This window comes from Phodopus roborovskii, unplaced genomic scaffold (genome assembly GCF_943737965.1).
Source record: "Phodopus roborovskii unplaced genomic scaffold, PHOROB, whole genome shotgun sequence".
Classification (NCBI taxonomy): Eukaryota; Metazoa; Chordata; class Mammalia; order Rodentia; family Cricetidae; genus Phodopus; species Phodopus roborovskii.
Window position 1 is genome coordinate 11,200,934 of NW_026126549.1, and position 144,179 is coordinate 11,345,112.

General features: G+C 39.5%; 1 protein-coding gene across 1 annotated transcript; it reads left to right on the forward strand.

The window, feature by feature from the left end:
• The first annotated feature begins 7,773 nt into the window (after positions 1 to 7,773).
• Hsd17b4 (hydroxysteroid 17-beta dehydrogenase 4) lies at positions 7,774 to 82,553 on the forward strand. Its single transcript, XM_051200734.1, has 24 exons — positions 7,774 to 7,877; positions 9,561 to 9,614; positions 22,107 to 22,214; positions 24,665 to 24,724; positions 27,131 to 27,152; positions 27,251 to 27,297; positions 29,359 to 29,443; positions 31,070 to 31,257; positions 39,060 to 39,151; positions 42,517 to 42,541; positions 44,527 to 44,655; positions 45,949 to 46,049; positions 48,086 to 48,322; positions 50,966 to 51,017; positions 55,127 to 55,198; positions 56,785 to 56,888; positions 58,674 to 58,739; positions 61,965 to 62,034; positions 62,703 to 62,809; positions 63,874 to 63,960; positions 66,915 to 67,001; positions 68,218 to 68,356; positions 77,455 to 77,582; positions 82,252 to 82,553. Exons 1-24 carry the CDS (start codon positions 7,820 to 7,822, stop codon positions 82,339 to 82,341), a joined length of 2,208 nt encoding a protein of 735 aa, XP_051056691.1. The 5' UTR covers positions 7,774 to 7,819; the 3' UTR covers positions 82,342 to 82,553.
• The last annotated feature ends 61,626 nt before the right edge of the window (positions 82,554 to 144,179 follow it).

Sequence of the window (144,179 nt, forward strand, 5' to 3'; positions counted from 1 at the left end):
CAGATTAGTTATGCTTCTGTGTGTGCCGTCTGATGTCCTGCATGAACCCAAGGCTTTCTTCCAGCTGTGTTGCGCTACTGTTTTCACTGGGACTCGGCTACAAAGCCCAGTAAGGACATAGGACATAAACTTTGCTACTCCAAAGGATGTGTAAGTTTCTTTCATACAACTTCCTTTCTCCTCCTGCTCCTTCTTCTCTTCTACAGGATGTTATTGTGTACCTCAAATGCTCTTAAAATCCCTATGTAGTCCAAACTTATGATCCTCTTGCCCTAGCATCTTCATTATTGGGGTAATGGGGCTTGTGCGACCATATATGACTTCCTATAAAAATTTTGTTTCTGTAGCAGAATCTGTGTACATTATCTATTTATGGATAAGAAATAAGATAAAGGAAGACACTTAATTTCAGCATTTGGGAGGCAGACATAGGAGTTCAAAGTCATCCTCAGCTACATAGCAAATTTGAAGCCAGCCTGGGCTACAAGAGGCCCTATCTGAAAAAAGTAAACAAAGAGAAGACAAACTAATTTTTTTTTAAAGCAAAACAAACCCCACAATATGTGGCAGGGTGTAGGGATTCATGCCTTTAATCCCAACATTCAAGAAGCAGAGGCAAGGGGATCTTAAGAGTTGGAAGTCTACATAGCTTATTCTAACCCAGCAAGGACTACATATTGAGACTAACAAAACAAAACAAAACAAAACAAAGAATCCAACAAAAACATCACCATTACAGAAAACAAACCTAAACAAACAACGTGCTATGTTTATAGTTGAGAAGAAACCAGACCTAAACTTTGGCACAGTGCATCTCTCTGTTGGTTACTGTGTCCCCTAGAGAATTTCTTATGACCTTCTAAGGAAAGATATTTCCATCCATGACTTGACGCTGAATTACACAGTGTAATTCTTGAACAACTTGTATTATCTCCAAATGGATCAATTTTCTTATTTATCTCTGCTACTGAGGTCTAAGTGTGAACCCAGCCAGTAAAAATTGCAACCAAAATCTGGCTGCTTACTCAATTGATTAGCTGCAGTACTTCATATTTTGTTTCTAGGAATGTAGTTCTCATGTGTTACCACATTTGACAACAATATATTTAAAGGTTCAGGGTGTCTATTTCACACACCTAGCTCTTCATCTGAACATGGGAAAGTGTAGACCACAGAAAATAAGTCATATAGTCAGAAAAAAACATTACTCTCACTCCACTGCCCTCTGGAGAGATGCAGGCAGAACAGTGTATACATAATAAATAAAATCTTTAAAAAATGGCTTAAAGGTCAGAAAAATTCTTTACTCCAACTAATGATTGACTGTAGATATGCTTCTGAAAACAGTCTCTGTGGCACCTGATGCTGCCCTCACCATTGTCTACACATCCTTGCCCAGATGTTCTGCATTTCATGATCACTCACACATTTCCTTAGGGATGCCCCTTTTCTAGCCAGATTGTAAATTTCGGGATTCCTTGCTCTCTCTTGCATTCATCTCTCCACTCTCCCCTTCTAGGCCCTTCCTCCCTCTCCATAGTAAATAATTTTGGTTCATTTACTTCCACCATATCAAGTTTTTTATTTTTTGCTTATTATTAGTGTTTTCTACTTTTAAAATCCCCACCCCTCTTCCTGGTTTCCAGCCTTAATTTTCAAAATCCTTTATATTTTGCCCACAAAAATGTATTGTTTGTATCACCCCAAATTTATTAACTCTAACCCTGTTGCTCCTGTCTTTCTACCCATTGGCCTTGGCAAAACCTTTTCTACTCTAGGGATCTCTGTCCCTCTTCGGGGCATTTCCACCTAAGTCCCTTCAGCCCAGACCAATGCCTTTCCTTCACGATGTCTTCCATGACATTGTGCCTGGAATTATATGCTCTTTTCTTTGTGTAATATGCTACTTACCTATGCTTTTCCCCCTCTGGACTTGGTAAATGTTATTTTGTTGTTGTTGTTTTATTTTCAAGACAATGTTTCTCTGTGTAACTCTGGCTGTCCTAGAACTCACCCTATAGACTAGATTGGCCTTGAACTCACAGATATCTGCCTGCCTCTGTCTCCCAAGTGCCACTGGTTGGCATGGAATTGGTAAGGATTTTTGAAGAGGCTGAGATTTACTTAGTTTAAAAAGTTACTAATTGAGCTAGCAGAGTTCAAAGGATGGTGGTGTTATACCATCCTTTAATCTGAGCACTTGGAAGGCAGAGGTGGCAGGTCTCTGAGTTCAAGACCAGCCTGGGTTATAGAGTGAGTACCAGGGCTATACACTGTCTTGAAAAAGCAAGAGCAAAAGCAAACAATCAAACAAAGACTACAGGGTCAAGCTAGAGTGATGGTTCAGCTATTAAGAGCATCTGCTGCTTTTCCAGAGGAACTCAATGTTTGGTGGCTCACATGTCTTATAACTCTAGTTCCAGGGAATCCAATGTCTCTGGCTATCAAGAGCACCTGAACACATGTGCACATATCCACATAGCTGACATAAAAATACATCTTTAAGAAAAATGACTGGAACTTTTGGAGGATGGAGAGATGTCTCCGAGAGATGGCTCAGCGGTTAAGGGTCGTGCTGCTCTTCCAGAGGGCAGGGTATTGATATCTAGCACCCATATCAGGTGGCTTACAGCCTCCTATAACCCTGGCTACAGGGCAACTGTCTTAGTTAACTGAGTTTCTATTGCTGTGAAAAGACACCATGACTACAGCAACTCTTATAAAGGAAAAAAAAAAATTCCTTATAAAGGAAAATGGCTTCCATTTCAGAGGTTTAGTCCATTATCATGGTAGGACATGGTGGTATGCACGCAGACAAGGTGCTGGAGAAGTAGCCAGAGTGTTCTACATCTTGACTTGCAGGCAACAGGAAGTGGTCTGTCTCATATGAGCCTCAAAGTCCACCTCCACACTGACACACTTCCTCCAACAAGACTGAACCTACTCTAATAAGGCCACACCTTCTAATAGTGCCACTCCCTTTGGGGGCCATTTTCTTTGAAATCACGGCAGCATCCAACACCTTCTTCTAGATTCCATAGGTACCCACATTCGCATGCATATACCACTCCTACACTTACACATATAATTTAAAAATAATAAAAATAAACTTTAGAGAGATTTCAGGGTCAGATAAAATAGTTTATAGTTCATAACAGAGCATGCCCAACAAACATCATGTTGCCATTGGTTCTCATCTCCACTTTATCCCGTGACTGAGAGGCAGAAGGGCCTGTATCTATCTATACCTGTCCTTTCTGGGATGAAGTGATTTTGTGTCATACCTGATGAAGTCCTTTATAATGGCTAAAAGGAACTCACCTGTCCCTTGCTCTGAAGGGGATATTTATTTTCCTGGACAGTCAATGAATGCTAACTTTGCTTCATAGGAATGTTACATCTATTTTCCAATTGATTAGGTCCTCACTCGGACTGTGAACACTCGATTTTATGGATAATTCTCGAATAGAAATTATGTTTTAAGGGTCTGGGTGTTTAGCTTAGTGGTAAAACACATCTAGCTTTTGCAAGACCCTGGGTTTAATCCTTAGAACTTTAAAAATAATTTTTATTGTAATAATTTGACTCATATATAAGTTGCTAAATTACTGGAAAGAGTAGATCAATTATAGGTCTGAAGAATACATAAGTTCACATGCCGATGTAAGATGAGCCAAGTGCAGGTGGATTGAGAACCACTGAGGGAATGAACTAGACTAGAATTTTTCTTCTTCTTTTGGCCATGGCCTGTATTGTGCTGATCATAAGGAACATCTCTATCCTATTAAACTTTTCCTTTATGCTACATTTAGTATAGAAGTACATTTAGTATAGAAGACAGAAGATGGAAAATCCCAAAGATCATTTATTTACCTTAAAAACACCAAGTTTTTTTTTCTTACAGATTCTGATTATTCAGTTCAGTCTGGCCTGACACTCTAGACACTCTATGTAAACCTGTCAGTGGCCAAGTCAGAGAGAGGAGCAGCAGGTGGCAATTGACTTCAGGATATTTGCCCCCAGCATTCAAGGCACTTATGGGTGAAGCTTGAATAGGAAAGGCTGAGAGAGCCTTGGCCCCCAAATGTCTCTTGCTACTGCTATGTCTTTATATGTTTGCTGCTGCCATTTTTCTCTGGTATCTGGCATGATGTGAATGGGCATGGGGAGATCCCCACTGCCTTTAATGTGGTATGATTATCTCATGGAAATATCCTGTTCTACTGGGCATTTCAACCTGTGGATTATTATGAAGATGGTTTCCTCCTAAGCTGTACTGTTTAACTAAAGCAATGATTTTATATAATAACAGTGTTAGTTAAATAGGATTTTGTTGATTGAGGGTCTTCAATAAATAGAGTGAGGACTTGTGATAGAGGTTAGCTTAGTTGGAAAACTAATATAGGTAAAAGCAAGATAATGGTATAGCCCCTCCCCCCATAGAGCAGGGGCTGCAGATGATAGAAAAATAGGAACAAAAAAGTGTCACACAGCTAGTTACTCTCAAGGAGCCATATAGACAGTGGCTTAGGTTAATGATTAAGAAAAACAAGTGAGTTCCAGAAGGTAAGTTAGCTCAAGTTCTTTTCATCTTAATGTTGAGAGGTGTGCTTGTAGATGTCTGTGTGCATCATAGATGAAGCAAAGCTTTATTTTTAACTTGAGATTGGGTTAAAATGTTTTTGTTAATGGCTTTGAGATAGAAAATCTTGTAAAACAATTTAAAATTTAGAAAGGCATCATTTTAATAGCTGAGCGAGGGGTTCATTGAGGTCAGGGAGCAGGAACAATGGCAGCCTGTCTATTGCTGGGCTGACATAATTTTCTTGCTAGATTGGGTAAGACTAATTTCTTGTACCCATTTCCTCCTCAGCTTCCTGATATTAAAAACCAAAAAACAAAAAACAAAAACTGTTGATGAGTGGGTATGTACCCTGAGGATTTAAAATAGAGCTGACTAACTTTTTTTCATATACAAAAGTTTAGATTTGTGATTCCTTTGAGATTTTTTTTTATAAGATTACCATGAGATAAATAGCAAAGTGATTGGTCCTTTGTTTGTAATCACAAAATACAGCCTGCCAGTAAAAGAAGTGGCTGAGAAAAATACTTTGTTTGCTTACACCCTGTTAATCTATAACAAGTTGCTTGGGTATGAATGTATGTGGGTTCTTGGGACAGCTTGGTTTTATCTGTAACATGCAAAATGTTTAATATTGTATGGGATATTGAACACATGTTGTTTTTTACTTGTATCTATTGTAATCATTCACTTAAAATAGATTGCAACCACATTGTAATTTTTATATTGCTTAAATATTTCACTGGGGCACATATAGCTATAAGGAAAAAAAATAAAGACATCAAGAAAGACAGAAGAGAGCCATCAATGTAGAAAAACAGAACAGAAAAGAATAGAATAGAACAAACAACAGAATAATACAATAAAGAACTTTATTTGGCCCTTAGAAAGTCCGTGTGTCTCTCCAGTAGTTCTAATGCTCTGCATCTCCTCTTCAGATAAGTTTTATTTGCAAAGATAATGAGGTTCTCTCCAGTTTAAATAAAATAAAGTGACACGATGCTAATTAACCCCATATTTGTCTATTACCATGATTCCTATACTTTCTTTAAAGGAAAATAATTTTGAAATTTGAAATTACCAATCTTTTTTTCTGTTCTGCTTTTTTTTTTTTTTTTTTTTTTTGCAAGCCCTTCTTCATTTGAAAAACTTGCCTGTTTGGAAAATTTGGCCGTTAGCTGGCTAATTTTTCAAGGGCTGGCATCTTAAAAATTTTTTTGTTGAACTCAGAATCGCATTAATGCCAGGCAAGCCTTCCACCACTGAGATGCACTCCGTACCCACCTTTTATCTTGAATCCTTGCTCTCTGAGCTGGTGTGCTTGGGTTTCAGTGAACATGAGAATTCAAGGGTCAAAGATAAGCAGATTTGGACAGATTGCTTTGCGAACAAAGTTCTGGCTGAGCTTTGAGCTGTCAGTGACAGATCGTGAACTTCGGAGTTGAAGGAATGGTTTGGGCAGCTACTCCTCTTGCTCTGCTGGAGCAGTGAAGCCACATTTCCAGATCTCAGAACTAAAGGTGGTAGCTACGCTCGTACCCCAGAATCTTCGCTCCCTTTCCCCAAATACAGCTGCCTAAGGCTGAGGCCATGCTCTGCTCGCTCAGGAGTGGCTCTTCCCACTATTGGCTTTGATGAATGGCCTGCCATAACAGCTGGTCAAGGCATAGTATGTCTTCCATTTGCTTTTCCCTCACATCCAGCGACCCACAAAGATCTATTTGCTCTGTTCGACACATCTGAAAATTTCCTTTTCTGTCCTCTTTTTATCTCTTCCCAGATCTTGTATATGTTCTTGTCTACCTCTCTGAAACCCTCCTTAAAATGGGACAATGCATAGTCAATGTATTTTAAGCACCCTCTGCAGTAGTTATCCTGCTCAGAACATTTTCATCATGAAGCACCTACACTGAAATTTGATCTAACTAGCTCTGTTTAATTTTTTGTGGCTTCATTCTCTTCCTGCCCCAACCTTGCCAGTGTCCCCTTCCTGGCAATGCCCCTTCCCATCCCAGTTTAAGCAGTTCTCCCTCACTTCCTTGAAAAGGTGTTTCTTTTTATCTTTTCCTCTGCAAGGGTGCACAGTGTTCCTGTATTTTGCCACCATCTGTCATTACACATACACACTTTTTTCTCAAGTCCGGTCAGGCTGCAGTGCTGGTGAAAGTTAAGCAGTGCACTGTCGATAGTTTCAATAGCCTTTTTGTTTAGCTGGGGTTGTTTCTAAGAACTAGCTGCTCCATATTTGTTGAATAAATGACTGACACTGTATGGCTGTTCCAAACATGTAAAATCTAAGCTCATTTGGCAGCACTGCATGTATGTATGTATGTATGTATGTATGTATGTATGTATGTATCTACTATTTATTTATCATCTATTTTTGGTTCACTGTGTCTGGGAAGGGAGTAGTGGGGGGTTCAGGATTCTTCATTTTGACAGTTTTAGAATGATTTCCATATAAGAGATCCAGGGGATAGATACATTGAGAACTCTTGATTACTGTGAAGGATAACTTCCTTTTTTTTTTTAGAAGCTATTTCAAAAAGCCTCTCCAGAATGGAAGCCAAGTACTATTTATCTAGGTCTATGTCAGAGGCTGAACTCAGAGCACGTTATTGAGTGGATGATGAAGCTATAGGGAGATCGATGCAAGGAGAATGTGGAATCAGCCATCTTGACATAGATCTTGGCTGTACTCTCTTCCAAAAGAATCTTTCTTAATTGACCATTTTAAATAAAACAATTTTTTATTTTAAGTAACTGCAGTTCATTAATTTACTAGGTTTAGTTTTGAAGTTTTTGGGCCGTGGTGGTGTTTGGTTTTAAGTTCACAGTTTTGTTAAAACAAAAGGAACTAAAATGTTTCGATGGCCTTGTTTTAATGTTATGTTTGAACAGTCTAAGTCCCTTAAATATAGGTTCCTTGTTAAGATACATGCCCTGTGTTGTTAAAGACCAACAAACAAAAACAAAACGACGACGACGACAAAAACAACAAAAGAATTTCCAAGCCAATTCTCGGACAAATTTTCTAAGTGGAATCGTATTGGACTACATTTCCCATGATGCCAAGCCAGACCCACGCAGGCGCACTTGGAAACAGAGCCAGTTTCCGGAAATCGCTCAGGTCACTTGCTGGTGTCCCGCCCCTTCTCTCTCCGCCCGATTTCTAGGTCTGGCAGAGAGAGCATACCCAGGGACACTGCCAGTGCGTGCGTGGTGCAGGCTAGACTCATGGCTTCGCCGCTGAGGTTCGACGGGCGTGTAGTCCTAGTCACGGGCGCCGGGGGAGGTGAGCCTCGCGCCGGGTCCACTGTCCCGATGGCAGAGCTGCAGCGTGCAGCTGCGGGGTGCCGAGCTGGTGCTGGCACGGGAGGGACCGGTGTGGGCCGGGCACGCAGGGTCACTGGTCACACTGGAATACTGGCCCTGTAGGTAGGTGCTCCGGAGTTCCCAGCCAGGAAGGAGCTTCCAAGATAAACGGTTTTCCAGGGTAGATGCAAGCATTGTTGTCCTGTACGCACCTGGGTAAAAAGTTCGTACTCTGTTTTGAGTGGGCATGGACTGTGAGTTTTGCTGCCTTTGGGCGCTTAGGCCTCTGTCAAGTCACACAGCGGCTTGAAAAAGACCTCTTGGGCCTGGCATTTCACCCAAGGGGTTGAGGTGACTTTGACTTTGACTTTGAATGGTAAGTTGTTTAGTGTTTGTTTTCCTCTGTTTCATGATTCATGTTGTTGAGAGGGCCACGTACCAAAGTTCACCAGAATTATGGCAAAGGTCGCAAACTCAAATGTGTGAAAGGGTGAGAGATGATACACGGATAAGGGGAGGCAAGAGGAGATCTTGAGAGCAAAGGCGTTTGTGTAGTGAGCCAGCCAGTGAAGAACCTGCCAGTCTTTTATTTCAAAGTAAAAGAATTGTAACTGAAGCAATGCTAATTTTAGAGGGCAGGGAATTAAGCAATTCACACGTGGGTAGATGTTTTGCAGTGAAATTGCGCCATTAGTTTCACACCTGTTAGTGGCCTCTAACTTCCATGTGTAGAACATTGACTTAATTGATCTCATCTGGCCCAAGCTGGCTTTACACTTCTGATCTTCCTCCATCATTACCTACGTCTGCCACCTATAGTGGGAACAGTCTGATTAATTTATCCATTTTGGTTTATTTGTATACATATATATCAGTTCACCCAAAACATACACTTCCTGTTAAGCTTCTCCACTTAGCAATGAAACTTATTAACTAAAATTGAAAAAAAAAATAAAGTTAAAGAACTTAAAGCCAGAAGAAAATCTTCCATCCCTGGTTACTAGCCTCACTGGTCAGCTCCCCAAAGCTTATCTCTACTTGTTGGTTTCATATATTCAGAGTTAAAATGATTTTCAGTTGACAGTTGTATATTCAAAATTCTGCACTGATTATAGAAATCACTAGATATTTTGGAAAAGAATTCAGCAGAAGCTTTGGGTTTGAGAGGTGGGGTTTCAATCTGTTCATTGCTGTCATAGGCTAAATAGCCTAGGATAGCAGGGATCTGAAGTATGGAAGCTGCCATTCAGGGATTAGGAGGCCAGGTCAAGAAGTTACCTCTTCAGGCATGATTTTTATATACAAGAACCTTTCTAGAGAAGTAGCTTATTAAGCAGCAAGTGTCAGAGCCTTGGTAACGTGGTATTTGTGTCACTTCTAACTTTTAAAATTTCACAAAAATGCACCTAGTGGTGGATACAGTTCACATCTGGCATCTAGCAGCCAAGAAGGATGCCTGGCAGTGGTTGGGGAAGTAGATGGGAAAATATGGTTCTAACTTTTACAGTCAGAAAGAGAGTCAAGAGGATATTCAGAGTACCAACGGAGCTGCAATCTGCTGTTGTAACTAATTGTTGACTTGTTATTTTGGGATGGAGATCAAGTTTCATGGACCAAAGTAATTGTTCTAATATTTTTCAATTTTCTGTTTGTTTCTGATTAGGACTGGGCAGAGCTTATGCCCTGGCTTTTGCAGAAAGAGGAGCGTTAGTTGTTGGTAAGTTGTTGTGTTTTTCTTTTAAACTAGTAGCTGTCAGCAAAAAACACAATTTTCTCAAGTGCCTTTTGTTCTCTTATTGCATAATTAATTAAGATTTAATTTCATGGTTTTTACTGCTATCAGAGAATGTTTTAGTTTAAGGCCTTTCCTTTTAATTTAGGGATATTTGTTTGTTTATTGTTATTTGTCTGTGCACCATGTGTGTGCAGTGTCTGTTGGGGGCAGAAGAAGGCATCAGACTGGAGTTACAGACCATTGTGAGCTGCTATGTGGATGCTGAGAATTGAACTTGAATCCTCTGGAAGAGCAGCAGTCAGTGCTAATCTTTTGACAGGAGATTAAAGGAGAAGCCCTTGGTAAATACCTTGGTAAAAGTAAGACATATTTAAAGTTGGAAGTTTGGAACCAAGAGGCCATAACGTATGAGTTATCTAGTTCTTTAAACAAATATCAATGGAAAGCTGCTTAAAACTTAAAACATGGAATCTTAGTGTCAGCTATATGACTTAGTGTCAGCTCAATGACTTTGGGTGGAGACTGGTCAAAAGGTGGGCTATCATAGAATCCTGAAGGATTTAGTATCTGGAATAGTTAAGATTGGCATCATGTGTTTGTCCACAGTTGGGACTGAATGAGTGCTAGAGCAGGGATATATGCAGGGCAGATGTTCCAGCAGGATAATATTTTGTAGCATATTTCCTAGGCTAAAACTGTTGGCTGGCAGTGGCCTCCTAAAGTTTGGATACTGTTAATATTCAGCAGTACTGTGTATTTCAGTCTCTCTTTGTCGGGTCTTTTTGCAGATGTTTCATGGGCCTGAAAACATACCCTGTTGCTTTTTCTTTCATGTGCTATGAAGTTCTTAGTATTTCTACCCTAACCTGTTTATTTATTTATAATGGAACTTCTTCTCACTTTTCAAATTTTCACAGATCTTGTCCAATCTTTCCTATCTCCTAAAGGACCCTAGAATACTTCCTTTTGCAAAGAGGGCATTTTGGTCATTGGTACTTTTATTGGTGACATCTTTTATGAAGAAGGAGCTGTATGAGGTTTCCCCCCCCTTTTGTTTGAAATATATTTATATTTATATTTATATTTATATTTGTTTCAAGCCAGGGGTCCTGGGGATCCTTGTAATCCTAGTACTTAGTAGGTAGAGACATGAGGATCAGAAGTTCAAAGCCAGCCTTGGCTACATAGTGAGTTCAAGGCCAACCTAAGCTACGTGAGAACCTCTCTCAAAAACAAAAACAAACCAAAACAAACAAGAAAACAGTCTGCCCAAAACCAAACTCCAAGCCCCAGGACAACAAACCAAACACACAAGATTGCATGGACACCTCTCACCCTCTCATCACAAATCTTATTTCACAGACAATTTCACTGGTCTCTACAGTCAAGGCTCTTTCTCAGCATATTAAAAGAAAAGAAAACAAAAAAACTACAGGGATGTAAGAGCTTACATAAGTTCTTGTTTTCCTGTAAGCCTTGAATACATCAAATTCAGACAATGAGTGTTTGAGTTCAAAGGAGAGATCAAATATACAAGGACAACATGTCTATTCTCTCATTGCCTTGGGATAGGTATTGCGATAAGTCCTAACTGAAAGATCAAGGAGGCAGAATTAAAATATTTGCTAAAGGTGGCAGAAAGATAGTTTTAATTAGGTATTAGAGGGCAGGATTCAGTCTTTGTGAGGTTATAGACAGACAGACAGACAGACAGACACACGCTCTCGTGCTAAATGCTGGGGTTACAGGTGTGCACCACCACACCAGGCTTGATACAACAGACCTTTTTGGTGCTGCTTACCCTTTTTTCATCTGTGACTTTCCTTGGAGCACTGTAGGCCACCAAGGCATTTTGTTCCTCCAAATCAGCCCTGTGCTCTTCATTGGAATTAAAAAAAAAAAAAAAACAAAAAAGAAAACAAAAAATTCACAGACACCTTGCTTCAAGGCCTCAAGACTGCAATATATAGTGCTAAACTTTTTGTTAATTTTTGTGTTCACTGTGATGATTCATAGATCATATAATTGGTTCAGAATATAGTAAGAAGTGTAAGATCTTAAGAAATAAAGTAACTTATGCTAGACTATAGGTTTTACATGTAATGGCTTGTTGGGATAGACAGATACTCCTTCCTTATATGACCATTCAGCTATTCCTGTACTGTAGTCCCAGATGACAGGTCAGCTCTTAACTGGAGCATTGTGATGCATCAGAGGAGATATAATGCTATGTGCCAGATAGTTTTATGTCATCCTGACACAAATTTAAGTCATCTGAGAGGAGGGAATGTCAATTAAGAAAATACCTCCATAAGACCCAGTTGTGGGCAAGCCTGTAAGGCATTTTCTTTATCAGGGATTAATTCAGAGGGGCTCAGCCCATTGTGAGTGGTAATACTTTGCCTTTAGAGCGTGAAGGTAAGATAGAGGTCTTGTAGTAGGAACTTCAGTAGAAAAGTTAAAAAGTTTTGTCCTCTTGAAGTGAGGAAGTAGCATCTTGGATAAGTTAAGCTACACTCTTATGAACTATGAACATGACTTCTTTTCTTTGTGGAATTTACACAATAACTATGAACATGACTTCTTTTCTTTGTGGAATTTGCACAATAATGGGTAAGCCAAATCTTCAATTCCTGTGGGCTACATTCACAGTGTTTCCACCCTTGTGTGACCCTGACAGCTGGAAGGTAAGTCACGGAGGACAATCCATTGGTTGACCTTGAAACCAGGTGATAGTTTGAGTCTTGCTGTTCTATTGCCTAAGTTGCTACATCATCTCCTGGTAGCTACTTTCCCTAATTTGTAGGATTAAATTGAGATTAGAGAGAAGATAAAGGAACCAGCAGTACACACCAGTATCAAATACACATTGTGTGCCAAGACCTGGACTGAATTCATAAGTCAACATGAAATGTGAAATAATTTTTAAAAGTTTTTTTTTTTAATTTGTGTGTGTATATTAAGATGGTGAAGTTTAGTTTGATAATGGTGTTTTGAGGTGGGACCTTTGGAGATTAGGTTTCGGTGGACCTTCTGTGCACTGCCCCCCATGAAATCTGGTAGCTTTATGAGGAGAGAGAAGAACCAGGGAGAGGGAGAAACTCCCCCCTCTCTCTCTTGCTCTCTCTCTCTCCCCCCTCCCCCTGTATAGGTCAACTTCAGGAGCTGGCTCCTATTGGCATGGAGCTTACTCATTTGTTTAGGCTAGCTAGCTAGCAAACTCCAGGTATTCTCCTGTCTGCTTCCCCAGCCCTGGCATTGCGTGTACCACCATACACAATTCCTTCATGTGGGTTCTGGGGATCAAACTCCGGACTTCATGCTTGCAAGGCAAGTAATTTACTGACTGAGCTATATCCCAAGCTCCATATCCCTCTCCCCTCTTAGAGAAAAGATCTCGTGTATCATGTCTTCCAGGCTGATCTTCAACTCTGTATGTTAACAAAGATGGTCTTGAATTCCTGACCTTCCTGCTTCCACCTCTTAAGTGCTGAGACTGCAAGTGTGTACCTCCTTGCCTAGGTTTTATGGTCCAAGTACTCTAGAATGTTGGACTTTGAACATGCTAGCAAGTATTGTACTAATGCCCCTAAACCTCTTGTTCTCTATAAAATAGCCTGCTTTATGTCATTAGTTATGGTAATGAAAAGCAGACCATAGATCCATGCAAGAAGTGGTAGTGGTTTAGAAAGAGTGGTAGGAATGGAGGTTAATCTCTGGGTATATTTTGTAGGTAAGTAAGTGGACTGGGGTTTATTGAATGTTTATATGTGAATTGAAAGGGAAAGAAAAGTTGAGGATTATTCCAAGGTTTTTGAGTTGAGCATCGGAAAAATTAAATGTGTCCATCGCCTAAGTCAGGGAAGAATGAAGGAGTAGCAGACTAGCAGGTAGGAGACATTTCTGTTAGATTTGCAATAGACAGTGGGGTCAGCATTCTGAGATGGAGGTCAGAGGTAGGTTGAAAAACTTATTTTCTTTATTTTCCTCTTCTCCCCTTCCCCTCTGCCACATTTAGTCCAGGCTGGCCTAGAATTCAATCTGTAGTCACATATAGCCTTCAACTCTTGATCCTCCTGCCTCTACCTCTTGAGTGACCAGTCTCCATTACATATCCGCTGTTGGTCTCCCACAGAAAACAGAATATTAGATGTATACTCTGAGCATTGTCCTGTATAGGTAGTATTTAAAACCAAGCTTCTGATTATGCAGAGTACAGATGAACCAGGAAAGAGGCCCAAGGATCAGTCTTCATCTTTCACTTCCAGCTTTCTTCTCCTTTAAGGGAATGTTGGCCTCCTTCTTGGAGAGGCAAAGATAATCAATTAGAGGGATTGCCAAGGCTTGACTGGTGGTGTTAAAAGTGGATCCCAACTGTGCTGAGGTGTGGCTTTTTTGAAGAGGATTAAGGCAGGAAGGCTCTGCCCTCCTGAATGAGATTAGCACCCATGAAAGGGACTAAGGTTGAAGGAGCTCTCCCTTGGTCTTCCCATCTTTCTGTTATATAGGCCTCAGCCTTACTCCCCTCTGGAGGAATCAGCCACAAGGCACTAGGAGAGTTAAACACACAGCTCATTCTTCAGTGCAGTGAGGTTTGTAGTTGTTCTTCCTTGAATGCCAGGAATGATGCAGTTTTACAACCTGGTGATCAACTGCTGTTTGATGAGATGGCGTCTACCTGTAACTCCCAGAATTTATGTTTTTACTTCATCCCGGACCCTTTCCCCCTAAATTTTGAGCATTGCTTTTAGGCCATAAAACTCATCTTTATGAGAGATGATATGTTAGCTTACGCCAGGCCAACCCTGACTCCCACTGGCATTATGTTTACCTTAGTCATTCTCCCTAGACCCTTATCTAGAACATTGTCTCTAAGTCAACAAGAACCCATCTTACAGATGAAGCCATATGTACTTGGTGAAGAGCTTCAGTGTAAATGTGTCTTAAGCTTTGCTGTACTCATGGGGCTGAGCTAATTGTTACCTGAATACCCTTTTCCCCAAAATCTTGCTTGCTTAAATGTGGCCAAAGTAAAATGATCTGGACCAGATTGTAGAAGTCCTGGTCCAGCACCAGTTCTAGTATAATCGGGTTGAGTTCATTCTTACCTCACTCTGATGCTTTTTCTCTTCGTGCTGTAAAGTCTGCAGCAACAACCACCCCCTGCCCAGAGAATAGTCCTCACATAATTTTGGGCCTTGGTCATTCTAATCACTAGAACTGCCCCCCCCCCAAAAAAAACCTGATTAGTAACTACCCTGTCTGTAGTATTGGGTCTGAGCAGCATAAGTATGTCAAGTCAGGAAGCTAGTCCAGGATTTTGTTTTCTGAGTTGCTCTTTACCTCTGAGCCGTTTACACATTTAGATACATTTGTAGCCATCTAGAAGGTTCCTCAGCCAAGCTGCCAGATGGTCTTTGGGGGGGGGGCAGGAATAATATGATAGCCAGCCCAGTGTGTCCCTCTGTTCCCTGGCAGTTATGTAGCTTAAGATGAAACTTGACAAGGTCTTCAGCAACTACTGCTATGCCTTATAGAAACTGTTTTTCTCTAGCATAAATGTGTGTAAATCACTCACATGCACACTATACATACACCACATATATAATTGTGTTTTTGATTTTTCTTTTCTCTCTTTTGAAACAGGTATTATTATTAGGTAATCTAGTCTGCCTTTGAACTCCTAATCGTCTTGCTGCCACTCTTTAAGTGCTGGGGTTACAGACATTTTACACTTAAGTTTTTAAAAATACTTTTGGAGGCCCATCGAGGTTGCACAACAGGTTATAGCCCTTGTAGAGAAGTCTTATGCCTGAGCTCCTTCCCCAGGACCTATGTGGCCTCCAAATACATTTGCTTAAAAATTATGTTTGTTAGTAATCAGGACATAAATATAGCTGGTTAAAAAAAAAATCCATTGGGACCAAGCTATGTAAAGTTAATGCTTTTTGGGGGATGTGGGAGGTGCTAGGGATTGAATCCAAGGCTTTGTGCCTGCTAGATACGTGCTCTGTTTCTACTGATCTCCATTTCCAGTTGAATGAAATGACCTTTCTTCTTGTGTTGGGAATTGAACTTAGAATTTTATGCATGCTGGGGAAGTGTTTTTCCATTGAGCTATATCCCCAGCCCCAAAGTAATTCTTTTTAAAACAGTTTTTCAAATTATATTACTATTAACATTGGTGTGTGTGTGTGTGTGTGTGTGTGTGTGTGTGTGTGTGTGTGTGTGTGTGTAGGGGGTGGTGTACATCTCATAATGTATATGTAACATTCAGAGCACAGCTTGTAGGAGTCAGTTCTTTCCTTCCCCCATATGAGTCCTTGGGATTGAACCTGGGTTGTCAAGCTTCCTAATAATCTCCTTTACTCATTGAGTCATCTAACTGGCTTTCATCTCTGTAAGTAGAAGTTTCTGTCCAGCCCAGTCCCATTGCCCTTCAGTCCTAAATAAACACACAAAGGCTTATATTAATTATAAACTCTTTGGCCAGTGGCTCAGGCTTCTTATTGGCTAGCTCTTGCTTAATTATTAACTCATTTCTATTAATCTGTATATCTCCACGTGGTCTGGGCTTACTAGAGAATTCCTGATAGCTACATGGCATCTCCCTGGTAACTCACATTCCGAGTCCCTCTTGCCAGAAGTCTCCTTATCTGGTAGCTCCGCCTATACTCCCTGCCTGGGTACATCCTGCCTGACCATTGGCTGAAACAGTTTTATTCATCAAACAAAGAGAAACATATATGCACAGCATACAGAAGGACATCCTTCATCACATCTCCACTGTCAGTGGAACTGGCTACGACTCAGTGACAAATCCTTTCTTTGAATGTTATATGAATTTGACTTTGTGTACATTATGCTGTGTTCTTTAAATTAAACCAGGATTACTCTTAGTAAGTGGGTAGAGGGTCTGAGTAAATTGTTAAACTATGTAAACAATAGTGGAAAGAGAACCTGTGATTAACAAAAGCCTAGATTATATGGCATCTTCAGTGTTGGCTAATGAGTAACAGAAAACTGCTGAATGTTTGAGCAAGGTACTAAGACACTGTAACAGTGGCCTTGGGTTCCCAGCTGACTCCATGTAGAGGTGTAAAGAACACAACCACTTAGGGACGCCTGCATCAACCTAGGCATGAAGTGATACAAAAGGAAGGAAAGGGAGAGAATTCATCAGAGACCCCACAGCTTCTCACGGCAAACCTCAGGTTTTGAGCATGCACATCTGGCAGAATGCTGGATCCAAACTGGGAACTCAAGAATCCTGATGAAATTGAAGACAAACTGAATGACAGGGTCTGCTTTTGAGAAATGGGAGAAGGGTGAGAAAGGGGGTTTGGAGTGCTGTGGGTAAGGGGAGACACTGAGTGAAGAGATTCTGTTTGGTTTACATGTTTTACGAAAATTAAAGGTGAGCTGCTACTGGAAAGATGGCAAAGTTGGTAAAAGTTCTTGCTGTGTAACCATGAGGGCCTGAGTTAGATTCCCAGAAACCCAGATGAAAGAAAATGCTGGATATCGTGGCTCTGGTGGCTGTAATCTCAGCACTTTGGAAGCATAGACAGGTGGATCCCTTGGGCTGAATAGCCAGCTAGCCTAGTCAGTGAGTTCCAGGCCAATGAGAGACCCTGTCTCAAAACTAAAGTAGATGAGTCTTGAGGAACCACACCTGAGGTTGACATTTGATCTCCACACAGTGCACAGATGCCCACCAGCACACAAAAATCATGTGCAATGCACAGCACAAACGTGAGCTGTATCACCTCAGTTCTGGATTAGTAGCCCTGAAAACAGGACTCCAATGCATATTCCTTGCCTTTCCTCTCTTCCCTTCAGCCCATGCTGGCCCAGTCCTCATCATTGTAGCCCAGGCTGGCCTCTGATCTTAGATCCCCTTGCCTCAGTCTCCCAAGTGCTCTGATTTTGGAAATGCATGGTCATATTTGGCTCATGTTTCTCAATATTTACTATTATTATCTACTTTCAAAGAATCATAAAATGTTAGGGCGAGGAACAAAGAGAAAGAATGAGAAAATCCATTTCCAAGAATCATGGCTTGCACAGCAGATAGAATAATTATGGGCAAATCAGCTTTATACAGAACACTGAAAACAATGCAATGACATTCATGAAGTAATAGATACACTAACGTAGGACATTTCCTTCTCAACATTTTGGTAAAAGAATTTATGATTTGTAATACATATGAAAAAGAATTAAAAACTTAATAAAAGTCATTTGAAAATATACCCAAACAAGGTGGTTGTGGTGGCACATGCCTAATTCTAGCAGAGGCAGTTGGGCAGATGAATCTGAGTTTCAGGACAGCCATAGAAACCTTGTCTCAAAACAAATAAAACAAAACAAAAGGAAAGGAAAAAAATATATTAGAGAAGCATACCCCAAATAAAGTGTGAAATAAGCAGGCAAAGTGAAAAAAGACATGAGAATAAAGTGTGAGTTCAATAGTGCTTTAAGAAATGAGAGTTAAAACAATGGGCCAGGATTCGTGACTATTCATCAGATTGACACACATGGTAACAGGCAATACTGTGAGAACTGGGAATCTTCTAAGGTATGTAGCTCTAAGGTGACTGCAGCTGGATAATTTGGCACTTTTATTTACCTAATTGTGGAATACTGTGTGTGTTTGTGTTCCAAGAGTAGTTTCGAATTCCATGGATCCATGAATTTTTGAATACAGCTGTTATTTACTGGAACTCTCAGAGTAGACTTTTAGGAGAACCCCAACCAAACCAAACAGAACCAAACAATCCTTAATAGACTGACCAGCTAGCTCACTCATGTATTTAAAAGTGACAAGGAAAGGGCAATGAATTCGCTTAAGAAACAAAAACAAAAGTCTTCCAGGGTATGACTGATTTTTCTTTTCTTTTCTTTTCTTTTCTTTCTTTTTCTTTTTCTTTTTTTTTTTTTTTTTTGAGACAGGGTCTGATGTCGTCCAGACTCTAGCCTAGATGACTTCAAAACTCTTGGTCCTCTTTCCTCTGTCTCCGTGGGTGGGGATTACAAGCACATACTGGGACACCTGGCCTTTTAAAGGGATTTTTAAGTGGAGAGTTTACAAATATACCATACTTTAGCAACTTGTGATGGATCCAACTGAGAAAGTTATTCTCAGATAGCATGATCTTCCCAGGAATGCTATTAACCTAGGGCAGTGGCTGTATCTTCCTCAGTTGAACATTCTTAATTTTCTTAGTAGAAATTGTTGTTCCTTTTAAGGTGTGTGTGACAGAGGAACACAGTGCTGTTGAGGTAGGAAGTCCTGGTTCTAGACTAAGATTTGTACATACAAGTCTGAGTTAAAGTGTTTTCATCATTGAACACAGGAGTAGTTGTTATTGCAAACTCTTGAAAAACTGCACTTTAAATGCATCAGTGTATAATTGTTAAAAGATAGGAAACAAACATAAGAATAAACTGCTTGGTTTGTTACTCTTGCATCTGGAACTTTGACCATGGGTTGGAGTGGCAGCCATGTTACACAGCATGGGTACGGACAATCCTTTTCATATTTGATTACAAACAAACTGTAAATTATTTCATTCCCAGCCATCCAGTGCTTGAACAGGTGTTTCTGATGTCCCCATGATTGCAACCTGCTGACTGAGTGAATTTGTTAGTTTAGTCCTCTAATGTAGAATATCTGTTCCATGATTTTAACAATGTGTCCCATTTCTCTGCATTGTGCCTGGCTGCACTTTCTAATGCTTCCACTTGGGGGTAGTGTTTCATTACATAGTGGAACAATTCTCCACTTAAATGCTGTATTTGTCACTTTGGTCTTGGAAGTTCTTGTGCTATTTTATTTTTAAAGAAGGAGCAAAGGGAAGGGGAAGTAATATAATTTTAATTAAAAATGTAAAATTAATTTAAAAAGTCACCAAAACTCTTGCCTGTCTCAAATTTTGATATTTTTAACTAGCTGTTTTCTGTCATTTGAATAATTGCATGGAAATGAGCAATTAATAGACTTCAGGTTTTGAAGAATCATCCCCCTTCCCGTGTCTTGAAGGTAAGGTAACCCTGCTTATTACTTGTGTCTTTACAGCGAGTTTTAATTTTCAGCAAGATGGGCAATATTACTCGATTAGGAAAATATCCCTGCCTAAATTTAGGAAAACTCACTTCTATTAAAAATAAATAAATAAATAAATAAAAAGAAAAGGACTGAAAACACATTACTGGGGCTGTTCTTTTTTTTTTTTTTTCCTTTTTTAATTCAAATTGAAACAAAGTTGTTTTACCAGTCAATCCCTCACCTTCCCATCATCCCCTCTCTTCCCCACCAAACCTCAGCCCACCCCCTTTCTGATCCCGGGGCTGTTCTTTAGTGTGGCTAGCTGTTGGTTTTCTCTCTGTCCTTCCTTTATCTCCTTAGTCACCTCACTTCAATTAAAAGGGATGTTTTTCTCGAGAAAAATAAACAGACAAACAAAACTCTCATCAATATTGAAAAACTTTATTTTTATATGTAACCACTCACCATTTATTAGTAATTTATTAGGTTTATACTCAAAATTATGTGGTAGCCCTACAAAAATGATCCACTTACATTACAGTCTTCACCCCAAATACTTCACCCCAGCCAACATAATATTGGTATTGAATATTTGGGAGTTTCACATTGTGTACCCTGATCACACTCACTTTCCAGGCCTCCTCAAAAGGAGGTGGTGGTAGTGGAAGAGGAGGTGGTGGGAGAGGAGGAGTTGTTTAATTTGTGTTGCCCATATACTCACTGAAACATGGTCAAACTGGCAGTGGCCCATAAAGAAAACCGAGTCCTCCCCCATCCTGCCCCTGCCTGCAGCAATCAACTCCAAATATTTTTCTTTCTTTTTTATTTTTCGAGACTGGGTTTCTCTGAATAGCTTTGTAGTCCAGGCTGGCCTCGAACTCACAGAGATCTGCCTGCCTCTGCCTCCTGAGTGCTGGAATTAAGGGCGTCCGTCACCACTGCCTAGCTCCAAATATTTTTCTTAAATCCTGTTTTTCTAAGTGACTTGGCATTGGTCTGTATGTCTCATTAGTGTTTGAACGTTACTTTTTAATTACTGCCATTTGTCCCTAGTTCTGGCTTACTTTGGTTCTGACAAGTACTCTATGCTAAAATCTGCCCTTATTTACGTACCTTTCAGTAAGTCAGAAACCCTGAGGGTTAACATCATTCTCTCACCTAATGTGCCCCACTGTAGATTCTCCCTGAGTATAGTCAGTGTATAATTGATAACAGTAATTGTCTAATTGAGTGTATGCAGATTTTGTGTATTTACTTGTGACCAGTGAAAAGCGTATTAGTTTGGTATACAATTTGTGGTCTCTTTCAATAGATGTTTTTCTGAATTCTAGACATTGTGTTTTAGGGAAATTTGCAAGTGTACATATATCTATGCAAACATACATTAAATAATTTTTTTGGACATGGGGAAGGTACTGTATAGTGTGTGTTTACTCTCTTTAAAAACTTTATTGTAGTAAGAAGACATTGTGATTGCTAACCAGTTTTAAATTTAGAGTACACTATTATTATAGGCACTAAGTTACACGGTAAGTCTGTGTAGCTCTTTATTTTGCATAATTGAAGCTTTGGGCCTGTTAAAATGCCCCCCCCCCCCAGTTCCAGGAACCGTCTGTCTTGTCTGAGTGCAGGAATCTGACTATACCAAAAGCCACATAGAAGGGGACTCTTGGTGTTTGTCCTTTTCTGGTTGTCATACTTCACCCTCATCACACACGTGCCTGCCGTCGACACTGGATCACTTCCCTACCTTAGCGGTGTGGACAGCGCTGCCGTGCTCCGAGCTGCCACTGCCTTTTCTTTTGATTTCAGTTGTTTCGGCTAAGTGCTTTCAAATGGATTGTTGGTAGCTTTCTTTTTAAGTTTTTATTTTGTTAGCTCATTTTACTTGTTTGTATTCATGGGGCTGGCTCAGTGTGCCATTCTCACGTTTGCATACAGCATTCTCAACCATATCTAATCTCCTCCCTTCTTCCATACCTGCTCCTCACCTCCCTTCTCCATCCCTACTCATTAGGTCATTTTTAGGCCCATTTCTTTGTTCAGTTGTTTTAAAGTTTCCAGAAACCTCTTTGTTTTCAAAAGGTATTGTCATATGTCTTTCCATTCCAAAAGAGGAAAAGCTTAGTCAAGTAAAAAATTCATGATGTGAACCTGAGTTTAAGTATTTTTGCTCTTTGTGTCTGTGTTGGACTCTTTGGTTTCTTGGTGCTGGAGATAAATTGGGGCCTGCACATGTGAGGCAAGCCTTGTTCAGTAGAGCTGCACCCCAGCCAAGAGGCCTGCTTTCCACACATTTACCTTGTGTTTAGTAAGGTTGGTGATAATGTAACTGGGCAGATTGAAGAGATACACCAATAATTTGGATTTTATATACTTGGAAGATGTGAGAAATGACCTGTTTTCTTGTTTTTGTATTGCAGTGAATGACTTAGGAGGAGACTTCAAGGGAGTTGGTAAAGGCTCCTCAGCCGCGGACAAAGTTGTGGAAGAGATAAGGAGGAAAGGCGGGAAAGCAGTGGCCAATTATGGTATGTGACAGGTGTCGACTATCCCAGTAGCAGTATGTGACAGGTATAGATTGTCAACTTTCCTTCCACTGAAGAAAGTTGCTCACACTAGTCATCTCTGAGGCATAACTCAGCATTACACTGTTACTATGAAGTTAGATTTTACCTGTATCTGTCAAGCCTTTTGAGGACATACTTTATATCATATGTGAGAAATTGCTAAACTTTTGATGTAGGTAATTTCATCAACAGTTCTTACAGGCTTGTATAAACTACAGATCTGACATATTTTCACAGCATTCTTTTAAGATTCTCACGGTATACTGTGCTAAGTGGGGAACAGCCCTGTGCTGTATCAGTTGCCATCTTCTGTTGTGCTCAAGCAGTCACTACTGAATGTAGCTTTAGCCTTGCAAAAACTCAAGTGTCAAATTAAATATGAGTATGACACAGAAAAACCCCTGCAAATACAGATTTCCCATTTTGATTTGTTACTCTAGTGGTGTTGGAGAGGACTTTGTAGAATAGATTGACTTTTTAAGCTTGTGGCTACTGACTTCTCTGGAACAAGGTTGTAGTAGCTTGAGTTCATTTTGACAGCTTACAGGGAAGAAGTAGGATTTGATCCATATTATCTGAAGGAGTAATGAGATGCTAATGAGATGCTTACTTTTTTTTTTTTTTTAACTCCCTACATTGGTGATTGGGGGAAAAAATGTTTCAATTTTTCCTTTAAATTTTCGATCCTGGTACAGCCTCTGAGCTCACCTGGATGAGTCCTCGCTCTTACGTGGGACGTCTGCATTGGTGATCATCTAGACAGTGAGCATTGGTGACCAGAAAATCATAGCTTAAAACTTGTTGAGTGCTAACATAATGTTAGAGGTAGAACGTTTCACAACCGACCCCACCTGACAGGGTGTAGTCAGTTCTGAATAGGCCCAGTAGAGATTATATATGAACTTACCTTCAGGTGTGAGTGTAGGGCAATACACAGGACACATGAATAAATGTTTTGTGTTGAGTTGGGTTATATTCCCAAGATAGATCTGTAAGTGTAGGCAAATCCTCCAAAATTTGAGAAAAAACTGCCTCTGGTTCCTAGCATTTTGAAAGGTGTTTGCATATTTAAGCCATTTTACGCACGCACGCATGCACGCACGCACACACACACACACACACACACACACACACACGCCTATATCAACACGTACACACACAGATATAGCAGTGTTTTTTGCTGTGTAGTTCAGCTTGGCCTGAGACAAGATACTCTTCCCCCAAGCCTACCAAATTCTGTGATTACAGGGATGTGCTATAGCTTCTAGCCTCAACCTGTGTCTCTGACTAAGGACTGTGTGGATGCCATGGAGAGGAGTGACAATATTTCCTGGGTCTTCTGAAAGAGAATGCTATTATTCCTGGGTTCCGAGGAGGGGACTGATGGTATTTCCAGAGGCAGTGGTGATAGAAAATGACAGCTGGCAGAGCTGAATATGCTGAATATGCCAACCCCAATGTTTGCTTTTCTTTTTGTGCTTAATATTTCAAACCTGTGTTTTTATTGATAGTCCATGCAGTTGCATAATAATGTATATGCTTTTACAAATTAAATGTGTACCTCCATTTCTCCCGTTTTCATTTGCCATTAAGATGAAATGCCTGTGTAGTTATGTAAAATTAAATATAAATTCAATTAAAGTAAGTATTTGCCTACTATGCTGGCCACACTCAGTAGCCACATGTGATTATTGGTTGCTATATTGTACAATGGTGGAAATAGAACATTTTTAACTTCATAGGAAGTTTGAAATTTTAATTCACATGTGATTACTTCATACCCCTTCCATTTTTCATAAGCAGTTTTATTGGGCAGTGTTACCATGTGGTTAGTTCTTGCCAGCATTTGTTATTTGTTATTCATCTCAATCTACCCTTTCTGTGCTGTCTGGCATAAACATTTCTTTGGTAACACTGGACTGTGTTGATTGCTATATGCCTTTCTTGAGTATAATTCTGTTTGGTAACAGTATCACTCATGAGCTCTGAGCCACAGGAAGTGATGTGTGGGAAATGGTTGAAGTTTTGTGTTATGAGTAGTTTTCCTGCCAGCCTGGTCCGAGAGCTGTGTCAGCCCCAAATAACACACAGAGGTGCTGTATTGATATAAAGCTATTGGCCTATTACTAGCATTTCTTATTGGCTAGCTCTGTCTTAAATATTAACCCATTTCTATTACTCTGTTTCCAAGTGGCCTTACCTTACTGGAGAGAGGATCCGGACCTTTTCTCTCAAGTCCCTACATCTTGAATCTCCCACTACATCTCCCAGAATCCTCCTTGGCTCCTAGTCCTGGCTATTTTGCCTTCCTATTTGCCAAAAGTGCTTTATTCATTAACTTACAAGGGAAAAGGGAAACATATTTACAGAATGACACCTCCCATCAGTTTTGTCCTCATTGCTCTTGTCAGATTCGGTTGAAGCAGGAGAGAAGCTTGTGAAGACAGCCCTGGATGCTTTCGGAAGAATAGGTGATGTTTTCTTGCATTTATGGTTTCTTTAAGTTCCATTTGTGTTGCAGCAGCCAAAAAACAAAACAAAACAAACAAAACAAAAACAAAAAAAACCACCAGGAAAAGCAACTTAGGGGAGAAATGGATTTATTTTGACTTGCAAATCTAGTCTATAGTCTGTCATTGTGGGGAAGTCATGACAGGAATTAAACACTAGTCACGTTATCAGCAATCAGCACCAGGGACATGGATGTGAGCTTGCCTGTGCTCAGCTCCATTTCCCCGTTCTTACACAGTTTAAAACGCCCTGCCTAAGGACGATGCCACCTGTGGTGGCCCAGGTTGTCACATATCAATTACCTTCATTAAGCTATCCTCCACAGATATGCACATAGGTGAACTCTATGTAGACAGTCCTTCAGTGAGACTTTCTTCCAGGTGATCGTAGGTTGGGTTAACAATGAAAACTAACTATGATGTGGTCCCAATGAAGCACTTTCTAACTTCCTAATATAATATTTTTGAATTGACATTTGCTAAGTAAACAAATCTCTCTAGCTAATTAAATTTGGGGGTTTGTTTTATAATTCAAATATTTTATTTAACCTGTGTTACTTCATAATAGACTTGAGGTGATAATCTTAATATCATACACACACAGCTTTTAAAATTTTTTTCACCTTAAATGATTAAAAAATATTATGAACATAAAATTTTTGCCCTTTTTAATTATAATTCAATTAAGCCTTAAATAAATTTCTGAATTAAATCAGTATTTTGGCAATAATGAACCTGGTGCATTATTTTTTAATAATTATGTTCATTTAGGTTTAAATGATCTTATGTCTTACAAATTTAGTAGAATTATGTGTGTCTTAGTTAGGGTTTCTAGTGCCATGATGAAACTCCATAACCAAATTATGTCTTACAAATTTAGTAGAATTATGTGTAAGTGTCTTAGTTACAGTTTCTAGTGCCATGAGGAAACTCCATCACCAAAAAGCAAGTTAGGGAGGAAAGGGTTAGTTTATCTTACACTTCTGTATCACTGTTCACCATCAAAGGAGGTCAGGACAGGAAGTCAAACATGACAGGAACCTGGAGCCAGGAGCTCATGCAGAGGCCATGGAGATACTGTTTACTGTCTTGCTCCTCATGGTTTGCTTAGCCTGCTTTCTTATAGAACCCAGGACTACCAACCCAGGGATAATACTACCATAATGGGCTAGGTACTTCCCTATCGATTATTAATTAAGAAGCAAACACCCATACCTAAGCACTGAGTCGAACTAGAATTCAGATGCAGACGTAGAGGACAAGACCAGGTTGCAGAAACACATAGAGACAGCTGACCTGAACAAGAAGGAGCTAACGGGCCCCCAGACTGATAGCTGGGAATCCAGCATGGGACTGACTCAGGCCCCCCTGAATATGGGTCTCAGCCAGAAGGCCTGAGCAGTCTAAGGGACCTCAGACAGTGGAACCAGGATGTATCCCTGGTGCACAAATGACCTTGGGAACACATCCCCCATGGAGGGATACTGCCTTAATCTAGAGAGAGGAGAGAAGTCCTAGTCCCTACTTCAAATGACCTGACAGATCTACATGAACCCACCTGGATGGCATTGCCCTACATGTGGAATTGGGGTGGGGGGGATGGGATGGGAGGGTGGTCAGGGTGCATGTGAAGGGGCAAAGAGGGAGGGAGGGAAGGAGAGGGAACTGGGATCGACATGTAAAAAAAAAAAAAAAGAAAATGCCTAACAGGCTTTCCTACAGTCAGATTTTTAGGAGGCATTTTCTTAATCTAAGGCTCCCTTACCTTAGATGACTTTAGCCTGTGTCAAGTTGACATAAAAGTACCCAGAGCAGAGGATGGGGACAGCCAAAGGATTCCAGTGGTCTCATATAATAGTACAGGCTACCCTCAAACTTGCTGTGTAGCTGAGACTGGCTTTTATCTCATGAGCATCCTGCCTTCACTTCTCAAGTGATTGGATTGCAGGCCTGAATCCTGGTGCTTTCTCCAGGGCCTTCTGGAGGTTTTGATCTTTTGACTGTTGAGGAAAAAGGAGAGAACTGTTAACTTTCTGAGTGATTTTGAAGTTAAGGACAAGATGGTTTCCAGTTGATTCTGAGTCCTCAGAACTTAAGGGTGTGGCTAGCTCTGTGAGCTACAAGGGTTTTGGTAGAAGAAAGGAAATTTAAATGGTTACATCTGACAGGAAGATAAGGCATAGTGATTGTGCTTTTTAAGTTTTTTTGCTATAGGTATAAATCTTGCTTTGACAGCATTCTTGTTGTATTTAGTTTTTCTTGGGGAACTTTTAAAAACAGGTTTTAAAAATAGATGTGAATTGTAAGCAAGTACAAATTAATATGCTTGCTTTTATTTATGTAACTTGGATCGTTTTTATATTGTAGATGTTGTGGTCAACAATGCTGGGTGAGTTTTTATTTTCATTTTCAATAAAGTACACACCATTGTGTTTACACTATTTATTATACTTTTCACTTTGACCATACATGTTTTCAATATTTTAGAATCCTGAGGGACCGTTCCTTCTCCAGGATAAGTGATGAAGACTGGGGTAAGCTATTTTTATGCTTCTGTAGAGTGTAACTATCCATTCTGTGTTTTTAATATTTAATGCATTTATATAGTTAAGGAAATACTTTCTATCTGCTGCTGTTAATATAAATGAATTTAGGCTATTGACAGTGATTTATATAGTTAGAAGTATCATATTTCTAAACATTTGTTAAAAAATACTTCAGTCATTTGTAGAAGTTACTAAAAATAATTTTGTTTATTGCAATGTTTCTCCTTTTCTCTCCCTAAGAGGTTGTCAGCTTTTTTTAAAAAGCATTATTAACTCTTTTTAATAGCTTTTACCATGTTTTATCTAGCTGTGTCCCCTTCTGTGCCCCCTACCCCCATGAGCAGAGCAGGATTTAGGAAAGCCCAGAGCACTACAAATTAAAAAGAAAGGAATTTAGGAAAAGGGTAGGGCAGAACCTGCACACACATATCTGAAGTTTCTAATAAATAGGAAATATTTTTCATTTTCCTTTCCCATGTTGCAGTGATTGAGTTTGTACAATGACCAAATCACATTGGTAGTTTATTTTTCTTCTGTTCCTGTTTGTGGTTTTTTTCATTAGCCATCACAAGTAAACAAACTGGTGGCTGAGACAGTGGCAGGCATAGCACCTGAGCTGGGATGATCCCATCATTGCTAAGAGTTCATCTCTGGCCCTAGAGCTTTTGGAAGAGGCATGGTAGTCTTGTGACTCAGAATTAAGCAAAGGAACGCTTTTAGTTCCCCTCCCCTTGAGACGGTTGGGAAAGGAAGCTGAGAGAGAGAAGACTGGCTGGCAAGTGAGACTTTCCCATCTGACAGAAGAGCTTCTACCCTATTTAGTCCCCCAACCCGTCACTCCTTTTTCTAGCCTTGGTTTTGAATTTATCCTCCCTTTCATTTAATATTTGTATGTAAAAAATTTTGGACTGGGCGTTGGTGGTGCATGCCTTTAATCTCATCACTTGGGAGGCAGAGGCAGGTGTATCTCTGTGAGTCTAAGGGCAACCTGGTCTACAGAGCAAGTTCCAGGACAGGCTCCAAAACAATATAGAGAAACCCTGCCAACTCCCAAAAATAATAATAAAAATAAAAATGGGGGGGGTCGTTCCAGAGTGAAACCAAATAGGAAAGAATGGTCAGAACGAGACACACTCAATTTAGAGTTGTTTCTCTAATGTGATCCCATGGGATTGAAGTCTTTGAAAGCAGACCCCTCTAACTCATTTGAAAGTAGCAATAATAGTATTTTCTAAGTATTCCCTGATGATGAGCAATGTGGTCTAACTATGTTTTGTTATTTTGAGTACAAGTTATATATGTAAAATTCATGGGTATTTATGTAGATATTTGCTTTTAATGCACATATATTAGTTCATGTGAATTTCAGGTGGATATGCATATACATTTATATGTCGGAGACAACGATGGATTGTCATCCTCAGAAATGCTACCTGCTTCCTTTGTGATAGGGCCTTTCATTGGTCTGGAGCTCATTAATTAGGCTGGGCTTGCTGATTAGGTGGTCCCAGGGACCTCCACCTCACCAGCACTGGGATTGCACACATTTACCCTGTGCCTAACTCTTCCACATGGCTTTGGGACTCTTAACTCAGGTTGTGCTTATGTGACAATGCCTTTGCCAGCAGCACTAAATCCTTGCATGTGCTTATTGAAGGGAGGGTGGCCAGAATTTGCTTAGGATAAGTTTGTGTTGGTACACATTCAAGTAGAGATATAAAAGGCCGACTGAACTGTCTCCCTGCCCTCTCAGGTTATAGTAGTACCTGAGCATTAATTAAATATAGCATTGTGTTTAGATATATGCAAGCATTACAGTAATTTTATAAATTATAGGAAAAGCTCATAAATATGGGTATGAATTATTGATTGGTAGCATAATTGTAACAAAGCAAGAGTGATTACTTGGGTATGACAATAGGTAGTTATGAATGCTCAATATAAAATGATGTGTTGTGTAAGTTTGCATAAGTATATGTTTGTTTAAGTTTATTCTAAAACATAGCTAACTTTTGACAAAATATATAATAAACACAATTTGATTTTTAGATATAATTCAGAGAGTTCATTTGCGGGGTTCCTTCCAAGTGACCCGGGCAGCGTGGGATCATATGAAGAAACAGAATTATGGAAGGTAGAGTTGCCTAAAGTCACCAGAGAGGATTGAAGATTTTTGCACCAAGTGCTCTTAAACAATTGCTTGGTACTGGGGCAAGTATTCTTATACATGTTCAGGCTTTCAAGTGTCATTTAGTGCCCACTTAGTAGGTTTCTATCTTTCTTTCACCACATGCTTTTTGTTATTAATATATTTCCCATGAGCCTTCATCACTTTCGTTGTGTGACACTATTCTTTAGGAGTCAAGATGTGAATCAATGTCTGTTCATCCCAGATAGGGAACCAACAACAGACAGAAGTACAGAAACCAACAAGTTCAACTTGGTAAAACAAAACAATGAGTTTTATTGGAGTTAATTTCAGGAATATGTGTGAGGGGCCACTAATAGGAGCAGAAATGACTCAAAGATGGCTGTATCACCAAAATTCCACCTCAGCATGGGTGGCAGTTCACAAAAACGGGAACCCTGGAGTTCCCTAAATGGCCTGCAGGAAGCTCAACAAGTTGGAGAGTGACTTTCCAAGTGGAGTTGAGCCTCTTCCAGACTGGTCAGGTTGGCCAAAAGCAGCTGTCTTTACTACATATATACCCTTGGGGAGGGCAGGGTTTAGTGAATCCTGTTGATTTCAGGGACTTCCTGGAGTATTTGAGTAGCTTAATGTGCTACCTAGTAGCATGGAATGTTTACCTGCCCTTAGCATGCCCTGTTGCTAACCTCTGTAATCATTGTGTGGCTTAATAAGCATCCTTCCAAGATGAAATATTTTTAGTTTTGGAGGAAATTGCACACAACAACTTCAGAAAGCAGTGTGGGCACTGAAGATTTGCTCACAAACAGAATGCTATTTGAGCACCCAGTAACTGGCTGGACAGAGATGAGCTGCCCTTTCTTCTGATGCGTCCACTTATAATATCCACTCTGATGTCAGGCTCAGCCCTGTAATTTAGGCTTCAGGTAGTTGTAGAAGCAAATTGTTACTGATGCTTTTTTTTTTTTTTTTTTTTTTTTTTTTTTGTGACTTCTATTTTATCTTTGTTTTGACAGTTGAAAGTAAATGATCTGATATATTTGTTCTAAGTAGGGTGAAGTTGGGTTAGGTTTTAAGATGGCATTTAGTATTATCCAGAAACTGAGCAGCCAAGTGGTGACCATTAAGAATTATAACTGAAGCCGGGCATTTGTGGCTCTCGCCTTTAATCCCAGCACTCGGGAGGCAGAGGCAGGCAGATGTCTGAGTTCATGGCTGAGGCTAGCATGGTCTACAGAGTGAGTTCCAGGACAGGCAGGCTCCAAAACAATACAGAGAAACCCTGTCTCGAAAAGCCCCCCCCCAAAAGAATTACAACTGTTCAACCTAATATTTCTTGCTAAAATTTTAATTTACATGTTGCTAGTTTTATATCTCTAAATATTGTTGGTCTTGATTTAGTATATAAACATCGTTGTTGTTCAGGGATTCTATGTACTTGAATCCTATAGTTGAGTTTTGAAATAGCACATTTCAATCAACATTATTCTAATTATATGACTCACAGCTGGGAGAAGTGAAGGATGTTATGTGCAACATCAGGATAGAGTCAGGGCTTCAGTGTTAGTGAAACATGGGAGAGATGATGTTGAAGGGGTTGTTTTCCTTTAGGATCCTTATGACTTCCTCAGCTTCTGGGATATATGGCAACTTTGGCCAGGCAAATTACAGTGCTGCGAAGATGGGCGTTCTGGGCCTCTGCAATACCCTGGCAATTGAAGGCAGGAAAAACAACATTCACTGTAACACCATTGCCCCCAATGCTGGGTCACGGATGACAGAGACTGTGCTGCCAAAAGGTGAGTGTGCCCCGGCCCTGCACTTCTGTCACGTGTATGTGTGTGGCGTAAGCTCGGCAAAAGGATTTGATTTTCTGAATCCTTACAAGAAAATTTCTTTCCAGTTTCAAAAGCATTTTGTGTAATTTGTTGAAAAATTCAGAGTATAGAGGAAAGGATGAAAAGTGAGTATCAATTTCATCATAGAAGTGAACTTTCATCCTTTTTCTCTGCATAGTTAGATGCACACATCTATTTCTTTAGACAGGATAATAACACTCTTACTATTTTATAATTACTACACAGTTATTTATTGTAATAATAGTTTACTTACACATAATATATAAAATGTAATGTGAAATCATGGCATAAGTATAAAATGTGACATGCTTTATTTTTAGAGCAGTTTAGCTTTATAGGAAAATTGGGCAGTGTGTTTCCTTTCATGGTTTCCTGTTCATGCTTGTGGTGTCTCGTTATAATTGATGAACCAGTACTGATTTATTTGTAGTTATGTTAGGGTTCACCTTGTCATGTGCAGCCATAATACATAACCTTATGTGTCACTTTTACTGTATCATACAGAATTCACCTGTGCCTCACTTACTCCTCCCCTTTTCCTTCTGGATGCCTCTGGGGGGGGGGGAGAGGTTATTGAACCTCATGTATTATTTGGACATATTCCATGGTAGAAGAGTACCACAGTTTGTAATTACTTAAACCTTTTGGTTACTTCTTGTTTTTGTTAATTGTGACTAAAGCTACTGCACTAGGTAGTTTTTAATGTTAACTTGACACAGGCAGCAATCATTGGGAAGACAGAAACCCAACTGTGAAAATGCCCAGATTGGCTTGTAGAGCATTTTTTGATTAAAGATTGATGTTGGTGGGCACATCCCAAATGAGTGGGTGTTATCACCTCTGGGCAGGTTGTCTTGGATGGTATAAGAAAGCAGGCTGAGGTATAAGAAAGAGCCATGAGGAACAAGCCAGTGAGGGGTACTCCTTTGTGGCCTCTACATCAGGACCTGCCTCAAGGTTCCTGCCCTGACTTCCCTGGATTATACAGGTGTGCATCACCATACTTGGCTTCACTCCTGTTTCACTTTGCCTTTGGTATCAGAAGTGTGTGGTGACCCAGCCTCCATCAGGAGTTATGGTGACCCAGCCTCCATCAGGAGCGCGTGGTGACCCAGCCTCCATCAGGAGTGCATGGTGACCCAGCCTCCATCAGGAGTGCGTGGTGACCCAGCCTCCATCAGGAGTTGTGTGACCCAGCCTCCATCAGGAGCGTGTGGTGACCCAGCCTCCATCAGGAGCGCGTGGTGACCCAGCCTCCATCAGGAGTTGTGTGACCCAGCCTCCATCAGGAGCGTGTGGTGACCCAGCCTCCATCAGGAGCGCGTGGTGACCCAGCCTCCATCAGGAGTGTGTGGTGACCCAGCCTCCATCAGGAGTGTGTGGTGACCCAGCCTCCATCAGGAGTGTGTGGTGACCCAGCCTCCATCAGGAGTGTGTGGTGACCCAGCCTCCATCAGGAGTTGTGGTGACCCAGCCTCCATCAGGAGTTGTGTGACCCAGCCTCCATCAGGAGTGCGTGGTGACCCAGCCTCCATCAGGAGCGCGTGGTGACCCAGCCTCCATCAGGAGTTATGGTGACCCAGCCTCCATCAGGAGCGCGTGGTGACCCAGCCTCCATCAGGAGTTGTGGTGACCCAGCCTCCATCAAGAGTTGTGGTGACCCAGCCTCCATCAGGAGTTATGGTGACCCAGCCTCCATCAGGAGCGCGTGGTGACCCAGCCTCCATCAGGAGTTGTGGTGACCCAGCCTCCATCAAGAGTTGTGGTGACCCAGCCTCCATCAGGAGTTGTGGTGACCCAGCCTCTAGTGCATTGCTTCTTCATTTCCGTTACAGTGATTTTGATTCACAAAGCATTTTCTTTCTTTGTAAATTTTTTCTTTACATATATTATCATATAAAATAATCGGTCACATTACATTTCATACTTTATATGAAGTATTTTGATCTTTTGTACCCTCATGTCCTCCTTTGTTAACCCTTATGCACCCCTTCTTGTTTCATGTATTTTTTTCTTCAGTCTAGATTCTTCTTATGAAAGATAACGTAATACTTGCCTTTCTTTGGCTTGTTTTCTTTGGTATCCATCTGTCTCTGTGTATTGTTTCTTTTTTATTAGAGCCCTTAGCATATTAGTCAGTTGTCTTATCTTCCCAGTTTGATAATTTCTAAGTTTCTGCTGGTTTTGCACCTGGCTCTGCCACCTGCTCCTCAGCCTGTACGCTTGTTGCCTTTTAGTATGACTCTTTTTTTTTTTTTTTTGCTTTAAATTTGAACACGATGCTTTAGGTAATATGAACTGAGGCAAATTGATCTTTGTATGAGATCTCTTTCTTTATATTGTTAGGAGTTAGGCTATGCATATTCTTTGCTTTAGGTGTAGGTATCAAATCCATTTTTTTTTCATTTTTTTGTGCCTTTTTTAGCTTCCTCCATTAGTTTATCTGATATCTCCATTCCCACTGCATGAGTTATATTCTGTCTGTCTGTGTTTATTTTATATCCTGATCGAAGTTCTCTCCCACTTCTCCTCCCAGTTTGCCCCATCTGCCTCCCCCACCATGTACTCCTCCTCCATTTTTATTCATAAAAAGGCAGACTTCTCATGGATGTCCACGGAGCATGGTATATCAGGTTGTAGTGTGAGACTAAGCACCTCCCAATGTATTCTGTTTGAAGAAGGCGACCCAGTATGAGGAATAGGGTTGCAAAAGCCAGTAAAAGAATCCAACAGCCCCTGCTTTCACTGCAAAGAGATCCACAAGTAGGCCAAGCTACACAACTGTCACATATATTCAGAGGGCCTCCATCAGTCCCATGCAGGCTCCCTGTTGTTCAGTCTCTGTGAGCTCCTATGAGCCCAGGTTAGTTGATCCTGTAATGTCTTTGACTTGTCTAGCTCCTACAATCCTTCCTTCCTCACTTCAGGATTCCCTGAGCTTGGCCTACTGTTTGACTGTGGGTCTCTGCATCTGTTTCTATAAGTTGCTGGATGAAGACTCTGATGACAATTGGGGTAGGCATCCATCTATGAGTATAGCAGAATCACCGTTAGGCATCATTACATTGACTTTTTTCTCCAGTCATGTTTGGTTCTCTCCTAGGTCTCTGGGCCATCCAGCCTCTGGGTCCTGGTGCTCTAGGCAGTGTCAAGGGTGGACTCACTCTCACGGCATGGGTCAAGACTGAATTGGTCTTTGATTGGCCACTCCCACAATCTCTGTGTCACCCTTACTCCAGCAATCCCATAGGCAAGATAGACTGTAGGTCAAAGATTATGTGGCTGGGTTGCTGTCCCAGTCCCTCCACTGGTAGTCATTGTTTTTTTAACAGCTGAGTAATACCCCATTGTGTTAGTGTACCACATTTTCTTTATCCATTCTTCAGTTGAGGAACACTAGGTTATTTCTAGGATTGGCTATTATGACTTACACTACTGTGAACATAGTTGAGCAAGTACCCTTGTGATATGACTGAGTATCCTTTGGGTGTATGCCCAAGAGTGGTATAGCTGGGTCTTGGGGAAGATTGATTCCCAATTTTTTGAGAAACCACCATATTGATTTCCAAAGTGGCTGTACAATTTTGCATTCCCAGCAGCAGTGGAGGAGTGTTCCCCTTTCTCCACATCCACAGCATAAGCTGTCATCAGTGTTTTTTTATCTTAGCCATCCTGACAGGTATTTGCATTTCCCTGATGGTTAAGAATGCTGGACATTTCTTTAAACATTTCTCAGCCATTTGAAATTCTTCTGTTAAGAATTCTTTGTTTAGATCTGTACTCCCTTTTAAAAATTGGATTATTTGATTTGTTGATGTCTAATTTGGGGATCTGCAGGCTGCTGTTTTGTCCTATTGTCAGTGTCTTTTGTTTTATAGCAGCTTTTCAGTTTCACGATGTCCAATTTATTACTTGTTGATCTTAGTGCCTGCACTGTTGGTGTTCTATTTAGGAAGTCGTCTCCTATTCCAATGCATTCAAGGCTATTTCCCACTTTCTCTACTACGAGGTTCAGCATATCTGGATTTTTGTTGAGGTCTTTGACCCACTTGTACTTGAATTTTGTACATAGTGATAGAGAATAGATCTATTTGTATTCTTTCACATGCTGACCGATGTCAAGTTATACCAGAACCATTGGTTGAATATGCTTTCTTTTTTTATTGTATAATTTTGACTTATTTGTCAAAAATCAGGTGTCCATACATGTGTGAATTTACATATGAATCTTCAATTTGATTCCATTGATTTTTATTGTCTTTTTATGCTAATACAATGTGGTTTTTATTACTATAGCCTTGTAGTAGATCTTGAAATCAGGGATAGTGATGTCTCTGGAAGTTCTTTATTGTACAGATTGTTTTAGCTATCCTGGGTTTTTTGTTTTTCCCTATGAAGTTGAGTATTGTTCTTTAAAGGTCTGTGAAGAATTGTGTTGGGATTTTGATGGGGATTGCATTGAATCTGTAGATTGCTTCTGGTAAGATTGCCATTTTTACCAGGTTGATTGTATCGATTCATGAGTGTGGGAGATCTTTCTGTCTTCTGATATCTTCTCCAATTTCTTTCTTCAAAGACTTGAATTGTTCCATACAGGTCTTTTACTTGCTTGGTTAGAGTTACACTAAGATATTTTATATTATTTGTAGCTATTGTGAAGGGTGTTGTTTCCCTGGTTTCTTTCTCAGCCAGTTTATTGTTTGTGTATAGGAGGGCTACTGATTATTTTGGGTTAATCTTGTATGCAGCCACTTCACTAAAGGTGTTTATCATCTGTAGGAGTTCTCTGGTAGATTTTTGGAGGTCACTTATGTATACTATCATACCATCTGTAAATAGTGATATTTTGACTTTTTCCTTTCTACTTTGTATCCCCGTGATCTCCTTTAGTTGTCTTATTTAGCTAGAACTTCAAGTACTATATTGAATAGATGTGGAGAAAGTGGACAATGTTGTCTTGTTCCTGATTTTAGTGGAATTGCTTTGAGTTTCTCTCCATGTAATTTGATGTTGGCTATCAGCTTGCTGTCTACTGCTTTTTATTATATGTAAGTATGTATCTTGTAACTTTGATCTCTTCAAGCACTTGTGCTTGCCCTTTTGTTAATTTGGGTTTCCTTAGAGACTCTGTTAGATAGAGTTTGTGTCTTGGAACACTCAGATATGTAATCTGTTGTTGCTACATTAGATATGGCTGTGCAGTATTGAGGAGTGGAAGCATTCTATACTTTTATGATGATTAACTTTCTATTTTTTAAAGTGTGTCAGAGTCCAAGTTTGGAACCATCAGAGGTCTCAAGTTCTGATAAGTTATGATTTCATTTACATTTGACTTGAGATATTAATGCTTTGATTTATTTAATGTGACCCACACTGGTCACTCAAAAGTGTATTGTTCAGTTTGTAAGTTTTGTGTGTGTCTGTGGTTTCTCTTGCTATTCATCTTGAGTATTATCTCACTATGATCTGAGAAGGCAGGAGGAATCAGTTCTTTTGTATTTTTGAGACTTCCTTCCTGTCCTAAAATGTGATGTATTTTAGAGGAACTTCTGTGGGTTGCAGTGAAGAATGTATATTCTGCATCTGTTAGATGGGCATTTTGTAAGTCATTTTTAAGTGTATTGGGTCCATAGTACAGATTGTATCTGAGTTTTTAAATTGGTTACCTGTCTATATAAATTACCTGTTGATGAGAAGGGTGTTGAAGTCACCCACTCTTATTTTATTGGTACCTATCTGACTTTTTATGTTCGTTAGTGTTTGTTTTGTCTGTGCATGTACATTTATGATTGTTATGTATTCTTTTCTTCCTTTTTCCATTTTCCATGTGTGTGTGTGTATGGTGTGCATTTGTTTGCATATGCATGCTATGCTTTTAAATGTGTGGATGTGGGTGTGCATGTGCATGTGAAGACCCCAGGCTGATGCTGTGAGTCGACTACCCGACATCTTATACATCGAGGCAGCGCCTCTCAAATCAAATCCTGAGCTTGCCGGTATAGCTAGCCTTGCTAGCCAGCTTGTGCAGGCACAAGCACTTTATGCTGCTGAGCTGTTTCCCCAGTCCCATGTTCTTTATGTGTTGTCTATGTTGCTAATGTGTTGTGCTGGTCTTTGCCCCTTCTGACTGCTCTTGGTTTGAAGTTTACTTTTTCTGTAATTATCACATCTGCACTGGTGTATGCCTAGCTTATGCTTGTTTGGTAAGTTGACATAGAGTGTTTCTTAACTGTGTGTCTTTGCCAGTGAGGTTTATTCCAGAGAGACAACAAAGGAAGCATAGTGTTCTAAAACTCAGTGAATCCTCACATTTTAATTGGGAAATTAAGGGTATTTACATTTTGGATTTCTGAGAGAGGTTTTCTGATGCTTTTGATTTCATTGTTTCTCTGTTTGTTGGACTGTTGTTTATTTCTTCCTGACTTACTATTGTGGTCCTCCTCTTCCTCATCTTCATCACCCTCAGGGGTTTGTTGGTTTATATATAGTGTTGGTATGATGGACTGTTTCTTAGTTCTTTGTTCATCTTTTGTTTCTGCCATGCAGTTTTTCCCCCCTGTGTTCTCTTGGTTGAGACTTTCTTCATTTTCTGTGTTTAGGCTTCCTTTAAGTTTCTTTTGTAATAACTGCATCCCTGATGCTTGAGCAACAAAGTAACAGTTTTTTTTTTTTTTTTTTCAGAAGAAAAATAGAATTGCCTAGGCAAAGATTGGCAAGCAAAACTGCATGTAGCATGCAATTACATTTTATATCAAAATTTTTGCTGGACAGTGGTGGCACATACCTTTTATTCTAGCACTCAGGAGGCAGAGGCAGACAGATCTCTGTGAGTTTGAGGCTAGCTTGGTCTACAGAGTGAGTTCCAGAACAGCCAGGATTACACAGAGAAGCCCTGTCTCAAAAACCCAGAAAGCAAACCTTTTTTTTTTTTTTTTTCCATCTAAGTATAATTGTATTTGGTTGTCAATTAAATATTACACTCAACACAATCCTTTAGGTACAGTTATAATGTGTCATAAACAAATAAGTTATTACAGGTTATAGTCATTTCTTATTTGAACTTGGTACATCTTAGTACCACAGGCAGGGGAAGTACTTTAAATTACTAGCTTACTGATGAAGACCCAGGAGTAGTAGAGTTGAGTCTTGTGCCTGCAGAGCCACCATTGAAGTCCAGGTCTTTGCTTTCATTTTCTGCACTTGTACACTGCTCGGAGAAGCGCAGTGGGAGGTCATTCTTACAGTTTTCCTCTCCTGTACAGCTGTAGTTCCCTCTTAGTCATTATCTGTGCTGACACTTGCCAAAGATGCTAGTTTCCTAGGTTCTTGTTAAACAGTTCATAGAGTCTTATTAAACAGCAAGCTGAGTTAAAGGACCCTGTGAGTGAGTGGTACCTAAGATTGCCAATTTTTGTTTTATTTTTCTCAACAGTTCTTGCCTAGGCAGCTCAGGTAAAAAAAAAAAAAATTTTTTTTCAGTGAATATATGCAACCCGTTATTGAAAGGCACATGTGAAGTCTGTGATTGGAAAAACCTGAGAGTATGTTAGGTTTTTCTCAGCTGGGATGAAAAAGTGCTAAAAGCTTTTAAGCTTAGATTAATTATCTGTATAATAATTTCGTTCACATTTATTTTAAAAGTCTCTGATTATTGATGTAAAATACTTTCAGAAAGTAAAAGGAAAATGATTTCTGAAACCTCTATGTGCCCTTACTTATAGATGTTCTTGTATTTATTTCAGATATTATTGACGCCCTGAAGCCAGAGTATGTGTCCCCTCTGGTACTTTGGCTTTGCCATGAGAGCTGTGAGGAAAATGGTGGTTTATTTGAGGTATTTTGAAACTTTGTTCTTTTTCTAAAGCATTGTTAATGTTATTAGATTTTTAAAAGATTGTATATTAGTATTTCCCAAATGTGTACATTTAGAAAAATCTGTATTAGTTGAATCACTTAATTTGTCAGATATCATATATATATATATGTTGTTAAGGAACAAGTGTTAAACCAGGAAATGTGATAAACACTGTTTACACTGTTATCCCAGCACTCTGGAGGAGGCTGAGGTAGGAAAGTGTGAGTTTGTGTTCTGTTGTGACTACGCGACTACATAGCAAGACATTGTTTTAAACAGGCAAGTGTGGATCCATGACCACCCCCCTTGTTTTGTTTTTAAGAAAGTGACATTATCATTTAAACTCTTTTTTTTTTCATAGCTGTCCATTTTTACTATTTCTCCCTAATTGCAATATGGTTGATTTGATTTGTTTAGTAAAATATAGAAAATCTCATTGATTTAAGAAGCTGAATGATAAAGCAGGCGTTTAAACTCAACTAGGCCAGAATGTGAATGTTTGACCTAGCACTCGCTAGCTCAAAGTGTTATGGTGTGAATTAATCCTGCAGAACTTTAGTTTTCTTGGGGTCTTTGTGACAACCACAAATTATTAAAACCCTTGGCATGGGAGCCTAGTATTTCCTTTTTCCAATTTTAGTTATAAATAATGTTTGAGTATGACAGATCAATTAATACAGCTTGTTTATTTTAAATTCAGCAGTAAGCTTTTCTATTTTCTCCTACTATGAAGCTTTCTATGTTTATTATAAAGACAAAATTGACACATAGACCACCATTTGTTGGAATCATTTGTATTACCAGGGGTTAGATTTAAGGTCTTGTGCAAGGAAAGGGCTCTGTCACCATCTTAGTTCTATTGTGTTTATATTTTTATTTTTAGATAGGTTCTTACCTAGGCCAGCATTTAACTTAGTTTGTAGCCCCAGGTAGGCCTTGAACTTGAGCTCCTCCTGCCTCAGGGGTTCAGGTAGGCAGAATTATAGATGTGCATCACTAGATCTGGCTAATTTACATATTTTTATATCCATTTGTGTTTGATCCCTTATTTTAGCCTAAATTGTTGTATATTAGACCTTTCTTTACCCCATTTTTGATACTCTGGCAACAACGAACCTAGAATATATAGACTGTAGCATTGAAAATACTTCTTAATAGCATAAGAAGCTGCCTCAGTTTGAAGTAATTATTATTAGCCAATTTCATTTGAATTAAAAGCTGATAAATGAGTTAAGGAGAAAAGGTCTCTATATATTTGGGCACAGCTATGTGTTCCACCTTGTAATCATACCAACTGAACGTAAGTTATAGAAACTAGATTTAGAAAGAATTTTGCACCCTTAATTTTAGAGAATAGAAAAATTTAATGATATTGAGGTACTTACAATTTGATATTTGGTCTGACCTCTTTTTACCTAGCTAAGAACCAAAATATTACTTACTTCTTTATAGTTACATTATTATTAACTGTACAAAATAATATATCATCTTTGTAGAAATCTTAAATACATAGGAATGTGAATAGGAAAAAATGAAAACCATACATTGTTACTATCCAGAGAACTACTACTAATTTTTAAAAATATCTCTTTCCAGTCTTCTATTATGTGTGCATTTTACAAAGACTATTCTTTCAGATGGATAGTTTATATACATTCTCATCTCTGTAATCATACAACTGAGATCATGCATACATTTAAAGTCTTATGTTATTTTCTCTTACTATATATGGACTTTTTAAAACTGAGTAACATTTGATATATACAATTGAAAAAATATAGTAAGAAATAACTGTAATAACCTGAGTTTAAACTTGAAAGTATGCTTTGCTCAGTTCTGATGGATTCCTGGAGTTGGTAGTAGTAGATGCAGATTGATCCAATTGGTGAGGTTATTTTGGCCCCTGATTAAGAGTTTGTAGTTTGCTTCTTCACTCATAGTATAGTTAAAGGAGATGTTATTACCATATTGCTGGAGAAACACCTCAGTCAGGAAAGGTTGTCCAGAGTTAGAGATACTGACCCTTAAACACCTTCTAAAGACCTAAAGGGCAACCAGAGGAAAGGCTTAGTAAGATTCTAATGAGATGGCAAGAACAGGAAGTCAGGCCAATGGAGAAAGGATAAAGAACCAGTTGCTATGAGAAGATCTGCTCATAGTGTTTGCTGAGGTGGGCAGCGGAAGCTGTGTTTTGCCCAGAATGGCTTGAGCCTTTAGCAGGAAAAATGTCTTCCAGCTCGCAGAGGAAAATAACCATGTTTTGTTATGTTGACTTGGACTTTGTCATCAGCTTAGGTGATTCTATGTGGTCCCAAATGTAGAATGAATGTTTAGGAAGAAATATCCAACCATATCATTTACCTGAAAGCTTTGAGTCAGTCAGAAAGGTGCCCTGTGCTGGTTTGCTTTTAAGTAACCAGTGACAAACAATTTGAGGATTATTCATTGAAAGGCCAGTGTTGGAAAGTTTTAAGTTGCCTTTTGAAAACCTCTTTCCCGAATTCCTCATTGTCCTTGCCTGTGGTCAAACTGAAGCTGATTAATCAACCATTAATTGGACATATTATAAAAAGTGTGAGCATAGTGTTTTGGTTAGGGTTTCTATTGCTATGAAGGGATACCATGACCATGGCAACTCTTATAAAGGAAAACATTTAATTGGACTGGCATACAGTTCAGAGGTGTAATCCATTATCTCAATGGCAGGAAACATGGCAGCATATAGGCAGACATAGTGCTGCAGAGGTAGTTGGTCTGCAGGCAGCAGCAGCAGGAGACTGTTTGACACACTTGGTATAACTTGAGCATATTAGGACCTCAAAGCCCACACCTACAATGGCATACTTCCACCAACAAGGCTACATCTCTTCCAACAAACCTCCTAATAGTGCCATGCTCAATGGGCCGAAAATTCAAACACATGAGTCTATGGGGGTCAAATCACCACACATAGCTCTACTAAGGTGTCTGGTACTGATGTTTCTTCTGTTATGCATGAGGAATTTCAGGAAGTTCTGGCCAATAGTAGTGTGTGAAAATATGAGTTTCTTTAATCAGATACTTGTCTTTCCTAAAGCTTACTTGAATGACCTCTAAAATATTGCAGAAATAAAACACATATTTTCCTATGGAAATGAGGGTGCGGTCCTTTACCTTATCTCAGCCACATGCAACCCCACAGGGTTGCCGGCTGCAGGCTTCTGCTTTGATGCAAAGGCTTGGAGCAGGGGGTTTGTGCAGTGCTATATGCGTTGTTCATTGTCATCTAGCATCCTAGAGCTCCTCATAATTAAAATGCTCTCTTAATGATTTACATTAATGATATGCTTTTCCCTTTTTATCAGGTCGGAGGAGGCTGGATTGGAAAATGTAAGTCTCTGTTGGGTTTTGCCTTGTGATATTTTTTTTTTTTTAATTTTATAGCCTATTGAGCCAGTAGAGATGGATAAATATCTTGTCAAATGCCTAATCACTAGTGTACACATGCTCAGACTTGAATTCTGTTCCAGCAAAATATATTAAAGCATGGGACTTATCCTTCAGGCCTCCTGTACTTTTAAGGACCTGTATGCTATCCCTATAGGTAGCACTTGGTTTATCTTAACCACTTCTGTCTGATACTGTAGTTTCTTTTTGTTGGCATTCCATGTTCTTCTTGCTGAATAGTGAGTTAGAGAGAGAGAGAGAGAGAGAGAGAGAGAGAGGAGAGAGAGCTATCTGAAGGTGGGAGGAGCCTATTCTAGATGGAAAGGCAGATTCTCCAATCCTCTCATGTAGTCTCTTTTTAGAATTTAAGATGTCTGGCACCAGAACCTATCCCAGGTTCATGAGCTGGCTTTTTGGAGCCCATTCCCTATGGTGGGATACCTTGCTCAGCTTTGATACAGGGGGGAGGGACTATTGACTTCCCAAGGAAGGTCTTACCCCCTCTGAGGTGGGGGGTGGGATGGGGAGAGGTGGGGATTTGGGAGAAGGGAGGAAGGGGAACTGGGGTTGGTATGTAAGATGCCAGGAGTGAGTAAGAGCACAGGGGACAGCATTTGGAGACAGTAGATGCGGTTGATCTGTGGGGATTATATCCCCACAGGAATTCATTTGGCTATACTCATGATATTTTCTTAAACCTTCTGGGTTCCAAATGTAGTAGTGTTAAAAAAATGTGCACTCCTTTAGTCCCAGCATTAGGAGGCAGAGGCAGATGGGTTTGATCTACATGACAGCCAGGGCTACATGAAGAAACCCTGACTTGACACAAAGCAAAACCAAAGAAAAAAGTGGAAAATTCAGGATCTCAGTTTGCTTTTAATTTTTTTGCTGGTATCAAAATTAACCATAAAATTAATTGAATTATATAGAAGACTTATATCACTAGAGTGTAGGGTATCATAGATAGTGTAGGGTATGTATATATGTATATATATATATATATTCATTAATGACTTAAGCATAAAGTGACTTACATTTCTTAAGCGTTGAATTATCTTAATGTCATTTAAATCACATTTTAAATAGTAAGGTAAGTGTTGCAGTAACAGCAACATATGGACACTTTTACAGAAAGAAAAAAAAAATCTAGAAACTGGCATCCTTTTTATCCTTTAGGATGTTTTAAATTGAATGGTTACCAGTGCCTACCCACCATCATAGTTATTTGTCCCTATGGAATGTTTTAAAGAGAAAACAATGTTAACTCCTCAAGAGAACTTAAGAGCACCAGTACTTCTGGTGGGGCTGTGGGAACAGAGGAAGTGCAAAGGAAGGTTGAAGGGGAATAGTTGGTGGCTGTTGTTCAGGACTTGTGACTGGAACCTCTGTTTGCTGCCATGTCTAGTTCTCAATTTACAGCAGCATACTTTGTCCTGCCAGTCTTTATCTACAAACAAGGAAAGTAGAGTATCTTTTGCTACATGGTCTGTGATTGGTGTGACTACATGTAACTGCATCCCCAGGTTCAGCTGGAGACTCTGCTCTTAGCAGCTCCTGACAGAGTTAGAGAAGTTTCTCTTCGGCGTCAGATATTTCTTTTTTTAAATTTTAATTTCATTTTGTATTATTTAAGTTGTCATGCAAAGTGGTAGGCTTTACTGCAGTATTATCATCCATTTATGTTCTTATGCTTTGCGCCTGTTCATTTCCCTCTGCCCTTCAGCTGCAGATCTTTCTCTAAAAACCTGACATTTCTCCTAATGGGGTTTTAAAAGAAAAATGTATTCTAAGGTTTTTGGTAGAGTGCTTCAGAGGCTGGAATGACTTTTCTCTAGGGTTTTCCTTTCTCTTGGAGATGGCTCTTAAACATCATATGTTCTGTCCTTGAAGCCATGTGCTCAGAGTTGTAGTTTTGTTTCCATAACTAGTGCGCTGGGAGCAGACCCTTGGAGCCATTGTCAGACAGAGGAATCAGCCCATGACCCCAGAGGCAGTGAGGGCCAACTGGGAGAAGATCTGTGACTTCAGCAATGCCAGCAAGCCACAGACCATTCAAGGTACAGTCCCAGGCCATGTGGTCCTGGTCAGGGAGCAGAGGTGACAAGCTGTCTTCTCCATATGCAGTTTCATCTGTTTCAGCTGTGCATCAGCCGGCACTTGGCTCTAGGGGACATACACAGTTTCTGCTCCATTAGGTGCTGGGAGTCTCTGTAGTTAGGATAGTGTTCTTACTCTCATAGTCACTTTGTTCAGTGTATCTTAGTCCTGTGTGTTTGGTTGGTGTGTTTCTGGTGGGTGGGTGGCAGTGGTGTGTATACTCATTTGTGTGACATGCACTCTCTCCCCAAATGATGCTTGGTTTTGGAGTCTATTTTTCTAGCCATATGCACTTTTTTTTATTTTTACATTGATTTTAAGTGTGTGCATGTGTGTGTGCGCTTGTGTAAGTGCAAGCACCTTTGGAGTTCAGAGGAGGGCATCCGATGTCCTGGAGCTGTAATTATAGGTTGTGAACTCCCCAGTGTGGGTGCTGGGGACTGAACTCTGGTCCTCTGTAAGAGCAGTGTGCATTCCTAACCTTGGAACATCTCTCTAGCCCCTAGCCACATGTTCTTAATCTGACACAGCTTTGTCTATTGCCCTAAACATGCATGTATCTTAAGTTACAGATGTGCATTGGTTCAGCTCATTGTCTTTGCTGTTCTCTTCTATCCCACGTGCTCCTCCTTTTGTCACCTATATATAATTTTAGCACTTCTTTAGAAAAACTCAGACCCCAAATGTTCAGCAAGATATTCCCACATATTCTGGGCTGTGTTCTATTCTGTTAGCTGAACTCCTAGCACGTGAACATCTAATGGTAACTGTTCTTACTGCTTTTGTTCCAGATGTATGGCTTATTAACTGCATGTTAAGTTCCTTGGAGGCAGAGACCATTTTACACGTATTTATCTTTTTGGTGCTGAGGGTAGAACTCAGGACCTCGGGCATGCTGGACAAGCACTGTACCGCCAAGCACAATCCAGTTTATGTGGAATCCTCCTAAAAATAGATTTTTAATTAGTTCTTTGAAAAGTTCATATATGTGTACAACGTATTTTGATCATATTCACCCCACTCTATTCTAGCTGTTCTCATATCGACTGTCTATACTGCTACCCTTATCCCAGTCTTACCTTCATGTCCTCTTTGTTGTTGTTGTTTTAATAACCCATTTAGTTCAGAGTCATGGGTGTGCGGCCATCCACTGGAATGGAAAGATCACTGGAAGTGTGTGGTAGATGTTGTCTAGCACATTGCAGTTTTCATTACTCAGATTTTACAGCAAAGCTCTATCTTTTTAATTGTAGAATCAACCGGTCGTGTAATTGAAGTTTTACATAAGGTAGATTCGGAAGGAGTCTCACAAAATCACACCAGTCATGTGACATCTACAGACACATCAGGATTTGTAAGTAGGGGAAGCCTGAAACCAACCTACAGACCCATCCTCTCTCCCTTTCTTTAGCCTTCCTTTTGGAGACAGTCAGTGTTGTTCATCACAGAGAAAATCAGTGGTGTGTCTTCAGAAACTGTTTATCATTGTCTTTGGAATCAGGTTGAGTTTGATGTTCAAGGAATTCACGACAACCACATGAGCATGTGGCTTGATGTTAATTCTGAAGTTCAGATAACTCTATTCTTCTACCTTTCCTCGGAGATTTTTCTGGGCTGTACTGTGCTTTTTGCATTGATGGAGATCTGTTTTGAGAGGAGGGGATTTGGTATTGTTTTCCAAAGCTCTTCAGCTTCTGCTCTGGGCATTTCTGTGTGATAACTGTAAGAGCTGGAAGCCTTTCTGTTTTCAGGGGTATAGTTTTGCATGTAATTTTTAATAGTCTTTCTTTGGGGTTGTGGTGAATCAAGTTAGTTGTCCAGTTAATGTGTTAGCTAGCTGATGCCCTCCTTGCTATTTGAAAGTAACACAGGAAGATACTGAATGGAAGGGAGAAAGCTGTTACCTCTACTGTTGATGAAAAGGCGTTCATGTGTGGTACTCTTGTCAGTTTTCCATGATGTGGGGTCTAGTGTTCATGTTTGGTGCTTGTCAGTTTTCCATGATGTGGGATCTAGTGTTCATGGTGGTGCTCCCATCAGTCTTCCTCCATGTGCAGTCCTCATTCTGCCCATTTTACTCTATCTCTTCATGGCTAACTTTAAATGCTTTTGAAATGGATTTGAATTTTTTGAAAATTTTTGGGGGGATGGCATCAATGGCTCATGGGGAGTCTGTCCTACAGGTTCTTGGGCATGTTCACCTTTCTCTTGCCAACCGGAAGCAAGCCTCTCTCTATGCTGAAAATGGCTGAATCAGTAACACTTTGAAATTTTGATATTTCCAAAACATTTTAACAAAATAATTCTTTAGGCTGTTAATTGAAAAAGTAAAATAAATAAGCGACTTCTTGTAAACTATACCCTAAATGTAGATAGAATGAGCAAATACAAGCTGAACATTAAAATACAACTTTCTTTTTTGTTGTTTTTCTTCAGTTTGACAAGTGTCTTTTCCTTAAACATTAGTAATCCTCCTTCAGACATAATTTTTCTAAGTTTTTGAGAAAGGATGTTTATTTTATTGGTCTTTTCCTTTTTTTTTTTTGTTTTTTTTTTTTTTTTTTTTTTTTTTTTTTTTTGTTTTGTTTTGTTTTTTTGTTTTGTTTTGTTTTGTTTGGCTCTCCAGGCAAGATCTTTTAAGGGAAAGCTTTGATAAACTATATTACAAAATGTTGACATGTTTTTGCTTTACTGTGTGAGGATCAGGAATATGAGGAGGGTTCTAGCTCTTGCTCTGTGATACTTGTCAGTACTGTTTGCTGGATGTAATAGCAGGTTGGGATGTGTGTGTATGTATGGCTTAATATTTATTTTTACTACACATACAAAATTAATATAAGAAAACTAATTTTTATTATATATATGTATATATATTTCTTTTCACCCTATAGGTTCTTGATGAATATATTATGCATTATGGCTTCCAGTTTAGTGTTTTTATGAGAGTGTGAATGAGTGGGTCTCTGTCTATATCTGTTTCTTGGGCCTTTCCTTCTCTTTGTTTTGTCTTAGTCCCATGTGTTAGTTTTTGCTTTATTCTGTAATACTATAGTTTACTATATTATTATTCCTTAGAAGCCTGTTTTCTAACAAGAGACAAAAGGGGTGACTCCAGATGAAGGGGATATGGGAAGGAATCAGTAGAGGGAGGGAACACTGTAATATTATGCCAGAACAAAAAAGTCTTTTTTCATAAAAAAAAGTATAGTAGATGAGAAAGAAATCATTCATTACATATTGCCCTGGTATTTTGTGACCCAGAAAGCTGTAGTTATCAGTTAGAAATCTGATTTTTGAGCCTGAGAACATTGCTAGCTTATAGTTATGATTTGGAGTTGGGGCCAGCAGATGTTTCTGTGGTGGTCAATAGTCTTCCTGTTTTTCTTTTAGGCTGCTGCTGTTGGCTATAAGCTTCCTTCATTTTCCTCTTCGTATACGGAACTGGAGAGCATTATGTATGCCCTTGGAGTAGGTGCTTCAGTTAAGAATCCGAAGGATTTGAAGTTTGTGTATGAAGGAAGTGCTGACTTCTCCTGTTTGCCCACCTTTGGAGTTATTGTTGCTCAGAAGTCCATGATGAATGGAGGGCTAGCAGAGATTCCTGGACTGTCAATCAACTTTGCAAAGGTATGCCTACTAAGAAACTTGTTTTTTTCCCTTATTTCTTTAAGTGTAGTTGGTAAATGTAAATGTCTCATACTATATTATTATTACAAACTACATAATACAATTTATACATATGAATACACATACACATATGTGTGATATGTGTATATATATATACATATATATATAATGATTATATTGAAATAAAATCGACTATGGTGGTTGGCTTAGCAGTAATGATTTAATATATCTTTTGACTTTTCACAAATGGAGAGTTAGTTTTAAATTCTATGAAGAAAATACTTACATATAGTCCTGTAATCCTGGAATAATGTTAATTCTGTCTCTATCATTTTCTTGTTACTGTAATTGTAAGTAACCGCTCTAGGCTTTGGCTTCTTTATCCATAGAGTGATAGGCAGTCTTTACCTCATGACAGTGATGAAGGAGAACAACCACTAATTATCTTGGGAAAAGATCTCTAGCATAAACAGGCCCCGAGGTAGCATGTACTTCATGTACTTGACTTGTTTTGGAACAGCACAGAATCAGTCTTAACTGTAGAGTGCAGAGAGGATCTATTCAGGGCTGTTACAAGAAGGAAGCCTTGTGGTAGTTATATAAGGATTTTAGTTTATATTCCTTTTTTTTTTTTTTTTTTTTTTTTAGTTCTTTGAGAATTTCATACTGTGTGCTTTGATCATATTCATTCCTTCACCCCCAAACCTTCCCAGACTCACCTCCCATTTTCTACCCACCAAACTCCTCCTCCCCAAAGATTATTTTGTGTGCAGCATTATGCCTGCATGTATGCCTGCAGGCTAGAAGAGGGCCCCAGGTCTCATTACAGATGGTTGTAAGCCATCATGTGGTTGCTTGGAAATGAATTCAGGACCTCTGGAAAAGCAGCCAGTGTTCTTAACTGCTGAGCTATCTCTCCAGTCCTCTTTTTATTTAAGTCCAACAAGACCAATTTGTGCTGCCCACATATTATTAGATGTGAGTCTTTGATTGAAGCCGTGATAATATACCAGCCCACAGAGGCCAGAGGTCAGCACAAGGTGCCATCTCTCCGGTGCTGTCTACCTTGTTTATGAAACAGGGTCTCATTGGTCTAGATTTGTTGATTAGGCTAGGCTGGTTGGCAGCAAGCCCCGGGATCTGCCTGTGTTCACCCGCCCAGCACCGTGATTCCGAGCATTCACTGCCACATCTGTGTCTTCTACATGGGTTCTGGGCACACTCAGGCCCTCATGCTTCCATAGCAAGCACTTTGCTAACTGAACCATCTCTCCAGCCTTCACATACTTGTCTTGAGGGAGAATGGTTTGTTTTGTACAAGCTTGAGCTGTCTGGTACTTATTTAAGTGGAGATGAGGAAGGCATAGTTGATTGTGAATAGCGTGGTAAGGAAAGATCTAACCAGGATCCTCCACATTCAAGTAATGTTTACAAGTGAGGGACTAGCTAAAATCACCTATCTGTGAATTTAGGTAGAGAAGATGCCTGAGTTTTGGGCTCCTGAAGTGTTTAGAGGTTGAAGAGACATGGAAAAATTAGCAAAACAAATTGGGTAGGATGGCCCACAGCATGAGCAACATGACATTAAAGAAGCCAGAAGAAAGTACTTCAAGAAGGAAGAGATCTTAAGAAAACTTGGCCTAGGGTTTGTTTTAGTTTCATATGTAGGTGTGAGCCAATTCCAGCAATGGTGACTGACTCAGAGTTATGAGCAGCTTTCTGTCTAGTTGAATTGATCAGCCCATTGCTGATGTCTTTCCTGTTGGAGTAGCAGGTACTCATTTTCTTAGACTATTTGACATCATTTGAAGGAAGGGCTGGAAACCTGTGCTGGACACTTTGCCTTTTTAACTCCCCTCCCATGTTATATGCTGAATCAGGTAAGATGTTCACAGTCTGTGGCCAGGAGTGACAGCCATCTGGAAATCTGTTTCTCAGTTTTCCTAGCTTTGAGTTTCAAGGTACAGTGAGGAAGGCACTCCTTTTGTTTCCCATCACCCTCGCTCTGCTCCTTCCGTGTTTTGGGGAAGACTGGGAAGCTATCCTGTTGTTGTAGGTGCAGGTACTCGGATGTGGACACTCTACTCAGGTTTACTCGCATGTGGTGCTTTGCTGCGCTGAGCTCAGATTGCAGTGTGCTTGGTTTCTACTCTTTGAGATACACAGAGGGAATGTTGACATTAATGATGTCTTTGCCTTTCAGTATGCTTAGGTTTATCTTTGTGTTTTAGCTGAGTCATATCTACTTGGTTTGTGTGATTTGAAGTTTCCAGCCCTGGCTCATTAGGTTCATTTTTACTGAGTGAATATTTACGGAATGCCCAATATATTCTAGGCATTATTGTATACACTTGGAACAGAGCCTGATTGAGTGGTTCCATTGGTAAATCAATAAGGGTCCCTGAATTCTAAGAATGCAAATTTATCTTCTCTTCTCCAAAAGATCTGTTTGTCTTTATGCTGGTGTGCTAATTGTTTCTACATTGCATGATTAAGAAGTAAAAACCATACTGAGATAGATGACACAGGAAAAATACTGATGTGGTGTGTGGATAGTAAAATATTACCTTTGCTTAGCAGTACCCACAGGTAGACACTGGTTCATGAGAGTTTGCTAATAAATTTGCATTTGTTGTAACATAGGTTCTTCATGGAGAGCAATACTTGGAGTTGTATAAACCACTTCCTCGATCAGGTGAGTTTATGTGAGCTAATTGCCTGATGCTATGCTTTAATTTTCTGATTAACCCCCTAGTCATCCCATTATGTTACATTGGCATAGTCCAGCCCAACAAGGTATCAGAAGTATCCATATGTAACCGTAGATTAACCAGTCCCTAATTGTCTTCCACTATCAGTAAAACTATTGATTTAATACTACTAGTTTATCTGTAGTGATATATATATGTATATATCACTACAAGTTTATCTTTAGTGTAGTTTATATGAATGATTGTGTATCAGTTATGGTTCCTGTGGCTGCTTATCTTTATATTGATTTGCATAAAGCAAACAATGCAAAAGATACAGCATTTATAATTTTTCATATTTCCTTGGAAGAGAAGAAAATACTTTGGATGTTCACCAAAGCATTCTGTCTATCTATATCTATCCTTTTTTTGATAGGCCCAGGGTGACCTCCAACTTTTTCTCTAGCAGAGGATGACCTTGAACTTCTGATCCTCCTCGTCCTCCTCCTTTCTGATTCCTGGAATTAAGGCTTGAGCCACACTAGACAAGGTTTATGTTGGGATGGAACCAAGGAGCTTTGAATAGTAGGCAGCACCCTGTTGACTGAACTATGTCCCCAGCTCCAACGTTTTCATTTGAAATATGTACTTAGCTGAAACAGAATTACATCACCCCCTCCAGCCCTCTAGTACCTCCCATCTACCCTCCTTTGAACTTCTCCCATGCTTCCTGATTCTCAAGTTGATACCCCTTTTCTTTGACTATTATTACATGTGTCTATATACAAATGCATATGAATATAACCTGCTGAGTTAGTTTTTGTTGTTTGTGGATGCATGGTTTCTGGGATGACCATTCTTATTGAATATTCAATAAGGGGACTCACCCCTGGGAGAGGATAATTCTCCTCCTTAACAGTCAGTAGTTGCCTATAGTTCTTTGTCAAATAGTGGGGCTCTGGAATTTCCCTCTTTCTATGTTAACATGTCCATCTGTGGTACCATTGCTCTAGTCTTACATATTCATTCATACCTAGGACAGACTGTTTTATAGAAATTCTGGCTCTTTTAATCCTTGTCCTCCTATTTCATGATGTTTCCTGAGCCATAGATGGAGGAGTTGTGATGTAGATGATTCCACTGGGGCTGGGTTTTCCATGATCTGTTGATCATGTGATGTAGCTGTAGTCAGTCACTGGAGCTTGGATCCCCACCATCCATTGATGTGTGAATTGTGTCCAGTTATGATTTTCTGTGACCACCTTCATTGCTATAGAGAGAGGTGGTGGCTACACTTGCATGGGGTAATAAGGGTAAGATTCAGAATGTAGCAAGGAATTAATGCTGGCCTAGAAAAATTGGGGTAGTATTCATGACCTCACTAGCCCCAGGAAGCTGGCTACATTTCCGGTACCAGGCATGATTTCCCTCATGTTGAGTGGTCCTTAGTCCCATTAGACAGCTGTTGGTTACCACCCTTTAGCTAAAGGGTGCAGCCTTGTGACAACTTTATGCATGTCTTGTTGTGCTGGCAATTGCCATGGTTTATAGATATTGCATCCGAATAGAACTGTTTAATTGTACCCCTCCCCTAGTAGTTTGTATTTTCTGGAACCATGGAAGCTAGAATACGGGAAAAAGGTGTTCAGGTTAGGTTCAGATCAAATCATTGAATTCTGTACCTTAAGTGTGTGGTGTCTTCAGCAATAGGGGCCCACCCCTGACAAGCAACCAAGGGCTATATCAGTAATATTGTTTGGGGAGCTATTTGAATTACCCTGACTGACCATTCAGAAGGAGTTTTCTCATGCCCAGTACTGGAGTTTTTGTTATTTTCTTTTATTTTGTGTGTGTTTATATGTATTGTATATAACTTTAGGCAAATAGAAAAAAGTATGATGCTTTAAGACTTTATCAAACAACCTTGGTGCCATTTGTACCTCTTCTTGTCCTTCCTCCTTCTGTGTTGACCTCCCTACTGTGCGTTTGGAACTCTGTCCTCCTTATTCCATTGTCTACTTCATATCACCTGTATTCTGCTATTCTCTTCCTACTCCCACTCCCAATTATTCCTTTATCTTCCTATCTCCCTAATTATCCCCCATCCCCCACTCCCCAATTATTCTGTTATACTTCAGTTTTTGGGGTGATTACTCCATGTTGTATGCTTATATTTGAGGATTTGGAGCTAAGCACCACAGATAAGAGAGAACATGTACCCACCCCATATTTTTATTTTTTCACAATAATTTCATGTATTTTTTCATGTATTTTTTGATGTCAGAGTATGGTTAAAATCAAAGGAGGACTTGGTATTTTTTCACATCATATAATGTAGAATCAGCAAGTAGTCCCTTTAAACGTTGATATTTTACAAAAACTTTGAGTTTGTAACTGCTTTTAAAGTGTAATAGCTATGTTCCATTAAATTGCAGAATACATTTCTAGTTTGTTTATTTAGTCTGAGGCAATACACAGTTTATGGTGACCCTGGGATACTTACCATTTCCAAGGCAGAATATTATAGTATCAGGTATTAGATGCTTTTTAAAAACAACAACAAAAAACCTGGTTATGTCAGAATTATCTGAGCTATTATATATTACCTGCTATTTTAGTCAATATATTCTGTACTAAAGCCCTAGATCTTGTGTGTGTGTATTTATGCGTGCATTTCATAAAGGTCCCTGTATGTTTGATGTGTAGCCAGCCTAGTGGTCTCATTTGGGGAACCATTATTAAGTAAGTAGGTGTGTATAAAATATTGCCCTTAGAGATTTTGTAATATAAAAAGAGATTTGGTATATACTCCAAATAATTAACAGTTGTACATTAATATACTAGGAAGGTATGGATAAATACTTTCCTTGATTTCTTACACATCTTTAGCCTCATGTCATGTTTCTTGTGAGTTCTTTGTCTTCAGTAGTGTCTCTGTGTGTTTGTTATATAGTTTAAAATTTTATCCTTTAGGAAATAAGAATACAGAAAATTTAAGATGCAAGCCAGGCATGGTGACACCACTTTAATCCTAACACTCTGGAGGTAGAGGCTGTCAGGGGAATCTGAAAACAGTTCTCCCTTCCTTAACGATGAGTTGGGAGTGTATAAGGTTTGAGAATAGAGAAAGAGGCAACAAGGGTTGTCACAGGCCTTGAAAGTCAGGCTTGGAGTCCAGTCTGAATGAAGAGTCATCAACAGATTGGTTTTGGGAAGCATCATGCGGAATGTCTTTGTGATGCTTTTCTCTGTCACCATCCCCCACTGGCAGATACTTAGGAAGTTATTGGAGTCTTCACTTTCTGTTCATCTACTTCCCCACCTCTTGCTGACTTTGTTCCTCCATCACCTCCTTAGTATCTTCTGCCTCCATTCCTATTCTGAAGGGACTTTTGCCTCCCTGCAGCCATAGTGCTGAACCCAAGATGTGAATGTGTTTGCTGTTTCCCTATTAAGTCCTCAAATAGCTGTCCATGAACTTTGGGATTAAGTTAATGTACCTATCTTTCTACGTTCAAGTATTAACACAGACTTGCTTTCTGTGAGTCAAAGCTGAAGTTCAAGTTGTGTGGTTGGGGACTGGGTGTTAGTCCAGTTTGTAGGTAAAAGAGAAAGGCGGGTCTTAAATGAATATTTGACAGTTTCATACTTGTATATAATACTTTTTGGTAATCCTCACTCCCTCCTTCTTTCTCCTGCCCTTCTCAACTGCCTTCTTTCCTCAAGTTCCCCCCATTGTTAATTTTTTGTGTTTGCATTTGTCACCCACTGAATTTAATCAGTTAAATGAGAATCAAAAGTTCGGAGAAGAATACTTAGAAAATATTTCACAGAAGCCATAGAGATGTGAGAAGGAATAAGGAGAATGGGATTGGTGCTTACCCAATATTTAGATGCCAGCTGGACCTTGTACTAGGAGTCACTGTCATTGAAAGTGATTATTATGTTTCAAATTTAGTGATTTCCATGTTCTGTATAAGCAATTACTTTTTTAGTGGTAAATTAGGGGAAAATATTTAAAACCATAATTGTTTTCACTTTGCTGAAGTAAGTAGAAACCATGGTAAATTCCTTGACGTCTTATATGTAATTGTTTATCTTACTTTAATTGTAGGAGAACTAAAATGTGAAGCAGTTATTGCTGACATCCTGGATAAAGGATCTGGCATAGTGATTGTTATGGACGGTAACATATCTGTAATTTTTATAATAATACCATTAGAGTGATAGGCTTTGCATGTAACGGACTTCACCACAGAGATTGATCCACTTTGTTCTCTCACAATTTATAAAATGAATACAAAGTAAGCATTTTAAAATTTCATAGGGTCTTTAAGAAAAATAAGGGAGGAGGGGGAATTGGGGCCAAGGCTGGTGCAGGTGGGAAATGTCAGTGTGTTGGACCAATATACCTGAAGCACAGAAGTGAGGTATGTGTCCTGTAAAATCACAGGGAGAGTTATGCCTACCGCGATAGGGTTGATGCACCTGGGCTGTGTTATTGATGCTCTTTTCTGTGTTAGCTTTTTGGATTTGATTATTCTAGATTGCAGTTGGATGTCTAGACTGCATTTAAAACTGTTGAACTCATAATGCGGTTTAAACACTGTAGCCACGTTTTATCTGTGGTAGAAAAAAATCTTATAGTAGTTTATAGTAAGTATTGAATTAATACAATATAAGTAATTAAACATAAGCTGAAGATAGTACAGAAACTTTATTAAGTTTAAGAAGAAGAAAAATAGAGGAGTACATTTTGCTTCTAAGAACAGTGGAAATTAAGGGGGAGCTCATGGAAACCAGCATAGAACTGACCTAGACCCCCTGAATGTGGTGTTAGTTGGGAGGACTGGGTAGTCTATGTGGCCTCTGGTAGTGGGTCAGTATTTATCCCTAGTATATGAGTGGACTTTGGGAGCCTATTCCACATAGAGCCTAGACACATGGGGGAGGGCCTGGGCCCTGCTCCAAATGATATGACAGACTTTGAAGATCCCCCATGGAAGGCCTCACCCTCCCTGGGGAGCAGAAAGGGAACGAGATAGGGGCTTGGTAGGGGAAAGGGAAGGAGGGGAGGGGGAGAGAACTGGGATTGACATATAAAACAAGCTTGTTTCAAATTAAATTAGAAAAACAAACAAAAAACCCAGTGGAAATGTCAGCTCTGCCTGATTTGTCCTTTCTGAGGGAAGTGCGAGAGACTATGTCAGTGCTCTTTGACTTACCATGGGTTGCATCCTGGTAAACATGTTGGAAGTTGAAATAATTTTGGTGAAAATGCATTAACAGCCATGGATGGTTGCATATGGTAATGATCTCAGCACTCATTTGGCTGAGGCAGGAGGAACCTTCTTTGAATCGGGCAGCCCCTGGGCCACTCCTTATTCCACTAGTGGGCACTGTCTCTTTAAGTCTCATGCTCTTCTGAGGTGCTTTGACATTTCAGAGTTTGAGTGTGGTAGCTTGAGTTTTCTTGAGGAATTGTTTGAAATGTTGGTGGCAGATAAAACTTGAGATACAGGTGCTAGTTGGGGGATTTAAAAGGTGAAATCCCCACCATTCATGGTGAAGGGCTGGGGAGCTCTCTCTGCCACCAGAGACTGGAGACGAGCACACCTCAGTAGAGCTTTGCCAATCCCCATGCTCACTGTAAATGCTGACGTTTGCACTGGCCACATTTTATTTACTTATTAAAGAAATTGTGAAGCCTGTCTTCATTAACTAGACATATTTTATGTAATAATTCTCTTTTCCATCTTGCTTCTTTTATAGTTTATTCTTATTCTGGGAAGGAACTTATATGCTATAATCAGTTCTCTGTCTTTGTTGTTGGCTCTGGGGGCTTTGGAGGAAAACGGACATCAGAAAAACTCAAAGTAAGTCATTTTTTTTTTTTTTTGAGGTATAATATTTGTACATTTTTATATGTGCTCAATATGTAAGTTAGAAAAAAATTTGCGTATCTTGGAACACTAATCATTTGTATGTATTGGGAACTTTATGTTCTTGATATATGTTGCTTCATCTTCTGCCATCATACTGTACCGGTCCACACTGGCTGGTTTGTGGCATTGGACTCCTTTCCTCCTCCTCTTCCCTGTCTAGTGATTACTTTCTATTTTCCTTTTTAAAATTATGTGCATGGGTCTGTGCAGGTGTCTAGGAAGCAGAGGCATCAGACCCCTGGTGGGTGCTGGGCACCAAACTTGAGTCTCCTGCAAGGGCTGTATATATTCCATCTGCTGAGATGTCTCTCCAGCCCCACCCATTTTTGTGTTTTTCAGATGATGTCTAATTCTATAGAGCAGGTTGGCTTCAAACTTGTATCAGTTTTCCTGCCTCAGCCTCAGCTTCCCAGGGTGTTAGGGTTGTAGGCCTGGGCCCCTATTCCCAGCTTCTTTCACTCTCTATAAGACTGACTTACTAGGCTCTGAATGAGTCTTTCCATGGTACCTTTCCTCTCCTTCCCTCCTCTCCTACTTAAAAAAGAAGTTAAATCGCTTTTGAAAAGCAGCAGACTTTCTCTTCCTCATGGTCTTTTATTGTGTTTTTGGGATTTGTGGAATGGAATAAATTTGGTGATATCTAAGCTTAGTATTTCATAGTGAAAAATCATTGATGCTATAATTAGAAAGCTGACTTTATTGTAAAAAACTATGTAATGGTGGCACAATTGATTCCCCCCCCCCCCAAGGTGTACGGTTTTTCCTCCCGCCGCCAGTCTTGTCCTGCCGCGGCGCCAGCCCCAAATAATACACAGAGACTCTGTATTTGATATTATACTGTTGGCCAGGTGTTAGTTTCTTATCGGCTAGCTCTGTCTTAATTATTAACCCATTTCTATGTATTTCCACGTAGTCTTACCGAGAGCGGAGGAATGACGGTTCTGTTCTCTCCAGGCTCTCCATCCTGACTCCTCCTCCCTATTTCCTCCTTGTCTCCTAGTCCCTCCTATCTTCCTTTTCTATTGGCCAACAGTGCTTTATTATTAACCAGTATGAAAAACATATATACAGAATGACATCTCCCATCACCACCCCCTCCACTTTTGTCAAGACAGAGTTTCTCTGTGTAGCCTTGTGTAGCCTTGACTATCCTGGAATTTACTCTGTAGATCAGACTTGCCTTGAACTCACAGAGGTCTGCCTGCCTCTGCCTCCTGAGTGCTGGGATTTAAAGGTATGTGCCCCCTGCCCCTGGATGACATTTTATTTTTATATAAATAAGTAAAAACCCGATATAGTTGTTTGAATATAATATAATTCCAATTACAGGGGAATTTGTCTCTGGCCCCAATGTGCACTTGCATTCCTGTATTGCCCCCACATAATTAATGGTAAAAATTAAATTTTTAAAAAAATGTAAATTGTTTAATTCTTAGAGTTGTTATCTTTTTATATAGTAAAAACTGTCTTTTGTCCTCTGTGACCTGAGAATAGTTCTGATAATATTTCTTGTATTGTAAAGAGTCATTTTAGGGAAATTGTAATTTATAAAAAGATAGGAGTTATGACATTTTAAATGCCATTTTTCTCTGTACATAAAAACCCTTTATCCAGTTTGCAGAGTTTATTATATTGACACATGGATGTTTACCGGATGTCAGTTTTGCTAAGAGAATCACATATATTTAAGCTGACTCACATGTCTTTTGATTCCAGGCAGCTGTAGCTGTACCAAAACGACCTCCTGATGCTGTGCTGAGGGACAGCACGTCACTGAATCAGGTGAGGAGTGCTGACTCACTGGGCTCATATACTGCTCTGCTGAAAAGTGTGGGCACCCCATACTGTGTGTGACTTTAGTGGGGTGACTCAGGAATCCTACTCCAAGCAAGGAAAAATGAAACACCATGCTTTGCTTTGTAGAGTAAGTCCCTGGAGAAGGAAGGGCACTCCTTTGATTGATAAGCAGAAAGATAAGGATATTCCCTCCTTAGAGATATGGTGCTTTCAGGTTGTGAGGGAAGAGTCTGAGAAGTATAACAGAGCACAGAGAGGAGGAAGCATGATGGGTGTTAGCTTATGTGAAGGGTGAAGTCACATTTACATTGGCAGGTAATGGGAGGACAATGTGTATGGGCAGATCTTTATAAAAACTGGAAAAATTATGCTATTAAAGCATAAGCTTGTGCTGGGTCATTTATATTAGTAACTTTTTAGTCAGCAAGCAAATACAACTGTATAGTTTTAGCCTTACAAATGCCACTTCCCAGATATGCTGTTTAAGTGTCCACAGGAGAGTTTCTTCACTGGTAGCTGGCTTGACCACACAAGTAAAACACATGTTTCATGAAGAGTAAAGATTTTCATGCAGTGATATAAAAAGGTCAAACAGTGAACAGCTCTCAATACCAGGTGTTGGATTTGAGGGGAATGAGAAACAAACTGTAGTTTCACCAGATATGTGCCTAATGCTAATTATACTGTCAGGATTTCAGTTATTACTGGGTAGGTTGTATTTCCCATTAACATATAATTATTAAAGTCACTACTGTGTTAAATCGACAGCAGATTCTTTTGGGGATCCTTTCAGATTTAGGACATTCCTTTGCGGGGCTGAAAATCATAAATATCACAAATTCCTCACTTGTATAGACCAGGAAATGCAAATTTTCATTAAGTGGTTTTGAGAGGGATCCTGGTAAAATCTTCAGACTTTAAAGATTGAAAAAAGAAAAGAAAAAAAAAAAAACCTTGAGGGCCGAAATTACAATGGTGAAGTAACTCGCAGAGGAGGATAGCTGGGCATCGGACTCCTCCAGAGCAGGGTGGAAATGGGCCATCATTCTTGCGAAATCAAAGGTTGTATCAACTCTTCTAAAAGCACATCATCTAAGCCGTGGCTGAGGAACTCTGACTGACAGATTGAAGTAGCCAAGTGCAAACCCATGACAAGGTTAGAGACCACAAGTGCAGAAATGAGACACAGTATGTAAGTGATGCACCCCCCCCCATCTAGCCATAAAATGGATGAGACGCCCTGCTGTTAGGACACGTGGGAGGTGAAAGACAACATTGATGAAACAGGGAATGAAGGGGGCTGGAGAGATGGCTCAGGAGTTAAGGGCTCTGGCTGCTCAATTCCCAGCACCTGTGTGGAAGCTCATGAAGTTCTGTAACTCCAGTTCTAGGACCCAACACTTTGTTTTGGCCTCTCTGGATGTGCAGACATACAAGCCGGCCAAGTGCCCATACACATAAAAAAATACATCCAAGAAAAAGTGAAAATGAGGGCAAGAACTGAAAGGCTAGGTGGAGAGTAGTTGGGAGAAAGACAAACAGATCCAGCGTTCTGGAGGGAGAGAGCCATCAGCAGCAGTGAGTACGACACTGAAATGCAGTCCTTTACAGAGTCCTTTGAAGCTACATGATCTGCTTACCTCTGTGCTCGCCCTTCATAAGGCTGATGGCTTGGTGTCCAAGGTTGCTAGTTTGGAGCTGTGGCATCCCTTCCCCATAGCAAATTGCTGTTTGTTTCTTCCTTAATGGATGGCTGTAGGGAGTACTGAAGGGAGGTGTTTTTGCTTTGGAAAGGTTTTTTTTTTTTTTTTAAAGCTTTAATTTATTTTTCATTTTAGATAGATACCAACTCCCAATTCCTCATCCCTGCTCCTGTACCCCCTCCTCGCCTCTTCCCCCCATCTTCAACAGATCAAGCCACATAACTGTCACCTATATTCAGAGGGTCTAGTTCGGTCCTATGCAGGTTCTTGGGGCATATTTTTGTCTTATCTTCTCCAAAAGAGATGCTTTCTGGAGTTTGCATCCTCAGGCATACACACATTCCTGGGGCTTGCACCTGCAGGCATGCATACTCTATCCTCTGTGTAGACAGGGCTCTAATAAAGTATTAATCAGAGACTTTGTTGACTTATACTGTTGCTAAACTCTTGAATAAAGGTTTAGAAATTGCTAATGTTCACTGAGGCAATACCTATGAGTTTTACCTCATTTAATTTCTGCAGTTGTTCTTTGAAAGTGAGCTCTCCTAGCTTGAGGCTTAAATTGGTGGAGAAACTTGCTTAGTTGTGATAGGGATGGATGTGGATTCTGGTCTCTCTGGAGTCAAAGCCCATCTGTAGGTCATGCCTAACAACTTCCCATTGTGGCCCAAAGATGTATCTTTTTTCAAGGTATACAGGATAGTGGATAGTACGTAGTTTCCTAGTGTTTACTGCTTTTATATGGCTTTCGAAAAAAAAAAAAATAAGCATTTAATTTTCTAACACAGAGAATCTTGTATTTGGAAGAACGTAACTACAGGAAAGAATACAGAGCCACTGAAAAGAGAAATTTTCTGATAAGCAGACTTGTTAAGGAAAAGATGTTGAGGCGGGTCCGACAGACTGTAACAAGCTATTATAAAGATACATTAAATGCCCAGCTGCCTTGTGGATTTCTTCCCTTCAAACTAGAGTGCTCTCCAGGATTGAAAACCACACAGTTTAAATACCAGAAAATGATGGCTTTCCCTATTGTTGTCTACATTTTTCTGCTATTCTTGCCTTACCTATGTAAATTAGTAGTGTGAAAATCTGAGCTATACACACACAGTGAGTCATACTGGCAAGCTATTGGTTTGTTTTTTGTGCATGAGCTGATATTCAGGATTTAGTGTGCCAGAAAGATGAAAGTTAGTGAGAAGGCTTTGACATTTATCTGTCTGTTCAGTATTATGTCATAGCCTTCAAATTAAAAACCCATTAAGAAAGTTGGCATAGATTTTGATTGGCTAAAAGAGATTTTAACCCTTTATCTGTCTCTACTGAGTTTTCTCTTTCTGTTAGGTTACAGGGAATCTTGTTTTTGTAAAAATAAGTTATCTTTTCGATTACAGTCTAGATTTATAATGTATATTATATATTTTAATCAATAGTTGGCCACACTTCCTGTCCTACACTTAATACTTTCTCAGAAAACACCGAGTTCAGTGACAATTTTTCTCTGCAGGCTGCTTTGTACCGCCTCAGTGGAGACTGGAATCCCTTACACATTGACCCTAGCTTCGCTAGAATTGCTGGTGAGTCATTGAAAAATATTAGCTCAGGTAACGAACTATACACTAAAGAAAGTGCTGCTTATGACTGGTGATTTGAATAGCATTGAAAAGGTAGTTGTCCTATTTCTTCAGGGGTTCCAGAAAGGTGTGAAGTATTCAGGAAATGGTGGTTTGCTTGAAATTCAGACAGTAGAGTGAAGCTGCTGCTGAAGGCCTAGGTTAAAGCTATGGCGAAGGACGTGAACTGTCACAAGGGAGGCAAGGTCATTAGAGAATGAAAGCTTGAAAGGTTAGAAAACCGTATGAAATCCCTCAACTCACTGTGGTTTGTCTCAAACAAAATGAAATGAAAACGTGTTGTGTTCCCAAGTTTTTTAAGAAATAGTTTCTTAATTTCCCCCTAGGAAGTACTAAGTACTATTTGTAGAAAACTCTGTTTATAAAGATACAGCCTCAGTCTGTAACCCTGGTTAGGTTGGAACTTGCTATGTAGGCTAGGCTGGCCTTGAGCTTAGAGAGCTTTGCCTACCTCTGTCTCCCCAGTGCTGTGATAAAAGGTAGTACCAACTGTCGGTGTGTTCTGTTTCTTAATACATGGTACAATTGCAGTTTAAAAGACATTAAATACTGAATTAAATGCATACTTAGATATAACACTTTCCATGTAAAAATTATCCAAATTTTCGTAGGTTTTGAGAAGCCCATATTACATGGATTATGTACCTTTGGATTTTCTGCAAGGCATGTTTTACAGCAGTTTGCAGATAATGATGTGTCAAGATTCAAGGCGATTAAGGTATATATCTCTTGTATAGATTTTTTTTGGGGAAGGGGCAGGTTGAGACAGGTTTCTCTGTGTAGCCGTGGCTGTCCTGGAACTAACCTACTCTGTAGACCAGGCTGATCTCAAACTCATACAGACTCACCTGCTTCTGTCTCTGGAGCGCTGTGATTAAAGGTGTATACCACCCCTGCCCAGTCTCAGCGTATATACTTTTGAAACTCTACACTAGCCTTAACAGAAGATAGCAGCTCCTGCAGCACTGATGGGACTTGCTGTTTTTAGTTTTGTGCTTAAAGTTGATTTTAAGATTTTACTGTTTACCTACTTTGTTAAAAACAAAGGAAAATGTTTCTGCCTACAACATTTTGTCTAAGTCAAAGGATGTGTTCTTGAAAGGCATTAAGGCACGGCAGCTGTGTCAAATGGCTTTAAAGTATTTATTAGTTTATTCTCCATGCAAGAGTGAAGATATATTTTCTGATGCCTGGACGGACCTTAATAACACTCATTTTTTTTATGCTTTTTAATCACAATTGAATTTTTTTTTTAAATTCAGCAATGTGTGTGTAGATTCACACAGTAACATAGATGATCGTGCTCTGAAATGTGGAAATATTTTGTTTCATGAACTCACTGGAGCCTTCAGATCCCATATTAATTAGTGCTACTTTGAACTGTAAATTGTTCTGGTGGCTGCTAGTATCACTACCTAATAGGATTATGGTTTTGGTTTTTGATTTGTCATTAAAAAATGCTGCCTTTTTGTCTTCCCCCGCTCCAATGTTGGGAATTGAATTTGGGGCTTCACATAACCTAGGCAAGCACTCACTTCACCAGTGAACTATGTTCCCAGCCCTGGTTCTTTTGTTATGAGGAAAAAGAACTAGCTTATTGTGTGTGCATGGAATGTCAGCATTGTTAACTTCCTACATTTTTTGATATCTTCTATGAAGCTTAACGTATTTAAATCTCTACCTTTTTCCTTTTATGCTGTCCTTCCCTGAAATTTCCAAGTAGAAGTTTCACTTAAAAAAAAAAATAAACATTTTTAATGCTTAAAACTCTTATTTTAATAGGTTCGTTTTGCCAAACCAGTGTATCCAGGACAAACTCTACAAACTGAGATGTGGAAGGAAGGAAACAGAATTCATTTTCAAACTAAGGTATGAATGACTGAATGACAGAGTTGGAAGTGTGTGCTGTGTGACCCTTTGAACCATACACTGTCATTTTGTTCTCTGGTAGCATTTTTGTAGATAGTACTAGGAATCTTTGAGAAAGAAACTCGGGAGTACATCTAGAGTTAATGCTGACTTTTTTTTTAGTTGATTCCTCATATTGATCCCAGTTCCCTCACCCTCCCTCCTTCTTTCCTTCTCTCGCTCCCCTCCCCTCCCACCCATCCCTCTACTCCACATGTAGGGTGATGCCCTCCAGGAGGGGTCATGTGAAGTAGGGACTAGGCCTTCTCTCCTGCCTCTAGGTTAAGGGAGTTATCCCTCCATGGGGAATATGCCCCCAAAGTCCTTTTGTGCACGAGGAATACATCCTGGTTCCACTGTCTGAGGTCTCTTAGACTGCTCACGCCTTCTAGCTGAGACCCATGTTCAAGGGGGTCTGAGTCAGTCCCATGCTGGATTCCCAGCTATCATACAGATAGTTGAATATTTCTCTCTCGTCACTGATGCAAGATCTTGCAGCTTGGCTCAAGAGAATCACAATAGCAGTTTATCTATTCTGACAGGAAAGGCATTCGAAACAAATTTTTGCTAGCTACTTGTCTTCTAGGGAACTGTGAGTTAGAGCCTTTTCCCTAGACAGAAACCATGTGCTCTTGATCATTCTCTCTCTCACACAAGTCTATAAATTAATAATTGTCAAGCTACTCAGTTGTCTGTTGATTTAAGTAATTTTGAGGGAGACTTAGTAAAGCTTTAAAAAACCACTGTGGTTCAGCTGCTGATACCTTTCTGTTACTCTGTCTCAGGAGGATAGGCTTAAGTCAATAGTAACAATAACACTTTACTTATGGAGATGCTGTAAGCACTGTTGTCTTCCATAACAACTCTGCATTGAATTATAAGAAAACCTAGGTTCCTAAGACAATCTTGGTGTTGGTAAGGACTGCTGATGGCTTTACAGGCAATGTTTGAGCAGGTGTAAAAACCCGGCTCCAAAGTTTTAGGACTGCTTTTTCTGTAGTTTGTTCCTCCAAGAACTGGTGAGTTAGCAGAATTCTGCTTTTGTACTAATGCCTTTCTGCTGCTGAGAACATGTTCATGCATTACCTAACTCATGCATTACCAAGCCCAGCTGATGTAGTACCTTGAACTTCCATCCTTCATTCCCACATGCACACACCCTGGCCTTCTCTGAAACCATATTTTAAAAAAATCTTTGCCTCCTGTTCTTCAGCTCTCTTTTCTAATTGTCTTGCATAAAATATTTGTGGTGGAGTCAGGGTCCTGGAGACTGGTATTGGGGATTAACCCAAGGTGTTGTCCTTGTTAGGCAAATATTGTATAACCCCAGCCCTAGAGTTCAGAATCATACTTGAAAATTAATGCACAAATGGGCTGGGGATGTTGCTCAGTGACAAAGCACTTGTCTGTTGCATGCTAGGCCCTGGGTTCAGCCCCTAGTACCATGAAGAAAGCAAGAAGAAAGACACAAACATCAAAGAACATGAACTCCAAAGTGTGTGGACTCTGACACCATATGAAAGGTTATAGGTTTTCATTTGCATGCAATCTTAGCATGAAAAGTCCATGGACACATTGTGTGAACTTAAAGAGCTGAGAAATAACCTACATGTAATGCGTTCTTTCCATTTTAAATGGCTCTAAACATGCTTTCTCTCTTCAGAGTGTTTTCTCCTTCTCCAGTAATTACAGGGATGTAGAAGTAGAAGACTCCTACTTTGACTCCCTCCTTTCCAGTGTATTTTAAGAAACACAAGCATTTCAGAACTCTATGCTCATGTGCTTATAAAAAAGCAATTTGCTAAAGTGTGTTTTGTTTTTTCATTAAACACACACACACACACACACACACACACACACACACACACACACACACACGGTATTTTCCTTCCTTTCAAGAATGAAGGGAGGTAGTCAAGGGGGTTAGTTAAATTCAAAGTTGTAATGATTGCTACTTTCACTTTTGGAAATTTGCTCTCTATATTGTGAATCCGTTTCCCCCCTTTGAGACAGTGTTTTGTTATAGCTCTGTGTGTACAGAAACATGCTTTCTTATTGCAGGCAGACACTGAACGTGCAGTTCTCTTGCTTCAGCCTTTTGGGTGCTAACATTACAAGCCTGGCTTACAGTATCATTCTTATGGAAGCTTAGTCAGTAGAGTGATTTGAAATACAGGGTTAGGAACGAGAGTTTCTTTAATGACGGGTATAAAAGGTTATTTGGACATTAACTTCATGCTGTGTATACTTCTGACTTAAAATAGGATCCAGAATTAGGACTTTACAAACATTATCGTCTGTTCCTAGGCAGTTTTAACCTATATTAACAGAACAAATTTGCTACACACCTTCTACTATTTCCAACAGTTGTCTGCTTACTCTGGCTCCCCTCAAAATACACTTGGGCTTGGGAAAAGGAAATCTACAAAATAAATACCAGAGCCCAGGCTCTGTCCTAGATCATTTAAATTAGTATTTAGGTTTTAAAAATACACGTTCTTATTATATTTTATTGTGCGTTTCTGTATATGGGTCTATACATTTGAGTGTAGCAGCTCACAGAAGCCAAGGGGTCGGATCTCCCTGAGCTGGAGTTGCTGGTGATATGAGCTGCTTCATGTGGGTGCTGACCTGGAAACAAACTGCTAAGAACTGAACTGAGTCCTCAGGAAGAGTAAGCAGAAAGTGCTCTTAACCACTGGGCTATCATGAACCCTGATGATAGTTTTTAAAGAAGGGAAAATGAAAAAACTATCAGTTGATTCTGTATCTACACTTACTAACAACTGTATTAATTTAGAAAATATTTGTTTCTTACTGTTTCATTTTTCCATGTTTCTTCTTCTTATTAACAAAACGGCTGTAGCTTTTCAGAGTGAACTGCATTTCTTTCCTACCCTGTTTCTACTCTTCAGGTTCAAGAGACAGGAGACATCGTCATTTCAAATGCATATGTGGATCTTGTGCCTGCATCTGGGGTTTCAGCTCAGATGCCTTCTAAGGTAGGCTGCAAAGGCTGGCATGCTGCAAAGGCTGGCATGCAGTCACTTCAGGATTGGTCAGGCTATTTCCTTTAGCTATAAAAAGCCTGTTACAGAAATAACAGAATTTAAAACTAATTGGAATGGAAGAAATATTTTGACAGCTTAGAGTTTTTAAAAGTATCCCAATATTCCGCAAGGATTTTTAAGAGGAAATAGTTGTCTGTTTTAAGAATGACTAACTTGGTTTTAATGAGAAATCTTGAAAAGTTAAGTAAAGGTTTATATGTAGATATGAAGATAAAATAGCATGTCTTATTTACTAAATTATATATATTTTAGTAAGGTTAAGGCTTTAAGGTTAAGGCTTTTGATAAAAATATTAATAGTGTTAAGACTTTCATACCCATGATCTTTTTCCTTCATAAACAATATAATGAATAAAAATCAATATCTTGTAAGGATAATCTAAAGTCAAAGCAGAAATAATTAAGGTTTTATGGATTTTACTCCTATTTTAGAAACAAAAATTGAAGACTATAGGACTTGGTTATTTGCTCAGTGTTTTTGAGAAGTTAATTAGGCCTAGGTAGACAGTTTTCTCTCTTTTTTAATTAATTTGTGTGGGGAGTGGTTGGGTACACTTACCTGAGAAGCCACACATGTAAAGATGGTTATCAGATGTTTTCCTCAGTTGCGTCTCCCCTCTTATTGTTTAGACAAGGTCCCTCACTGAACCTGGAGCTTACCATTTTATCTAGACTGGCTTCCCAGTGAGCCCCTGGACCAGTGCTAGGGTAGGGTGTGCATCACCACATGGGCACTTGGGATTCAAATCAGACCTCATGGTTTTATAGGAGGTGCTGTATTTACCTCAGACCCTAAAAATATTTTAAAATTAAAGTAAAAATAGAATTTTCTTACTGGATGGTAGTGGCTCACACCTTTAATCCCAATACTTGCAGGTGGATCTCTGAGTTCTAGGCTATCCTGGTATACAGAGCTAGTTCCAGGACAGCTTGGGCTATTACACAGAGAAATCCTGTCTTGAAAAATGTTTTTTTCTGGTAGGGTAAACCAATTCTGGGATATATAACACCAAGAAAAGTGTGAAATAAGCCCAGTGTGAAGAAAATAGTTTAGTGTGTTATTTATGACCTGGACAAAAATCACTGTTAGTGCATGTATTTGTAATAATTTCTTTGTGAAGTTTTCAAATAAAATTTCTTTTCATCAGGATGGAGAGCTTCAGAGTACTCTCGTGTTTGGGGAAATAGGCCGCCGCCTTAAGGATGTTGGACGTGAGGTGGTAAAGAAAGTAAATGCTGTATTTGAATGGCATATCACAAAAGGTGGAAATATTGCAGCCAAGTGGAGTAAGTAAGATTTCTGACTTTGTTATTGTAAGGTAACTTTGGGTGGAGATAAAGTATGTTGTAATTGATAATAGTCCCTTTGAAAGCAGGTTAAGTTTGACCTACATAGTTTTTTGTTGTTTTCCATGAGAACTAATAGGTCTTAGGACATTCAAGGGCATGCATTTTCCCCCTTAAATTACACATGTCATTGGCAATTTAATGCACATATATAATCATTCTAATTACTCTGACCTACCCCAACCTGTTAACCTCTCCTTCTCTCTGCCAATTCCTCACCCTCATTCGTATCTTTGTTTTGTGACCCACTGACTTAACCGCACTCACTGTCCATGTGGGTGTGGTCGTGGAACTATCCATTCCAGTGGTACACTCACTAGTGGCTGATAACTGAAGACATAACTATGATTCCCCCACCTCCCAACATCCATCAGTAGCCAGAAGTTTCCCAGGGAGGGCTAGCACTCCATAATAACTCCCCCCAGTCCACTACTGACCATTGAGTAGCCCAGTCTTGTGTAGGTCCAACGCATGTAGCCATGGCTACTCAGAGTTCGTGATTTTATTGTAAAACCTGACATCAGTGCACTTGGCGTTCCATATCCCTGGTTTCACTCAGCCAGTGATTGACAATGCATGAGGCCATGTGATGATTATCCCTAGTACCATTTTCTAAAGAAAGAGGGAAACATGCTTTCAGATCTTTTGCATGTGCTGAGCTGTCTTATCTTTATTCTATCCTGTAGCATTGGGGGAGAAAGCGGGCTATCAGTGAATACTCTCTGGGCATTCTTCCTTATGTCTACTCCTAGCTTCCATTCTGGAAACTTGGGGGCATAATATTGTCACTGGGAGTCTAGCAGCTCTTTTTTCCAGAATCTCCATAGTAATACTGGGGAAAAAAAGCCTCCAGAGTATTTTTAAAAGAGGACTTTTCCCTCATAGATGCTGTGGCTTGCATGTCCCACCCCCATACGTTTTACAAAGGATTTTTAAGTTTCATTTCTAAATGTAGTTTAAGTTGCTATGAGCCCCTGAAAGAGGCTGGAGAGATGGTCTAGCAGTTAAGAGCACTTGTTGCTCTTCCAGAGGACCAGTTTCAATCTCCAGAACCCACCTGACAGCTACTGTAACTCCAATTCCAGACAATCTGATGCCCTTTTTTCTGGTATCTGGGTGCACTGCATGCACTTGGTGATTAGCCACACTCAGGTGAAACTGAAATACACATTAAAAAAAAAAAATGCAGATAAATCAGCCTTAAAAAAATTAAAAAAGCCAGTACAATCCTGTAAGAGTTTGTAGGTGATCTGGGATTTGCTTAAACTCTAGACCTGTGTAAGCTTCTAGGTTTAGCTTGGTTTTGGTAGTAATTTTCTAGAAACAGTTGACGAGTTGAGTGTTGGATATAATATACTGTGTTCATAACTGAGAACAAGTTTGTGCTTTTCATACCCACAGCTGATGGATGGGACCTTCTTTAAACTAGGATTTTTGTATTACATACGATGAGGGTAATGTGCTGGCAGAGATTCCTTAATGGAAATGTGTATGTTTGGGCTTTTACCTGATGGCTATTGAGAGAACCTTTAGGGCTGAAGACATATGCCTAACGAAGTGCATAGCCACCATGCAGAAGGCCTAGGGTTTGATCTCTAGCACTGGAGGAGAAAAACTATTCCTACACCACACAGTTCTGTTATTCATTGCCACTAAATAATAGTCACATGTCCACCTAAACCCTGTCTAAATCATTTAGAACCTTTGGAAACAATTTTCTGTTTCTTGTTCTTTAAAACATTTCAAATAACATTCGCTATTTCTCTTAGGCAACACATGTTCATTGTATAAAACAGTCCATATTAGTAAGAAGAAAATGTTAAAAAGAAAACCACAGGTAATCTGTTGGTTATTCCTTGTGGAAAACATTGTGTTTGCAACGAGTTAGTTGAGAAAGAAGAGGAAGGAAGGCAGAAGATTCTGCATTCTCAGATCTCAGCTTGCCTCATGATTTCTGAGCTTGCACCATAGGTTAACAGTGTGTGCATAGCTGCTATTTCTTGCTGTCTTTTTTCCCCCCTTCCGTTTTTCTCTATTGTGGAAATCAACTTTCCCTTATCAGCTGAGTTATAGAGAATAAGCTTAGTAAAGATACCGGTGAGAGGGAGTGCTACAGGAACAAGAAAAGAGCTCAAAATAGGAGTCCCAAAGCTGGCAGTATAAACCACAGTTCACAGTGAAGACAAGTGACTGACCTAGGCAAGCAGGCCAGCAATAAGATGTAAGTGGCTAATAACCAATTAAGATTTCATTTGGAAGATAATGTTTCTACATTGAAACATTACCTGCTGTTAACACAAAAAAGTTTTCATTAATTTCCATTAGAAATAAATGAGACTATTGCAGTCTTGTTCATTGCTGCATGCCATCAATTCTTTGCAGCTTTTGTCTGTTTTCTCATCTCTCCTGGTCTTTACCTAGCAAAGCAAGAAGTGACAGGGCTCCAGACCTCCTCTGAAAGGATTCCTCTTTCCCTGTGCTTGGATTGGCTTTGTTTCTCAGCTTGATTCACAGTTGTGAAACTGTTTTCAGTTCTTGTTTTCCCCCCATTCTTTGTGTCCCTGAGGTAAATCACAGTATTTGGCTGCAGTGAAAATCTCTTTTGGCTTATTGATGTGGTAGAAGGCATTCCTTTGGGCAGGCCTGTGTTGCAGTATGATGCTAATTGATATAGAATAGATATTTAAGACCACCTTAGGGAATGTGTTATTCTAGGTTTTTTCTAGTTTTTCTCCCCTCAAGCCGTTTAAGATGTTTTGCCAAATGCTGAAGCACCAAAGATTGTGTATTTTATATTGTTAAATAGCCCAGCCATGCTCACTTTATTCAAGTCTAGAGAGAATGCTGGTATCAGCTGAGACACTGCTGCTGTTGATTGTGGAGACAGGAGTATACCTTGAAATGTGCCACTTCTAAGATCCATCATATATTGTTAGGTAGGAACAGGAGGGCTGCCTGAGTGAGGGCAGTGTTGCTTCTGTTGGCAAGACTGAGAAGATCTAAAGCCCTTTCTCCTACCAGTGAAAGGGGAGAGGTAAAGTGCCTGGTTAATAGAGTAAGTCAGAGAAGGGCAGTCTTTCTCGTGCCTTCATCTTCAAACTTCGGGGTGCATTGTTTAGTAATAGCAATATTCATAGATGGAACATCCTTAAGCTAGGACCCAAGTTCACACCTGTTCCTAGTGACTGCTATTAGTTTGTGTGTGTGTGCGTGTGTGTGATATATACACACGCACACACGCACACACACACATGCACTACAAATATATACTGGAATAATAGTAATAATAAATAGTTGGAACAAGCAGTCAGCCATTCCCAAGGTTCTGTGTCATTGGTGTCTCACCTTTGATTAAAGGCCATTATTATCCCTTTATTTTTCTAAGGATCATGGATTGTTCTCCTTGGAAAAGATTCTTGCTTGCTCTGATACCCTGTTGTACTTTGGTCATTTCTAGTTATGTCTCCCTTCATCTGACCTTGGGCTTAACTCTGAGAAAGGACTGCACTGTGTCTGTTGGCAGCTCCTAGTTAGGTCTGTAGTGCATACTCAGTTTGTACAGCCTCACGCTGGTAAGTGCTAAAAGCCATATAGGAGTCACGGTTTAGAGGGATGAGGTCGTTGTCCTTTTAGAAGAACGAAATGGATGTTTTTTTCTGTTCAGTAAGGTTACTGTGTAGATGGTGCCCTGTCTTTTTCTTTAGTGGTGAAATGTACCACTGAAACATTTTTACTAGAAATGATCATATTTATATATTTGTTAACTTCTAAAACCTTCCAAAAATTGTTTGGTAAGCTCTTTGGGTCCTATTCCAGTGTTCTGTTAACAGTAAAGTTTAGAGGAATGAAAGTTGGCAGAATAAAGTGGCTTAAGTTGGGGAATGCCTGCTGTGCAGAGCATTCTCAGCATCGTACAACAAAGAAAGAAATAGCAGGAAGCTTCAGAATCATCTGTGGCTGGAAATTAAAGCAGTTATTCTGATCTGAAATTTGGAAGCAGACAGATTTGAAGGTAGAAAACTCACTGCTAACAAAACCTGACCCCAGCCTAGGTGGTTATCACTGTCTTTATTTACTTCACCAATGTCAGTAGAGTGGAGAAATAACATACAGTGTTGCATCATTGGGGATCTTTCCTAATTCAACTTTACTAAAAATCAGATCAATTCTGAATCCAAAACAGAGGATGAAAATTGAGATTCAGAGTTACAGACCTGCACATGCGCATGTGGAACACAGGTGACAGAGGCCTGGAAAAGATGAGCTTTTCTCTGAAGAGGGTGGGACAGTTGCTTCATTCAGTGAGGAGTTCAGTATTTACGTGTCATGGCCCCTACTGGGTTGGAAAGGATGGGTGTGAAAAGACTGGGAGAAAGGTAGACCTAAAATTAAAGTCATGATAATAATGGAGAGGAGAGAGAAAAGAGAGAAGGGGAAAGGACTAATGTGAAGCCATTGTTTAGAACTCACTTCCTTGAGCACCACTTATGTCTGAATATCAGAAGAAACTAAGACATCTGGGTTAAAACTGAGGTTTTGACCTGTACTCTTAAGAACAGTGACTAACTTATTACTGGAACAGCAGAACAGGGAAGCGGTACGGGTTTGTAGAGAGAAAATGATGAACTGTGATGCTAGGATTAGAGTTGATTAGGTTTGCCACCTTGATAAGGTCGTACAAGAAGAAGATGGAATGAAACTGTGGTGGTGGAGAATTGTCTGCCATTCCTATTCACATAGGATTTCCTAACACATTTCCATTGTATAATTAATTGTAATGTTAAGGACACAATACACAAATGTTTCTAAGTAATTTGTTTGTTGCTGGAATAGTTATAGGATACATTCAAATTATTGAAATTGTTTACCAGTACTTCCTATATCTAAAGACACCATGTTGTTGAACATGATGTGCTCTATATTCCTTGGAGTGATAGGTTTAAGCAAATGGCCTGGAGCAGGTTGGTTTCTCTCCCATCTCATATCTATAATCTTTTACATGATATGAAAATGAGATAAAGACCATATAGATCGTATGCGTTTTTGTTTGAATATTGTTTGGTGAAGTGAGTTAGCCGAGTTTTAATGATGCATATTGTAATTAAGTGTCCAGCTAACTACATATCTGACCCGAATCCAGGCATCTCTTGTGCACTATAGGACGGTGACAGGATGATGCTCTTTGAATGTTAACGTTCATACATGTTGCAAAGTTGTCACCATGTGGAAGGAAGTATAGAGATTTGAGAACTGGCATTGCTTACAGATAATCCAAACCTTCTTGAGGAAGCCAATTTAATCAGAATCTATGAACTCTGGCTTGGAATTCATCTTCTGAAGTCAAAATCCTTTAAGAATTTTCAGCTTAAACATAAATTGTTTTATCTTTTGAGGTGAGGTCTTGCTTCATAGCCCAGGCTGGCCTCAAACCAGAAACTCTCCTGCCTTTACTTCCTAAGTGGTTGGATATATGCATATGCCAGCTCAACAGGCCTATACACTAAAACTTAAAGATGCTGGGTTGAGACTCAGCAGTCTCATGAATGTCAAGAAAACAAATTGTCTTTGGAAAGAATCTGCTATCAAGTCATCAGAACAGAGACAGCCCCTGCTATCCAGCATAGTTCCTGATTTCATGCCCACAGAACAGCACTACTTCATAGGCCATCACACTCTCTGTATGCAACATGTTCTAACACATTTGCAATAAAGTAACAGTTATCTTTCATCTAGCACTTCGAATTCTTAAAATTTTATCTCATTTTGTAAAAGTATATGTACTTAAGAGTAACTTGGAGACTTGGTATTGTAAGGGTGAAGGCTACTCTATTATTCTAAGAATGGAGACAATTTCTGACCACAGAGTGGCTATCAGTGTCAGGAAGTTAACATTTATACACTGTTCTTATCTACTCTCCTACCTTATTAATGTTTCACCATTTGTCCCAATAGTGTCGTTTAAAGCAAAGGAATAATAACAGCAATAGTAGCAACAGTAGAAATGAAGAGAGAGGGGATGAATGCTCACCGTCTGCTGCTCACTTTGCATGCAGTTGTTAAGTTCCTAGCTGCTGGCGTCTGGATACATTGTCTTATTTATCATCTTGATGTTTTGGAAAGGTTATTTTGAAAATATTCTCTAGTTTGTATTTATTTGATATTATTCATGATTATATTTATGATTTTTTGGAAAGAATGGTAGGAAAATACTGTGTCCTTGCTATGTCTCATTTTCTTCTTCTGTTTTAGCAGGGAGTCGTGGCCCCCTTCTATAACCCTAGTATTTAGGAGGCAGAGGTAGAGGATAACCCATGAAGTTGAGGACAGCCTGGCTACTGTATGAAAGTTTTTCATTTGCTGCTACTCTTTAAGGGCACAGAGAGCCTTTCTCATGTCCTTTCACTCGCGCACTCCCTTAACACTTCCTAAATACTTTCTCTTCAAACAAGTGTATGGGATTAGGTGACAGGATGGGTTTATGCTCACAAAGACCTCACCATCCTAGGCATAGGAGGCAAAAGCAGCACATTTTTTTCTCCCATGGCCCCTTTTGTGATTTTTACCTCACTCCTTCCTGTAAAGGCAAGGAATTCTAGCTGAAATTTTCCTGCACTCTTTTAGAGATGCACTGATAACACAATAACACTCAAACACAATAAACTATTCCTACAGAAGACTAGTAGTGACCTCATGTATCTGGATTCTAAATGATTCCAGTGGATGCTTCTCCCACATACACCAAAGCCCCGGTACACTTTGAGTATTTTGCTCCTTTATCCCGAATGTCTATAGTCTTGCTAAAAGCTCCATCTTGTATAAGTGCAGCTATTAGTATTTCACAGTTTCAAGTCTCACGTCTGCAGATGGTGAGTAGATAAGTTTGAGGGAAAGTGTGGCTGAACAACCATGGCTTGTTGTGGATCAGGAGACTCAATGTGTGCAAAGTACAGTCTTATTACTGAGGGGAACTTTTTTTTTTTCTTGGAGACAGGGTTTATCTGTGTAGTCCTAGCTGTCCTGGAACTTGCTCTGTAGACCAGGCTGACCTTGAACTCACAGAGATCCACCTGCCTCCCAAGTACTGGAATTAAAGGTGTTCAATAGCACTGCCCAGTGCTGAGCAGAATTTTTATGTATACCCCCCACAATGGGGCTTGGACAGAGATGTGGAGAATTAAAACCATAGATGATAAGTATATTGGCTGACAGAGGTTTGTTTTCCTTTAAACTTTTTCCATACCCTCTCCCTTCATTACCTTTCTTTTTGGATAGAAATAATACACACTGAAAGTGTAATTTATGGAAGTCCCAGTAAGAATAGGGCCTTTGTTCTTCATGTTATAACCTTAGTGCCTCTGAAACCTTGTCTAACAGTCACACTGGAAACTTTAACACTAAGATTTGTGTTTGCTTGCTTGGAAGAATTCTTGTCTGTAGAGGCTGGGGTTGGCTCACTTCTTTTTTAAACCCTTGCTAACAGAAAAGTAGTTAAGCACTGTGGATGTTCTTATGGACCTTTAGCTTGCCTTGTGGAATTTGGAAGTTCTTTACATCCCCTAGGAGGGTTGGTAACAGCTGCAACAACCCTGACCCCAGTGTCATGAGACTGACCCTGAAGATGCTGACTGGTTTTCCTGTGGGCATGATATCAATCGTAGGGAGACAACTCAGACTGTCCACTGTAGCTTTGGTGAAGTTCTATGTTACAGACAGCAGTGCAGTTAAACTTGTGATTAGCATTATCGACTACCAAGCCTGTGCCTGGGACAGTTAGCCTTTCTACAAAAGTTTGATAACGGAAGAGAAGCTAGTTAAAATAATGAACATCATACCATCTTGCAGGAGATGGTAATAAACGCAGAGACCCACAACTGGACAATGCACCAAGAGTGAGAGACTCTGGAACACTCAGTCCTAAATGGGATGACTGACTTCATCAACCCCTCCCCTGCCCCCAAGGCTCAGGGATCTATGCAGAGTAGGAAGGCTCTTAGAAAGGTTCTAAGATCCAGAGGTGATGGATGACTTCAAGGAAACTGTCTTCCAGGTACAACAGGACTGATGATGCACGTATGAACTCAGAGACTGGCAGCTCACACGAGGCCTGCACAGGTTCATACCAGATGTGTGTGCCTGTGTGTGTGGGTGGGTGGAGTTCCAAGCACTGAGAAGGGGAAGTGGATGCAAAGTTCCACCCCTATCTTTCTTTTCTCTCTCTCTTCTCTCTCTTTCTCTCTCTCTCCTCTCTCTCTCTTTCTCCCCCTCTCTCCCTCTCTTTCTCCCTCTCTCTTTCTCCCCCCCTCTCTTTCTTTCTTTCTTTCTTTCTTTCTTTCTTTCTTTCTTTCTTTCTTTCTTTCTTTCTTTTTAAGACAGTGTCTTTCTACATAGCCCTGGATGTTTTGAAACCCACTATGTAGACCAGACTGGCCTCAATTCAGAAAGAGATCCACCTGCCTCTGCCTTCCAGATGCTGAGATTAAAGGTGTGTGCCACCATGCCCAAGAAGATGTTTGCAATTGCAGTTGATTTCTGCTGGAAAAGGGAAAGTCAGTTCTGAGTGTCATGGCATGTTAACCAATTAACTGAAATTCTTTGCTGACTACAGTTCAAAGGCCTTAGTTACATTAGAGCAATCTTCACTTTTTGTTAATAACTTGTTCTACATTTAATTCATATTAATATGAATATTTCTATCATGAAATGCTTCATTAAGGAAAAAAACTGTTACTGACTCAACCATTTCAAAGAACTTTATAAAATAAAGTAGCATCTAAAAGAGTTACAAGCTCTGCCTGATGGTGCACACTGCAGGAGGATTGCTGTGAGTTCAAGGCCAGTCTTGGTTACCTGGTGAGTCCCATTTGAACAATAACAAAACTTTTCTACATGACCTTAAGTACATGTTCTAGAAGGAGAACAAGTGTAGAGTACATGGATATTGCCTACCTTGGAAACTATAACAGTTTCCATTTTTGTTCACTTTCTGTGCTGTGATATTTGAGAAAAAAGTGACACATGCTATTTTCTTTTTTTCCTAGCCATCGACCTGAAGAATGGCTCTGGAGAAGTGTATAAAGGCCCTGCCAAAGGCTCCGCTGATACAACTATCATAATTTCGGATGAGGATTTCATGGAAGTGGTCCTGGGCAAGCTTGACCCGCAGAAGGTAGTGTTCGGAAGATTTTCATTTATAAAGTTTGTATGTACATACTTTTGTATGTCATACTTTTGAAATTACTACTTCAGTCATTTTTGGAAAGATTTTTTTGGGGGGGGGGTGGTGTAGGTCCTGTTTACTATTTTACTAAAAACAATATAAAACCCATACTAGACATTTGAAGTTATACTTTGAGGTGTAAAACTTGTATGTGATACAAGTTGAGTCTTACTCGTAATGTCTGATGTGTTTCAACTTTTAGCTAGTGGATTTGGGGACATTTGCAGAGATTTTACTAATCCCAAAGTAAATGCTCCAATAAAACAAAAATAAAATCTTGATTTGCTTTTCTAGGAAATTAGTTTTGTATTAGTGACATTCAGCCCATATAAAGTATTAATAACTCATTGGAAAGCTAGAAATAGGATATTAAACTAATAGTCATTGTTATCACTGAAGTTGAAGCATTTAAGGCATTTCAGTGGAAATCATCCTTAAGACAGGAGGGCCTTCTGTGACTCTTGTTAATATTATTCTGAAACTATTGGTTCTAATGATGAATGGGCTCAGACAATTATTTGAATGTAGAAGTAAATAAACAACTTCCAAATAGTAGCAAAACTCATGAGATGAAAGAATTGAAGAAAACCTGCTTAAAAGCTATATACTTATATGCTATATAAATTGTTTGTAAGTTATTTTCAAAATTTGAAACTTTGTCAGAAATGCAACTTCCACTCAATTCCTGGTGAGAGCTACCACTAAGAATTGGGAACAAACAACAGAGCCAATCTTGGTTGTTGTTTCCTTTCTCAGGGAGCACAACTAGGGGCTTTTGTTGCCACACCTTGTGGGCCTCCTGCATCAGCTGCTCCTCTGCCTTAAGGATCTGGGATACTGACAAAACTAAATGTGACTACAACCAAGTGTGTCTCTCCTGTGAAACACTTGGACTTGTGCCAGGGCCACTGCTTCAGGCTCCTCATTACTAGTAGGGCAGCCAGTCAGAGACTCTTTCAAATAACAATGCCAGTGTTAACAGTTAATGTATGCCCCTGACAGATGTCACCGCTCTCATATTTACACACAGTGTACACCCACTCTGCTGTGTAGACCACACCCATCTGAACTGCTTGAGTTCCCCTAACTCTTGCACAATCTGTAGAGATAGTAGGTCTGTATACTGCTCAAACACTAGTGATAGTCAAGATTATCTACAAGAACCCATGGTGCCAAACTCAAATTGATATAACAAACCAGTATCCCAAGAAACATTTTCAGGAGAAATTTGCTTTCTAAGAAGGCCATCTCATGATAGGGATATCTATTCTACGATCACATATGATACCTTCTGCCTATGCAGCGCTTTAATAATGGATCCTAAAGATGCTAAAGTAGATGGAGTTACAGAGATGAGTGGTTAAGAACACTCTCTACTACTGGAGAGGACCCAGATTCAGTTTCCAGCACCCATGTCAGGTGGCTGTGAGTCACCTGTAATACCACCAGTTCTAAGAGGCTCTCTGGCCTCTTTGAACATCTGTACACATACGGTACACATAAACACAATAAATCAACCAATCAATCTTTTAAACAAAAGAGCTCAAAATATCATAGCTGAATGAAGTTAGGAGTATGTGCAGGATATAAATGAGATGTTCTGCAAATAGGAAGAAATCTTGGAAAACAAAGAGCTCAATAATGCAGATAAAAACTTTAGTCAAAGCTCCCAAATAGAACAAGTATAAAGAGAATATTAGCTTGAAGACATGGCTTTCACATTCAGATAGAAAAAAAAAAATTAAAAGACTCAGTATGTGTGGGAACCATGAAGAGATCAGACTTCTGCATCAGTATACTTAGAAGTTAAGGTTACAGACATAGAAACTATCCAGTGTAATTGTGGTTGAAAATTCCCCTAATGTTGAGAAAGACATGAGCATCCAGATACAGGATTCAGAGTTCCCAAATGAGTGTGACCAGAAAAAATAGTCACCGTGATAGTCAGACTGTCAAACTATAGGATGAAGGAGGATTCTTTAAACCTGAGAAAGTGCCAAGTTGTCAACAGCCCTATTGAACTGACAACAGACTTCTGAGCAGGAACACTACAGGCAGGAGAGTATGGAAGCAATGCATTTCAAGGCCTGAAAAGAAATAACTGTCAACCAAGGTTACAGTGTCAAGTGAAGTTCTCCTTCAGAACTGGAGGAACTGTAAGCAACAATGAAGGCGATGGAAGACCCACGGCACCAGGAGTACAGAGGTGCTGAAGGGAGTATCATACCTAGAGGTGGAAAGGAGATAATGTGAGGAGTTAGGAAGGTGTAAGACCTATTAGACGAGCAGACATATGAAAGGATAAAACATTGTTAGTAGAGTCAACCACCAACTATCAAGCAATATAAGGAAAAAAGTGAGCAGAAAAATCAAAAACTAGAAGAAAAATTTATAGCACCCAGTAGTTGCCAAATATAAATGGTTGTAATTTGCCAACTAGAAGATATGGATTAAGGTCCAACAATGTTCTGCCTACAAGAAACTCATTTTACTAAGTAAAATCCCAAAATGAATTTAAAGAAAAATTGTAAGATGACATCCTGAAGTAAACAGAAATGTTGAGTGGCAATGTGTATAGTTATATTTACATCTGACAATGTAGACAAAAGTAGATGAAGTTCACTGTACAGTGACCAAAGGCCAGTTCATCAAAGACGGGATGATTATGAACGAATGTGTGTCAAATATTGGACCACTGAGTTTTAGAAAACACATACTGTTAGACTAAAAGGAAAGATAGGAAATTCTACACCCCATACAACAGTGAACTGATAGAAATAAATCAGAGGTAACTTTACCATAGATATACTATATAATAGATCAAATAACATTTACAGGCTACCCAACAGGCACAGATTACACTTTCTTCTCAGTAGCATATGGAACTTTCTCTAGACAAAATATTAAGCTATAAAGTACATGGTAATCATCAATAAAATTTCTAATAAGAGAGAAAAACCCAGGACAGATTACTTCACCAGTGAATTTTACCCTACTTTTAAACAAGAACCAATGCCAGTACTTGTAAGGGTTGGAGTCCTCCAGACTCATCGGTGAGGACAGCACCGCTGTGTGACTTGGACCCTACAGGACACACATGCATTCATCATTTTCCCAGGTAAACATGGAATATGCTCAACAAAAACACTAGCAAAGCAAACTCAACAGCTTGTGTGTTTATCTGAGTGATCACACTCACACACACTCTCTCTCTCTCTCACACACACACACAGCCATTGGGGGGGGGGCGGGAAGATGTATTTTATGCTCAAGCATGCGAGATTATTCAATATATACTTAGAATGAAGGGGAAAATGATATGGTTGTCTATAAATTCTTGAAAGCATTTGATAAAATGCTACACACCTTTTATGATAATATGAGCCCCAATCAAATTATAGAAGGATCAAACTGTAGCATAGTAAAGGATGACAAACCTACAGACAATATCACACAGAATGGGGAAAAGCTAAAAGCATTTATCATCATGAGCAGTACCTGAGTGTTACTCTACCTCACACTTAAGTAATAATAGTATTAGCCAGAACACATGGGCACCAGAAAGAAATAAAAAACATGTATAGGCCATGCCTATGAATTGAATACCAACAGACATGCTAACATGGGAGGGGGAATCTCATGGGCCTCAGCCATACAGAAAGAACTGTAGGCAACTAAGGGATGCCGAGAGTTATCCAGTACCGAGAGTTATCCAGTACCAAGTGGTCAGGCCTGAAAACATTCATACAAGTAACATTATATGGATTGAGCAGATTGTGTTTATATATTTAGGAATAGACTTTGTGTGTATGTGTGTAACAACAGTTAAATAGAGACTATAAATTTGAGAGACAGAAAGAGCCAAGAGTATGAATGGGAAGGGTAGAGGGAGGGCAGGGAAGGGAAGAAAAAACAGGACAGGAGAAAGTTAAAATATTTACATGTAGAAACACCTAGATTCTAGCAAGATTTAGGAATGTTAAAGTGTTGAGCGTTTACAGAATTGATTTAACACATCGGTCTTCTGCTTGGCTTCATACACCCTGCACATTATTTAGCTCACATGACAAAGGTATGTCACTTCAGTGCTGCTGTCTCAAGTTTTCGTAGATGGAGTGGTTTCCCCAAGTTAGCACTGCTAATAAGTGGCAGAGTCTGGACTTAACCCCAGTGTTCCTGTGTTATCTGTTCAGCATACCTCGATACCATCTTATTTTGACATTATGTGGCCTCTGTGTGATGGAGATGTAATTAACGTCTGCTCTCCAAGTTCTGAGTAGAACAGTTGTATTATGAAAGAATGCAGTATAGTCTTGTATCCATGTATTCTCAAACCCATGAGTAATAATAAAGCCGGAAGTGCAGTTTCAAACAGAATCTCCAGTCAAGTCAGATAACTTAGTCTAAACACACAGGAGTCTTTTTTCTTAGGTAAAATGGAATGTGCTATCCATAACTGTTAAATTACAGCTAGGCTGAAGCCACCTTTGTTGTCCAGTATCTAATTCACCTGCTGTCCAGTATCTAATTCACCTGCTGTCATTCTGAACAGCTGCCTTTTTGGAAAAAGATCAAGTGCAAGGTTGATGGTTGGCGCTCTTTCCCTGTCCCTTTGCAGGCCTTCTTCAACGGCAGACTGAAGGCCAGAGGGAACATCATGCTGAGCCAGAAGCTTCAGATGATTCTTAAAGACTATGCCAAGCTCTGAAAGGTCCACTGTGCTCTTAACAAAAATGGAATCATTAAATACTCTCTGCCCAATTATGCTCCAATATTCTGTGAAGTGATCAACAGTAACATGCAGCAGAAATCGCTTAATATTTTCAGATTTCAGGTAACTTTCGGATTTTCATTTTCTACTAATTTTTCACATATTATTTTTACAAGGAATTGTAATCTAGCTAGCAAGTGAATTGTTCTGTTCATAGATCTGTATCTTAATAAAAAAAATTTCAACCAAGTCTGGTTTCTTTAGAATTTGTAATCGCATTAGTATGTTGAAAGGAAAGTTGAATGAATAAAAGCCACTTTAACATTCATCTCACATATTTCTTTTCCTTCTCTTCATTGATATCCTGTATTTCACGAATTTCCCAGTATGTACTAATTTCCCACCACTAGACTAGTGCTGTGCTTAAGAACAAAGTCTTTGTGCTCTCAGATTTGAGTTCCTTGCTTGAAGCTAATATTGTCACCATGTTTTTAAATCCAAAGATAGGCCGTAGCCTGAACATATAAAGATCATCTCTTGCAAGTGATCACATTGCTGGTTCTCCCTACAGTTTTCTCAGATGCAGTGTGTCTGGGAATGTGCTTTTGGCGGCTTCTCTGCAGAGGAACCAGGGACATGTGGGTGGTAAGGCTGGGATGGAATAAGCTTCAGTTTTGTTGTACTCAGGATTTCCATTCTTAGCTGACTCAGACTTTGCAGTAGAGATTTTTGCAGGTAGAAAGTTGATGGGGGAGTACTCCTAGGTTCTTTCTGTACCTGTCATAAGTGGGCTTGCTGCAAAGATCATTACACAGTCTCAGATTGTCCTTGAAGGCATTGCTGAAGCTGGAATGCCCCTTACGAGGTATCTTGAGGCAATTACTGATTATGGTCATCCTAAAGAGGGATGTGACCTTGGGCCAAGCAGCAAAGGAATTCCTGGGGTAGGGTTCCAGTCAGTGGTCTTCTCTGCAGCTGAGGAAATGGGTCCCTCAGACTTGACCTTAGTGCAGAGTGACCTACTCTCTGCCAATTTAATTTTAATCAGCTAATACTGTAGGTCTTTATTACTCTAAATTCCTGCTGGTGATAAGCTTGCGGAAGCTCAATGGTGTCCCAGTAGAAGTAGCTTATCAGTCAAATGTCACAGTTCACTGGTGAAAGTGTTGATTATTAGATGCTCAATACTTGTACATTGTGTTTGGTACCTTAAAGGTCAGAGAAACACTAATATCCAGATCAGGAAGCATATTATTAATCTTATGTTCCCTAGCAGTTTGGGATTATTTAATATTGTTGAATATTAATATTAATACCATCAGTTCTTATATTCTCCAACAAGCCATATATACACTTTTAATGAACCCATATGATTGCTAAGTCAAAGTTCATTAGATACTTAACATTCAGTGTTTTTACTGGGAAGTGCTCATATATTTCTTCCTCAGCACATCAAAACTAAACTGGAAGGAAAACAGGTATGTAGCATAAGCTTTATTACTGTTACATCCCGCGGCATACAGAGTCACCTGAGTTTGGGTTCCCAGTACCTATATATAAGAAGCTGGCCTTGGTGACATGGACATGTAATTTTATAATGGGAGTGATAGGGGCACAGGGAGAGGAGGATATGTGTGTGTGTGTGTGAGGGGCTTTCCTGGCCAGCCAATCTAGATAAATCAGAGTTGGTAAGTTCCATTTTCAATGAGAGACTCTGCCTAAAAAATAGTGACACTGGGTTTATCAATCACCACAGGACAGACTGCTCATGTTCATAGGTAGTTGAACAACATATAATGAACTCCAAAGTTTGTGTGTATGTGTGTGTGCCCGTGCACACATGAGTGTGCTTTTATTTGGCTACAGTCTGGTGTTCTTTTGTTTTCCCTTTTTGTGTATGTGTGTGTGTGTATGTGTTATTGATAGGGGGTTATTGTATTTTTTTTGTGTGTGAAAATACTTAAGGTTGGGTTGGTGGGGGAAGAACTGGAAGAATTTGGGGGAGGGGGAAGAATATGGTCAATATATTTAAATTTAAAAACCTATTTTAAATGGTAAAAAATTTAGTGATAAAAGGGGGCTACAATGCAATAAAACAAGCAAGATAAAGTCACACAGGCAACACACATAAATAATACATGAAAAATAAAAAAATGAGGTGGACAACCTACAGTAACCTCTAGTCTTTACATATGCATGTACAAGTCTCTATATCCCCCACTAACATACACATGCACATATACATATATGCATATACACATACACACATGTATATATGTACACATATACAACACAACAAGAGTAAAAATTCTTAAGGGTATACTATACCCAAAGTGACAAACCATTGGTTTTAAATTTAAATATCTGAATCAATCATTATCCACACAGTAAATCATTAAACCACAAGTGAAAAGAAGAAAATTTAAAAAGTTTGAGATTATTGGAAGTAAAATAAGACAAAGATGGAAAGAAGTCTTAACTATTTATAAGAACCAGAGATGGAAATACAAAGTAGAAGAATGGAATAAAAAGTAAGACTCAACAGTGTGGTGATATTTTGTTTATGATCTAACAAATAAAGCTTGCCTGAAGATCAGAGTGCAGAGCTAGCCACAGCCATAGAGGCTAGACAGTGGGTAGTCATGTACCTTCAATCCTAGCACTCAGGAGGACGATGGATCTCTGTTAGTTCAAGGCCACCTTGAACTACACGAAATTGATCCAGTCTAAAAGAGAAACAGAGCTCACATAAAGGAGATCCAAGCACTTAGGATCCCATGCCTTTAATCCAGCACTAGAGAGGAATGTAAGGCAGGAGGAGACTGAGGTTAGGTGGAGAGCAGTGCAGTCCGGATAGGATCACCCTTTCTGCCTGAGCATTGGTAGAGGTGAGAGCCCTTTGCTAATCTGATCTTCAGCTTTAACCCCAATTTGTCTCTGGGTTTTTATTATTAACACCAACTAGAATTCATGCTACACAACAGCATGCTGTCTCAGTGAAATTCACTTTAGCAGTAAAGAAACATGACTGACAGCAGAAGGTTGTAAAACAGTATTTCAAATAGGTATCACTATCATTACATCTCACAAGATAGGGTTTGAGTGGAGTTTAGAAGAAAGACCAAAACAGTCATTATATGTGATCAAGGGGTCAATTCAAAAGATCATAGACCTTTCTTCTACTTAATGTTGGAGTATCCAATCTTAGAATACAAATAAATGTGCATCGGCCTATTAATTAAGATTGAAATAATATTTTATGTAGTTATGATTACAATGGACTAAACTGAAAAGACAGAAACAAACGGAATTTCAGAATGTAGACAAATACTGGTGTCTGCCAGCACATTTTGGATGTATGGTAGGTAACCATGGAAATAAAAGAATTTTTTGGAAAATGAAATGGGAATATACTATGCCAAAAACATAAGAAACTTTATTTTTGAAAAAGAAACTCTATAGCAAGAGTGCTTACATGTAAAAACTGAAGAACTCAGCATAAATTTAATTATGGACAAATGAGACATGAAATTAGTGGAGGAAACAGCCAAATCAGAGAAGTAAATGAAAGAGACTAAAAAGATATAAAGAAAAATGAAAAAAAAATGGGTTTCAGGAAAAGATAAATAAAATTGGCAAATCTTTAGTTAGACTAACTGATAAAACAAGAAAATCATTCACAAAAATAATGTTAAGATTGGGAATGAGAATGTAAAAATACAAAACTATTAGAAATTAATATGGAAAACTATGTAAAACATTTTATAAAATCTAATAGGTATGAAACCATTTTCTAGCCATTGCTTATCAATTAAACTTAAAAAAAACCTAATTATACAAATAACAAGTAACAAAATTGAGTCAGTAGTAAAACATCTCCCAGTGAGGAAAAGTTCAGGGTCAGATGGGTTCTCATCATATTTTAAGAGAAGAACAAATAATGATTTTTCTCAAACTATTCCACAGATTCCAAGTGAGGGAACCCTTCCTAACTTATTGTATGAGGCAAGTATTCTGTTACCCAAACTGGAGAAGACATAAGAAAAACAGACTATAGACTATGATAGTAATAGGTGAAAAATTCTTAAGATATTAGCAAATCATATTCAACAGCACACCAAATCGGCCATACCCTGTGGCTAAGTTATTTTTATCCCAGGGATTCAAGGCTGGTTCATTCAGAAACTAGTGTGAATGTGGTACTTTTATCTATAAAATGAAGTATAGCTGGGCAGTAGTGGTGCATGCTTTTAATCCCAGCAGAGGCAGGTGGATCTTTGTTGAGTTCAAGGACAGTCTGGTATACAAAGCAAGTTTCCAGGACAGCCTACAGAAAAACCTTGTCTCTGAAAACAAAACAAAAACAAAGAAGTATTAAAAGTTGTATCATTATCTGAATGGATGCAGAAAGTCATTTGCTTAATTTCAACATTCCTTCCTGATAAATCCTTGAACAGTTTAAGTATAGAAGGCTCATACTTCAAAGTAGCAAATCTATATACAAAGACCCCAGCCAAAGCACTATGTTGACTGAGAAAGGTTTCCCAAAGAGCCAGAACAAAAGAGTGGGCTATACTCTCATTCTCCTTCAATATACCAGTAGAGGTTTAAGCCAGGGCAATTTCCCAAGAGAAAGAAATGAAAGACATGAAAATAAGAAAGAACGTAACTTATGGTGCTGCAACGTGGCTAATAAGAACTTCCAATTAAAACTTAACAAAAGCTTAAAAAAGGGTTTTAGAAACCAAACCAAAACAAACAAACAAACAAACAAAAAACCAGACAAAAGCAAGGCTTCTTGGTAACAGCATTTTTCCCAGTTGAACTCTTTTGCTAGATTCAAGCAGAGATTTGTGCTGCTCCTTTAAGGGAGATTTCCTAACTCAGCATAAACGGCAAAAAACCTCAAGGCTTTAAAAAAGCACTGCTAACAATTTATTGGTGCATACGAGAGCTGGCAATGGCAGTGACCACATCTCCAAGCCGGCAACATGCTGCTGGATGGCAGCGAAGACCAAGGCAGTGAGCACAGCTCTCAGTGCAGGTGGTAAAATAGCTGCTGCCATCTTGGATAAGATTGCGGCTAACACAGCTATGACTTTCATTTTAGCAATGTTGTTGTTTATCAGATAAAAGACTCATGGCCAGAAAAAGATGAAGATTTACAGTAAAGACAGATTCACATTAAGAAAAAGCACTAAAGGTTTACAGTGTGTTCTAAAATATATGTAGTCTTGGGAGAGAAAAGGAATAAAATGGTTTTAAAAATACAGCGAGGAGCTGGGTGTGGTGGCACACACCTTTAATCCCAGCACTTGGGAGACAAAGCCAAGCAGATCTCTGTGATTGCAAAGTAAACCTGGTATGCAGAGTGAATTCCAGGACAGATAAAAGTTACAGAGAAACCCTGTCTCAAAAAAATGAAAAAATAGAAGTAAAAGAAACAGAGTAATAAAAAAAACCACATAAAGATGGAGAGAATCTGGATACTGTACAGCATTATATTGTCTTTGTATCATTTGACTGCTGAGGAAATAACAACAACAATTGTTAAAACAAATTTGCTGGATCAATCCAATTTATATATTTTTAAAAATGCTTTGACTCCAAAATTTAAGTCTAAGGACAAGTTACCACAAAAATGAAAAGCTGTGGATTCCTTCCAGACTAATGTGGTTTGATCACGCCAGACTCCCTGACAGAGAGTCCCAGGTGATCCAACATTCAAAACATCTCGGACAAGGCAGCCTTGCAGACTACAGCCATGATTTCTGTGTCTTCTTAGGATCCCTATGACAGTGCCCCCTACCAGCAGGAAGCAATTTAGAAAGAATGATGCTCAAATTCCCAAATATTATTTATAAGGTTTGTTTTCATTTAAATGGACTTGGTTATAAATAGTTAATGACCACAGCCAATCTTTTTAAAGGTAAAAGGAGATTATGGTATAGATATGAATACTTTGTTTTGGAATGGATTTTCATTTATTGATACAACTTAAGGTCAGTTTTGTGATATGTATATTTCTCTTGTTTAGGCATTGTGTTTATATAGCTCATTTTTTTCTTCAGTCACAACACTATATTCAAAGACTTGGGGAAAGGCTGGAGAGGTCCACACCGTCCGCAGCCTTCCACTGGGCACATCTTGGAGCACTACCCATCGCTAAGAGCTATATAGCTCATTTTAAAATAATGTTTAATGTAGTACAGATTATAGATAATTACCTATGGTAGTCAAAACAGAGTTAAGTTAGTTAGGTTTTCAAGATACACAGAGATGTATTTGAGATAAATAGGCATTCTTCAAACCTTGCAAAGATCTACAGACTATGGCATTTAAAATGTTTTAGGGTTTTTCTTAACAGTGAGGCACAACTGCTCCTGGCAACACCACCTGCATCAGAAAGGAAGATGGAAGGTTGGCATTGAAGAAACGCGTTATGAAGTTACTTCCAATATGGCAAGACTAGTCATTTGGACAAGATACTGCTCTTGTCTGGACTGTTTGACTTTATGCTGTATAAACAGGACATGCAAGACCCACAGGAAAGAGACTGCTGATGCAAGATGGACATTGCTACAGGTTCCTGCTTCATGGAAGAGTCTGCCAGACAGTCTGCTGGACACAAAAAAGTGACTGACAAACTGCCAATACAGGTGGACAGTTTAGATTCCTCCTTTGCTGAGGAGTGTGCTAGACACACTATGGCCTATGGGCTGAAGATGGAAGATTACAGAAGAACTTTGGGTGACTGACCAGGCAGTGAGTTGTCTCTGTCATTTCTAGAGAGTATATATTATTCTTCTGTGGTCTTTGAAGGAGTTGAAGACAGATAGTTATAGTTATAGTTTTCCTTAGTTAGAATTAAAGATAAGTTACATATAGGACTTTAGGCTCACAAAGATAGAATAGATGATGAAATATTTTCTTTAAATCTTGCTAAATGTTAATGAACTAAATATTAACTGTGGTTCTTATTTGATAACTTGTTATGTTAAGGTTAAAAGCCTTCTTTTTATTTAGACATAAAAGAGAAGATGATGGGAGATGTCATTCTGTAAATAATGTTTCTCATACTGGTTAATGAATAAAGCACTTTTGGCCAATAGGAAAACATGATAGGTGGGACTAGGAGACAAGGAGGATTCGAGGAAGTAGTAAGGAGGAGTCAGCATGTAGAGAGAGGAGAGATTAGAGGTCCTGGCCCACTCTCTAGTAAGATGAGACCATGTGGAAACACTTAGATTAATAGAAATGGGTTGTTAATATTTAAGACAGAGCTAGCCGATAAGAAACTAGTACCTGGCCAACAGCATTTTATCAAATACAGAGTCTCTGTGTGTTAATTGGGGCTGGTGCTATGGTAGGACCAGGCTGGTAGAAAAACCTTACTCCCTACAAACTGACTGTCATTTGTCTGTGGAGGATTCTGTACTTAGGAAAAGCTTCAACCGAAAAACAAAACAACAACCAACCAACCAACAACAAACAAACAAAATTCTACAGGAATGAGTAAATTCAGTAAAATTGCATGAAACATAACCAGTGTTTAAATTATTAGCTTTCCTATACACAGTTAAGGATTGCTAAAAAGAAACCATAAAAGCATTTCTATTCAAATAGCTACAGAGAGATTGCAAGAAATAACTTTAACTTACTAAATAAAAGCTGAATATCATGCAAATGATAACACACTGAAGAAAGAAAACAACAACAAAAACACAAAAGGATGTAATGGTCTTTCCAAGTTCATGGATTGGAAGATTAATGTCCATATCCTGAAAACAATACAAAGACTCTGTGTATTACCCACTCCACTTACAATGACATCTTCACAGAGCTAGAAAAATTGGTCCCAGACTACACAAGGAAACAAAATTGACCACAAACAGGCAAAGCAATATTTAGAAAAAAGAACAAAATTGGAGACATCACTTGAGCTATAAGGCCATAGCAATCATAACACCATGATACTGGCATACAAACAGATGTATAGGCCAATAGAATATGGATCTCAGAAATAGAGACATGAATTTACAACTAACAAATTCCTATCAACACTCCTAGAAACATGCACTGAAGATAGAACAGCTTTTTCAATAAATAGAGCTGTAGAAAATGGGTATCCACGAAAACATTGAAATTTGACTTTCTAGCTCTACCTGTAAATCAACTCAAAGTGGACTAAAACCTGAAACACTAAACTAATAGAGAACTTTTAGGGGAAATACTTGATGACATTGGTACTGGCAGTGATTGTCCCATGCTCCATGTTTCATAAAGTCGGTGCTGGACAGTGATATGAGTATAGGTGGATGAAAGTAGACTTCTGTGATTAAGATACTGTTTCATAATATATGAATTGTCAAGTTCTGGAGCCCTGAACATGTGAGTTTGTCTCTGTGGAAAGAAGCTGTCTGCCTGTCAAAGATCTGATGCCAGGGGAGGAAACATACATTAGAACATGCCTGTAGCTGGTGCTGATTCTAGGCTGGAGACATTTTCCTACCTTGAGGCTCTCTACCCCAGAGAAATTTCTTAACTTAGGCCTTTTCTGCAACCTTTTGCCTGTTTTGCCCAGAAGGCCTGGCTCAGACCTGACTCAACAGGTAGATCATGTCAGTGGGATTCTTCTTAGCTCTTTCCAGTGTTCCCAGGGAGAGACTAACCCTATCCTGGTGGTGAAGGGCCTTCCTTACCCATATGGAAGATTTCTAGGGTTCAACCTTACCTCACTATTTCTTGGCATGGGTAGCTTAGTTTTCTTGATGTCTTTTTAGGTTAGATTTGTCCAGTATCCAACAACTTCCTAAATAATACATCAGTTTCCTAGACTTCTGAGACATTGTATCTTAGACCATTGGTTCTAAAATAGAGTTCCTGAGCTAGTTGGACCAACATCTCCTGGGAACTTGTTAGAAAGGAAAGGTTTCAGGCTTCACTCCAGACCTACAGAGTCAGAAACTCTGGGGGTGAGGTCCAGAAATATGCTTTAACAAGCTCTCCAGGGGACTGTGATGCACAGGAACGTTTGAGAATTCTGTCTTTTGACTTTCATACTGTCCTTTCTGGACACAAGTGAGGCCACTTTATTTCCTCCTCCTCTCTGTCCTAGTCAGTGTTTGTTACTCTGCACTGCATCTCCACAGCCTCTGAAATGCAGCAGGAGGGTCACCATCATATTTACTGACTGATTAATAGCAGGTCACAGTTACCAGGAGACCACCATGAGCCACATATCTCAATGCTGTGATTTAGTCATCCCTTCTTATTGACATTAGAATAATAAACAATTCTTTCAGAAAAGGTGGGAGTGATTGGTTGAAGATCCCAGGGATGGGAAGGAGGTCAGGATGACCCCCATTTCACACTCACATTTCTCCTTATTTCCCCCCCCTTTTTCCTTTTTCTTCTAGCTATGGATTGCTTTCTTCCTAAAGGAACAGGTAAGTACTTTAACAATGTTATTAGCTAATGAATAAAGAGAGCAGTGTTTTATTTATAGATCAGGGTGTTAAATGTGAGAACTAAGGGGACTCTTCATGGTCGCTACTCAATTTCTTCAGAAATAACGATGGGGGAACTATAATACATCTTTGTTTAGAAGCCATGGTTTTCATTAAATTTAATTAAGTCTTTCCATAAGCTTTAAATTTAAGGTGGCTTCAAAATGCAGGTGGCTTCTGTTAAGTATAATTATGTTCCCTTTATAGCCATGGTTGGGGAAAGCTGGGGTGGCAGGCATTGACTCTTTAATGAGTACCAGAGCTCTGGTAGGTACGTCCATTCCTCAGCATGTCGTTACTTTCCTTGGCCTCTCTTCCTGCTCCTCAACCCTTTGTCCCCCTTTGCAGAAGCCCAAGGCTAATGTGAACTTAAGAGCTGCCCACTATACTTACAACTTTGCTAATTAGTTGCTTAGCATTTCAGAGGTTCTCACAGGGAGTCTAGGTTTGTTTGATCACTGGGCTGGCATAAATATTTGATTTCAGATTTTATTTTGTACAAGAAAGCCACAAGACCTGGGAACAGGCAAGGACAAAAAAAAATCTGGGGCAAAGTCCAGAGAGTAGATGGGACCCTGAGTACACAGAGTGGCCCCTGCCTTGTGTTTAGTCCTTTGTCCTCTAAACTGAGTTCATCATTTTAGTTCCAATTTAGAAAGGAATTGGCACATAGTTCTTGTGTTCAGTGCAGGAGTACTGCAGAAAGCCTTCTTATGTAACAAGCAGTGTTTCCTAAATGATAGTCTGAGTCATGGAAGTAATTTACTCAAGGTCACGCAGAATAGAATCTCTGCTTTCTCAAACCTAACCTAGGTGCAGTCTTCTAAACTGAGGTGGTTTAGGGAGTAGGAATAGAAGGGTGTGGTGTTAGCAAACAGCTATGATGTGCAAAATAGGGCCTTAGGGAACCAATGTTTCCACATGAAAAGAATTTTCCTCAGAGATTCCAGGACTATATTTTCTGCAACCACTGAAGTTTTACATCAGCATTGTATTTAAGCCTAAGAGCATAATCAACCATTGCCAAAGTAACGAAAGAAGGTTGTCAGTTTGATGTACCTTAGATTCAATTACACCTCCCCCAGCCTGAAGGCAGACTATCTAGGTCAATTTGCCTTCTTTTGAAACAGACATTTCCCTTTAAAGTTGCAGGCAGTAGTACTCATACACATTTTATTTTATTCTAACCCTAATTTGGCACATATTTAAAGACATGAAAATTGTTATTGTGATCTCTGGTTGTTAGGGACAAGTGTCAGGAAGTTGAAAAAGATTGTTTTAGTCTGTGTGTGTGTTTTATACTGTTAAATAAACAAAATGTGAGTTTTTGATTTTCCTTAGTATCTGTAATTGGTGTTACTATAATCCATTTTAAAAATCAAACAATGACATTTATGCAAAACTAAAACATTTCAACTCAGGACTAAATACAGACTGGGTTTTGGTTGACTTAAATGATTTTATCCCATGTACTAATGCTTCTGTAAATGTTAATATGTTTCCATTATTAGCTGTAAAGAATAACCATGCTACAGTCCACAGCCCCAGAAAGGCTCAGTAACAAGGAGGGCCTCAAGGAGAGTGGGGATGCATGGATTTCCCTGGGAAGGAGAAAGGAAGAGATCTTCTGGGTAGACTGGGGGGCCATCAGGGATGGGAATAGAAGAGATTGGGTTGGGGAGGATGGATGGAGAGGGAGAGTAATGAAAAAGAATTCAATGGGGAGCATTTTGGGGTCAGGTTGAAACCTGGTGCAAGAGAAACTCACATATCTACAAGGATAAACCCAGTTAAGACTCTTAGCAATAATGAAGATGATGCCTAAACTGTCCATTTCCTGTGATCATATTGGTAACTACCCCGGTTGTCGTTAGAGAGCTTTTTTCCAGCAACTTTTGGAAACACAAGCAGACATCCACAGTCAAGAACTAAGCCAAGGTCAGGGAATCCTGTTGAAGAGAGGGAGGTAGGACTGTATAAGCCAGGGGGTCAAGGCATATTGGTAACTACCCCAGTTGTCATTAGAGAGCCTTCATTCAGCAACTTTTGGAAACACATGCAGACATCCACAGTCAAGAACTAAGTCAAGGTCAGGGAATCCTGTTGAAAAGAGGGAGGAAGGACTGTACAAACCAGAGGGTCAAGGTTATCACAAGGGAACCTACAGAAACTACTAACCATAGGAGCTCATAGACTCTGGACCAACAGCTAGGGAGCCTGCATGGGATCGATCTACCCTCTCTACATATGTGTGACAGCTGTGTAGCTGGATCTACTTGTGAGATCCTAGTGCTGGAAGCAGGGCTTGTCCCTAATGCTTTGGCTGGCTTCCAGGAACCTATTCCTCAAGTTGCCTTGCTTAATACAAGGGGAGGAGCTTAGTCCTAGCTCAACTTAATATGCCATACTTTGTGGACAGCCATGGGAGGACTACCCCTTTCTGAACAGAAACAGAGGAGGAGAGGATTGTGGGGAAGGGGGAGGGAGGAGGGATTTCAAGGTGAGGAAGGAGGGGAAACTGTGGTCTGAATGTAAAATAAATGAAGAAATTTAATTAATAATAAAAAGTACCCATTAAAAAAACGAAAAAAGTTTCCATGTTACAGAATGCATGCTGACTTGTGTAATATGATAGCTTTCTTGTTCTCCCTGCTTTCTTTGTATATTTGAACATGTCATGAAAACAAGTTAGCCCTCAAGTAAATGTGCTTTAAAACAGAGGGCCTGGGTCTGCTCTGCACCGAGAAAAGGATCCAAACACAGCCTGTAATAAAGATGGCTGTTTTTGCTGACACACACAACTGCTTTTGGGGAATGTTTTGCTCATATAGCCCTTGATATTCTTAGCACAAAGTCATATTCCTTCTAACAATTCCTGGGCCTCTAGGACACAGTGGCAAGGTCTTAAGTAAAAAATTTACTTTATAGGTTGTAGCAGATCTAAACAATGTTTCCAGCTCTATTTACCTAAAGTCCCTCATTTAGGGAAATTACTGGACATCAGTGTGACCCAACAAAGGCAACTGGTAGGACAGGCTGCCACCCTCCGTATAGTTGTAAAGGATGAAGAAGGAAGACTGGGAGATAGTACCATCAAGTTCTTTTGACAACTGGACACCCTCGCCTATCATGCCTAAATTGGTTCAGGACCTTGGTGTTTGTAACACTAGAGCAAAAGTGAGTGGGTGAGAAAGGAGAGGTTTGCTGTCTTCATTCAGACTGAAACAGTCCGAAGGCTGGGGTACTCATTCTGGGTTAAGGCAGGGATGTAGTTTCCAAGGCTGTGTCTATGGCTTGCCACTTTGCTTTGCTTTAAGCCTTCCGCAAACTACTTACGTTTATAAAACACCTTAACTGATCTCCGCAATATTTCCCTCCATCTACTTGCCAATTACCAGCACACTTACAAAGAAGTGTCTTAACAATGATAAAATACCAGGTGGTAAACAATGTATTAACATGAAGCATTGAGATTCATTTGCCTTGAAGGACAGGCAAATCCTAAGCAATGGTATCAGAGCCTTTCCTAATGAAGGGGAAAGAACCGGTGTGCATGGTGTGTGGGTTGACTGGAGAGAGGCATCAGTTGCTCCTCACTCATTATGTGGACCAATAAGGCTTTTCTCTCTTCTGTGGTCCTGCATGCCTAGGCATGGAAGACCTGAGGGAAAACCTGATGTGCTGTTTTTGAGGCCTGAAGAGTCCCTATTATATGTGGCTTGAGGAAGCTAATATCACCACTTTCCAGCAGGAGCTTTTCTTATTCCGAATACAACGGAGAAAGAGGCCCCAGACCCACAGAAAAGCAGAGTGTAAATTAGAACCTGGGAGAAAGGCAGGGATGGCTGATATGATTTCTCAACCTTTGGGTGCTAAGATGGTCACCTCATTTTGTGTGTGTTGATTTTTTAGGAAAGGAGTTTCTTTCTCTCAGTCTGTTGCATAGAGATTGGGCTTGCACTGGTGAAAACAGGAGAGCTACAATTCCCAACACAGTTTTTTTTTTTCTTGAACTTTTAAGTCTCTCCCTTAAATTACTTGTAAGTTATTAACATGCTTTGGGATTATGTGCAGTAGTTAGGTGCCTGGGAGAGTTACTAAAGAAATCTTTCAGGAAAACTTACCCATGACTGTTCTTTAATCTATCTCACATGTAGTTTCAGGTACTAGATAATCAATATTTTACTCCATGATGAAAATAATAGGGGCTGTGTGTATAGCTTATCTGTGTCGGTGACCCTAACAGAGCACAAGTTGAATAAGTAAGTACATTTGATGATGGATTGGAATAAAAGAAGTAAGATGTCCATGATGGGCATGTGACTTTCATCCAATGTCTCATCTGGCCTATCAGTCTCATTGTAGCCATTTAACTCATCAAGCATAATGAAGCCCACTGACTTCTCATTATTAATCATAAGCTTTAAAGCATTCACAGTGGTGTACACCAATACAAGTATGAATTGTGAATTTGAAGATGTTTAAAAACATGTATGGAGGCTGGCAGAATGGCTCGGTGGGCAAGAGTGATTGTCACACAAGCATGACACCCTTTGTTCAACTCTCTGAACTCATACTTAAAAAATTGGCTATGTTGGCACACCATAATTCCATCTGTAATTCCAGCTCTGTACTTTAAAGTGATTGGGAAGAGAGAGAGAGAGAGAGAGAGAGAGAGAGAGAGAGAGAGAGAGAGAGAGAGAGAGAGAGATTTTCCCGGGAACTCATAGGCTAGCTAGTCTACAGTACACTGTCCAACAGAAATAACAGTGTCAAAAGCAAGATGGGAGGAAAAAACTGACTTTTAAAGGTTTTCTTCTGACCTCCATACACATGTTCACATAGGCATGCATATGCCCATATTCCTACATACATACACACACATGAACACACGTTGCAGGGAGGAGTGACTAATAATAAATTTTATTATGTATGGGGACTTACTAAGTTGCCAATACATAGTTACCCCTTAAAAGCACTCTTTAGATTAATGGTGACTGGATGAACAAGTTATATCTGCCTTCACAAAATGGGTAATTTTTCTCTTCACTGGGCTTTTGTCTGAGTCAGAAGATAAACAGCAGGCTAAAAACTGGATCCTGAGGATTTTAGCCCTGTAGAAAGCCTTTTAAACCGGCCTTTTAAACCTCTGAGGTTGACATCTACTTGGAAAAGATAGTTTCTTCATAGAGTGGATGTTATTTTTTAAGACTCTATGCAGGAGATTCAAACTGTACTTGAACCCAGACACCAGCCACATCCTACTAGCTAGAAAGTACATTATTAGGCCAGTGCCACACCTATTGACTCTGATTTGTTGCATACTGTCTGGCAATTCTGGTGCATGCTCAGGATATGAGCCTTTAATGGACACCCCACGTCAGGAACACTGTGGGCGAACTGGTAAAGACAGGAACTGGGGTTCTGAGCCCTGTGGTAGTGAACAAGGGAGCAGGAGCTAGAGTTTCAGTGGTTAACACTGAGAACAGAGTCTACAAAATCTCTTTTTGCAAAAACATGAGAGATTCCTTTTCTTTGCTCTATAAAATATTTTGAGGCTGATGAGATGGCTCATTGGGCAACAGTGCTGGTCACACTAGCCTAGAGACCTGAGTTTGATCCAAAGAACGTGTGGAAAGTTGGAAAGAGAAAGCCAGTTCTAGAAGGTATACTATCACATTTGTGCTGTAGCATGCATTCCCTCCTACTACCTCTCTCTCTCTCTCTCTCTCTCTCTCTCTCTCTCTCTCACACACACACACACACACACACACCACAAATAAAAACTGAGAAACAATTCTGGACCTAGGAATGAGAAAGAAGAAAAAGAATGGTCTGAGAAGCATTTAATCATAGACCTGACTTAGGATTATCAAATTGACAATATGCCAATCTCTATACTCCAAGGGAACTTACTGATGATATTGAGTATGTGCTATCCTAAATTAAATGCATAATATGAACATATTAATTGAATATGTTACATAAAATTAAACTTGAGTGGGTAATCAATAAAATTGTTAAAATTTTTATACAGACTATTGTCCTCTGCAAAGATTGCATTTTTAACTCTGTACAAACCAGAGGCATGATGAGAGTCACCTGGGAGTTCCACAGGATTATTAGCCTATGGTAACTTGGATAAGTTATCTTTATGGTCCACGTTCAGGAATTAAACAGTTCAGGGATAAATATGAAGCCATTGTTAAAACAATCCTATAGGCCAAGTTATCCTGTGATAAGGTTGATTCATTTACTAACATGCAAACAGCCAATGAATATAGAACCTTATGCATCTTTCCCTTCATCAATGTAACCAGCAGCACAGCTCTTTGTGGTTGGTATAGCAATGTTCTGCTTCTTTCTCCAAGCAATAATAGAAAGAAAGCCATACCACATGAAGAGTAAGTAAACTATGTGATTATAGGACACTTAAAAAAAATATAATGAGGAACTCTGACCTTAAGCAAAGCCCAAGGTTTTTGAAAGTGAAATACATTATATGTATAAAAGAGGAGTCATTTACTTTGGGATCTTTGGGATTTCATCCCCTTCCTTCTTTATATGATGTACTGAACTAATGACCCTCTGTTGAGTATCATTTTGACATGAATGGTTTGAAATGGTGAATACTCAAACTGTTTAGAAAGGGAAGTTGGAATCCTAGCACTGAGGAGGCAGAGGCAGGGAGATCTCTGAATTCGAGATGATCCTGGTCTATGTAGTAAGTTCCAGGGCAGGCAGGGATGCACAGTAAGACCCTGTCACAAAACACAAAAAAACAAAACAACAACAACAACAAAAACAAAATGAAAGAAAAGTTGCACATAGACTAGAAAACATGATTTTTCATGTTTACCCCATGACTTACTATTTCTATTACATATTTTAGAAATAATGAATCTGATTTCCATATGCAGTTTTGTTAGGCTGCAGTCTTTTAAATAAAATATGTGCTTTCTGTTCTTAGATGTCTAGAAAAAAATGAAGTAATATATCTTCTTTTGAGTTCTAGGCAGGATTCTTTTCTGTTAATGGACTTTTTAACAAATGAAGCTTCAGGACTTCAGGATAAAAGTCCATTTAGCAATATCTTTGGGAAATAAATGTGAAGCAACAAATTGTAATCAGAAATACATTCAGAAAATATGACTGGCTTTTAACAATAACAACAAAAAATAATTTTATTCCATGGAATGTAAACCCACATATAAAGCATAATATTATAATAGTGTTTTAGATATGTAGTTATACAATATTTACATGGTTATATATTATATATGGTTAACTATATATAGGCAGGTAACTATAAGAAACAGGTAACTGTAACAACAGATAAGGAAAACTGTCACTATATCTACACACTTATGTAATCACATACTCTCTATTGCAGGCTAGCCAAGCAATTTATCATTCATAGTGAAGCAAGAACATTGTACTTATACTTTAGACATTGGAAAGTAAGATGTAGGAAACAAGAGATAATTATTGTCCAGAATATAAGATAGTCATATAGCTTACTACAACATACACTCTCTCTCTTACACACACACATGCACACACGCATGCACACAGCCAAGCAGGCGCACACACACACCACTCTAATTTTAAGATGTGACATGAATAGACATTGCTCAGGAGAATAAGAGGGTCTAATATGGACAAAAAGCATATGAAAATGCTTTCCATCACTAATTACCAGTGAAAGGTTAAGTAAAAATTATCAAGGTATCATCTTACCCAATTAGAATAGTTAGTATCACAAAGAGGAACATAACAAATTCTGGTGAGGAGCCACAGAAGGGGCAACTCTTATTGTGGGTACAACTATGAATTATTATAGTTACTGCAAAAAGCACCATGCAAGTTTTTTAAGAACAAAACAATATTGTGATGTAGCACTCCTATAACCACACATACATATTCAAAGGCAATGAAATCAGTGTCTTGGAGAAATATTGCCACTAAAATGCTGACTACTCTAGTTTGTTTTTCATTGGTGTGAGAAAACACTATGATGGAAAACAGCTTGGGCAAGCAAGAGTTTATTTTGTCTTATACTTTCAAGTCCCAGTCCTTCATTGATGGTATGAAATCAAGCAGGAACTGAAGCAGAAACCATAGAAGAAATTCTGCTTATTTGCTCACTTTCTAGTTTGCTCTCTTAATGGCTTTCTTATACAGTCCAGGCCTACTTGCTTAGAGATGGGACTACCCATAATGCACTGGGCCCTCCCACATCAATCATCGATCAAGACAATTCCTCAAAGACATGGTTAACAGGGGAATTTGATTGAAGCAATTTTTCAGTTGAGGTTCTCTCTTCCTAGATGACTCTAGGATATGTCAAGTTAATAAATCTAACAAGCACACTTATTACAGTGTTATTTACAAGAGCCAAACTTGAAAGCCACTTTGTCCACCAATTAATGGATACTATATATAATATTCATCCATAAAAGAATGAAAATCTAACACTTTTAGAAGCATGGATAAAACTGGAAATGTACTTAGTGAAATGAGTCAGACCCACAAATGAAATGCCACACAATGACATGTGGAAGATAAAAATTTCTTTTCATAGAAATAGAGAATAGAGTGGTGGGAACCAGAGAAGGGAGCTAGGAGAGAGAGAGAGAGGAAGAGAGGATGGTTAGCAGGTACAGGATGGAATTATATAGAATGACTAACATACAGGACAACTGTGCATGGTGATAATTAGCTGAACATTTCAAATGGATGTTGGAACATCTGAGGTGACAGACATGTCAACAACTTGTTAAATTTTTTACACATTTTATGTACACCCTGAAAAGTTACAATAAAATATGTATAATTACTACAAAATTATCAATTAAAAATAGAAACAGTTTAAGAGAAACAAAGCAAATGTGATCAAAAGGACAAAAAACTATGAACAGTAATGTTCTGAAATGTGTAACTGCATTGGTTATCATTCCTGTCACTTATCAAATATGGGGAAAGTATTAGTTTGAGGAGGAAGTATTAATTTCAGTTCACAGTTTTATGCGGGGAGGTAATTATGGCTGAGATTCTGTGACAATGAGGGCAGTTGACATTACTTGTTTTATTTCCCAGATCAGAAAACATAGGCTAGGGCTGGAAGCAGACCAGCTATACACACCTACTTCTGTCTTTATGACCATGTGTCTTTCAGTTAGGCTCAATGTCCCAAAGACTACACGATCTCCACAAACCACCAGTTAGGGGCTAAGTATTCAAATATATCAACCAATGGGTGGCACTTTACCATCAAATCGTAACAGTAATTAATCTGCTTAAAAGTTGGACACTTATTTAAAGTCTACACTTAATCATAATACATACTCATTCCTTTCAAGAGTTCAAGCACATTTATAGAACATGGGATATTTGTTAGGCCTTGATACAAGTCAGAGGATCAATAAAACACTGCCATAAAATGAAAAATTGAGCCAAAGAACAGAGAAAAATCACGTGTATAGGGACTTAGTATTAAATAATCTTTAAAAGAAACTATGAAATAATTAAGATCAGTGGATTGTGGGTAGCCCAGCACCAATAGATACATCACTATCACAGCTCCTGTTCCTATGGGGGAACATCATGGAAGATGGGGTGGGAAGAGTAAGACCTAGAATATCAAAACATTTTTGTAAAACATTCTCTCCTAGAGATGGCTGCACGAAAAAGACTGGAACGACACACTATAAATGGGTTATTAATGTAGAAGGGGAAAATTTCACAGCGTCCCACTCCTAGGCTAAGCACTATAGAAAACTAATAACTTCTGGGAGAGGGAGAAATAGCAGGTTATATTTTTATATTTATGCATATATAGCATATGTATTATATTACACATATGCATTATACATGTATAGCATATGTATTATATTATCTATCATCTATCTATCTATCTATCTATCTATCTATCTATCAATCAATCATCTATCTAACAAAGAAAAAGATCCCATGAATTTGTGAGAGCACAAGAGGGCCATGGGAGGAGTTGGAGTGATGGAATTGAGGATGGGAAATGAGGCAGTTATATTTTCATTAAAACATCAAATATATTGATGCTAACAAAAGAGCTTCTCAAGTTTGCAGGATACCATTAGTATACAAAAGCCAAGTATATCTGTGCATTTGCAATGAGGAAACCAAAGGTTTAAAAAAAAAAAAAAACAATTCCATTTTGAATAACATCACAAGAACAAAGCACTCAGGAATAAGTTAACCAAACATCAAGTCCTGTATAGCAAAAACTACAAAACATCATTGAATATAAAGTCAGTAAAATGACATTTCTTTTTGGGGGGGGTTGGTTTTGTTTGTTTGTTTTTGAGACAAGGTCTTGGCTGTCCTGGAACCCACTAAGTAGACCAGGCAGACCTTGAATTCAGAGAGATCCACCTGCTTCTTCCTCCTGAGTGCTGGGGTTAAAAGAATGTTCCACCATGATGGTGAAAAGACATTTCTTGTTTACAGTTGGAAGATATGTTTAGGTGGAACCATTCCTCAACATGACATACACAGTCAATGGACTATCTACTGAAACTTTGGCTACCTATCCTTGTAGAAATGGATGAAATGAAAGGGGTACAATTTTAGAGGCCACATACTGTATGACCTCATTTCTAGAATGTGGCAGAAGTATCTATTCAGTCAGAAGGAAGGTTAGTTAGTGGTTGACAGATGTGAGAAAGAAGGCAATGGCACGTGTGGGCTGGTGGGAAGAGGGTATTTTGGGGGTAAAAATGTTCTGAGATTAAATAGTGCTAAGAGTTATACAATACAACTATGCCACAAACCACTGGCTTAAGCAGTTTTATGGTATATAAATTACACATAATTAAAAAAAACTGAATACAAAGTTGATTGACAGAACTGAAGGCTGTTTGGTTAAGACTGACAAGCTTGTAACAAAAGAGAGGAAGGTGAATAAAATTAAACCCAACACAAATGGCCAAATAAATACCAATACAATAAGAATAATTAAAAAGAACTACAACATTGACAACGTGAGTTAAATGGTGGTGGGCGCAAGTCAATCATTTTGGGAAACAGCAGGTTGTTTCTGTAGAAGTCTTAAAGGCAGTAGGCATTCCATTGGCCTAATCCTGCAGCATCAGACAAATGAGTGAGTGCTCTCAGAATTGTGGGCAATAGTTAGTCATAGTTCTAGAAGCAGTCCCTTCATTATTCAAACCAGAGAGAGAAGCCACCACTAGGTAGCAGCACACAGCAGCTATCCAGGAGAAATGTGAGCTAAGCAACTTTGAAACTTCTGGGCATTTCATTAATTTCACAATCAAACATTCCTTCATTTGTAGGTTCAATATTTTTTCAGTAATAAGCAAACGTTGACCAGAACCATAAATGTTAAATAATTTGGAATGGTGTTTAACAACTTCTCCTTTGAACTCTAGACTCGGATGGTTTCACTGCAAAGTTCTAATGAACTTTTAAGATAAAACAGCTCATCTGAGTCAGGAATCGACTAAGAAACAGAAAATAATAAAACCCTTTTCTGGATCTAAGAGTGGTGAACATGACCCCCAGAGCACATGCAGGTCCTCTACCAGGGTGAAAGGTATCCTTAGCACTGCCTGTTCTTTGCAGCCTGGGCAAAGCTAATTGTGCCTAAAGGTGTTCCGCAGGGTGCCAGACTTCTTCCTTCACCCCATGTGGCCCAGAGGAGGAACTGTGTGCTGTGTGTTCCTGCCTGAGGACCTACATTGCTGTCTTTACATATGTCAGACCTACTGGATGACTTCACCCTAGCCCTGCCCCACTATGGTGATCTGGGGCATGCTCAGGTGTAGCTCCAAAGATGAGACTGCATGATTAAATAGGCACTCGAGAGGACCCCCATCTCCCCGGCCACTGCTGGAGACCTGCCTATTCATGTGGGCCTACCCTGAGCCCCTGCCTGCCTGATCTTTGACCCCATCCTGATCTTTGACCCCATCGCTGGGGCCCTCTGCTGAAGGTGAGTCTGGGACCAGTTCAGGTAGAATTCCCCCCCCCCCACACCCTTCCCTTGGAACTCCTTGGGTTAGCCCTGAATCTTGCTGTTTCCTATATCTTGTCCCCAGAGAGAACAGTCCTAGTGCTCTGATCCACAACCTCCCCCCCCCCAACCTGCCCTCTCCCACCTTGTGCCCTGCTGAGCCCACTGCTCTACTGCTCTGGTTGAGCACTGGGTGAGAGTGTAGGTCCAACAACCTCTCCACCTCTGGGAAACTTTTTGAATCTGCTCTGAGAACACTGGACCGGTCTATCCACATGGAACCACCCTGAGTCCCCACCTGCCTGATCTTTGACCCCCTTTTCGGGCCCCTGGAGAGGAGAGACCTCCTAGAGAGCTTGAACTGCTCAGAGCTACATATATGAACTTATGACCCACCTACACCCACGGGGAGAGTGGCATAGAGAGAGGGAGAGAGACTCCATCTGCACCCACTTGAAGAAGCGATGTAAAGACAGCAATACAAGAAAACACGTAACAATAGAACGATGAGCATGACACCACCAGAATCTAGGGACTCTACACCAACTAGACCTAAACACACCAAAGCAAATGAAGCAGAAGATAACGACTTAAAAAAATAACTTCATAAAATAATAGAGGCCCTCAAAGACGATAGGAGAAAATCCCTTAAAGAAATGGGAGAAAAAAACAAACAAAAAATTGGAAGAAATGAACAAATATCTTAAATAAGGAATGCCAAGAAAAAACAGGTGAAGGAAACAGTTCAAGACTTGAAAACTGAAATAGAGACAATAAAGAAAACACAAACTGAGGGAATGTTGGAAATAGAAAAACGATTGGGAACTACAGATGCAAGCATAACCAAGAGAATACAAGAGATTAAGAAAGAATCTTAGGCACTGAAGATAAACTACAAGAAATAGATTGATCGACCAAAGATAATCTTAAATCCAACAAATCCTTAATACAAAACATCCAGGAAATGTGGGACACTATGAAAAGGCCAAACCTAAGAACAATAGGCATAGAAGAAGGCGAAGAAGCCCAGCTCAAAGGTGCTGAAAACATATTCAACAAAATCATTGAAGAAGGACATACCCATGAAAGTACAAGAAGCATACTGAAAACCAAATAGACTGGACCAAAGAAAAAAGATCCCTCCACACATAATACTCAAAACACCTAACATAAAGAATAAAGAAAGAATATTAAGAGCAGTGAAGGAAAAAGACCAGGTAATATATAAAGGCAGACCTATCAAAATTAACTCTCAAGGCCAGAAGGTCTTGGATAGATGTTCTACAAGTACTAGGAGTCCACAGATGCCAGCCCAGGCTGCTATACCCAGCAAAATTTTCAATCATTATAGATGGAGAAAACAAGATATTCAATGACAAAGCCAGATTTTTATAATATGTATCTAAAAATCCAGCCCTACAGAAAGTTCTGGAAGGAAAATTCCAACCCAAGGAAGTTAACTATGCTCACAAAGACATAGGCAATAGATAATTCCACTTCACCAGAACCCAAAGGATAAAAGCAGGGCAAATATATTCACAATGCCACCACCAACAACAAATCTAAAACAAACAAAAATTAAAAATCAATGGTCCTTATGTTCCCTCAACATTAATGGTCTTAACTCACCTATAACAGAATGGATACATAGATTCCATCCTTCTGCTGCATACAAGAAACACATCTAAGCTTCAAAGACAGTCATTACCTCAGGGTAAAGGGTTGGGAAAAGATCTTCTAATCAAATGGACCCAAGAAGCAAGCAGGTGTGGCTATCCTAATATCTAACAAGTTAGATTTCAAAGCAAAATTAATCAAATGAGATGAAGAAGGTCATTTCATATTCATCACAGGAGAAATCCATCAGCACAAAGTCTCAATTCTGAACATCTTTGCCCCCAATACAAAGGCACCCACATTTGTAAAAGAAATACTACTGAAACTCAAAGCTCACATAAAACCTCACACACTCATAGTGGGAGACTTCAAAACCCTCTCTCAACATGAGACAGAAACTTAAGAAACAAAAGAACTAACAGAAGTTATGTCTCAATTGGGTTTAACAGACATCTATAAAACATTCCATCCAAACACAAAAGAATATACCTTCTTCTTCTCAGCTCCACATGGAACCTTCTCTAAAATGACCACATACTAGGCAACATAACAAACCTCAACAGATACAAGAGAATTAGAATAGTCCCCTGTATCTTATGAGACCACCATGCTTTAAAATTGGAATTCAACAACAACACAAATCACAGAAATCCTACAAACTCATGGAAACTGAACAATGTGCAATTGCACCACATCTGGGTCAAAGAAGAAATAAAGAAATTAAGAACATCCTAGAATTCAATGAAAATGAACACAACATATCCGAACTTATGGGACACTTTGAAAGCAGTGTTACAAGGGAAGTTCACTGCACTGAGTACCCATATGAAGAAAACAGAGGATAGTCACATTAGAGAATTAACAGCACAACTGAAAGCCTTAGAACAAAAAGAAGCAAACTCACCCTGGAGGAGTAGATGCCAGGAAATAATCAATTTGAGTGCTGAAATCAACAAAATAGAAACCAGGAAAACAATTAAAAAAAAAATCAATGCAACAAAGAGTTGGTTTTTCAAGAAATCAACAAGATAGACAAACTTTTATCCAAACTAACCAAAAAGCAGAGAGAGAACATGCAAATTAACAAAATCAGAAATGAAAAGGGGGACATAACAATGGACACTGAGGAAATCCAGACAATTTTAAGGTCATACCTTGAAAAATCTCTATTCTACAAAATTTGAAAATTCAAAGGAAATGGACAAATTTCTGGATAACTATCACTTACCAAAATTAAATCAAGAACAGATAAGCAACTTAAATAGACCTATAACCCCTAATGAAATAGAAGCAGTAATGAAAAGCCTCCCAGCCCAAAAAAAAAAAAAAAAAAAAAAAAAAAACACATCTCAGGGCCAGATGGCTTCAGTGCAGAAGAATTCTATCAGAAATTCAAAGAAGAGCTAATACCAATACTCCTCAATTTTTTCCCACACAATAGAAGTAGAAGGTTCATTACCAAATTCTATTTACAAGGCCACAATTGCCTTGGTACCCAAGACACATAATATCCCTCATGAAAATTGATGCAAAAATACTCAATAAAACACTGGCAAATAAAATCCAAGAGCACATCAGAGAAATCATCCATCATGACCAAGTAGGCTTCATCCCAGGGATGGTTTAACATACAAAAATCTATCAATATGATCCACCATATAAACAAACTGAAAAAGAAAAACCACATGATCATCTCACTAGATGCTGAAAAAGCCTTTGACAAAATTCAACACCCTTTCATGATAAAGGTCTTGGAGAGAACAGTAACATACCTAAACATAATAAAAACAATATACAGTAAACCAACAGTCAACATCAAACTGAATGGAGAGAAGCTTAAGGCAATTTCTCTAAAATCAGGAACAAGACAAGGCTGCCCACTCTCCACATCTCTTCAATATTGTACTTGAAGTTCTAGCTAAAGCAATACGATAACAAAAGGATACCAAGGGGATACAAATAGGAAAGGAAGAAGTCAAACTGTCACTATTTGCAGATGATATGACAGTTTACATAAGCGACCCAAAAAACTGTATCAGGGAACTCCTACAGTTGATAAACATCTTCAGCAAACTAGCAAGATACAAGATAAACTCAAAAAAAAAAAATCAGTAGCCCTACTTTTTCAGACGACAAAGAGAGAAAGAAGAAACACCACCCTTTACAATAGCCACAAACAACATGAAGTATCGTGCGGGTAATGTTTACCAAACAAGTGACAGACCTAACAATAACTTTGGGTCTTTAAAGAAATTAAAGAATATACCAGAAAATGGAAAGATTTCCCATGCTCTTGGATAGGTAGGATAAACATAGTAAAAATGGCAATCTTGCCAAAAGCAATCTACAAATTCAATGCAATCCCCATCAAAATCCCAGCCCAATTCTCTACTGACCTTGAAATGATAATACTCAACTCTATATTGAAAAACAAAAGACCCAGGATAGCCAAAACAACCCTGTACAATTAAAGAACTTCAGGAGGCATCACCATCCCCAACTTCAACCTCTACTATACCTATAGTTCTGAAAACAGCTTGGTATTGGCACAAAAATAGACAGGTAGACCAATGGAATTGAATAAAAAATCCTGATATTAACCCACACACCTACCTGATTTTTGACAAAACAGCTAAAAGTATACAATGGATGGAGGAAAGCATCTTCAACAAATGGTGCTGGCACAACTGGATGATGGTGTGTAGAAGACTGCAGATAGACCCATGTCTATCGCCATGCACAAAACTCACATGCAAATGGATCAAAGACCTCAACATAAATCCATCCACACTGAATCTCTTAGAAGAGAAAGTAGGAGGTACCCTTGAACAAATTGGTAGAGGAGTCTGCTTCCTGGACATACCTCCAGTAACTGTACAGACACTGAGATCAAAAATTAATAAATGGGACCTCCTCAAATGAAGAAGCTTCTGTAAGGCAAATGACACAGCCTACAGACTGGGAAAAGATCTTCCCCAACCCTATATCTGACAGAGAGCTGATCTCCAAAATATACAAAGAACTCAAGAAATTAGTCAACAAAATACCAAATACCCCTATTAAAAAATGGGGTACAGAACTGAAGAGAGAATTCTCAATAGAGGAAATCAAAAAGGCTGAAAGACACTTAAGAAAATGCTTAAGAAAGACACTTAAGACAGCTCTGAGATACCATCTTTCTCCTGCAAGAATGGCTAAAATTAGAAACACCAATGAAAACTTATGCTGGAGAGGATGTGTAGAAAGGAAAACACTCCTCCACTCCTGGTGAGAGTGCAAACTTGTACAGCCATTTTGGCAGTTCCTCAGGAAAATGGGAATCAGTCTACCACAGGACCCGGCAATCCCACTCTTAGACATATACCCAAATGATCCACATTCATACAACAAAGACATGTGTTCAACCATGTTCGTAGCAGCATTATTTGTCATAGCAAGAACCTGGAAGCAATCTAGATGCCCCTCAACCAAAGAATGGATAAAGAAGATGTGGCACATTAACACAGTGGAAAATGGCTCTTTGGAAAAAAACAAAACAAAACAAAAACAAAAACAAAAAAACAATGGACTCCTGAAATTTGCAGGTAAATGGATGGAACTTGAAGAAACCATCCTGAATGAGGTAACCCAGTCACAAAAAGAGGAACATGGTATGTACTCACTCATATATGGATTTTAGACATAGAGCAAAGGATCACCTGCCTGTAATTCAAACCGCCAGAGAAACTAGGATACAAGGAGGATTCTAAGAGATTCACATAAGGTCCCTCACAGAAGGGGAAAGGGACAAAATCTCCTGAGCATATTGGGATGGGGGGGTGATCAGTAAGTGAGAAGAACTAGGAGAAAGAGAAGGGGAGGAGAGGAAAGCACATGGGACTAGGAAGATTGAGTCAGGGGAGGAATAGACTGGGGGAGGAGGGGGAGGGGGAGGGGAGGAGCCAGTATAGGTTTGAAGAGAAAACTTACTCTAGAGAAATGTCCAGAGACCTACAAGACTGACCCCCAACTAACAATTTGAGCAACAGTTGAAAAGTCTACCATAAATGCCCTTCCCTGGTAATGAGATTGATGACTAACTTATCCACCACTGATGATGGAAATAGAATCAGACACCCACAGCTAAACACTGAGCCAAACTGGAATCCAGATGCAGAGAGGGAGGACAAGACCAGGCTACAGAAACCCACAGAGACTGCTGACCTGAACAAGGAGGAGCTAACTGTTCCTCAGATTGACACCTGGGAAACCAGCATTGGACTCTCAGACCCCCTGTACATGGGTCTCAGTTAGAAGGCCTGGGCAGTCTAAGGGACCTCAGACAGTGGAACCAGGATGTATTCCTGGTGCATAAAAGGACTTTGGGAGCACATTCCCCATGGAGGGATACTCTCTTAACCTAGAGGCAGGAGGGAGGGCCTAGTCCTTACTCCACATAATTTGACAGATTTTGTTGACCCCTCCTGGAAGGCATCAACCTCCCTGTGGTGTATGTGGGGGAATAGGATGGGAGGGTGGTCTGGGGGGCATGGGAGGAAGGGATTGAGGGAGGGAGGGAGGGAGTGAGGAAGGAGGGGGAGAGAGAGGGAGGGAGGGTGTGAGTGAGGGAGAGGATACTGGAATAAGAGCAAAAAATTTGAAATAATTAAAAAAAAAAAAAGAAAAAATGAAATAACAAAACAACAACAACAAAACGGGCATTGGAGAGACTGGTAATCACCAAATGACAGACTTGAAGTACCTACAGAAGTCATCGTATTGGTTTCCAGACAGCAAGAACATCACTTCTCTGTGACCAGGTTGAGTGAATGCTCTCTTTACTGGAGTAAGGTCACAGGGTATTTAGTAGCCACATCCCCTAACAGCCACCTCGAACCCCTCTCCTTCACTCTGCTGAAATCTTCTGTTTGCAGGTACTGCCTGAGAAAAGATAAGCCAGGGCTGTGAAACCAGGAACTGAGCATCAACTGGCCAGGAAAAACACAGATGTGTCAGGTCTTAGGTGCTTTGGTGCTGTGAGACCAGGTTCTGAGAGGGGCCAAGCTGCAGCAGAACTAGGAGTGAAGGCAGATGGAGGCCAGACAAGGGTAGAATAGAGCCTCAGGAGACAGGTGAGTGGGCAGTTGGAGAAGCTATTTTTTTTTGTAGCTGATGTTGGGTGGCACATGGTGCTAAGAAGTTAATGTACTGGGCACGTCACACTACTCAGAGCCTTCTGAAACTGGCCTTGATTCTGTGTCCCTATCCAGGAAATCCTTGAACACAGATGGATTTTACTCACTCAGGAGTGCAGAGGAACCCTATAAAATTCAAGTTCAAGCTGTGACTGACAGCTGTGACAGGAAGAGGTGCTCCTTGGTAAGACAAGATAACAGGGCAGAGGTGTGTGTGTGTGTGTGTGTGTGTGTGTGTGTGTGTGTGTGTAAGTTAATACAATTAGTTTAAATTAAATGTTTTGCACTTAAATTTTTTTGTGAACTTGATTTCTTTGCTTTAAAAAATTACTTAAGAAAATAGAAGTTCACAAATAGTAAAGTTAGCTATTTTAAGAATAACTATCTATCCCTCCCTCCCTCCACCCATCCATCCAACTTTCATTAATCCATGAGGCAGGGTCTTCTTAAAAGGCTTCTAGGCTGGTCTTGAACTTGAACTCAAGTGATCCTTCAGCCTCAGCCTCCAAGCATCTAGACTTACAAATGTGTTCCACTGTGTGGGGCAAGCCAAATATTTCTAATGGAAAACTTGTGGGTCCTACGCTCCTGGTGGAGATATGAGTGTAGTAAAGTATTGTCAACCACAACTGCAGTGCTGAATCAAATCTCTCCTCACCTTTAATGCACCAATCAACTTTGGAAAAGAGAAATAGGGTATCACGGCTTGACAAATGTTAACATAGCTCATAAAACTGTGGTGAGAAATAGTGTTACCCTGGTACAAAGAAGCCAAACAAAATCCTCATATACAGACCAAAGAAAATAAAGCTGGGTGGTGGTGGCACACACCTTTAATCCTGGCACTTGGGAGGCAGAGACAGGCAGATCTCCCTGAGTTCAAGGCCAGCCTGGTCTACAGAGTGAGTTCCAGGACAGCCAGAGCTACATAGAAAAACCCTTTTTGAAGAACAAAACAAAACAGACTAGAAGAAAATATAGTGGGGTGGCACCTTGGTCTGTAGGAAAGGGAGGACAGCAACAGAATATGGTCAGAAAAACAGGGTCATTACAGGCAGAAGATGGAGCTTTGCAGCTTGTATAAAGGTAGATTCCAGATGGATTGAACTTATAAATATGAATGTCAAAACCAGGAAGTGAATTGGAAATAAAGTGAAGAATTAGCTTTCTGACCTTTAGGTAGGAAGGATTTATTAAATAAAAATTCAAATGTGACATCTATAGGAAAAAGTTGATTTTGATTATATCTGAGCAACATTGTTAGAAAGATTAGAATGTTAATAGACTATAAATCAAGTTTCTAATGCCAACAAGGGCCTAGTATCCAGGACACCTAGGAGAACTAAATTAATCAGAAAAAAGAAACTAATCTCAGTATGAAGGGCACACTCTAGGGAACCAAAATGCATAAAATATGCATGAAATTTATAAGAACATATACAAATAATAGGACTTATATATCTATGAAGAAGGGGGAAATGCTAATATGATGAGGGTATTTAAAACCTACATGGGGGCCAGTGAAGTGCCTCCACAGGTAAAGGTGCTTGTTGCCAAATTTGATGACCTGAGTTCAATTCCCAGGCCTCACATAGTACAGAGAGAACAGACTCCTTGCAAATTTTCCTCTGTGTAGGTGGTACCTGTGAGCCCATGTGCACATGCCCCCCATACAAATAAATAAACACAGCAAAACATACACATGGGGAAAAGCAAAAGCATTAAGGAATAAGAGATGGGACCACTGTGGAACAATAAACTGAGTACCTTACATTTGCCAACAGACACCCCAAAAGAAAATAAAAATGCTATTAGTTTTAAGCTTGATAGCAACTCCTCCCCCTTTCCTAGCTTTATGCCTTGAAGCCATGTGAGCATCTTTTCTTTTAATTAGGGAACCCGTGGGGCCTTGATGATGACCGCCTAAACTGGTGTATACAGGACACCTGGCACAGGCCCGTACTCAAATGCTAGTTTCTCTTTTTTCAATGTTTTCCATTTCATCTACTTCCTCCTTATTAGTGTCCCCTCCTTTTTTTTTTTTTTTAAATTTTACAAATTGAGCTTTTAAAAGTATGTCTTTGTTTTGATTTGTTTCGTTTTGGGACATGGTCTCTCTCTGTAGCCTAGGCTGGCCTCAAATTTGAGATCTCCCGGCCCTCCTCATTCCCAAACATGGTGATTACACATGTCTGTCATTAGTCTGTTTCCCACACAGTTCCCTGAAAACTTAAAGAGAAATCCTTACCTGTGGAGTTCACTTTCCTTGGTTCTTCTCTGTGTTCGAGTGCAGTCACCTGGCCTACGCAGGCATCTCCCCGCTTACTTCTTTATGGAGCTGACCGGTGTTGAATGCAGTCCTACAGAGCATAGGCAATTTCTGTAGTCACGCCACTGCAAGACCATATAGGGCCCGCCCATCATTTAGCCAGAAGTCTGTCCTGGCCCTCATGCCGTACAGCCTTCTCTTTGTGAGTCCTTCCCAAGGAAATTGTTCAATGGACTTAGAGTAGATGGCAGGCAAATATGATGCTACAAGTCCTGACAGCCCTCCACTGCTGAGTTATACCCAAGGCAGGAAGAGTGGGTGGAGTATTCGTGCCCACTAATGATATATAAAGGAAAAGGGGCTGGGCCAGTTTAAATTCACAACAGATGCTTCAACAGGCCCTTTACAGGAAACAGCCATAATCCCCAACACTTGTGAGGCTGAGTCAGAGGGAGGATTGATAAGAATTTAAGGTTAACTTGGCTGTAAAATGAGTTCAAGGGTAGATACACAGCAAAAACCATTCTCAAGTCTACCTTGCCCAAAGGAAACATCTAGAAAGCTGGGGGGCCAGTTGTGCTAGGTGGGAGTGATGCCTCTGAGTTTTGTCTACTCAAGCCACTGTTTAGGTATAGGACAGGAACTGTGTTGAGTGAAGGGTCCAGCTTCTGCTACAACTAACCCAAATGGAAAGACTTGACTATATTTCAAATCAAAGTGAAGCTGGATAAAAACAAAAACATACTGACAAACAAACTGCAGGATGTTTTGCAAATGGATTTCCATGAAGATGCTCGTCACTGGAGGTTCCAAACTGTTTTCTGATCAAGCTGGGCTTCCCCAGCCATGGCTCTGTCTCCTGCGGTGATGAATCATCTAACAAAGGTTTCTAAACTGCTTAGAGCTTGTCTCCCTTCCCCTCAGGCATTTTTATTTAATTGGTGTGGCGTGGGAACATACATCTGGTTTCTCTTTTAAAAGCTCCCAGGGTGAATCCAATGTGGCCCATAGAGCTAAGAACATCTAATTGCAGGAAAAAAGCCTAGGTTGGGAAAGTAGAATCTGCTAACCCCACTGTCCCCTTTTCATTTCTGAAATTCTGTTATTTTTAACTCCAAGTTCTGAATAAAGATGATATTTAGGTACTTTTGGATGCTTTACTCCATTTTTCTCCCCATGTTTTCTGGTATGGGAGCCATTCTTCCTGTGTTCGCACTGGAACTGAGTTCACAAAGCAGCCTCAGCAGTTGCTACTGCTTTTACAAACTTCTGGACACTGATTTATTTTGTTCCCTCTGAGATCAGCTGCTTTAAAGTGCCCTGTTACCCCTCAAATTGGAAATCACAGAACTTTCTCCAAAGGCATAATGTGTATAGAATTGGCTATTTAAATGGGAACACGAGGCTGAAGACAGCACACTTAACTACGAAAAGATTATCAAAGCGTGCAAGTTTTCTGGTCCTTATGTTGGGTTGGGTTAGAAAACCCTAAAATCTTGTTATCTTGTCAGTTGGAAGATACACTAAAGAACAATTCTAGAGCCTCAGCCCACACGTGCTGGTTAATTATCTGTGTCCTGCAGAGAGGGGGGAATGGGCGGTGAATAATGGCTAGGAGAAAGCTGCTGCTACACTCCTGCCTGTGAAGACATCTCCTGAAGGCCCTTCAGGTTCTGTCTTAATTTTTCTGCAGAGTGAACTTTTCATCAAATCCGAGTCCCCAAATGCCTTCTGTCCTTTTCAGCCTTGTCTGTACTTATCTCCCCCAAGGGCAGATGGATAGGCTGGCTTGCCTGTGCTACAGTCATTTTATTGGGTTAATTCCTATGTCTCTTGCCTCCTTTCGAGAAAAAGATCACAGTTTGACATTATAACAGACCCTTTTTAAATGCTCATGGGAGAAGAAAGATCACAAAAACATAATCAGCTGCTTCTAAATGAATAACAATAATTCTTGCTCCCAAAACTTAACCTCCCAGCTATTAAAATGTTAAGTGTAAACAAGTTAGACCCATAGGTTGCCCTAGATAAATGCCTTCTTTTGAATAAAAGTTCTCTCTCAGATAAAAATTTTCCAGCTAGTTTCATAACTTCCATCATCACAATGGTTGACTATGGCCACTCCTTCTTAAATTCTCACACTTGGGGCAGTGGGGTGCATGGAACATTTTTTTTTTTTTTTAAACACACGAAGAAAATTCTGTTTGCTGGCTGCCTGACTTTTGAATGCTCATGGTTTCCTGGAGCTGCAGTTATGATGGATGCCATCTCCTGATGGAAATTGTGGATGAAGATGCTGGAACTGCAGTTACTTCAAGACAGAAAACCCAGCTCCTCCTATAACTGAAGGGCAATATATCCCTTTACTTCGGGGAGTTCATTTCATCAGTTCTAAGTACTTTTGGGAATCATTCACATGACACAGGGATCTTGACCTAAAGAGTTTCTGTGTATGGCTACAAATATCTAAGACAATCAGCTTAAAGAGAGGGCATGTTTATTTTGTCTCTGTGGAAATTTCAGTCCCTGTCCATTGGAGTATTGGGTGGAGGCTATAGGAGTGGAATATATCATGTGGGAGCATGTGGCAGAGAAGAGCTTTTACTTTATGGCCAGAAATGAGATAGAGAGAGGGGGAGGGAGGAAGAGAGAGAGAGAGAGAGAGAGAGAGAGAGAGAGAGAGGGAGAGAGAGGGAGGGAGAGGGAGAGGGAGAGCAGGGTTCTGCAATTTCTTTACATATTTCCATGTAACCCCACTTTTTAAAGTTCCCAACAGTGTCACAAGCAATGGACCAAAGCTTTAACATCTGGACCTTGGGGTGACTTTTGGCACCCAGTTGGTAGCAACTTCCTAACCAAGGATCAGTGCCCAGTAGCCTGGAGAAGGTTGACAGCATTGACATGATCAGTGTGACAGATTCATAAACTTCCTTGAACCTTCTGAGAGCCTTTGTATGTAGGTCCAGGCACCATAACCATTTAAAGAGATACTACAACCAAAATGACTCTTTGTGTGGCCAGAAAGAGGCTCTCAGTTCAACATAGTTCCCTAACTATTAGGATTTTCTTGAAACTTTTGATTAATTTAACAACAATTAAACAAAAACATGTAAGTTAGCTCCTATTGTTTATGTTTCTGCCCCCGGGAATCACATAGCAGATGTTAAGGGAATTAGTTTTATTAACTGCATACTTTTGAACTGGAAAGTTCAGCTAAAATCATATCATATCCATTTAACAAATAGATTATTAGCACAGTATATGTTGGTATGTATTTGTCTTACATCTAATAAAATTTCACTTTTATATGCCAATCATGGGTCTTCTGTAGCCATAGTCATTTTTAGTTCCAACAGTTTTCCTATGTTTTCACTCCCATACAACCTGCTACTGAAACCAAAACATGGATGCCCCTGTTGTTGGTTGTTTTTACTCTTTTGCCCTTTGACTGTTGGGGGGGGGGTGTCCCACCACCCAGTTCCCAAATAAATCACACTGAAGCTTATTCCTTCTTGTAAATGCCCACCCTTAGCTTATTTCTAGCCAGCTTTTCTTGACTTAAATTATCCTGTCTACCTTTTGCCTCTTCTTTACTTCTTACTCTGTGGCTTGCTGTCTATCTGGGTGGCTGGCCCCTAGTGTCCTCTCTCTTTCTTTTCTTGCTCCTTCCTCCTCAGTCTTCTTCTTCCTCGTATTTATTTTCTCTGCCTACCAGGCCTGCCTATCCTTTCTCCTGCCTGGCTATTGGCCATTCGGCTCTTTATTAGACCATCAGGTGTTTTAGGCAGGCAAACTAACATAGCTTCACAGAGTTAAACAAATGCAACATAAAAGAATGCAATACATCGTTTTTGCACCATTAAACAAATGTTCCACAGCATAAACAAATGTAACACATCTTAGAATAATATTCCATAACATGCCCCTGATTTAGATCTGCTGACTTCTGATCCTATTTTTCTTTGTCTTTTGCCTGTGGTCTTCTTTCCTAGTAGAACTGACCTATGAAGGTTGTTATGTACCACCCTTCCGTGGGAGATTCCCTCTATGTGCTGGGTGGTTCTGTCAATTACACACACACACACACACACACACACACACACACACACACACACACAGAGAGAGAGAGAGATAGAGAGAGATAGAGATAGAGAGAGAGATATCAGGAAGAGGAAATCACAAATTAGAAAATGCTCTATAAGACTGGCTTATAGAAGGCGAATTTCTTGGAAATTTTCCTGATTAATGATTGATGTGGAAGGGCTCAGATCACTGTGAGCAGTGCAACCTCTGGGCAGGTGATCCTAGGCTGTTTAAGAAAGCAGTTCCTGAAAAAAAAAAAAAAAAAAAAAAAAAAAGAAGAACAAGCCAGTAAGCAGCATCCTTCATGGCCTCTGCTTCAGCTCCTGCCTCCAGGTTCCTGCCTTGAATTCCTGCTCAGACTTCCCTCAGTGATGGAGTATGACCAAGAACTTTGAGATGAAATACACCAGTGGAGTGAACTGAACTAGTGGAAGACATTGATGACAGGAGGAGGGAGGAGTGAGGAGAAAGAGAGGAACCCAGATATTCTCCCCTTCTTCATTTCTGCCTCCAGTGATTCTTGTACAGCTGAATTTATTCCATGCTCCAGTTATCACAGGGCCAGCCCATCATTGGTTCAGCCTTTGTAGGAATATTGACCTGCCTATGCTCTGGAGTACCAGTGCTTCTGTCTAATGTGGTATTGGCTTTCTGTTGTTGCTAATATCTGAGTTACTATATCACATCAGCCTGGCTGTCAACTTCTCTATGACCTGTGTAAATCATTCTGTGCACTAGGTTCCCTCTGTTACAAATATTTGCAGTGGTACATACTTACCCTGCTTATTTTATATGGCAGGAATTTAAAGTCTGTATGCTTCCTAAGGTTATCTAGAAGACAATTTTTTTACATCTCAATCACTGACAATACAGTTATGAATGGACAATAAAACTGTATTGTTAATGTGAGTAGCTGTAGGAAAGGTCTTTGCACTACTACCCGTGTACCAGCCCTTTTGAACAGACCTTGGTTCAGTCTGCTATTTCTGTTTTGTTAGACAATTATTCAAGTTGCTTTCACTATTAAGTTACCCAAAGAAACTGGTGGTCGTATTTGACTGGTGACCATATTACTCCTCTGGTGTTATTTCACTGAAGGGAACTCTCTCAGCCCAGAACAATGAATTCATCTCTCCAGACATCCAATTTACTATTAACTAGAGAATCAGCAAGTGAAAGGAATCTGGATCAACAATTCTCAGAAGCACAGTGAACTGAAACCTCAATACAGAGAACTAAATAAATTAGGGGTTTAATTTTTTCCTCATGCAATAAGAATCTAGAGGTAGCTTATTTGTAGGAGGGCTTTGGGAAGTTGCTGGCAGTAATTCCAGCTCTAAGATATTAGAGCTGAGACCTTCACTGAGGTGGAAGCCATCATTATGGAGGTGCATGGCTCCAGTCTCCTTTCAGTGAAGAATTTGTCATCCTGAGAAATACCAAAGTCATTGTGTTTTGGATATTCCTCAACTTTGGAAGAAAGGCTACAATTTCTTTTGGAATATTCCAGGTAGTGGTAGCCTACAGCGGGAGACACTCACATGGGTCATATCTGCTCAGTGTAGGTTAACAGGTAATCTTGGCTCAGGAAGTTCCCCCTGGGTTTGGTGAAATATGGTGGGTTGGCCATCTTTCAGCTTAATGCACATCTTGCCAAATGTTGCCTTCTTTGATTTTTTTTTCATTCATCGGTATTGTGGTGGTATATATGATAACAGACCCAAAGCTCATATGTTCAGTTTCCAGCTGATGGAACTGTTTGGGAAGGTATTGGAGGTATGGTTTGTTTAAGGCAGTTTATCACTCAGCCTTTGAAGTTTCCAAATCTCACATCATTCCCAATTAGCTCTCTCTGCTTTGTGCATTTTGATGTGGCTCCCAGCTACTGCTTCGGTATCATGCCTGTCTGCACACTGCCAGGTGGCTCCACACCATGACTGCCATGGACTCTAACCCTCTAGAAATATGAGAACCAAATTAAACATCTTTTAAAATAAATTTCCTTGATCATGGTGTTTTGTCACAGTGGGGGAAAGAGGAAATAGAATAGGCAGTTTTGGGTGGCTGGGGGTACGTCTGGAATATGAGGATCAAATGGAGAGGGGGGAGAGGGGAGAGGATTGAGGGAGGTAATACCGAGAGGAACAGGTAAATGTAAAAAACACTAAGGGCCATTGAAGGGTTGTTTGGAAACATAGTACAGTCAAAGCTTCCTAAATTATACACATATATGATGTCAATTTAAATGAAGTTGCCAAACATCAGAGCCCCAAGTTGGCATCTCTCACTACAAAACAAAACTTTCAGTACCAAAAATGTGTTATAACTAAATTGTTTGTCAAAGGCATGGGAATCCCCAAATAACCCAGTCCACTACCAAGGTTATTAGTTACATTCCACAAACTGATGTTAAGGCTCTCTTGCTTAAGACCACAACTACACAACTCACTGAACATGAAGAAGTTGAGTTGGTGCCTCCTAGACTCTGCACCCCTATGTGTTAGAATATTTGGTACAGGAAGGTACTCTGCATGTTACTAAAGGAGAAACATAAGCAACAACCCAGTCACAAATCCTGTGCTCTTCAATGATATCCTGCCTGCAAGATATGCTGATGGAATAGTGCTCATGGGAACAACCAACCAATATCTGATTCGGTTTAATGGCCACTCCATGAGATGGAATCCATGTTTAACACTGCTCTGATGGTCAAGAACCTGAGACTAGATAAATCAAGGATCTAGAGGAAGACCAAATGCTACTGTTCTGTTGCTAAAGGAATGTAGCAATAAAATTACTTCTAAAGACATTCTTCTATACTCATAGATCAGTGTCTTTCCCAGTTTTAATCAGAGAAGCTTCCTCCTGCAATAGATGGGAACAAATACAGAGATCCACAGCCAAACATTATTATGTCAAGAGTAAGAGGCCTTGCAACATTCAGCCTTATAAGGGATGTCTCCATTAAATCCTTCCTCTCAAAGCTCAGAAAACTCTGTGAAAGAGGAGACCAGAGGGGATAGAGGACACCAAGAAATCATAGCCCCATAACCACTGCATGACCAATGCACATATGAACTAACAGTGTCTGTGGCAGCATGCACAGGACCTGCATAGGTTTGCACCAGATGGGGTCCCAGAGAGGAGAAAAGAGGTAGATACATGCTCCCATACCTAACCCAGAAGCTATCTCCAATTGTTAACCATTGGCAAGTGAAAAATTCAGTTTTCAATGTGTTCAAGGGTACCTCTCACTTTCTCCTCTAAGAGGTTCAAAGTGGGTGGATGTATGTTGAGGTCTTTGAGACATTTGGACTTAAGCTTTGTGCATGGTGATAGATATGGATCTATCTGCAGTCCTCTTCATAGCAACACCATTTGTCAAAGGTGCTTTTGTTTTTTTTTTTTTTTTTTACATTGTATAATTTTAGCTTCTTTGTAAAAAATCAGGTGTTTATAGGAGTGTAGATTAATATCAGGGTCTTTGATTTGGTTCCATTGGTCTACCTATCTGTTTTTGTGTCAATATCATGATGGTCTTTTTGTTTTTGTTTTTTGTTTTTTTAATTACTCTAGTTCTATAGTCAGGGACAGTGATGCCTCTGGAAGTTCCTGTATTGTACAGGATTATTTTGACTTAAATTTCTACCTATGGGAGGGTCAGGCAGCCTGATGAGTGTCCATATCTTAGATTCCCACTGCTGAATTGCTCAGAACCAAAAGAATATAAAGTCTAAAGTGACTCAGAATTCAAGTAATGTGTTATGCACAAATAACATATGAGCAAAATCTATCAGTGGGCTATCTGTGTTGGAAGGTACTGGGAGAGTTTGAAACAGTCTTTGCTGTGAGGAGCTGGCTGACATCTGGATTGAGTGAGTTGATCAAACCTTCTGGCTTCCTTCCTTATCCTCCAATTTGTCCTTACTTCCTTTATTCTAAGGTGTTTATTTGTACTCTACAGATAGGAAGGAGGCAGAGTGGACAGAGCATGTCCTTATCTCTCCTACACAGTATTGCCTGGAAGGGAAATAGGCCATTTGGATGACACAGATCCTCACCTTTGCCTTAGACAAGCTACTTTTGAAGAAAACATATTTATACATGAAGTAATGTGAATATTTTTGACTGTCATATCTAAATGTGCATAACAAAATTTTTACTTTCTTTTTATATTCACTTTAGATGAAGATGTATCTTTTCTAACAATGCTATTAATTAACATACTTTGGAATTTTTCCTATTCAATTTATTTCAAGCTATTTACTGTCTTTTTCATCAATGCTACACCTGTAAATGGATGTTTCCTGTTCCAACCTGCTGTTCCCAAATACCCAGAAGCTACTTTCCAAATTACCACACACATGCTTATATTGATTATAAATGCTTGGCTGATAGCTCAGGCTTCTTACTAACTAGCGTCTACATTTTAGGTTAGCCCATATTCCTTATTTATGCTCTGCCACGTGGCAATACCTTTATTAGCATAACATGTTTATTTCCTGCTCCCTCTGCATCTTGCTGGTGACTCCTGACTCCACCCTTCTTCCTGTCACCCTTAGTTTGGTTCCCCTGCCTATACTTCCTGCCTGGCTACTGGTCAGTTCCAGTGACAAATCTTTACAGTATACAAGAGGATTAACCCACAGCAAACACCTGGCTATCTGGCCTGCAAATGTTGTAATATGGTTCAAGAATGGAGTCATGTGAGGAGACTCTGAATGCTTGTGAGAAAACTTCAAGAAACCAAGACAAGAGTCTTATGACCTCAGTTTCTCCAAAAACAGGGAATTGTTCTTGGATTATGCTTTCATACTCCACCTGTGTAGCATACAGGAGTGAGTTTAGTTTAGAATATTCATGAAAACTTTCTATTGTTATTTGTTATATGCCTCTATGGAAAAACATGTTTTTGCCACAAGCAGCTTGTCAGCCATGTGTGGCTTAACCTTGTGATTGTCCAATGCTCTGAATAAAGTTGGCTAATGCATGAGACTTTAGTCCACTCCATTTTTAGGCTCTATTCTCCCAGATCCCATCACCTATACAGGGGTACATATGAGCTTCTGAGAATTCTCCTGTGTTTCCTGTATATCATGTGTGGGATCTGGGATTACATGTGTAGCATGCACACCCACTTTTACATAGGTTCTGGGGATTCAAACTCAGGTTCTTACACTCATACAGCATGCACTTTTCTCATTGAACCATCTCTCTGATGTGTCATTGACCCACCAAAGTATGACCCTTATTTTGGCAGGTATATAGCTACCTCTTTGTAGAATGATAAATCTTGAAACAAATTATTGGAATTTATAGGTGTGGATAAAATACTTCATTGTAAAATATTTATAGAAATGTCTATATTTTTCTTTGGCTTTTCACAACTTGCAAGAACACATTCAAGATTAAAGCCTCTGTTGATAAAACAAAAGGAAAGCTTGTTTATTTATTTGGTATTTTATCTTTTGCCATTTTTAAAAGAAATAACTATAAATATCTTGTAGAATGCCAATTTCAGAGACATTCTATCAAGACAATTCTTTATTTCTACTACAGATCAAAGAACAACTCTAGAGTTAGATGGAGTTAAGTTGTTGACTAGAAGATGATAGGAGATGTCTTTCTGTATATATGTTTCTTTTGTTGATTGATGAATAAAACACTGTTTGACCAATAGAGGCAGGAAGATAGGTGGGAAAGGTAGGCAGAGAGGGGCCGCGAAGAGAGGCCATGTAGCCAAGAAATGAGTAAAATGTCTGGACACTTCTCTGGTAAGATAAGACCACATGGAAATACTTAGATAAATAGAAATAATTAAGAGAGAGCTAGCCAATAAGAAGGAAGCCCTAGCCATCGGCCAACAGTTTTTATTTGGGGCTTAAAAGCAGTTGTGGGACTTGGCGGAAAAGAACCTCCAGCAACAGGAACCGTCATAACAAAAACAAAGATTATTAAAAAAATCAAGAAGTTTTTCAAATACATTTGGAGAAACATGAGAATTGAAAAACAGAAGTTCATCTAGCCTATTCAATATTTAAATGGATATCACAAGCTTAAGAAGAAGGAACTTAGTTTCTAGGGACAGCAAAATTTGAGAACACAATTATGTGGGAAATTAGTGGTAGGATACAGCAGTTAGTAATGTTTTCTGTGAGTGTTTTTTTGGAGTATCTCCAGGTTGGCAATGATCTGCAAGTGTGTCGGTGATGAAATTATGTAAATTTATGCCATTCTTTTAGCAAAATGTTTAAGGAGGGGGACATAGAACTCTTCTGCTTTTTAATTCCTTTCAACTCAAATAATCCTGATACCAAAGTGGCATTCTTTGGGTTTTGTACCCCACAATCCTTCACCTCGTTAGGCACTTTCAACAGAATGGGAATTTGTTTGAATTGTAATAAAAGCCAAAGAGAATGTAATTATGGTTCATTCAAAATGTATTTCAATGTTTGAATAGATTCTCAGAGATAGTACCCTGATAGAGTATTTGACACATTACAAGGCATTTGTTGTTGCTTTTAAAGAGGAGCTATATTTACAATAATAACTGCAATTTTATGTTAAATGCAGATAATCTCAAAATGGTTTGGCCAGTGTCAGTTGGGGAATGATGGTGTTGAAACCATGCAAATGGAGATCAATGTCAGCCATGGTAGCTTGTCTTCCCTTTTAGGTAATTTATGTGTATCTTGCCTCTCTGAAGCCCCACTCTCTTCTAGTTTTACTATTGGGTTGAAGTATTGCCAACCCTTTCTCTTCATCATGGAGTTCATCACCTCTATGACCTCTGTTTTAATCTTCTCTAGTTGTCAGATATTTCTCTGTCTCTAGACCTGTGATCCTCTGTTTTCTGCCTTGTAGTCTTGTCAAGACTATTTTATAAGCCCACATCCATGTTAGATTTAGCCAGCATGCAGGCAGTTTCCAATATTATGGTATTACATTAGTTAATTGTAAAAAGAAAAAAATCCCAATCTATCTACTTCTCTTAAGTATCCTCATATACATGGTGATTGCTAAAGACAAAAGAATCCCTTCAGTTCCATTTTTCTTGACTTTAGTATTGATGTTCTCATCAACTCTCTTGTACCAAAGGAAGAAATTCAAGTATGGCTATCATTCCATTATTGTGTCTCTAAGAGGCAACACTAAATTAACTAACAAATATTATTAGTATATTTATTGTAAGTCTATGTTTGAGTGTGATTGTTTTAGGGTGTTTAAATTGTGGCAGCTGTCTGGCTTAAACAAATACACAAAAGCTAAGGATGCCATGAAATAAGACCATTTACAAGGTCCATTACCTTTTGACTTTGAGTAATTGCCTAATTACCTTATGTTCCAAGCTAATTCATGAAATTACATCTAATAATGCTGTACATTTGTCTAGTATTCACAGGTTTACAAGGTACTTTCATTTGCAGGACTTGTTCAATCAATCAATCAACTACTCAATTAACAAATCAGTACTTTAGTAGAAATTCCTTTGAAACCATAGCAGGACAAACATCAGTAAGCTTGATTTGGGTCTTCCTAAGATAAGTACAACTATCTTGCTCTTCAAAGCTTTCAGTATAGCTGAAGAATAAGGAAATATGAAGGACTGAGTGGACTAAAAGTTTGGCTGAACACATTTTGTGGGGGTACAATGTGGAAAGCAGGCGCCGTTCTTACTGGGGGATGGTCAAGTGATAAAAAGCATTCACTGAGGGAAGGCAACTGAGTGAAGTCTTGCTAGGTTTTTCTGTTATCCAGGCTCATGGCATAGAGGAGACTGATTCACAGGGAAGACTTAACCTTCTTTTTGGACATACTCCTAGGATTTCAAAGGGTTTCCTCCTCTCTAGCATCCCTACTCCCACCACACCTCATACAATTCCTGGAATGCAAATCATGTTCTAGCTGAGACAATAAAGAGAAGTCTGAAGTGGAGAATTAAGTCTATAGGATGAGCCTTGTTTCCAGAGTAATGAGAAAAACAACTTGATTGAAAAGTGGAGGGGGGATGAGATGGGAGGGTGGTGGTGGGGGCATGTAAGGGTGGGAGAGGGAGAGGGAGGGAGGGAGGGAGAGGACACTGGGATTGATATGTAAAAAAGAAAGAAAAGGTTACTCATCCATAATTGAAGAAAGAATGCCAAACCCAAATGCAGGAAACAATTGCTTTGCTTGTGGGTTCTCAGTTTCATATGGTCTTAAGGCAAGTCATTCTAATGGGGTTCAAATTACTGCAGCCTCCCTTCCTCTAGGTCAGTGGCTCTCAACCTTCCTAGTGCTGTGACATCACGTATGGGGACTCCCAACCATAAAATTATTTCGTTGCTACTTCATAACGGTAATTTTGCTGCTATTATGAATTGAATTGTCATATAAATATCTGATATGCAAACCTTGTGGGGTTCAAGGTCCACAGGTTGAGAACCTCCACTCTAGATGATATGGAAACACATTTTGGAGGTGGAACTTGTATTACCATGAACCTTCCAAGGAAGCAGGATCTGAAAGAATGACCCACTTCTGCCATCATCATCCACAGACTCATCTAATTTCTTCCTTACTATGTTCACTAAAAGCCACTGTTTTTTTTTTTTAATAGGAAAGATGTTTATCTTTCATAAAGGTTTGTGTGTGTGTGTGTGTGTATGTGTGTGTGTGTGTGTGTGTGTGTGTGTGTGTGTGTGTGTATAGCCACATCTCTCTAAGTTGGTGGCATACTGATTTTCAGTGTGCATTGAAGAAAACAACAAAAGCAACTTAGTATTGGTACACATTTTCTTTAAAATCTTGATTTTGGGTTCTAGTATGTAGCACCCATTAAATTTTTCCAATATGAGCTGTGACAGTTAGGAGACTAATGGGAGGGGTTTGGTACCCCCCTCCCTCTGCCATATTTCATGTGACCATGGAAGAACGAGCAACTAGAATGGCAGACTGGATAAGTGATGCGGTTTGAATACCAGCAGCTAGAGAAGCAGGAAGCTGCCTTAACTCAACCCACAAACTTGTGTCTGGTTTTCCAATGGACTGAGAAATCCTTCACTTACAATTCTTTACAGGGAAAAAAAAAAAAAAAAAAAAAAAAAAAAAAGGCTTTCAAACAATTTGTCCTGACCCTCATGAGAATGCAGGGTAAAGGTAGAAATAAAGGGATTATTTGTGAGATTATTTATAATTTATGAGGAAACTGAGACCAAGATAGGCTAAGGGTAGGCTCTATGATAACCAGTATTTTTCTTTTTTAATCTTCCGAACCAGCTCTCCTTAGTTACACATATTATAATGCTTTTTTACACAGTGATTCTGTCATGGGCACAGACTATCTTTGACCTAATCTTTAAGTATATGTGATCAACTGCAAGAGAAATCGAATGAGAAAACAGGTAATTCAGTATCAACCTCTTACACTGGTATGAAAAGAAATCAAAACCACATTGTCTTGTCAGTTCAATAATTTGAATGGCTAAACTCTTAAGTACCCAAGTCAAAAATTTCTACTCTCCTGGGATCAACTACAAGGAGTGGAGTTAGTTTGGATCAACAGCCTGCTAGATACCCTCATTGTATCACTGTAGGAAGTTTACAGAAGACAAAAAAGGCAGTGTTAGGTCTCAAACTCAGGACAAACAGCTAAATGAAGTGCCTATTTAGCATATCAAAGCAGACCTGGTTGTCAGGTTCTCCAGGCATCCCTCAGTCACTATCTATTATAGGGTATGGCTGGCATACCACACCCCATACCCTAAACTTCTCCAGCCCTTCCCTGAGCTGCCCTTCCCTGAACTGCCCTTCCTTATGTAATCCAGCCATTATGGCTATGGTGTTTTTTAATCCAGCATTTACTCCCCTGGCTTCCCCTCCTTACTCCTCCATCTTCTCACATGGCTCAGGGTCATGTGAGACATCTCCCAGATGTCTCTGTCTATGCTTTCCCTCACATCTACAATAAACTTTGTCCTCACCATATCTAGGAACAGTCATGTCCTTCCTTCTTTCTTCCCTCCCTCCCTTTCTTCCTCTCTTCCTTCCTTCTTCCTTTTTTTTTTTTTTTTTTTTTTTTTTTTTTCATTCAGGTGGGAGTGTTTCCAATGCAGATGTCCTTTCTCAGGTCACAGGAGTCACAGGAGCTTGAAGCTCAAGAGATTCATATCAATGGTAATATCACACACATTTAGCTTTTGATTTCTCTAGTGATCACACACCATGTTATTTCTTTTCACCCCAGGAGTTTTACATGTGCTTCCTAGTTCTAAAAGCAGTCTGAGTTTAGGATGTATGTTTTTCATTCTGCTGCTTAAGGCCCCACATTGTCAGGCTGGCTGCCCTCAGAAAGGACACAGCTTTACTTTCAGACGGTAGCCAGTGTTGGCAGCTTTCCTGACTACCATGTCTTTCTATGACTTTATTTCCATCCTTGATATGCCAGGCTGAAGCGGGGGTTCATCATATTTTTCTCTTAATTTTAGATTATACAGGTTTTTATTTCCTTAGTACCAAGATCTGAGCCTGTGAGAGTAGATAAGGCATGAACAAGGCTGGGGAAAATATTAAGTGCTGTGGACCCTTTGTTTTCTCTTTGGCTCCATGAAACTGACTTTAACCTCATTTCTCTAATGGTCTGCTAGAAGCACTCCTTGAGGACAAAAACATATCCATACTTTGTGCTCAACTCAGGACTGATACGTTTTCCTCTTCTGTTTTCTCATTCTCTCTGTCCTTTGAATTCTTGATTTCTGTTTCTTTTGTTTATTGAATTTCTCTTTTTATTAGTTCATGGAGTGAAAATTGCTTTGTAAAACACAACTCCTTAGGTCAGATATGTCTCTATGAGAGGAAGGAAGAAAATGACAGAAACAGACTGGAACAGTCATGTCTTTCCAATCAGAAGGGGGACAGTCTGTTTCCCTCTGGTAGTAAGTGACATCAAATCAACTGAAAAGGGCTACTTATTTCCTGGGGCTAAGAAATCAAGAATCTGGAACTCAGTTACCTTGTATATATACAACAAAATAAACCTAAGTGGAACTTATGAAAAGAGACATTTAAAATTAGTCAAGGGAACTATCTCTGTTACCCTACATCCATCACTCAGCTTCACCTCAAGCACTGCAACAGAACACCAGTTGTAGATCCCCACCCCCCAGTACCCTCTGTGGATCCTATAGCACACCCTAAGCCTTCCCTCCCTGCTTCAGCACTGTGTCCCAGGCCCCAACTTAGGTAAACAGGCCACAACTGCCAGATGACTAGGTATGCTGCCTGTGGACATTCCCCACTCATCTCTTTTCTCCCTGACCTAATTCTCAGGGGCCACCCTCAGAGATGTAACAGACCATCTTCCCCTTTCCCAGCCTCAAACACCAGCAAGCAGCTCCCCAACCCCCCAAAACATATCAGCCCAGCAGTCCAGTAAAATAGGCAACACAGTGCCAACATACTCTCTGAAAATCCAGAGAGGAAACAGAAATTAGAAACAAAGCACCTACCCAAAAAAGATAACACTAAGACCTATAATCACCCAAACTCAGATGCTTAGATACCAGCATAAGAAGACAATCAGTAATAGTCAGCACAGTATGTCACCAGTAAAGTCCAGATATCCTACAACAGCAGGTCTGAATATTTCAACATAGCTGAAGCACAAGAAGACATTAAAACAAGCTAAATGAAGACAACAGAGATAAATAAATAAATCCCCTAAAGAAATCCAGGGAAATACAAACAGTGGAAGGAAATGAATAAACTGTCAGAGGAAAGCAAAGCAGAAACAAAAACAAAACAAAACAAACAAACAAAAAAAAAAAAACCCCAAATAACTGAAGGAAACAAAACTTTTCAAGATCTGAAAAATGGAAATAGAAGCAATAAAGAAAACACAAACTGAGTGAATCCTGGAAATGAAAAATTTAGGAATTCAAACAGGAACTACAGAGACAAGCTTCACTCACAGAAAACCAGAGATGGAAGAGAGAATCTAAGGCATTGAAGATGTGATAGAAAAAACTGATATATCAGTCACAGAATATGTTAAATCTAAACAACTCCTGACACAAAACATCCAGGAAATCTGGGACACCATGAAAGGACCAAATCTAAGAATACTAGGAGTAGTAAAAGGAAAAGAATCCTAGGTCAAAAGTCCAGAAAATATTTTGAGCAAAATCACAGAAGAAAAAGTTTTCTAACCTAAAGAAGGAGATGACTATAAAGGATCAAGAAACATACAGAACACCAAATAGATTGGACCAGAAAAGATAGTTTCCTCACTACATAATAATCAAAATACCAAACATACCGAACAAAGAAAGAATTTTTAAAACTTCAAGAGAAAAAAGACCAAGTATCATACAAAGGCAGACCTGTTAGAATCACACCTGATTTTTCAATACAGACTCTAAAAGCCAGAAGAGCTAGGACAGATGTACTTCATACTTTAAGAGATCACAGATGCTAGCCCAGATTACTATATCCAACAAAATTTTTAATCACCATAGATGGAGAAAATATGCTATTCCATAATAAGATGAAATTTAAACAATATTTACCTACAAATCCAGCCCCACAGAAGGTGCTAGAAGGAAGAATCCAAACAAAGGAGAATGAGAAGGAGGTTAACTACACCCATAACTATAGGAAATAATCTCATATCAGCAAAAACAAAAGAAGGGAAATGTTCTCTCTCTCTCTCTCTTTCACACACACACACACCACCACCACCACCACTACCACCATCAACATAATAACAGAAATCAATAATCATTGGTCATTAATATTTCTCAATGTCAATGTACTTAATCCCCCAGTAAAAAGACACAGATTAACAGAATGGACAGAAAACAGGATTCACCTTTCTACAGTACTCAGGGAACACCTCAACATTAAGATAGATATCACCTCAGGGTAAAGGGTTGGAAAAAGATATTCCAAGCAAATGGACCTAAGAAGCAAGCTAGTGTAGCCATTTTAATATCTAACAAAATACACTTCAAACCAAAATTAATCAGAAGAGATGAAGAACACTACATATTGATCAAAGGAAAAACCCACCAAGATGACATTTCAATTCTTAACATCTATGTCCCAAACACAAGAGCACCCACTTTTGTAAAAGAAACACTACCATATTGACCACCTGATAGTGGAATACTTCAATACCTTACTTTCATAACTGTACCAGGTCATCCAGACAAAAACTAAGTGGGGGAAATGCTGGAGCTAACTGACAATAATGTAAACCAAATAAACCCAACAGATATTTATAGACCATTCCATCCAAGATCAAAAGAATATACCTTTTTCTCAGTGCCTTATGGAACTTTCTACAAAATTGACCACATAGTTGGATACAAAGTAACTATCAATAGACACAAGAAAATTGACATAACTCTCTGCATTCTATCAGACCACAATGGGTTAAAGCTGGATATCAACAACAGAAAGCCTACAAACTCATGGAAACTGAACAACTGTCTACTGAATGAAAAATGGGTCAAGGCACAAAAAGCAAAGAAATTAAAGATATTATAGAATTTAATGAAAATGAATGCAGCATACCTAAACTTTTCTTGTATCCCCTAAGCACTAAGTGCCTACATTAAAAAAAAATGGAGAGCTCTCATGCTAGCAACTTATCAGTATACCTGAAAACTCTAGAATAAAAAGAAGTAAGCACAGCAAAGAGGAGTAGATGACAAGAAATAATCAAACACAGGTCTGAAATAAATAAAATTGAAACAAAAAGAGAAATAAAATGAATCAGTGAAGCAAATAGTTGGTTTTTTAAGAAAATAAGATAGACAAACCCTTACTCATACTAACCAAAAGACATAGAGAGAATATCCAAATTAATAAAACTGAAAGGAAAAGGGGTACACAAAAATAGACACCAAGAATATACAGAGAATCATGAGGACATACTTTAAAAATTAGTACTCTCCAAAATTGGAAAAATATAAAAGAAACAGATAATTTCCTTGATAGGTGTCACCATGGTTATATCAAGATCAGGTAAGCAGTTTAAATGGACCTATAGCCCCTCGTGAAATAAAAGTAGCCATTGAAAGTTTCCAAACCACAAAGAGCCTAGGGCCAGATAGTTTTAGTACAGAATTCTACCAGATTTTCAAAGAAGAGTTAAACCTCAATGCTCTTCAAATTATTCTACAAAATAAAAAAAGAAGGAACATTGCCCAATTCATTTTAAGAGGTCACAGTCACCCCAATACCCAAACCAATAAAGACTCAACAAAGAAAAAAAGGATTACAGATCAGTTTCTCTTATGAACATATATGCAAAAATAAAATAGTTTCAAACCAAGTCTAAGAACATATAAGATTATCCATCATACTAAATGGGCTTCATCCCAGAGGTTCAGGAATGGTTGAACACACAAAAGTCAGTAAATGTAATCTCTCATATAAGTAAACTGAAAGGAAAATAAAACACACAATTATTTCATAAGATGCTGAAAAAGTCTTTGACAAAATCCAACACTCTTTCATGGCAAAAGTTCTGAGGAGATTAGGGATACAAGGGACATATCTAAATATAATAAAGGCAATTTACAGCATGCCTGTCTGTATTCAGCACCAAATTAAATAGAGAGAAACCCAAAACAATTCCACTAAAACCAGGAAGAAGACAAGGTTGTCCACTTTCTCCAAATCCATTCAATATAATGCTTGAAGTTCTAGTTAAAGTGATAAGACATCTGAAGGAGATCAAGGGGATACAAATTGGAAAGGAGAAAGTCAAACTATTTTTTTTTTCTGAGATGATACGGTAGTATACATAAGTGACTCTACAAATTCCACTAGGGAACTCATATAGCTGATAAACACTTTCAGCAAAGTGGCTGGATACAAGATTAACAACAACAACAACAACAACAACAAATCAGTAACCCTCCTATATACAAATGACAATAGAGTGAAAAAGAAACCAGGGAAGCAACAACCTTTATAATAGCCACAAATAAAAGTATCTTGGTGTAACTCTAACCAAACAAGTGAATAACTTGGATGATTAAAAAAAAAAAATAAAAACTTCAAGTATTTGAAGAAGGAAGTTGAAGAAGATATCATGAAGTGGAAAGATCTCCCATGTTCCTGGATTGGTAGGATCAACATAGTAAAAATGGCTATACTACCAAGAACATTCTACAGATTTAATGCAATCCCCATAAAAATCCCAACAATATTCTTTAAAACCTTGAAAAGACAATTCCCAACTTCATATGAAAAAAACAAAAAACTCAGGATAGCTAAAACAATCTTGAACAATAAAAGAACTTCTGGAGGTATCATCATCTCTGAAATCAAGTTGTACTATAGAGTGATAGTAATGAAAACTGCATGGTATTGGCATAAATGGTGACACAAGTTGGCAAATGGAATCCAACTGAAGGTCAAGACATATATTCACACACCTATAGACATTTGATTTTTTGATAAAGAAGCCAGAAAGACATACTGAAAAAAAAAAAAAAAAAAAAAAAGAAGCATCTTTGACAAATGGTGCTAGTCAGACTGGATGTCTGAATATAGAACATGAACAGATCCATATTTATCACCCTACACACAAGTCAAGTTCAAGTGGATCAGCGGCCTCAGCATAAAGCCAGGCACACTGATTCTGATAGAAAAGAACACAGGAGACAACTTTCTGAACAGAATATCATTAGTGTGGTTATTAAGATCAATGATTCATAAATGAGACCTCATGAGCTTCTTTAAGGTAACAAAGGATACCACAGAATGAGAACATCCACATCCAAGAGGAGTATAAAATCCAAAACATATAAAGAGCTCAAGAAATTAGATATAAAATACCAAATAACCCAACTACAATGGGGCACATAAAACGGCATACATATTTAGACAGAATTCTCAACAGAGGAAACTCAAATTTCTAAGAAACATTTAAAGAAATGCTCAACATTCCTAGCCATCAGGGAAATGCAAATCAAAACTACTTTGAGATTCCATCTTATACCTGTCAGGATGGATAGGATCAATAACACAAGTGATAGTTTATGCTGGCAAGGAAATGGAGCAAGGAGACCACTTCTCTATTGCTGACGGGAGTGCAAACTTGTACAACCACTGTGGAAATCAGTGGTTCCTCAGAAAGCTGGTAATCTGGTAATTGATATACTTCAAGACTCAACCATACCACTCTTGGGCATATTCCCAAAGGACACTCCATCCTACCACAAGGGTACTTGCTCAACAATATTGATTGTGGTTTTCTTCATAATGGTCAGAAACTGAAAACAACCTACATGTCCCTTAACAGAAGGATGGATAAAGAAAATGTGGTACATTTACAGCTAGTAATGATGTCATGAAACTAGAAGTCAAATGGATAAAACTGGGAAAAAAATCACCCCGAGTGAGGTAACCCAGAACTAGAAAGACAAATATGCTACGCATAAGTGGATATTAGTTGTTAAGTAAATGATAATCAAGGTATAGTGGTGGCACTTGGTTGCATTCTGTTGAGTTGTTGGTCAAAAGGGTCCTGGGGAGATTCCAAAACAAGGCAGGGCAGAAGGTTGCTCTCTTTAACAGTGGTGTCACATTGCTGAGGCTAGCATCCATATATATCACTGAATGTAGAGAGCTCAAGCTTGTACCTGGATGGTACCTGGATTAGTCTCTTTGGCACAAGAAGGTATCCTTTAGGTTTCAGAAAGAGAAACCTGGACACCAACTGAGCCATGAAACCATTGACCTACAATCTGTCCTGCTCACAAGATGTGCTGGGGTGGCACAGAATTCATGACAGTGGCCTATCAATGTCTGGTTTAACCTGAAGCCCCATGCCAAAGAGCCAGCCTACATGGTCAGGAACTGGAGACTGGATAGCTTAGAGCAGTGGTCCTCAACCTTCCTAATGCTTTGACCTTTTAATACTATTCCTCATGTTGTGCTGACCCCCAGCCATAAAGTTTTTTTTTTGTTGCTACTTCATAACTGTAATTTTGCTACTGTTATTAATTATAATGTAAGTATCTAATTATGTGATTCCCCAGGTTGAGATCTGCTGGTCCAGAGACAAAACACAACAACAACAAAACAACCCACAACCCCCTGCCCCAAAACCAATGAAATGACTCCTAAAGATATTATGCCACACTCATAGATTAGCACCTTGTCTAGTTGTCATCACAGAGGCTTCCTCTGGCAGCAGAAGGCAGCATAGAGACCCAGAGCTAGACATTAAGTGGAGTGAGAGTCTAAATTGGAGATCTTCATAGGGTCTCTCCCCTCAGAGACGGGGAACTCCATGGAAGAGGATGAGGAAAGACTATAGAAGCCAGAGGGGATGGAGGACACCAGGAGAACGTGGCCCATGGAATCAACTAAGCATGGTTCACTTGAGATCGTAAAGACTGAAGCATCAAGCATGGGTCTTTCATGGGTCTGTGCCAGGTCCTACATGTATATGGTATGGTTGTGTTTTTATGGAACTCCTAGCAGTAGGAGTGGGTGTGTCTCTGACTCCTTTGCCTGCTCTTGGGACTCTTTTCCTCTTATTGGGTTTCTTTGTGCAACCTACTTGTAGGAAGGTGATTTTAAAAAACAGAAAAATATGGGGACAAAAAAGTTGCAGTGATCAGCTGTTAGGAGATGTGGCATTTTTACATATTAACTATGTCAGCTTTTCAGGGAAACCCCTTTCTCTACTTGTCTGATTGACCTTGGAAAGAAGCTTGGTTTACTCGATCCCTCCCTTAAAATTTCCAGATTGTATAATAGAATATACCATTGAATCCTTTTTTTTTTTTTTTTTTTTTTTTTTTTGTTTGCAGTGGAAAGTTTCTGGGTGTGAGCAGAGATGCTTCTCCCTAAATTATTGATTATCTCTCATGATACAATGCAAGGCCCTCCCTCTTTACATGTGTCATTAAATACATGATGATGATGATGATGATGATAAGTGCTTATGGAGCACTTAATCCAATAACTTTTAATCAGTTTGCATATATTCACTCATTAAATTCTCATCACAAGCTGAGAAATTGACACTATTATGAACTTCATTTTGGAATTATCATATGAGCCCTGAAGAAATAAAACAAGGTACCCAAGTCCTTCAACTGACCTCAGCATTCATAGGCAACTGTGTTCTTTCAGATGAAGAAACTGAGGTTTAAGAGATGATGGTGAATGGCCTATGACACCTGGAAGTCAAGTTAAGACCTAACTGTTCCTTCTGCTTAGCTGCTGTGCCTTCCCAGAGCTAGTGTTGCTTTGTCCTGAATTGCAGAGCATGGCACATTTAATGAAAGGAAAGTTCACGAAATGCAATGCAGACTGATGAGATATTTGGGATGCTTTGCAGTAAACAAACCTCTTTCAGATTTCTCATCATCTCCCACACAAATCGCTAAAGCCATAACAGTTAACAATTACTTCAGTCTGTCTGAAGCAGTGTGGGAGTGGACCATCTTAATTTTACTGCTCAGGGTGTACGCTGGAGACCAACAAAATTTTCCTTTAGCTTGCTGAAGCACCAGCCAGAAATTGGATATATTAGATGCTGCCTTTCCCCATCAGCCTTGTCTGACCCTTCCCTGTTAGAGCTTTGTCTTGGAAAACCATTACTTTGCAAGAGAAATAGAGCTTCAAACTGGGTCAACTTTAAATATACAAAAAAATGTCAATGCCAACCTACTTTCCAAATAGATTAGACCTAGTGCATCAGTTTGGTATGTCTGTTTGGGACGTGAGGATGTGAGGAGGGGGATTTTTTTAACCTCATATCTAATAATAATAATAGGGAATATTAGGTACTCATGACTTGGAATTTTAAAACATCCCCCATGAAAATGAGGGGCCAGAATGGAAATTCAATTATTTCTAAATGTTATATAATCAAGTTTGAAGCCAGATGCTTGAATTAGTATTCAAGAAAAATGTGGGTGTGTATTCAGGCTAGATGTTGGAAGATGGGGAGAAAGAAGACAAGCAAGGGCTGGTTTGTGTCTATCAAGGGGGTAAGGTATAAGCTGGTGTCATCTGTACCTGTGGGAGAATGTGTCACTCATTAGTTGTCTTCTGCCTATAGAGGGACATTGCAAGGGTAGGAAATTGAGATACCTTGGGATGACTGCTGTGACTCAAACCCAGATGACTCTAATGACAGGCTGGTATTTCTTTCTTATATTTAACTATTAACTAGGAAGTACATACACTTGACAATTGTTTAACACATCCTATATCCTTTTATGGGAAATAAAAGCTCGTATAACTTGCTGAGTTACATGCTAGTTTAAGATGACCATTTTTGATCTGGAGACTTTTAAAGGAATTTTGAGCAAATAAAGTGATTTTTAAAATTTGAAAAATGAAAACAAGTGATAGCAAATACTGGCAAGGATACAGGAGAAAGAGGGACCTTATTCATCCTTGTTGAAGTGAAAACTTGTATAACCACTATAGAAGTCAGTACGGAGGTCTCTCAGAAGGCTATAAATAGGTGGTGGTGGCACTTGCCTTTAACCCAGAACGTGGGAGGCAGAGACAGGTGGATCTCTGTGAGTTAGGGGCCAGTGTGATCTGGAGAGTAAGTTCCAGGATGGCCAGGGATAGTAGAAACTCCAACTCAAAAAATGAACAAGCTACAAATACCATATGACCCAGGTATATTATTGCCTAGCATAGACCGAAAGGACTAATATTCTACTATAGAAATACTTGCATGTCAATATTCATTGCTGTTCTATTCACAAGAGTCAGGAAATGGAATCATTCTAGATCCACCAGCTGGTGACTGGATAATGAGAATGTTGTACCTACACACAATGAAATTTTATTCCACTATAAATAAAAATGAAATTTACAGGTAAACTGATATAACTGAGGACAATTATACTGAGTGACATAGGCCATGTATACAAAGACAAATGTCATATTATCTCCTATACATGGAGCCTATCTTCAAATATGTAGATTTGTTGAGTTTAATTTCAAGAATCTATAGAAACCTAGAAGCTAGGAAGAGGTGACTGCAGGGAGTGGAATGAAGGATGATTTTAAGGGAGTGTGTGGTAGAACACAGTGGGTATGAAGGTACAAATGAGAACAATGGGGCGAGGAGAAAGGTTTAAGAAAGGAGGCGAGGGAGGGCAGTGAAGAAGGGTAGAGTGGGGGAGGGTTAACGTTAAGGATGTTTGAGAAAGTCATGGGGAAACCTACTGTCTTACAAGCTTGTTAAAATATAATAATGATAATAGAAATCAAGTTCGAATACAAGTATCCTACATGAGAGTTATGCCACCAATGACTTTACTCAGCTGTGAAACCAGTGAACTACACTAACAGCGAGCATGGGAAGCCCATTGGTGCAAGAGTGACATGACTGACACAGGGTTAACCTAATCTGGTTGGATTTAAGTCTTGCTCCATAGGAAAAAAAACTTAACTAAACTTACACTAAGTACTGTAAATCTGGTTAAGAACTTGTGGCTAAGTCATGGGTGGTCAAGCGCCCTGTGAGAGAACCTGTTATTATTATTTTCCTGAATAAATGTCATTTCAGACTGCTTTCTAAATATTTATCATGGACTGATGCTGCTCTCAGCCCTCATCAGAGAAGCTTCTTTCTGCGGTGGATGGTGGTTCATAGACTCACAATTGGTCAAAGTACAGGTAATGGGTGACTGTGGCATGCTCAGCCCTGAAGGGGACCTCTATGTCACATTATATCACACTGTCTACCCACTGAGGCTGAGGGAACACCGAAGAAGAAGAAGAAGGGTGGAAAAACTATAGGGCCAAAGGTTGGAGAGGATTGTTGCAAAACGGTTCTTTAAAAAGGCTGATGCATGTACAAATTATTGCACCTGTGGCTACCTGCACAAGATGGTGCCCATCAACTTTTCAACATGGAAAGGGGAAGGGATCATGAGGACCTGACACCCCCTGAGGGATATTGACAGTCCATGGTGGCTAGGGGTAGGGGTGCTACTTTCATCAGTGTAGCTATTAATAAGTAGCCCATGCTCTAGTAAACAGCTCAATGGGTCACATTCACAAAAATGACATGGAAGATTTGCTGGGAAGAAAGGCTTCAGTAGGAGAGGGAAGGGGGGTGAGATGGGATAACAGGGGTTGAGAGGGACCACAATTCATCATATTCATGTATGATGCTATCAAAGAGTAAACAAACATATTAAAACAACAATAAAACAGAAATGTTTATTTTTTTCCTGCCACTTCTATGCTCCAATGGGCGTTGGGTGAGGAATAGGTAAGGTCTAGGTGTCAATTTGACCAGATTGATTGGTGATGAAAGTTTTGAAGTTTGATTTTTGTTTTGTACTTGGTAGTTTTTCAATCCATGATGCTAGTTGCCTTCAGTCTACATTGAACTCTCAAAGAAGCAGGTTCTAATGCCAGCAAAGCAATGCCTCAGCAGTAGGGTAAATGAACTTGCAATCAAGAGAGCGAGGGAAAGCAGGAAAAAAGCAAAAGCTTCCTTCTTACAGATCCTGGTCTAAAAAAAATTATCTAATTTCTTTCTTTTTAAAAAATATATATTTATTATTTTTTTTCTTATTTTACATATCGATCCCAGCACCCTCTCCCTCCCTTCCTCCCATGCCCCTTGACCCCCCCTCCCATCCCATTCCCCACCCACTGAACAGGGAGGGTGATGCCTTCTATGTCAAATTTTACAGATCCTTTAATATGGGCTTCCATCAGAAGGTGTGGCCCAGGTTTAGGGTTGGTCTTGTGACTTTTAAGTGATCTAGATTTAGGGCAGGTCTTCTGATCTCTAATTATCCAATTGAGAAAACTCTTCACCAGTATACCTAGCTTCTTGGGTTTTAGTTGGGTCCAGATGTAGTGAAGTTGAAAACCAAACTTAGCCGTTGTAGCTATAAACAACAGGCTGCAAGGAGGTAGAATTGTTCTTACAAGAAACAATTTTCAGCTACACCTGCCCAAAGATGTAGTTTTCTATAAACAGTGATGATTCATGACCATGTTTGATGAGTCAGAGAACTACTTGAAAGGACCATATTCCAGGAAATTCAAGGTATCAGGAGACTGGATTTCACAAACATTGTATTTCTTCCCAATTTGGAGCATCCCAGCAGCAACTGGACTGTCCTAGAGTTGTCTATACTTTGGTCACTGTCACCACTGTGGCCAGGCTATCCTTTGGAAGGCTGTTGTTATGAAGGGAAGAGAAGCATCTGCAGTGAGTGACAACAGTTACTTTTTTCTGACATTTGCCTGCTCGCTGTGAGCCCTGCAGATTTGGGGCTGATTACATGAATTTTATAATCTTTCACTTAGTACACCAACTCATCCAATTGAATTACTTTTTTTTCCTTTCCCAAAAAAATGTGTATGGGTGTTTTGCCTGCATGCATGTCTGTACAGCATGTGTGTGCAGTGTCCACAGAGGACAGAAGAGGTCATTGGAGTCCCTAGGATTGAGTTACAGATAGTTGTGAGCTGCCTTGTGAGTGCTGTGAATTGAACCTGGATTCTGTGTGACAGCAGTCAGTTCTCTTAGCTGCTGAGCCATCTTTTCAGTTCCCCCAACTAAGATTTTATAAATGTCATTAAATAATTAAATATTGTCAGGCTCCAAGAAAATTTGCAGTCATAGACTTCCTCTGAGAAAGAATGGATTTGAGTTATTTACAACATTTTTGAGATATGGAAATTTTGGGGGTTCTCAAGAGCTCCCATACACACTTTAAAATACTTTGAAAAATCACCCATAAGCAAGTACACTGCTTTCTACTGTATGCCAGGCCAGAATTTCCAACTGTTAAGACAGTCTTGGGACTCTGATCCCTTCTTACCCTCTCACGGACAAATTGGGAATGATAGGATGTTTTTGCTCCATAGCCTACAACTGACTTTCTGTAGTGACAAGCAGTAAACATTTTAGGAAGAGAAGTGCCAGCCTGACCATCTCAATGCTTTCCTTAGAACAGACAACACCCCGCTGTGTGCTCACAGCAGCATCAATTCAGTGATCACACTGGTGCACACAGGGGCACATTTTCCCTTGATCTTTTTATAGGGCTATCTGTAGACAGCAAAAAGACAATGTTTATGAATTGAAAGACTTTTAGAGCATGGGGTTTTCCAGTGGTTCAGGTTATTCCCTGATACACTGCCGACCTTATTGTAGGAGACATTGGCCAGGGTGCAGCAACCCTCCTCACATCTATGTCTAGGGCCTATGGTCCATGGAGGAAATTTCCAAAACCCTACAAAGTGGGTTTAAAGGAAGATGTCGCTCAACTGAGATGAGTCTTTTGTGTTAGGAGTTTCTCTCGGCCCCAGTAATCCTATGATCTCCTTTCTACGACTTGCTTTTCTTTCTTATAATTTACACTCATCAATTAAGTCCTTGGTGGGAAGATTTATTTCATAGTAATGATTTACCCTAATCTCAGAGCTCCACATTGATCACAGTGTGGGTATTTGAACTCTCGTGAGTCTCCATTCACTTATTAATGTTATTAATTTGACTATATATATGCAGATATACATATACATATATGTATATTTATATATTGTTATTAGTACCTTGTCTCACTCAGGGGTATCACCGCAAGAATATTGGCCTACAGACAATTCATAAGGAAGCTGAATATTTATTTAATTTTGGTACTTCCTCAAAAACCTCCTCTTCACTCTACTTCTTCTCTGTCCTTTATCTACATCAAAAATAGCCTAGTTTTACATATGTTTTTCACTAGTCCTTTCCTAAATGCAGGCTGATAGTGATTTAAAGTCTCAGTTTTCATAAGGATATTTGTATTTAAAGATAACAATTTAAGGCTTAAACACCCAAAATGGTAAATCTCTATAGTAAAATTTAAGTCATGAAGTTTGTGGCAGAGGTGAAGGGAGTCAGCTTTAGTTACACAGGACAGGTGGGGCTCTCCCTTCCTCATTTTGGATCAGATAATTGGTGTGATGACAGACTTGGGGAATGGCAGTTCTTCTAGATAACACACATGCTGATGAGCGAGAAAGCAAAAAAAGACCAGGTTGGGATACTGTTTGGGAAAGAGAGAAGCAAGAGGCCATGCTTTCACTACTTAAGTGTTTTGTTGTAGGGGCGGTGACATAAGGAGGCTGGGAGAAGCAAGATGCAATCAGTGCTTTCACTATTTAAATGTTTTGGTTTTGGTGGTGGCATATGTGGAAAGTAAGTTCAGAGGACTGTAAGATTCCAGAGCTGAGGAACACAGCCTCTGCAGATTCATCTGTGTGGCAGAACTGACTCTCAGAGAAGTCACGAGAACCACCAGTGTCCTTTGGAAACTGGGAGTGTGGGTGTCCTCCTTATGGGGATGGTGGAAGATTCTTACGAAAACAAACAAACAAACAAAAAACACCCCTTTGCATTGTATTTGTAAAAATCTGTCAGTCAAAGGGCAGGGCTCAGGCAAAGGGTTGAGCTCTGTCTGAGGTGGGAAGTTTGGCTACATTAAGTGAAAGCTGAAGGCAAATGTTGTGCTGTAGGCTTGAAAATGTCACAGGGTTTTGAAGGGTTGGTTGGCTGTTTCAGACTGTGTTCCTCTCATCTTAGAAAGCCATTTAAGGTCTGAGCAAAAGGGGTAATATTCTCCAAAATGTTACACTGAGTAGTTGTGATTAAAGGAAGAGAATGGCCTGGCCATTTCCCCTCAGTTTGGGAAAGTGCAGAAGCATGCCTCTGACTTAACAGGTGTGTATGGTATGTATAGGAACAGAAACAAGCAGCTTATTGTAATGAGTAAACATTTCTTCCACCGATGTGTTGCCTTTCATGATGGAGCAAATATTTGCCAGTCAAGTTATCTTTAAAGTAAAAACAGAAAAACTACTTGGTGTAAGTTTCTGAAGCATTTGTTTCTTGCACAGACCTGTGAGCAAACAGGAGAGTACCAAGCACTCACTTATGGTCGTATGTGCCTCTTGCAGTGGCTGCCGTGCGATATCAGACTCTTTCTTCTTCTTTTTTGATATATATATATATAAATTTAAAATAGAAACAAGCTTGTTTTACATGTCAGTCCCACTTCCCACACCCTCCCATCCTCCCTTGTTCACCCCCACTAACCCTGATCCCATCCCCTTTCTGCTCCCCAGGGACTTCCATGGGAGTCTTCAAAGTCTGTCATATCATTTGGAGCAGAGGCCTACGCTCTCCCCCATGTGTCTAGGCGGAGGGAGTATCTCTCTATGTGGAATGGGCTCCCAAAGTCCATTCTTATACTAGGGATGAATACTGATCCATTACCAGAGGCCCCATAGACTGCCCAGTCCTCCTAAACTAACACTCACATTCAGGGAGTCTGGTTCGGTCCTAAGCTGGTTTCCCAGCTGTCAGACTGGAGTCCATGAGCTCCCCCTTGTTCAGGTCAGCAGTTTCTGTGGGTTTCTCCAGCCTGGTCTTGACCAATTTGCTCATCACTCCTCCCTTCTGCAACTGGATTCTAGGAGTTTGGCTCAATGTTCAGCTGTGAGTGTCCAAAGCAGACACTTCATCTCAGCTAAAACTGCCAGGCTGCAGCTGCTGCCATTATTCACAGATTTAGTGTCAACTAGATAATTGAAATAGCAAAATGGGAATGGAGAGTTTTCCAGCCATTTCTTGAAGTCTTGGAAATGTTATTTCCTGTGTATTCTGACTACAAACACCTCCCAGATAGCTAATGTTTTTAGCTCAATCATTTTTGGAGGAAGGAAGTGAAACTATGTTCCCATTTCTTTCCAGTTTAAGGCCAAGTGTTTCAAGGACTTCCAGACATTCTTTCCTAAATTTCATATGAAAAAAGTAAAACAAGCAAAGGCATCATCCTTGTGTATGAAACCTAACAGTTTATGGTAGAGAGGTTTGAATCACAATCTAACAAGATAATTTTAGATTGAGTTTTGTAGACGTGCAGCCTGGTCAACTGTATTTCCTGGTGCCTGATTTTTGAGTGGCTGTGACAGCTATCACTTCTAGGCCAAAACATTTAATGACAGTGCAAGACCTTTCAGTACAGTCTTTCCTTCTGTAACCATACTGTCAGTTTTCCAGACAGTGCAGCTTTATCAATCTGGGTCTAGAAATAAGGACAATGAAGAGCAGAATTCCTGATCAAGTGACATGGGCACATAGCCACTGAGATTTGAGATTTGGGGGTAATTTCTCTCTCTTGCTCTCTCTCTCTCTCTCTCTCTCTCTCTCTCTCTCTCTCTCTCCCATTGTTCATTTCTTAACCACTGGCAGACACTAGTCATTTTTGCCATTTCAGTCATGTTTTATGAATAGAATGACACAGCATACAAGCTTTCTGGATTGTCTTCCTCCTAACTCTGCCCAATTCTCTGAGGATTTATCCAAGGTCAGTTGTTTTAACTTTAGGGCAGCATTCCTGGTATGAACACACTATGGTTTAACCACTCTCCCGTTAGAAGATGTTTGAGTTGTTTTCAGTTTTGGGCTATGATAAAGTATTGGCTTTAAGTACATTTTTTTTTCCTGAGACAGGGTTTCTCTGTATTGCTTTGGAGCCTGTCCTGGAACTAGCTCTGTAGACCTGGCTGAACTTTAACTCACAGAGGTCCACCTTCCTCTGCCTCCCGAGTGCTGGGATTAAAGGTGTGTGCCACCAATGCCCTGCTCAGCTTTAAGTATTTTTAAATAAGATTGTTTTGGTGTTTATATTGGCTTTTCATTTCATTGGGACAAATCCCCAAGAAGGTGCTGGGTCATTTGGTAGTTACATTAATTTTTAAAGTGGTCATTCTCTTCTGTCTTAGGGGTTCTATTGCTGTTAAGAGACACCATGACTGTTGCAACTCTTATAAATGAACAACATTTAATGGGGTGGCTTATGGTTTCAGAAACTGAGTCCATTATTATCATGGTGGGATGTGGTGGCATGCAGGCAAACATGGTCCTGGAGCTGAGAGCCCTACCTGTTGATGGGCAGACAACAGGAAGTGAACTGTCTCACTGGGTGTGGCTTGAGCATATATGAGACCTCTAAGCCTGCCTCCAACAATGCCACACCTCCTAATAGTGCTACTGTCTATGAGCTTATGGGGGCTAATTACATTCAAACTATCACATCTTCTGAAAGAATTTGGTATTCTTACAGCAGTGTACAGTAGACCCAGTCCCTCCACATTCTTGCTAGAACATG

Coding starts and splice junctions, on each gene's coding strand:
- Hsd17b4 (XM_051200734.1), top strand. CDS start 7,820: ATGGCTTCGCCGCTGAGGTTCGACGGGCGTGTAGTCCTAGTCACGGGC. Junction 55,199..56,784: donor CATAGTGATTGTTATGGACG/GTAACATATCTG, acceptor CTTCTTTTATAG/TTTATTCTTATTCTGGGAAG. Junction 56,889..58,673: donor GGACATCAGAAAAACTCAAA/GTAAGTCATTTT, acceptor TTTTGATTCCAG/GCAGCTGTAGCTGTACCAAA.